This window comes from Vidua chalybeata, chromosome 6 (genome assembly GCF_026979565.1).
Source record: "Vidua chalybeata isolate OUT-0048 chromosome 6, bVidCha1 merged haplotype, whole genome shotgun sequence".
NCBI classification, from domain to species: domain Eukaryota; kingdom Metazoa; phylum Chordata; class Aves; order Passeriformes; family Viduidae; genus Vidua; species Vidua chalybeata.
This window is the reverse complement of record NC_071535.1, coordinates 52,599,644-52,742,357: the sequence shown is the minus strand read 5'-3', so window position 1 is coordinate 52,742,357 and position 142,714 is coordinate 52,599,644. Positions and strand designations below refer to the sequence as shown.

The 142,714-nt window shown below is 41.7% G+C and overlaps 4 protein-coding genes and 3 long non-coding RNA genes across 17 annotated transcripts; 5 read left to right on the top strand and 2 right to left on the bottom strand.

The window, feature by feature from the left end:
* Positions 1 to 1,660: 1,660 nt before the first annotated feature.
* Positions 1,661 to 5,227, bottom strand: LOC128790263 (uncharacterized). Of its 4 annotated transcripts, none has more exons than XM_053946859.1 (6): positions 4,130 to 5,227; positions 3,555 to 3,979; positions 3,410 to 3,460; positions 2,736 to 3,102; positions 2,170 to 2,346; positions 1,661 to 1,846 (listed from the first exon to the last, which is right to left on the bottom strand). In XM_053946859.1, exons 1-6 carry the CDS (start codon positions 5,133 to 5,135, stop codon positions 1,743 to 1,745), a joined length of 2,130 nt encoding a protein of 709 aa, XP_053802834.1. In that variant the 5' UTR covers positions 5,136 to 5,227; the 3' UTR covers positions 1,661 to 1,742. The 4 variants fall into 4 exon arrangements, with proteins under 4 accessions (XP_053802834.1, XP_053802833.1, XP_053802832.1 ...); XM_053946858.1 differs by having other exon boundaries at positions 1,661 to 2,346; positions 3,555 to 3,658; positions 3,758 to 3,979; XM_053946857.1 differs by having other exon boundaries at positions 1,661 to 2,346.
* An 11,285-nt stretch (positions 5,228 to 16,512) lies between these two features.
* On the top strand, positions 16,513 to 21,169 carry LOC128789621 (uncharacterized). 4 transcript variants are annotated; one of them, XR_008431478.1, is made up of 5 exons: positions 16,513 to 16,586; positions 17,643 to 17,743; positions 19,237 to 19,356; positions 20,100 to 20,234; positions 21,052 to 21,169. It is a non-coding gene; the product is annotated as an uncharacterized LOC128789621 (long non-coding RNA). The 4 variants fall into 4 exon arrangements; XR_008431477.1 differs by having other exon boundaries at positions 16,530 to 16,645; XR_008431479.1 differs by having other exon boundaries at positions 16,530 to 16,645; positions 19,937 to 20,234.
* A 22,270-nt stretch (positions 21,170 to 43,439) lies between these two features.
* LOC128789581 (uncharacterized) lies at positions 43,440 to 53,124 on the bottom strand. Its single transcript, XR_008431457.1, has 4 exons — positions 52,642 to 53,124; positions 51,017 to 51,256; positions 50,186 to 50,282; positions 43,440 to 44,881 (listed from the first exon to the last, which is right to left on the bottom strand). It is a non-coding gene; the product is annotated as an uncharacterized LOC128789581 (long non-coding RNA).
* On the top strand, positions 45,855 to 50,241 carry LOC128789580 (uncharacterized). 2 transcript variants are annotated; one of them, XR_008431456.1, is made up of 4 exons: positions 45,855 to 46,261; positions 46,962 to 47,076; positions 47,692 to 47,849; positions 50,165 to 50,241. It is a non-coding gene; the product is annotated as an uncharacterized LOC128789580 (long non-coding RNA). The 2 variants fall into 2 exon arrangements; XR_008431455.1 differs by lacking the exon at positions 45,855 to 46,261 and having other exon boundaries at positions 46,842 to 47,076.
* A 9,024-nt stretch (positions 53,125 to 62,148) lies between the features above and the next one.
* Positions 62,149 to 68,282, top strand: LOC128790069 (uncharacterized protein DKFZp434B061-like). The gene is made up of 2 exons (XM_053946520.1): positions 62,149 to 62,582; positions 67,645 to 68,282. Exons 1-2 carry the CDS (start codon positions 62,186 to 62,188, stop codon positions 67,680 to 67,682), a joined length of 435 nt encoding a protein of 144 aa, XP_053802495.1. The 5' UTR covers positions 62,149 to 62,185; the 3' UTR covers positions 67,683 to 68,282.
* Positions 68,283 to 76,237: 7,955 nt separating this feature from the next.
* LOC128789698 (uncharacterized) lies at positions 76,238 to 114,286 on the top strand. The gene is made up of 8 exons (XM_053945867.1): positions 76,238 to 76,372; positions 81,121 to 81,403; positions 91,231 to 91,275; positions 93,552 to 93,616; positions 100,035 to 100,082; positions 106,672 to 106,785; positions 113,021 to 113,089; positions 114,098 to 114,286. The coding sequence occupies exons 1-8, from the start codon at positions 76,238 to 76,240 to the stop codon at positions 114,182 to 114,184; spliced, it is 846 nt and encodes a 281-aa protein (XP_053801842.1). The 3' UTR covers positions 114,185 to 114,286.
* A 6,047-nt stretch (positions 114,287 to 120,333) lies between these two features.
* On the top strand, positions 120,334 to 131,893 carry LOC128789003 (uncharacterized). 4 transcript variants are annotated; one of them, XM_053944384.1, is made up of 3 exons: positions 120,334 to 120,408; positions 126,542 to 126,636; positions 130,037 to 131,893. In XM_053944384.1, the coding sequence occupies exon 3, from the start codon at positions 130,057 to 130,059 to the stop codon at positions 131,404 to 131,406; it is 1,350 nt and encodes a 449-aa protein (XP_053800359.1). In that variant the 5' UTR covers positions 120,334 to 120,408; positions 126,542 to 126,636; positions 130,037 to 130,056; the 3' UTR covers positions 131,407 to 131,893. The 4 variants fall into 4 exon arrangements, with proteins under 4 accessions (XP_053800359.1, XP_053800358.1, XP_053800357.1 ...); XM_053944383.1 differs by having other exon boundaries at positions 130,026 to 131,893; XM_053944382.1 differs by having other exon boundaries at positions 126,542 to 126,640; positions 130,026 to 131,893.
* The last annotated feature ends 10,821 nt before the right edge of the window (positions 131,894 to 142,714 follow it).

Below are 142,714 nucleotides of genomic sequence, written 5' to 3'. Positions count from 1 at the left end.
AATCCTTCCCTGGAGCCAGCGGCACGTCAGGAAGAGTGCTGCTGCCAGCAGCGTCAAGCCCACGGCTCCCAGGACGTTTCAGCGTTACCAGCTGGAAACACCCGTACTCTGTGCCTGAGAAGATCCTCCAGAGACAAAGGGAGCTGAAGTTCCTCTGTCTCTGGGGAGCTCTCCTGAACTGGCTGTCGAGGGCACCAAGAGTTTCTTGTTAGCAGCTCACTGACTTCTGCTGCGCCTCTGCTCTAAATAAATCGGGATTCGCCAAGGAGCGCTCATTGTGCTCCCACTGCTCTGGCTTGGACTGGGATTCGCTTTCTTTCTTCCCAATAGCTGGCACGTGTTGGGTTTGGATGGGAATGCTGTGCATCAAACAGGGGTGGTTTGGTTTCTGCTGAGCAGGGCTTGCCCTCTTCAAAGACTTTGCAGTGTCCCTTGGTACGCCAGTGCAGTGTTTTCCACTGGGAAGGGAGGGATGAGCGTTGAGGACAGAGGCACCTTAAACCAAAGAATGCACCTTAAACAGCTTTGCCGCGTCTCTGTCCTTGTTTGTGAGGTGACCATCCACATCCTGGAAGGAGACAGTGTTATTTCTACAATGGTTTTTTCTTTTTTTCCATTAATGTATTTAAAACCCCTCTTTTTATTGTGCCCCACATTTCTGGCCACCTTCAGCTCCACCACACCAGCTTTCACCACACCAGATTTCTCCCTACGGTGGCTAGAAGCATCTGTGTATTCTTCTCCTGACCTGGATTCCACGGGGCACACAGCTTCCTTTTGCATCCTCTTGCCCAGAGAAGATGCCTGTCCAGGCAAGCCAGCCTTCTGCCTCGCCTGCTTGGCTTCCCACATTTGGGCATCGCCTGCTCCTGTGCCCTTAGGAGGTGATGTTTCCAAAGCGACCAGCACTGATGGAGCCCAGTACCTTCAAAAACATTTTCCCCAGGGACCTTGCTTAGCAGTTCCCCGAGCAGCCTGAAGTCTGCTCTCCTCGTGCTGCGAGCTGAGGCTTTGCTGGCCCTTTTCCTCTCGTCAGAGCTTTGAGGCTCCGTTTATTTGTGGTCGCTGTGGCCAAGACGGCCGCCAATCCCAGCTTGGCCCAGGGCAGGTGGGGCTCAGACGGCGGCCTGGCTCTAAGGGGACTCAGCTGGAGAGTCCTGGGCTGTGGGGGGCTCCTCCCTTACTGGGAGGAGGCTCCCCAGGGAGGAAGAAGGCTCTGGCATGAGCCACGAGGCCTGGTGTGCATTGGCCTGCTGCCAAAGGGAGGGAAAGAAAGAGGAAGAGTTCATCGGGGCTCAACTTGGAATGACGTTCTGCTGCTTCTTATTCTTCTCAGGGCTTTGGAGAGGAGACGTCTCTGTCCCTGAAACCCGCCGACCCTTGGAATGCACACACAGGCCCGTGTGTCACTTCAGGAGATGCCAAGAAGCCCTGCCACTTTGAAAGGGCAGCTGTTGTTTCTTGCCTTGGTTGCATTTCTTGGCTTGGTAAAGCGCCTCCTACCCGCACTACAGCCTGTGCTTGAAGACACAAAAGCACCACCCCGGAGGAAAGGCATGGAAAGCTTGACCAAGACTGAAGGCAGCACTCCGATGTCCCCTTTTCCCAAGAGGTTTCTTTAGCTGAAGTTGCTGACAAGGACCAGACTTGACACAGCGCATTGGATTTGTTGTTTTATTTGTGGGGTCCTCAGTCCTGCGTGGGACTCGGAAAGCGGGTGCTGCAGAGGCTCCGGCAAGGCATCAAAAACGCCTGCCCTGCACCCAAGGGTGGCGCAAGATCTCCTCCAGCTCTGGCCTGTCCGCAGGGTGCTTGGCCAAACACCACTGGATCAGATGTTGACACTCTGGGGAGAGAAGCCAGAAAGCGCCGGTCACTGACAGAAGTCTCCTGCCCAGCTGCCCCCATCGCCTGCAGGGCCCGGGCCACGCCGCGTGTGCTCAGGGCTGCGCCGGCCTCCCGACCGACTCTGCCCCGCGCGGGAGAGCGGCACGGCGGGACACGGCCGCCTCCTTCGGCCGCCCGTGCCACGCTGAGCCCGTCGGCACGGGCCGCCTCCTGCGGCCGGCCCTTGAGGGCAGAACGACGTCCCGCGGAGCTGCGTGAGGGCCACGCCGGGCTGCGCGCCGTCATCTGCCAAAGCCCACCTTCTTGAGGCCGGGTACCAACCTGGAGAGACCTGCTGCCAGAAGAAGAGCTGCCCCAGCACGATGTCATGGTCGTCCCTGAAGGGGAGGCTCCCGCAGACCATGACGTACAGCAGTACGCCCAGGGACCAGACGGTCGCCCCATGGCCGTGGTAGCAGCCAAGGCAGATCCACTCGGGCGGGCTGTACGCGTGCGTTCCTAGGGGAGACAGGCGGCGCTGTCCAGGCGCAGGCTGCTGCCTTCCAGAGCCTGGCGCCAGCCTCCTGGCTGAGGCAGGGGCTGCAGCCGCAGCCACAGCTTCCCCCCCAAGGCCACCCTGCGTCCCCCAGCCAGCTGGCCAAAGGCAAGAAACCATTCTGCAAGGCAAAGGAGGCCAGCGGAGCAGCCCAGGCCCTTGTGGGCCTGCTGAGCCCAGGGGCCGGGAGCTGGCTTTTGCCGCCCCCCTCTGTCGGCAGGGCCGGCAGCCGGCTTCTGGAGCACGGCATCTGCCTCGTGCCAAAGGGCAGCTGGCTGAAGGCCGCAGCCCAGGAGGGAACGGGGCCGTGCAGTGCCTGGCACCGGGAGCAGGGCCCAGGCCATGGGCTCACCGGCAAACCGCGTGAAGACCTGCTCCTGGAGGAAGGTGCCGCAACCGAAGTCGATGAGCTTCAGGTCGCCACTCTCCGGGACCACGAGGAGGTTCTCTGGCTTGATGTCCCGGTGCAGGACGCCGCAGGCGGTGCAGTGCCGCACGGCCTCCAGCACCTGGTAGAAAAGCCAGCGCGCCATCTCCTCGCACAGGAACTCGTGCTCCTGCAGGAACTGCAGGAGATCCTGCGATGCCTCCGGACGCTCCATCACCAGCACAAAGCTGTCAGGCAGCTCAAACCAGTCGAGGAGCTGGATGATGTTGTGGCAGTCAGAGCCCACCTTCTCCATAAGCACGATCTCCATGGGCACGCGGGTGCCGTCGGGCTGTGAGGAGGAGGAAATCAGTGCCCCCAGCAGGCCTGGTGCTGCCCTGAGGCTGCGCCGCGCCCTGCCTGGGATGCCCCAGTGCCCCCTTGCGCAGCCTCCCTGGTGCTTGGGTTTCCTCCCTCCCAGGGGATGCTTGGGGGTGCCCCCTGCCCAGCCCCACCGCTGGCGTTTGGCATGCCCAGGCCCGCGATGCCGCGGCTCCCACGCTGCCCCCGCCATCCGCCGCCTCCCACTCCCAATCGGCGCCCCGGGACTCTCCCTGCCCGCCCCGCAGCGCTCTGTCCCGCTGGCCCCGCTCCCTCACCAGCTCGACCCACTGCAGGACGCTCTCCCGGGCCACACGTTTGATGGCCACCTGCAAGCCATCGAGAGAGCAGGGCTGAGCTCCAGCCTTGCCCCTCCCCACCGCTGCCCCTCCTCCCACGCCCGGCCGTGTCGCGGCCACTCACCGGGCTCCCATCGGAGAGGCGGATGCCCGAGAAAACGGTGCCGAAGCCACCGCTGCCCAGCTGCGGGCCCAGCTGGTACAGCTCCTGCAGCTGCTTCTTTTGCCCTGCGGCCAAGAGCGAGCCATCAGCCTTGCGCCCAGGAACCCCCCGCAAGCGCCCGCCAGGGAAGCGGGCCGGGCCACCGCGGGCCGCCTTGCTCTCACCTGCTTCCTGCTGCGCGCCGGGCAGTGGCTGCCGCCCGGCGGCCGACGGGCCGGCGAGCGGCAGAGCTGGGCCAGGGCCGCGCGCACAGGCGGCTGCAGGAGCCCCAGTGCAGCGGGGCAGGGCGGCACCGTCGTCGTCCCCGGCGTCGTGGGCTGGACTCTCCTCTTGACGAGGGCCGGGGCTACAGCCCGAGGCTTCACACAGGGGCGTCCCAGGAGCAGCTGCAAAGCAGACGGGCCTTTTTCAAGCCGTGCCATCAGAGGCACTGGAAAGAGCCAGCGACTAGGCTGCTCTCAGGGGCCCTGGCCTGGCCTGGCCGTGCCCCTAGAGAGCCCCGGGGGTGCCTCAGACAGCTCCTCAGGAGATCTCACCTGCTATTAGAAAGCCCTTCCTGGCAGTCGAGGGCTCTCTTGGGGCAGCTTCCTGGAGATGGAGGAACCTCCTTGGTGTCTGGAGGCTGGTCTCCACCACCAGGCTCGGGCTGTCGCCAGCTGGCACAACCGGCACAGCGTCCTGGCCGCTGTGGGATGACCACTGCCGGCTCCAGGACGCTTGCTGCTCCGCCAGCTTCTCCTGAGACGGCTCCCCTGCATCGGGCTGGGCTCCCATTTGGACTTCTGGGCTTTCCCCTGCCACGTCAATGGTCAGGATTGAGCCCGTGTTGTTGAAGTCCGCGAGTCCAAGGGAGCTGGGAGACCTGTCCACGGGCTCTGCACCTTCTGCAGGCTGACAGGTCTCACTGAGCCTCTGCGAGGGGTGGAGGCTGTCAGAGATTGCAGAGGCTCCTGGCAGGATGCAGGGGCTCTGACAGCCTGAGGTTCCTGCATGGATGGCGGCTCCCCCCTGCTGTGCCATCCTTGCAGGCCTTGAGGCTCTCCCAGGGATGGAGAATCTTGCTGGGAGCAGCCTCTGGAAGGGATGGAGGCTTCTGCAGGAGCTGGACAAGCCACAGCAGGGCAGGTGGCCTCGCTGCAGCAGCTCCTCCAGTTCTTTCCACAACGCCTGCCACATCCCAGAGTAGAGCGGCACACACGTCCCCTTGCCATCCCAGAGCAGCAGCATCAGTTCCTGCAGCTCCTGGGCCACTGCCACACAGGGGCCGCAGCTGCAGGAGCTGCCCAGGGGGCTCGCGGGAGCACGTGGCCGCTTGCGAGGAGTCGCCCGAGGCCTGGGGAACCTGGGAGCCGCAAGGGCTCCTCGCGTCCTCCGTGAGCCTCTGGGCCGCACCCTGGGGCGCTTGCTCCTCTTTGCTGTCCGCGTCTGCCGGCTCCATGGTTGCCGGTGGCCAAAGGCCCACCAGACAGCCACAGCGGCCAGCAGCAGGACAAGCGCAGTCATCAGGATGTCACCGTCACCCATGGCTCCGGCACGTCCCATCGCAACTGCACTGGCAGCTGCGGGCGCTGGTCCGTCTTATATAGCGCCGGCCCGGTGATGTCACAGTGCTGCGGCCAGCACAGCCCTGGGACGTCATCACAGCCCTGCCTGACGCCAGCGCTCAGCCCCTTTGTGGCATCACAGCCCAGCCCGCCTCAGGGATCAGCAGAACCGGCAAATGGCTGAAAATGGACATGGCCAGGGAAGGAAGAATGGGAGCTCAGCCTGTTGCAAGGAATCCTTCCCTGGAGCCAGCGGCACGTCAGGAAGAGTGCTGCTGCCAGCAGCGTCAAGCCCACGGCTCCCAGGACGTTTCAGCGTTACCAGCTGGAAACACCCGTACTCTGTGCCTGAGAAGATCCTCCAGAGACAAAGGGAGCTGAAGTTCCTCTGTCTCTGGGGAGCTCTCCTGAACTGGCTGTCGAGGGCACCAAGAGTTTCTTGTTAGCAGCTCACTGACTTCTGCTGCGCCTCTGCTCTAAATAAATCGGGATTCGCCAAGGAGCGCTCATTGTGCTCCCACTGCTCTGGCTTGGACTGGGATTCGCTTTCTTTCTTCCCAATAGCTGGCACGTGTTGGGTTTGGATGGGAATGCTGTGCATCAAACAGGGGTGGTTTGGTTTCTGCTGAGCAGGGCTTGCCCTCTTCAAAGACTTTGCAGTGTCCCTTGGTACGCCAGTGCAGTGTTTTCCACTGGGAAGGGAGGGATGAGCGTTGAGGACAGAGGCACCTTAAACCAAAGAATGCACCTTAAACAGCTTTGCCGCGTCTCTGTCCTTGTTTGTGAGGTGACCATCCACATCCTGGAAGGAGACAGTGTTATTTCTACAATGGTTTTTTCTTTTTTTCCATTAATGTATTTAAAACCCCTCTTTTTATTGTGCCCCACATTTCTGGCCACCTTCAGCTCCACCACACCAGCTTTCACCACACCAGATTTCTCCCTACGGTGGCTAGAAGCATCTGTGTATTCTTCTCCTGACCTGGATTCCACGGGGCACACAGCTTCCTTTTGCATCCTCTTGCCCAGAGAAGATGCCTGTCCAGGCAAGCCAGCCTTCTGCCTCGCCTGCTTGGCTTCCCACATTTGGGCATCGCCTGCTCCTGTGCCCTTAGGAGGTGATGTTTCCAAAGCGACCAGCACTGATGGAGCCCAGTACCTTCAAAAACATTTTCCCCAGGGACCTTGCTTAGCAGTTCCCCGAGCAGCCTGAAGTCTGCTCTCCTCGTGCTGCGAGCTGAGGCTTTGCTGGCCCTTTTCCTCTCGTCAGAGCTTTGAGGCTCCGTTTATTTGTGGTCGCTGTGGCCAAGACGGCCGCCAATCCCAGCTTGGCCCAGGGCAGGTGGGGCTCAGACGGCGGCCTGGCTCTAAGGGGACTCAGCTGGAGAGTCCTGGGCTGTGGGGGGCTCCTCCCTTACTGGGAGGAGGCTCCCCAGGGAGGAAGAAGGCTCTGGCATGAGCCACAAGCCCCCTTGCCTAGGGACAGCAGCAGGAGATGTGTCTCTAGCATATGCTGTCTTGAAGGGGCAGTGGGAATTTGTGGGGCTGAGCTGAGAGAGGGTGTTCCCCCAGCCCAGCAGGCAGGAAGCCCCTGGCACTCAGCAAGGGCCGACTTTCAGGACACCAGGAGCAGCCCCTCCCTCAGCAGTGCTCCCTGCCCCTAACAAAGTTTTAATATGCACATGGTTGCTACCAAGGTCCCTCCCCGTGGGAACAGGGCTTGACACTCTAAAAAGGGGGTCAACACCCCAGGGGCAAGGCCAGGACAGGGGGGAATGAGCGGGATGAGTGTGAGATGGCCTCCTCTACCCCTCCCATCCCACACCAGGGAACAGGGACCTTCCTGGGACATATCCAGGAGGATATTCAGCACCATCCTTGCCTGGGACAGCAGTTCCAGGGAAATCCAGGAAGGATCAGTGTCCTGACGGCCGCCTTTCCCACCCCATGCTCCCTATAGGTTCAGCTTTGCAGGAAGGAGCCACATGAGCCTCCTGGCCTTAGATGGATTTTTCTTCCAGGAATTTGCTGTGGAGCTCATTTCTCTTTTCTACTCTTTCTGAGCTCCTGTAAACATAGTGTAAAAGTGGAAGGGGCAGGAGGAAGGGAGAACACACAGCTGGGCGACTCTTGGGCGAGAGCTTTTCCCATGTTGATCAGAATTCATCACCGCAAAAGCATTGGGCTAACATTTGGAGAAAGAGATCATGTCCCCATTCATGTAATCCTTGGAAGGTGAATAAAATGGGATAAATCACTTTCTTAGGTGACTTCTGTAGATTGTAGCTTATGTTCAATGAGGATAACTAATCCAATTATTTTGCTTTAAGGAGTCAGGGTGAAAATGTGAGTTAAACCCTTGCTGAAGGAAGTGCCATCCCCTCTTTACTGACATAACCTCTGTAACATCCACAATTGTGTTGAATTTCAATCTGTCAGAGTATCTGTTTTTGCAAGAGTGAAACCCATGGTTTTCAACAGTCTACTCCAGGAAGATCTCATGAATTGTACAATACTACACTGCAGTGAAGAAGCCACAACTAAAGGAGGTGACTCTTTGCAGAATCTGCTAAATTACATGCAGCATGTGGAGTCGAGAAAACAAGTTTATCCTTAGGATTGTACTCACATGTATGTGCAGAGAAGAAATGAAATAGGAAGTTTTGCTGATACGGAACCTTAGAAACTTTCTTTTCCCCTCCCAGGCTTTTTCTGTATCAAGTGAAACATTTTTATAATCTGTTGTTCCTTTGCTAGCCATGTGTCAGTTTTCTGCAGAAAGTACCTAATGTACCCAAAGACTTCCCTTCACAGTAGACTTTTTCTGGATAATCCAACATACCATACCTGGTATCATATTAAAAATAAGTAAAATCAATAGAGTAATACCTGTTGTGTTTGGAAGAAGCTTACTAATCTGTCAGTGTGGCATTAAAGCCCGTTCCAGGTTTAGTGCTCACTAACTCACTCTGCAGTTTCCTGTTGCTTTTGATAGGCTTTTTTCCCCATGCCTGTAGTCCCCAGAGAAGGAATATGCAAGATGTGAAAATAATACTGTGCTTAAGGTGGGGTAGGTATGAAGCATAAAAGGAAACTCATATGGTTCTGATTGAATATTTCCTTTGCTAGTTCCATTATGATTGAAGCAACTTTAAAATAACAGCCACACTGAACCTGCAGGAGCTGTATGTCAAAGTTATTTTCAATCTTTTTATGATGTTATGATAAAAATCATTCAGTCCTTCACATTTGCAGAAATAGAGTTCTTCCTAAATGCATCAATCATTTTTTTACTTTTAAAAAGGAACTTCTGATTTAGCAATTCAGGCAGTTCAATAGCTGGAGTTTCCTACTGCTTAAGATGTGCAACATCTGAATTATTTCTTTCAGCATGTAGTATCTACTAAGTAGATCAGTCATTTCAGAGACAAACAGAATGGTAAAGTTTATATGTGAAAGAGTGAAATTACCTTTCTTGGTTGATTTTTTTTTCTGAAGAGACATTCTCTGTTGGCAATCTCATCTTCAGAATGGTACTCTTGTATCTTTTGAATGAGACATGAAATGAAAGCCCTAAACACTGCTGGTCATCAAAGATCCAGTTGAACCTGTATCCTGTTTCAGCCCGTGTCATTGAATTCTGCCTTCTTTAGCAATGTCAGAGAAATTACCAGTTGAAATAGCTGTCTGGCAAACGTGGAATGGCACCCATGTCTTAATATCCTAGATGGCCATATTTCTGTGATAGCTTATGGATCCCTACAGCTTTTGATGGTAATTCCATAGTTTTAAATGCGAATGACTCTTAGGTGGAGTACAGGTGTGTGGATGTGCGAAGGTGAGCTCATCCACCATTCTCACTGGACTGTCTTGGAAGCAGTGGTATCTCTGGACTGGACAGCACAGTTCAGCAGGGCCATTTACTGGTTCTTGCAACCCTCCCACATCATCTTGTTGCAAAGCTGGTAGGCAGAGGTGCTTTTAGAGCTGAGAAAACTGGGAGGGCACTCACACTCTGATCAGAATCCCGTGCATCACTCCTGCATGTGTTGCAGCCCCCCAGCTTCTTTATAATAGCCTGCCTGTTCATTGCCAACTTGGGATGTAGACACACTCAGTTCAAGAGAGATTAAATAGATTTTTTCTCATTTTCAAGACAGTGTTTCAACAAGTTGCCAGCATGAGTCTGTACTTTCTTTTGCATTTGAGTCACTGACCTTGAAAACCAATGGAAGTTTTCAGGCTCAGAGGTGAAATTGCTTTGTAGTCGTGAGGAGAAGGTTGGTTCTTCTCTTGAGTTTTATCAAAGTATTAACACTGTTTATCACACAAGTCAATGTATGGCCAGTATGTTTATTTTACTTGCTTACATGACTACTTATGAGGATTGAATTCCAATGTTTTATGAAGATCTTCTACTTTTTCATTAGATGTTTTGGAGCACAGGTGGTACTGCAGTGTGGGAGAGATGTTTAGCTATCAGTAGTGGTTATGTAAGGAAAAATTGGTCTCTGTCAATTGTTTGTGATTAGGTTTCCTAGAAGGAGACCTAGTGTTTTCTCTGGTGTTGGTTGGTTTGCTTGTTTTCTCATTGCCATAGATTGGGTAAAGACTGTCCTGTGAGCTGTGTCAGCCCCTGCAGAAAGTGAGTTTAGTAGTTATATTGGGTTTGAGGGGCCAGGTTTTGGCAGTTGTCAAGGCCACAGGGCTGGCTTTTGTGAGAAGCTGCCAGAAGCTTCTCCCATGTCCAGCAGAGCCAAGGCCAGCCACTTCCAGAATGCTGCTGCTGGCCAAGGCCCAGCCAACCAGTGATGGGAGTAATGCCTCTGATAACAGATTTAAGAAGGAGGAAAAGGTATTGTGCAGAAGTAGTTGCAGTCAGAGAAGAGCAGGCTGAGAACATGTGAGGGGAACAGCCCTGCAGACAGCCAGGTCAGGGCTGAAGGAGGGGCAGGAGCTGCTCCAGGCACTGGAGCTGAGATTCCCCTGGAGCCCCTGGTGAGGCAGCTGTGTCCCTGCAGCCCATGGAGGGCACAGGGATGCACAGATCCACCTGCAGCCCATGGAGGAGCCCACACCAGAGCAGGGGGATGCCCAAAGGAGGCTGTGGGAAGCCCATGCTGGAGCAGGGACCTGGCAGGGACCTGCAGACCCATGGAGAGGGGAGTCCATGCTGGTAGTCCTGGTAGGATTTGTGACCCTGGGGGACCCATGCTGGAGCAGGGTGTACCTGGAAGGACTGCACGCTGTGGTAGAGTGACCCACATTGGAGAAATTCGTGGAGAACTATCTCCCATGGGAGGTACCTCACACTGCAGCGGGGGCAGGATGCTTCTTCCAGCAACAGAAAAAACCTGTGATGATCTGGCCATAGCTTCCATTCCCCATCTCCCTGTGCTGCTGAGGGGGAGGAGGTAGAGCCTGGGAAGAAAGGAGGGATGGACAGAAAGGAGGGTTGCTTCTTCCAGCAACAGAAAAAACCTGTGATGATCTGGCCATAGCTTCCATTCCCCATCTCCCTGTGCTGCTGAGGGGGAGGAGGTAGAGCCTGGGAAGAAAGGAGGGATGGACAGAAGGTGGTTTTAAGGTTTATTTTACTTTTCACTATCCTGCTCTGATCTTTTTATTGATAAATTCAATTAATATCTCTAATTCTCACCTGTTTTGCCCATGACAGTATTTGGTAAGTGATCTCTTCTGTCCTTATCTCAACTCATGAACTTCTGCTATATTTTCTCTCCCCTGTTCAGCTAAGAAGGGAAGAGACAGAGAGGCTTTGGTGCATGTGTGGCATCCAGATGAAGAGTGAAATTACACAGAGAGAGACAATAAAAATATTTACTAAACACTCCTGGTGCATTCTGACATTGTAACTCCCAGTTTTGTGCCATCTATAAATTTCATTACCTTGTGCTTGGTTTTGATTCTGATGTTAGAGAAAGATTCATCTTCCATTACAGTAGTGTGACCGGGCAGGGGCCTTTTTCCTTGATACTCATTCTCCCAGGACACCTGTCCTGTCCACTTCTTGTGCCAGCCACAGCTCTGGAAAGCCTATCAGTCAGTCCAAAATGAATTAAAAATGGGGGGAAAATCTCTGTGTATTTCAAGAGATTTTTGGTTTTTGTCTGTTACAACCCTGGCAGGTTATGAATTCTAAAGTGAATGGAAGCTGCTTTTTGAGATGGGACTTCAATTTTCTAGAAAAGCCTTTCTTTCCCCCACCTTTTGTTGTTTTGGTTTTCACCCTTGGAATATCCAACACAGAGTTTTTCAATTCTTTCCATTAACTGTGTGGAGTAAGTAAAGATTTTATTCCTCCCTCAGAAGTTTTCTTCCATTTTCCCATCTGGAATCTTGTTCTTCTATAGAGAAATCTCCAACTTCGATAGAGGTCACAGCTGATGCTATTTGAGGTGTGTGTGCTGATAGCAGTAACAACTCCCTCAGTGATGCCATTAATCATTTGCAGGTTAGGGAGTCAGATATGGTGTGATAATGCCTGGCTATTCCTAAAGCCTCCCTTTTGAGATGGCTTGAATCATAGGTTTCTTTTTGAAGAGAGATTTGATTTTTTTTTTCAATCCCTCCTCCCCTTATCTTTTCTCAGCAGGTTTTATTAGGTGTATATATTACTGAATAAGATGAAAGAAGGTTGAATGTGTAGATGGATGATGGTGGGTCACTGAGGATGCAGAATCTAATTAATACTGAGCAGAATTTCTCTATCTCTAATGTCTGTCTCACTGAATTGACTGTAGGAGATTTTTTCAGATCCTCTCCGTGATATATATAGTTTGCAAATGTGAAAAGAGTTAAATGCAACATTACAGAAGGAGGTAGTCCACCACTCCCTTGTCCAGCCACTATAAAAAGACACATTTCTTTGTTACAGTTGTAGGTTGTCCTAGTTGTGCTAAAAGTTGCCTTAGTGTGTGTTAAATAAATTAACCGCTGTGTTAAATCCATTATTATATCTTCTTGGTACAATCCACAAAATTAAATTGGTCACTTAGTCCATTTGCAGTATAGCTTCAACAGTGAACTGATTCACTGTAAAAATAAATTGAAATAGCTTCATTGGAGGAAATTCTTCCAGGGAGAAGGAACATCCAAAGCAAGAAATGTGATATAGTTGGCATTGCTACTCTGTTAACTTGTGGAAAAATGGAAGACATGTCACCTCATTGCATTTAATGTAATTTTTCATGAATGCTAAATTCAATCTAGTTAAAGAAACTTCTATACAGTGTATTCACATTTCTAGATTTCATGTTCTACTCTTCTTTACACTTCTGTAAAGTGCCAGACTTAAAGGGCATAGACATTTTTTCTAAGCCAAATTGAGAAGTAAAAGGAGGGAAGAGTTTTGTCAGTCAAAGCTAAAAATAACTGCCTGTATGTGCAACAACCAATTTCTGTTTTCCACTGAAGGAAAGATAGCTTTTTTAGAGTCATGAAGAAAAGGGTCCAACCAAACCAAGGAGTAACTCCCTAAATGTTTTACTTTTCACTATTAGAATGTCTTACTTTTGAATATCAATTTTAAAAATTATACCTAATGTGAAGGACTGACCATATCAGAAGCAAAAGGTAAAAATCAAAGTATTTTATCAACCTGTTAAGACCTATAGGCTTTCTGGTTTTCATAAGCTTTTCATTTATACTGTTAGTTGTACTGAAACAGGCTGAAAACCTTGACCTATTAAATTTGAGGAAGAGGGATTTTGTGAGAACCTGATTTATCTGACAGAGTGATAAAAGACTTTGTCAGTCTTTACCACAGTAAGTTATCTTCCACTACGAGTAGTCATGTGGCTTTCAATTGTCTAATAATGATGTAAAGTACAGCTCAATGAAATGCTAGCCCGGGAAAATTAATCCAAAAAGTGCAATTAATGAAAGGAATATGAAGTGGTAATATGTATTCAAAAAACATTTTGAAAGTAACATTTGGTTCAGAATATATGAGTCACTTATCTGATGCTGTGAGCATCAAGCTTTATAAATATTGGGATATATTATAAGGTTGTAGTTTGTCTATTTAAAAAAAAAAAACCAAAACTGTATAACACTCAAGAGTTATAGCTGGCTTTTTCCAAGAGCAGTAGATTATTCTAAATTTCTGGACACAGGATGAAGGTGTTGTTCAATCCTCAAGTTCCAGATTGCTCTAGTGGATTAATAAACCCTGGTGGGAACTAGAAGGATATGAATATCTTATTTTTGTGGCTCTGAAAGTTTTGGCTGGATGAATTTTAATCTTCACAGGAAAAAAACCCTTTGTATGAGTGTACAGTGTTATAGAATGTTTAAGGTGGATAGAACAAAAGCCATATAAGGTTGGCATTCTGACGTATCAGATAATGCACATGCAGAAAATTTGAGGAATGGGAGCACAGAAACAGAATTTAAGAATGGAGGGTGTCATTCCAGCCTTTCTCTGTGTGTATATCATATTGGCATATGATGTGAATGTACTTTCTGGGAATGCTGCCACAAGTAAGGCAGCAAAACTTACTTAGCACAGGGCATCTTTTCTCTAGGTTGTGTAGGAAAGTATATAGTCTTTGAATGTACATGGTATTAGTTTGTTTTTCCAGCATAGAAGCAGGGGAAAACCAAAAACCCCTTGACAATCGTGCAAGTTGATTGAGGAGTTACTGTAGATTGTGTTTTATAAAGTGCATTGCATCAGATATGATTATATACTTTGTTTATAATCCAGTTTAGGGAGGATAAGCAAGAAAAAATACATTGAAAATTATATCATTCAAACAAACTCTAACAGATTCCAGTTTTGAGCAGGTCAACCATAACAATCGATCTTAATTGTCATGTTATTAATTTAAAACAGAATCTTTTTTTGTGTGCTGTATAAAATAGCACTAATATGATGGACAATGGCAATTTGTGGCCATGGAGATTGTTTCCTAGTTGGAAACAACTGTTAAAGTATTCATCATATAAAAAGAGTTGATATTATAGTTGTTTATTAAGGTCAATAATTGGCATTGTAAGGCAAGGGATGAACCTGGTGTCAACTCATCACAAGTCTTGGGTTCCTTTCTATTGGTAAAGATGCAGAGAATTTGGCAAAGTCATCTCCAAGGACACAGCTGTCTTAAGACAGCCAGACAGATGATTTTATTCCTTTGGGTTATTAAAAGCCAAGGTAAAACCTCCTTAAAAGACGAGTTTATACTGTAAAGATGAAATGATTGCTGTTATTAAGGGCTGACTTGGCTGAAATCTGGTTCCTCCTACTTATAGAAAGGAAATCACAGGCACCTATTTAGTTGCACCTATATATATTTTGTGGATATGTAATACATGTGTACCACAGCTTATATGTGCCTGAAGTCATGTCTTTTAAGAACGCCCCAGGAAGGAGTGCCAAAATTGCTTGTAAATGTTGGCAGATAATCACAGTATTAATGAATTCTCATTTACTTTTCTTCTACTTCCCTCTCAAAAATACTCTGTGTTGTTGTGAGCATTCTGTTACTTCCAGAAATTAATTTGAAAGTGAGATAATCTAATCTAAATTCAGCGTAACTGTAAATACTGCTAAAATATGCTTTTAGGACTGACATAGCATTATATGTGTACTGTGGGGTGTAGGTCATTGCTTGTTTTCAGACAACAGGGGTGTCTGTGTCTAAATTGTACATTACTGGTTCTGAACCACAATTTGTGATTTTTGTGTACACTTGCTCTATGGAGATAAGTAAGAAAAAAAAAAAAAAAAACAGTAACAAAAAACCAGACAGCTGAACTAGAATCTTAGAGTGTGTCAAATCCACATAATGCTCAGGGAATGCTGCATGCAATTCAACAAAAACTAATTAGATGTGATCCTCCAAATGGGTTTGTGTGTCTGTTCTTAAAATGCAGCAAGTAGTCTGGGGAAGGGTAGAAAGAAGCTGCTTTGTGAAGACAGCTTCTTACACTCTGTGACTAAAATAAATAATGGCACTTTTGGGCTTGAGGTGCACATTATTTTGGTTACTCATAGATGTCCTGCTGCTCAAGCACCCTGGGAAACAAATGCATTTCTTTTATAAGAAAATGAAACCCAGAGTTAGTTTGCTCAATGCTTGTTTTGATTCTCTGCTGAAGATTATTGTGTGTTTCCCTGACTGCCCCATGTTCTCTCTTGTTTTTTCCTTATCTGGTCTGAGACGGTATAATAGAGAAGAAAAATGGCCATATCAAGCTGATCTGTAGGTCTTGAGTTTCAGGAACTGCTTTCCTTGTTGATAACCATTCTAGGTGAAATCCATTCCTTCAAAGAAAAGAAGGCTGTATTTTGCCGTGTCAAATTACTCTATCATTGTTAGTTAAATACATTTTTTTTTTGAGGAAGGAGAATGATCTCAGATTTACGGAAAGCCAAAACTTGCATCTCTTTTTTATAAAAAAACCTTACAGGTTTTTATATGTATACTATAAGATTATGCTGATTTGGTCTTTCTAGTCAAGGATATGAAACAGAGTACTGGCTGTGCTAATCAAAAGACATATGTAATCCTCTGAATATCAGATAATTTCTCCCAGTGCCTTGAGTTAAATATTTTGGCTGCTTAAATGCTATTCTTCAGTTAATACTGTTGTTCTTGTTCTTGTTCATGGCAGGTATGAATGGATTTCTTTTATGTGTAGTTCTCTCAGCCAGAACACACAGGGTGATTTAACCTTTTCTCTTAAACACCATTTTTTTTTGGGGGGGGGGGAGCTTTTGTGTCTGGTGAAGCCCTAAACAAACCACTTGAGCACCAGAAGAGCTAAAGAAATGGTAAAGAATGTGCTGCCTTTCCTGAGGTGGGCAGTTCTGCATTCTGTATCTTCTTTCTATCTGACCCACACATCTGAAGGAAAGATAAGAGTTGCTGCTCAGTGTGGACAGATAGCTTGGGTTCCAACCTCATCTACTCCTGTGCTGGAAAAATACAAATACTTCCTTAGAGAACCATGGTCAACACAGGCAGTTTAGCTTAATGGTAGGATCTTAAGTGTGTTAATAATAGTAGAGATTTGGCAGTACATTTTGTCACTCTTTACATGTTATCTGAGTATTTTTAGCTTGAAAATCATACAGAATTTCAACAGAATTTTGTGCACTCTGTGCAGAATGCTCAGCCACTGACTAAACGCAGTTTCATTCCCCTGCTTGCCCCATTTCTGTTTCAAAGTGCCATTCAGGCTCAGTGTGTGAGCTGGCTGGGAGTCTCTGGGTGAGCTGGACAGATACTCAGTCCTGAGCATGCAGTAGGGAAAGGGCAGAGCTGCTTTCTGACCAGGTCATACTTGTGGAATGTAAGCTTTGTGACCACAGGTATGGTGTCACAAAGCTAATGTTCTACAGTTATGACCTGGTCTGAGGCTTGGAATGTTTCACAATATTTTCATTCCTTTAATTACAAGAAATTGTGTCAGTTCTGATTTTGTGAGTATTTCAAAGCTGTCTGCATTGAACAATGTGTTGACACATTTTAGATGTCAAAGGTGAGCAAGGTCAGAAGTGCTACTTCTTTACAGGAGAATGCAGTTCTATCATTACTGCTGTTAAAAATCAGTATCTCCACAAGGTTCCCTACATCCAGTTCTGGTATGACCAGTTGCCCATGGAAACATTCATGAAAGCTGACCTTCCCAGTCCTTTGATCTTAGCAGATCTCTGGGGAAAATCAGGGCGTTTTTTTTATTGTCATTTAGGATCATTCAGCCATAGGCTGAAGGAAAATGTAGTTCTGTTGACAAAATCAACATAGACAGGTATGATAGAAATTCAGCTGTTAATTCATATGTGAGCGCTGTTCTTTCACATAAAACAGTTTCTTAGAAAATGTCTTGTGATTAAAAGGCAATGGTTATATTCCAATTCAAAACACCACCCCGCAGCGTGTACGTTTTGACAAGGTTTATGAGTCTTACTTCTGAAAGCACTCTAATGCATGACCTTCACAGGTGATTTATGATGACTTTTAGGAGACTAGGTAATACTGTAAAAGGACAAGGTGAAGAGAGAACCGTATCCAATTTAGAAGTGATTAAAATAAGGCTTAAGCAAGAGCCTCATTTACAATATGTTCAGTTCACTTCATGAACAGGAAGAGGCATGAATGATGGCAACATCCTGAGTTCCTGAATGAATTTTCTTGGTCCTAGTAATCTGCAGATTAGCCCCCTGGTATTGCTGCATATGTTGCTTTAAAAATCTCAGTCAACACCTGTGTCATAATTTGGAGTGGAAGTAATTACAGACTGTGACTGACACTTCTGTTAAAACCCTCTGGTTTTCAGGGTCCATTTCTGCCTGAGAGCCCCTTTTTCTTTCACTAATACAACAAGTCCAAAATACATAGTTCCACTTTTTTTACCTCATAATAAAAGAAGAAAATATATTGGTTTTTAAGGTATCACCTGCTCATATACAAACCACTGCCAAGTTGTAACCAGAAGTTTTGATGGTTCGATCATAACAGTGTTTCTTCTTTTATAGGAGCAGCCCCAATAGCCGGTTATGCTTCAGGCTTGTCTCACACTGAATTTTCTCTCTGTCTCTTTTACGGCCAGCCCAGCTGGAAGGTGACGCCTCAAAAGGTTTGGCTTCCTTGCTCTGCAGAGAGCCTCTCTGTGGATCTGCTGCTCTTGGAGCTGTTCTGGGGAGGTGTGAGAACTCCTCCTTTTCCCCTCTCATGAGCGTAGCTGGGGCTCCATTTCAGCCAAGCCAAGAACCACAGCAGGACTGGTGCTCCCCACCATTCCCCTGTGGAGAGGCAGTGGCATTCTGCAGCCAAGTGAGGCATCTGGTGCCTCTCTGAGGTAGGAGGGAGGGGGAAGAATTTTGAATTCCCCTCCTGTCTCCCCTTAGAAGAGACAAATAATAGCAGAGAAGCAGCAAGAAGCCTTTCCTAAACCTCCTCTCAAAAAAGGCATCTTTTTCAGCCAGCCTAGGATTGCTTGGCAGGCATAGTACGGCTTGAGTGCTTTCACTGGGAAACCATAGAATGGTTTGGGCTGGAAGAGGTCTTCAAAGCTCATCTAGTCCAAACCCCCTGCAATGAGCAGGGACTTCTTCAACTAGATCAGGTTGCTCAGGTCCCTGTCCCATCTGATCTTGAATGTTCCCAGCTATGGGGCATCCACCACCTCTCTGGGAAACCTCTTCTAGTGTTTTGCCATCCACAGTATAAAAATTTATCCCTTTACCTAATCTAAATTGATCCTTTTTAGTTTAAAACTATTACTCCTTGTCCTATCACAACAGGCTTATCCCCTCTTTCTTATAGGCCCCCTGCCATTATTGAAAAGCCACAATGAGATCCTCCTGGAGGTTTTTCCTCTCTAGGCTGAACAACTTCAACTCTCAAATGTTCTTCGTAGGAGTGGTGATGAGAACGGGCATAAACTCATGCTTAACACCACCTTTACCGGATTGCTGTACTCCAAAAACCAAGTGTCTTTCTAGCAGTTGAGAAATATAGGTGGTAGTATGGGGGATGGATTTCTTCTTTACCTTTTTCCACACTGCCTCTGTGTTGGCCAGGTTTGTTGTTAAAGTTCACTCTTGTCTGATTCTTCTCACTCATTGCTACTCATGTACAAGAGCTTGTGTTTCTTTCCTCCACAATATCACCTTGCTAGCTAATGTCCAAAATAGTTTTGGAAATTCATTAAAAATGCAAATGGAATATGCTAGTGTTATTTTAATTATGAATCAGACGTTACCTAGGAGTTAACAGACAGCTTTCTAGACAATAACAGTGCTGTGAGTTTCTTCAGTGAAAATGTCATGGAGATATCCTTCAATATCTTTGTGATGTAATTTATATATTCCATTCTATGAATGTATGGTTTGTGGCATTTGGCATTTAATACCCTTAAAATTTCTATTTACCAAATAAAAAATGTAGAGAACTGCCTTAAAATGGGATCAAATATATTGCTGCTTTTGATCAGAATAAGATCAAAATCTTTGCCTCAAACTGGTTTTACCATAGTGTAACTTTGTTGAGTTAGTTGGCAGTAATGAATTGCAGTTGAGTACATCTTCTTGGAGTCTGTGACTTAATTTTTTTCTTTCTTCTATTGAGGTTTCTCATTGACACAATTAATGCTTCATCTGTGAACCTGGCTGAACAAAGTATCATCCTCTGCTCAGGAAATTTTTGAGATCCTGATTCTAGGGAGCTGGCAAACTCCAGATCTCTGAGGTAAAACTCTTTAATGGAATGGTTCTTCAGCAAAATTCCAGATGCTTTGTGATCTGTGAGACACCTTGGGAAAACCAAGGTAAAAAGCTGAAATAGAAAAGAATCCTGCCAAACTGGCTGTGGTAGGCCACTGAGTTATTGCCAGGAAGAGGATTAGGAAGGCTTTTACAAGTATCAAACTGTGCTTAAATTCATAGTAGGATATAAAAATGTATCTCCCAGTGGGCCAGAAACAATTTTAAACACAGTATCTGGGGCATTTGGCTCTTCCTTTCTTCAATGCCAAGATCTGAATTCAGGAAGTTCTATTGCTTTTTCTTCTTCCCCAGATAGCTCCATTTACCAGAGCACTAAAGTAATGAGAGATGTGTAAGGAAATTAGAATTTTCTCACTCCCTGAGTTTGCTGAAGTCAGGGACAGAATAAGAACTTGAGACTTAATATCTTAAATCTATTTTGCTATAATTTAGCATACTACTTCAGTTCTCTTCAGAATTAAGACCTCTTCTAGTATCTTCAGTTTATATTCACCTATATATTATTTTCCCTCCCACTGTTGCCTTGAATCCGTGTTTTCTAGACCTCTCATCTATTTTGCTGTCCTCTCCTCTGGATCTTGAGTTGATCCACGTTGCCATTAACCTTGTTACCTGCTCTTTGGTGGACATAATACAGTAGGTAAGACCCTCAGGAATGTGAACATCAGGAGAGGATACACAGTGCTTTTGTCCCTTCCTTCCAAGGTGATGATGGCTTTGATTTCATTCTGGTATGGCATCACACTCAGGCTGTGATCTGCTCCAGGTCTTACTCTGCTGCTTAGTTCTCCTGGCATGGATGGTCAGGGAAGAGGAGCTGGGCCAGCAAAAATGTTCAAGGTAGAACAGCCTTGTGCATAATGACTCAACTCTATTTCATCTCTACTAATTTCTTGAAAATTGGCCTGCATTAGTTACCCACTTTCTGCTAAATAAATCAGAATATTTCTGTATGACACTGCTGCTCAGCAGTCCTCTTAATGAGCATTGTGAGATGATCATTTGTAACCCTGAGCCCTGAACTTTCATTAATTTCAGTAGTCAGAGGTTGATTAAATGAGCTGTTTCCAGGAGAATAAATCTGCCTGCACACATAGAGAGAGTAATTGACAACACACCACGAGTTCCTGTATGGCGATTCCAGATGTAAGAGTCTGGTGTGATTTTGTATCTGTTTGTAAGCATGGGAGCAGCATTGGAAACCTCTGCAAATGTTTCCCATTTTCAATGTGAGACAGCTTTTACAAACCCTTGAAAACATTAAAATAATGCTAAAAAATAAAGGAAGCATTATTTGACCTGAAGCATGGTTGTTTCACTTTCCAATGTTGCAAACAACTAAAAAGCCTTGTTATTTTGATCCACTCTATTTAAAATGTTAATTGTGTAATATAAAGTTTAGAGATCTTCTGCCATTGCTAATCTCAATCTTCATTTCTCTTCTTAATTGCACATTTGAACAAGAAATTGTAATGTTTTTAAATTATCTCTTAGGATCTATTGGGTCTTACGTGAAGGAGAAGGTAGTTCCTTGGCGGAGATGAGGTTTATATCCAGCTAGATCTGGCTGGTTTCCAGCAACATTGCAGAAGTTGCATTTGCAACAAACATTTTTGAAAAATATGTGTTGAGTCATCATTACTTTTCCTTTCCTCAGTCCTGCTGTCTGAAGGAAGCCCATGTTTTGTATGAGAGCGCTGCTTGGCTGGTCTGAGCAGAAGCAAGGGTTCTTGGTAAGTGGTGGCCAGGATTTGATAACAAAGAATAAAATTACAATTGAAATCAGGCAAGTTCTGTTTAGACAGGAAAGGGAAAAATGGCTCAGAGTTTGCCACGTGGTATCTCATATCTTGAAAAATAAACAATGTGTCTCCTTTGGTATTTTATTGTATATTAACGTATATCATTAATTAAATAATAAAGTCTCTAGCACTTTATACCTGCATAAGGAGCTTTCAGATGATCTAATTTAGTTCCCACTTACCATGAGAGACTGTGTCACATAGTCCTCTTTATGGATTTGTCAGATCTGTCCTAAAAATAGCTATTTCTTTAAAAATAAATAGTTACTATCTTGCTCCTCAGTTTAAAATGATATTTCAGACATTGCTTTCTTATGGCTAGGAGTCCTCCACTGATTTCTATTCAAGACTTACTCCTGACAGTTAATATTCACTTGTATTGGTGTTCTTGTCATTTTTCCAATTGTCATTGGCCACTTGTCATTTTTCCTCTTAAATGAAAAAAAAAAAAAACCAAACCTTTTTATCACTTGTCCTAATGAGTTTACATAAAGGGATAATATCTCCTCTTGGCTTTGAATGTGCCAGGCAAAATAAGTGAGGAACAGTACATTTCATAAAACAGATTGTTGTATGTCTTAGTGCCTCTCTTCACTCGCCTTTTTTTTTTTTATTCTTGAGCAGAGCTGAAAAAGAATTGTATTGAGATAAGCATCACTGTGGCTTGTTTCATGGCATTAATAGCTTTATGTTGTTGTTACAAATGCTTCTGTTGATAAATTCTAGATAGCTTTTGCCTTTTTCTACAAAGCTAATCTTCCTTATTCTATGGTCCTCTGACTGATTAACATGGTCTTCATCCTCCCCACTAATTTCTCACTGATAATTTCCCTACTTTTAGTAGAAATACTTATTATTGCTAGGCTCTTGAGCAGAATCACAAAGCACATTATATCATTACTTTTTGTTCAGTTTCTATTAGGCAAGACTTTTTCTTTCTTTCAGAATGAAATTCCAGTATTTCCTGGCATTGGCAGTGCTTTCCAAAGTTGTACCAGTCTAACCAACCAAAGCTGTGCCTCCTTTTTTGTGTCTTTGATAAAAATACCAGATGAGCCCTAAGACAAATATTTAAAGGAATTACCTTCCCCAGTTCTTTTTTTTTTTTTTAATCAGTAAGCTTCCATGAACTTTAAGGATATTATTACTCTGTTTTTATTGGTGAGTATACTGAGGTGGCATCGTTGGAAAAGCATGGATCTCCAAAGCAATTTAGTCACTTGTAATGGGGCTGTGAAGAATGTAGATGTCCTACTGTGTAGCCCTTCATTAAATGCTATAATTGTATGTCTGTGAATGCTCCTGTTTTCACATGTGGAATGTCCTAGAGGCCATAAGTGCTGCTTCTGTATGTATCCAGTTTATCTACTTTATCAGGGATGCCCAGCCCTGCACTTCATGCCAAAGCCATTGTAACTAAAACTCTATGAAATAAGCTTTATTGAGACCCAACTAACTGGAGTGCTCCAATAATCCTGCCCTGGAGCTGGGATACTTGAAACACGTGCTTGACCCAGCTGTAGCTGCTGCTTTTGGTCAGAGACATTAGGCAGAGCATTTCTGTTTGTGGTTGTACGTCTCTTACAGAGTGGCTACTAATATTCTTAATCTCAAATTTTTGATTTAGGATGACTCCCTGTGCTTGAGGTGTGGCACATCTCCCCTCCTCCCAGAGCAGGGTGTGAGGGAGGGTCCCTTTTAAGGTCTGCTGATGTTGGTGTTCTACTCTGCAGAAACCAATAAAGACTGGTTTGCCCAGGGTGATAACCATGGGCACAGATTCCTAGGAGGGTGGTGGCATGTCTCTCTTGGCCTCCAGTAGCAATAACTGTTTAATCCAGGGATGGCTACACCTCCCTGTCTCTCACTGCTCATCTCTCCCTGTCTCTCACATCCTGCCTGAGGACTGAAAGTGATGCTCCTCTCCACATCCCCATTCCCAAATAGTCTTTGCAGGATATAAATTCAAATAATATGTCCATCATTACCAGCAGATCAGTGGCACAGCTGCTGTGGGGCTCGAGCACCAGAATGCTTTCCTTTTTTGCTTTTTTCTCATTTTAAAAAAGTTGACAAAATCCAGTGGGCTGGAAAAAAGAGGGTGTTCCTAGTTACCCTGAAGTATTGTCCTTTCTGTGTGGATGGAATAACTTGTGGCTGTTGGAGCTGAAGCAGTGCGCATGGAACAGTCTTCAAAAAAAGTTTTACAAGTAGGTTCATTTCAGAGCTGAAATTTGTTATTTATTAGAAGTACTAATACATGGAAAGAAATCTTTATCAGCTCTTTGGGGCTGGTCTGAACTGTTATCATCATTTTGCACATGCTTTTTGTAACCTCACCATTTGTTCTCATTTTCTCTTTTTTCTTTCTGGCCACCTTTTTGCTTCCCAAGAGATTAAAGGGCCAAAATGCTGCTCCCTGAACTTACTTCATTATCCACAGAAAGTTTCACAGTATAATTATAATGCAAATAGGAAGCTACTTATATTTAGAAAAGACAAGGCATTTAATTTAGGACCAAATAACAGGAATGAAAGGTACTCTCTTTTCTCTCTGTGAAATTGCTCAGTCTTTTCTGGATAACAAATTTTGTTCAGGATACTTAATAGAGTTTCAAGTGGTATATTAATTATTAAGCGTGATCCAAACTGTCATATTTACAAAGTGTTGCTGCAGTGGTGTAATTTCATGTCTACTGTCAGGAAATAAATCCATGGAATATAGATTTTAGTACTGACTAGGCCACTAACTTAAGTGACTGAAGGTGCTTCCCTCATCACTCCAGGCTCCTTTTTCTGTGTCTGTGAAATGTATATTACGGCAAGTACCTGTAACTTGTTGGGTGAATGACAAATTCTTGATGCAGTTAAGAAGTTGGAATTTACTTTTAGAGAAAATGTTTGTGTGTCACAAGATAGGTTTTGGTATGTTTTGAAGTATTGTGTCCTGTGAATCTGAAAATACTTCTAGAAATTCTTTAGGAATATGAATATTAAAATTTCATCTTCGGTATTGCTGTTGGTATATATTTCTTTCTTCTCGTGTTGGCTTTTCATGGCTTAACAGTGGTACTAGCACATATATGAGTGTTGAGCCATGAAATTATAGTGCAAATTGGAGAAACTGTAACAAGTAGCAACAGCCCAAATTATCTTAAGAAACCAAAATTAATTAAAATCCTTTATGTCTGCACAAAGACTGCATACTGTGTTAAGAAGTAATATTAAAAAAAAGAAAACATGAAGGTTTAAAATCATCATAAAATAAATTTTCAAAAGGTAATGATGAGATATATGATTTATCAATTCTTTTAATGTAAGCAGAAGCAGCATTTGACAACCAGTGCTTCAGAATATAGATCAGTTATTTTCTGACATTCTTCAGATATACTTGCAATAAGTTATTGAAATAGACAACTGGTTTTCTGTCCTCGTGCTAATGTATATCAGTAAATTGTCTCTAACTATCAATATAGTAAATGGTAAGCAATTATAAATCAATGGATACCACAAGCTTTAGAGATCAGCTATGCAGAAATAAAGATAAAGTAATAGCATTATGCTGTTCAAGAAGCAGAATTTTATGAGCTGTAGGACCAAAGGGGATTTTTAAAATCAGAAGAAAAATGATATGGTATTTTGCTAAAAAGGGTAGTGCAGACAAATAAGAAGGTGTTGAATAATGAGAACAATAATGTCTATCTGAGAAATCCAACTGATTAATTTGATCTGAAAGTCTATTCGGTTTTCTTGGAAACAGTAAAAACTGTTTCAAGTTAGAAGGAAAAACTGTCAACTTGATCTTTGTTTCTCAGCAGCTTCAGAGGGGGTCCTCTGTAGAGCTAAAACAAGAATGTACTCTGCTCTCCCTCACTTCTAGTCATGTGTTGCAACTATGAAGCAGAACTAAAAAATTAGGAGAATTATTATCAGTAGTATTATCAATATCAGTATTATGATATTGGATTTATTTTTAATAAAATTTTCAAGACTGTTAATCTGAAGCCTGAAAATGACTTTCTAATCTTTTTTTACAGTGAAAAATGTGAGATTGCAAAGAGATTTGTCTGTACTGGGTTGACCCTGCCTGGATGCCATGCACCCACCAGGTCACAGAACATTCTGAGTTGGAAGGGACCCACAAGGTTCAATACTGTGCAGCTCTTAAGTGAATGGTTCAGCTGGGGGTTGAACCCACAACTGTGGTGTTACGAGCACCTGCTCTGACCAGTGGAGCTCCTCAGAGTCAAAGCCTCTTTCTTGCTTCCCTCCACAGCTGGACAGGGGATAGATAATGTAATGAAGGGTTCATGAGTTGAGATAAAGACGGGGAGCGATCACTCACCAAATAACAGCAGAGGTACAACAAGCTTGAATTAGAGAAATTAATTGAATTTATTGCTAATAAAATCAGAGCAGAATTCAGCCACATCCGTCTTGGAGTCTCCAGGGATTGGCTCTGCTGGACATGGGGGAAGCTTCTGGCAGCTTCTCACAGAAGCCACCCTCATAGCTCCATCACTACCAAATCCTGGCCACACAAACTTGGTACAACATATTTGGAAATTGTTCTCCCCAGAGATCCAAGGCTGACACATGTTCAGGTGAGTGTTTTGATTTCCATTTCTACACATCCCAGTGTAGTTGAACATGCCCTGTTCTAGAGTCCTGATGGGAAGGTTAATTGCCCCCTGGAGCTGGGAGGGGCTGGGAAGAAGTCGGTGCTCTGGGAGGGATGCGCTCTGTTCTCTTACAAATGCAGGAGCTGCTCTTTGTGCTGTGGAGCAGAGCCAGGTTTCTGCTATCCAGGGAGGGAATTGGGGATCCCTGTTTTTAGTCATCTTTTGGAAGTACTAGTTTTGGACTGAGATCAGGTATGATTTGATGTTAACCTGTGGAGACACAATTTACCAGGGGTAGGAGATAGTTCTGTGGACTTGTTCTGATGGACATCTCATCGCAGGCTCCAGGCCATCTCTTCTCAATGCACCATTTCTTGTCTTCTTGATATTTGACTCAGGATGAGCATTGTCCCTCAACTCTAATTTAATCAGAAGGCACCTGAGTGATATTCTTTAGCCCTGTCATTGTTCCCCTGCACAGCATTCTCTGATGGACACACCAAATACCCCTCCACAGGAAATGTCTGCATTTCAAAGGGTTACTTCAGAGTTTGTTTCCATCTTGCCTGATAGGAGGTCAGTAACAGTCATGCAGTGGTTGGGGTAACTTCAGTGGAATATCAAAATGAGAAATTATAGTTAGGTAAACTATTTTTAAAATATTACAGGTTACTAAGTAATTACTAAAGTGCTTTACATACACATACACACACACACACACACACGTATATGTAAGTACCTCAAAGCATTTCTTAGTAGTGTTGCAATGGAAGCATTTGACACTTCAGCTTCAACATAACAGAGCTAGGAGATGCTTTGGTCCAAGTGCCAAACTGCAGCTTTGAAACAAACAGGACATGCTTTGATGTAGTAAAAAAAAAAAAAAAAAAAAAAAAAAAAAAAAAGATGGAATTTTCATTCAGAACTAAGTTTTCTATCCTGACTTTTTTTTGTATTTATTTTTTCTGACATGAGATGTTTGGAAGGTAGCAGTCTAGGGGATTGCATCTCCTTTCTGAAACTGCAGTCCATGGAGCTCAAATGTGATCCTATTTCTCCACATCAGGATGGGAATTGTATTAGGGAAAATGGTACCTTTACAATTGTTATGTCAAGGTGAATGCACAGCAATTTGAAATCAGAAGCTGAGCTGGTTTTCACAACAATATGGTCTCTGGTATTGACACAGCCAGGGTTAGGTTCTTGAAAAACTTCTCTCTGGAAAATTCTGATCCTTAAAGTAAGTCTAATGTTTGTGGTCAAGGGCACTTCTCTTTGTCCTTGCCTGCATAACTATGTGTCATGAAATAGCTGCTGTAGATTGCTCCAGGGCTGGCAGGGATTGGAAAAGGGATTTCTTCGTACACTGTGTATTATTTTGATGGCCTTTAATGGAGGAAGCAATTTTATTTTTTTAATATTTTTACAGCATCATAGTGAACTTGAAAAATAAAGACATATATATTCAGTTCTTCCTAGGAAACCCAGTTCTCGTTTTATATTTTCGGTATTCTAACAGGGCTAGAAGAGATGCCTTTGACTAAAAGCAATATAAATGAAGGTAAAAATTTAAACTTTGATGAAAAAGATTATAAAATAGAAAACTCTTAAAGTAGTTCAGAAGATTCTAGTCTCATCTTGGAAATGGAGGAATGTTCCATGTGTGCTTAGGCCAAAAACTCTGTTACATAGGTGTTAGTGGAAAAAAAAATAATTCAAAGGGGGTGGTGAATGATCACTGGCAGGTGCAAGAAGGCAAGAAACTTGATCAAGGTTTTGCCAGCAGAGCATATGTGGGTTGTTTGGCTTTGAAAGGGTAGGAGTACTTTTCTGGAATAGTCAAAGCAACAAAAAAAGAGCCAGCCTAGGACAAAGCTCAAAGCATGGTCTGTAAAATGGCAGAGTTTGTGTTACTTAGTGTATGGAATACTTTTCCTTGTGTTACCTTTTCTTTATATTGTCACATGAACTTTTTGTTCTATATCAGAAAATAAAAAGGAAGGAAGAAAGCAGGAAGATATAAAAATGGATAAAAGAAAAAGCAGGTTTACTGTAAAATATATCTCCCTTCAAGCACTGTTAGAAACCCTGTTTTCATCGTTTTTAAACTCTTTCCTCCATCCAAGGTTTCCCACTGGACCATTAAAGAGGCCAAAACAGCCCCAGTAGCTAACTTGTCTACATGCCCTGAAGATGAGCCCTTCAAATTTATGTTCAGCTTTCTGAGAAGTGGCCTCCCACGGGTGTCTGGAGCTGTTCCTCACAGCTGGTGTGCTCTGTGCACTTGTTACTGCTGCTCCTGCAGAAGTGCATCAGCCAAGGAGGGCGTGACGTCTCCAGGGGACACATCTAAACTGGAATGGGGTGGTTTTCCACGCCTCCAGCTCTGAGCTGAGCAGCTCTGGTTTGCCCTCACTATGGGCCCTGCTGGATACAGCAGCTTGGTCCAGAGACCTCTGACACCCCAGCCAGTCTGAATTAGTCTGAGATTCTGACACGTAATTTACATTTGCAGACCCCTTCAGCACAGTTCACTGGGTCTTTCTCATGTAGATTCATGCTTTGCCAGCTGAAATAGAGTTGTTCTTACCTTGTTCTAATGAGAGGGATCATGGATGTCTGCCTTGAGGTAGTCAGCTAAACCTCTTGTTACAGTGAGTGGAGGGAAATGGGTGTTTCTAATGCCTGATGCTTCTTCTAAGGAAGCATCTGAAGGAGGTGTTAGATGAATTATAGCCTGAAAGCAACCCAACTCTTAATTGATGGTGTGGTTTGAACTAAAATTATTCCTAAAACTGAAAATCCGTGAGAGACCAGATTTTCAGTTACTGGAAAATAATGTAGATTTACTAAGAAATATCCATAGGGGTATAATAAATGACCCTATCTTAAAGCAAAATACAAAATCGATATTTTGACTAGATATTAGAGAAAGTAAGATCTGCATCTAAAAGACTGGTGAATTTTGGGGTTAGATAACTGAAGGATAAGTTCAGAAGGCAACTTCTTTTACTATATTTCATAAATTTGGGTGACAGTCTATATGATTTGTAAGTTGGTGCATGTTAAGAACCAAATAAAATGCACATCTGTCATTTTGCCTTTTCTCTGCTGTGTTTCACAATCTGTGAAAACATTGTTTTGGAAAGCCAGATATTTTATATTCTGCTTTGGTGGTCCCAAGTTCCTTGCCAGTTGCATGCCACATGCTTTACTGGTACTTAGTGCTCATTTGTTTTAGAGCCACCATTGTCCTAAGTCACTGTCAGGCAGTAAGCATCTTTTTTACTGACTCTCAAGTGATTTAAATCATACAGACTGAGACACATTAGGTGATGTCATGTGGTCCTAAGAGTAATTTCCACTGTCTGTTTCTATTTGTTAGCTGAGGTCATATTTTCTACTGTGGAACAGTTTCCTCTACAGCCCTTTTCATGCTCATGTCCTCTGATGTTCAGGCTAAGCCACCACTGCTATTGTCCTTGTTCATGACATGAGTCACAGTTGTCACACTGTCTGGAGTAGCTCACCTCACCCAGTCTCTGATCTGGATCTAATATGCAGGATGGAGACCACAGTCTCTGAAGAAAGATGCAAATCCAGAGCAATTAAGGAAAGAAATCTAAAGGGACGGGATAAGTGCTCTGTTTACACTGACTTTTTTTCCCTCCCCTCAAAATTACTCTTGTTCCTAAATGCAGAAATATGCATAGGACAGCTGGGATTTCTTTTTGTTTTGGTATTCCCTGTGCTGCAGATCAACCTCATTTCACTGATAATGAAGCTCGAACCACAGACCGTACGTATACTTATATCCATCTATGAAATCTCTTTGTGAAATGATGTCATTTTGTATATTCATTCTTTCATCTACATACTATCTGAAGTGTATACGAAGATCTACTAAATGTTTTTGTAGTATCAAAAATATTTGCTTGCAGATAAACAGAAATGCAGAGAAAATTTTGAAGATCAAACACAGTGATGATAGTAGCACCAGTGTTAGACCCCAAGTAGCTGTTGCTTCTAATCCCAAATTTACTCATCTAGCCAGATTCACCAAGTCTTCCCAGGCACCCCAAGCCCACAAGCACTAGTACTGAGACCATGTAGAGCCTACAAAGTTCAAGGTGATCCTCCTGGTCCAGTAAAATCTTACATTCCAGCTTTTGCAGATACATTTTTTGAGGACAATTTTTCTATAGGTTAGTGCATTTGAAGAGAGTAAATTATATTGTAGTCTTTAAATTGTAAAACCATCTACTATGAAGAACTCCTTCCTTTGGAAATGCTAATGAAAACAATTGAATTCAACTTAGGTAAAATTAAACTTTGCTAATTTAATGAAATGAAGGGCACAAAATCAATTTGGATAAATGTGTGATTCTAATGTGTGGAGGTCTTACTCATGCAGCAAGCAGTGACTGTATCTTCATCCTGAATAATTAAACCCCTTTCAGATAAGCAAATAAACAGAGGCTTTTTATATTTTTCTTTTCATAACAAAATATTATGCTATTAAGAAGTATTTTGACATCCAAGGATGAAGGATGATATAGAAGTGCAATGTATAATAACAATAATGTTGTTATTATTATTATTGTTATTATTGTTATTATTATTATTATATGAGTCCACTGGCTTTCCTTTTAAGATTTTCTACTTATTTCAGTTGCACATTTTTAATTGCATAGAGAAATGATGTAGTCCTATCTCAGAGTTGGTTTAATTAGAATTATTGATGTCTGAAACAGCACCCAGGCTGGGGGAACTGGGGTCTGATCAAAGTCACACCTAATGGTTTAGTGAAGTTAAAAATTCAATCTGTAATTAACATTGAAAGAGAAAGCATATGCTTTCAAAAAGCACATTTTATACTAGGGAAGAAGGCACTTTTTATTTATTGGGAAATATTCATTACACTGTTTAAAAAGAAAGGTAACAGTAATGACTGAGTTTTTCATCTGGAAGAAACATTGGATGCAACATTGTGCTTTTACAGACACTGATATACTTTGCTCTCCTTAATTAAGTTTAGAAGTGCATGTGAAATAGGAAGCTCACTTTATGAACGGTTTTAAGACTTTTGGAATTTTGAGTCTTCTCAGGGGAAATCTTTCTAGCTTGATTGAAAGTACATGTAAATGTTTATAATTTTTAAATGTATTATATAGAACAAATAAGTTTAACACTGGAACAAATTCTGATTCGAGGTGCTGAAGAAAACAGAAGACATTAAGCAGTGGGTATTTTAAAGTCTGTATCAGCTCATTGACTCCTGAGGATGCGGAGGACAGTTGAGCATCTGGGATGAATTCTCACCTTCATTCTGAAGGTGCTAGTGGATATGTTGTGTTGGTTTAGTAAATTTTTGTAGATTTTTTGCAACATGTTGACTCTGATTATGTAGTGAAGTGAAATGTCCAGGTTTAACTGGGAAAACACACTTTTTTTGTGTTTCTCAAACTTCCTGGGCTGTGCACGGAAATTACGACACCAAAGTGCTTTTTGTGACTGTGCACATGGTGTGACAGGGCTGGGAACGTGGGTAAATTAACTGCACTGCTGGAGGGGGTGGTGGGTAACAGGTGGAAGGTGGTGGGGCTGGAGAAAGTTCAAGCAGACCAAAATAGAGAATGTCTTTGACTTGCCTGATGAACACAAGGAGATAGGCAAAGTGCTGCAAGAGTCTTGATTTCTCTTAAGCAGCTCTTCCAGGCTTCTGTTATTTGGTATCATTATAGGGACTTTTTGTGCACCCTTCTTACTATCAGAAATAAATACACATATTCCAAAGTGGCTGGGGATCTTCCTTTGATGAGAGCAGTTGCAATTCAATGTGCTGTGTGGAAGACCCACCACAGATTTCATTTTTTTATGAAACTGTGTTCACACATTCTCCAAAAGTATGCATTTTTATCATTTGCACTTTATTGATCAGCCCTTCCTGAACCATTTTCATCCCTAATTAAGGATGCAGAGAGCTTTACATTATTCTGCTTATGATTTCAAGAGCTCATTTTATACTGATTGTTTGGGGATTTGCTTCCTTGGGAGAATTTATTGCTCTATGAATGAAAATGCTTTTCTGAAGCTGTTAATCAGTTCAAGATTTTAAAAAACTAATTGAGACTATTTCTCATTAGTATTAAATTCTCAAGGGTGCTATAGGGTGTGCACACTATTATAGTCTAAACCTGTAATTTGGATTTGCTTCGTGTGCCCTTTGGCACAATGGTATACATGGGAATTTTAAGGAGAATGACTGACATTTAGCCACCCCAGCCACAGTGTGTTCCTTATTATTTTTTATATTATTTATAATATTATAATATATAATAATGTATAAATAATATTATAATATAATAATTTATAATATTATAATATAATTATTTTATTATTATATAAATGTGCTCTTTATTATTGTCTCATCAGCTGCTGCCTCCTGTTAGCAGTGAAGTTTTTTTACAAGTGCTGTTTTGAAATACTCATTTATAGAAGGGCTCAAACTAATCAAAAGAACTTCCTAACACTGTTCACTATTGGGCTGCAATATAATCTTCTCAATGAAGTTGGGGAGGACTCATCATGTGAGTTGTTCTAAAATTGGTTGAGGCAAATCACCAAAGAATTTATGGAAGGGAATATCTTTTCTCTGTCATGGGATGTTCTAGATAAGATAATAGGCTATTTCTATCACTGATGTTGAAACTTAGCATTTCAACTGCTAGATGGAGTGATATATTGCTTATGCATTGTACCTAGAAATTGTGCATGAAGTCTGATGGCACTGGGTAATAATGCTGAGGCTCATCCATGAAGGTTTTGTACATAGAGCCAGTGTCACCTGAATGATTCCTTTTGTGCAGTGCACTGGATTGCAGACAATTGGTAAGTTGAGTGGAGAGTGCTGTTTGTCAGTGTCCTCTTCTGTAAGAGGTTTCTTTGGTAGTTCTGATGAAACAATCTGCAGCCTGCAGCTTGTCTAGTTCATCAGTTTTCATTCAAGTGAGCATTCCTTCTGAGGCAGAATCAGAGACTGACAGAATGGCTGAGGTTGGAAGGGACCTCTGGAAGTCGCCTTGTCCAACCCCACTGCTCAGTTACGGCCACCTGGAGCCAGTTGCCCCGGACCACGTCCAGATGGCTTTTGTGTATCTCCAAGAAAGGAGACTCCACAGCTTCCCTGGGCAGCCTCACACTGCAAGAGTGTTTCCTGCTGTTCAGATGGATGATGTTCCTGCTGTTTCACTTTGTGCCCGTGGGCTCTGGTTCTGTCACTGGGCACTGCTCAGAAGAGCCTGGCTCCATCCTCTTGGCACCTTCCCTTTGGGTATTTATATGTGTCTGTAGGATCCCCTCTGAGCCTTCTCCTCTCCAGCCTAAACAGGCCCAGCCCTCTCAGCCTTTCCTCCTGTGAGTGATGCCCCAGCCCTCACTCATCCTTGTGTCCCAAGCTTGGTCTCTCCACTGCTGTTCCATCTCTCTCTTGTACTGGGGAGGTCAGAAATGGGTCCAGCACTTCAGGTGTGGTTTCACCAGCTGAGCAGCGGGAAGGATCACCTCCCTCACCCTGCTGGCAGTACTTAATGCAGCTGAAGGCACCATTCACCTTCTTCACAGCAGAGTCATCTTTCTGGTTCATGTTCACCTTGGTGCCCACCAGGACTCCCAGTTCCTTTTGTGCCAAGCTGTGTTCCAGCTGGTTGGCACCCATCAGCTATTTTGTCTTAACATCTGTCCCCTTTAGGTGTTTGTTCTTAAATTTTGTAATCTTGGCAAAGAATGTACAACTCTTTAATTGCAGGATGCCAAATCGCTTGCCGAAAGTACTTTTTATTCTCATTGATATATTAGTCTTTTTATGAGATACTTAATGTATTTTGCCATGCAGATTTTCTGAAACTTAATTGTGCAATCTGTAGTAAGTTTTTAGTGCAAAAAAACTTACCAGTCATTGTAAATTCAATGAATCTGAATTTACAGCAGTTATGCTTTCAATAGGCTTAAAGCAGCTGTGTGTGTGAAAGTAGTTTGCTTTAGGAATGGGTTTGAACTTTCTTTAAAAAAATGTCTATAACCCTGGCTGTGTAGAAGAATACCTCTCTGTGCTGAGGGCTCCATCGTTTAAAGTTCATTGACATAACAATCCTCTCCTATTGATCTTGGTTGTCATTTTATTCTAGTATGCATATCTAATACTCTGAATAGTTGCTTATATATTATATATGCAGGTACAACTCCAGGATCACAATTTAATTGAATTAGCAGTTGTGGATGAAGATACTTAAAAAATAAATAAAAAAAAAAAAAGCTCGCGTTCATGAATCAGGAAGGTAGCAAAGGTTGGCCTTGCTTGAGAATATTTTTATAAGGAATAGAGAATGGTGACCTAAATGGCAGGAGAGTGGAATGGAATTATAAAATTGAGAAGTTTCTCACAGTTTGGCTTTGGACAACTTTGGAAAGGTATTTGTATCTCTCTCTGCCTTATTTATCTCACCTGTTAATTGCACATTATATCTCTCTACCAATAAATATATATTAATATATATTACAGAAATGAAATCGTGGTGGTTGTTGATTTACTAGTGGTCTGTGGTTCAGTTTCTCTGCAGAAATGCTTCCAGATTGATTTGCATGAGTACCTGTAGCATGAAGACCACACACTGTTCCTCAAGAGGTAGAAAAACACTGAATTTGGAGTCCTGACAAGGTGCTTCTGTATGTTTAGGAACAGCATAATGTCAAAAAGAGCAAGAAAGGATGTTCCTGGAGAACTGTGGATACTGCCAGCGGGTACAAGGTGTTAGTAGGCAATGAGCTGAACTTCTGTCCTGAAGTTCAGTGTCATTAGTTCAGTAATGGCTGGAGTTGGCAAACAGGTTATTTTGACCTGTGTGTTCCCCATGCCCATCTTCAAACAGCTACATTGTGCTTGACTGGCACTATGGTTCCAAGAGCTGGAATACATTAAATTCTGGGCTAGTAGCCCTGCTGTTTTCAAGATGATGTAGTTTGAAAGACAAATTGACCATCAGCCTCAAATTTGACAGAAAGTCTCTGCCTCAGGTTGAAACTTAACCCACTAATTGTGAAGACAGTCTTTTTCTGGCTTGTGGAGTGATAATTAAAATCCTGTTTGTAATGAAAACTCAAATGCCATACTAAATATGAAACAGTTCTTTACCCTGCCAGGCTTTCTACTGAATGGTCTTGTTCCAGTTCTTATGTCCCACATCACCCAATAATCTTTAGATATGAGAAGAAAAAATTCTTTTCAACTCCAGTCCTGTGAAGTGAGATTTATTTGAATGAGCCAGGATCTTTCAGTTGCATACTCCAAGTGTGCTGCATATTTAGCATGGAAATCAATGATTATGAGGGTATGAGAGAGAGATGCACTAAAATAATAAAGACATCATCTTGGACTGTGTATAAGTATATAAAGTACTAAAATTAATTTCAATAAATTAGGTGTTATATATTAAAAGAATTAATCTTAAAAAATGCTGGTACAACTAGTCTGTGTTATTATGCTGATATTGGTTTAATTCCATTTATTCTTGGTGAGCTCATCATTCTGAATTTGCATGTGAGTTTCAAATGATTAAAAATCTTTATACCAGTCCAAAATTACACAATAAAGCATATTACAGCTGTTCTTTAATTATAAAGGATGGTGAGCACACATTTCATCCCTGAAAGCCATATAGTACTATTAAACTGTTTGTGTGGTTTGATTATTCATGAATGTGAGTGTCATTCATTATCTTAACAAATTAAAATTTTATGGTTTACCACTGTATCCTAAAAATAGAAAAATGGACCAAAGCCTGTACCGTTTATACAGGCAAAACTATTCCTGCCTGAGAAGGAATTGCAAAGGCCAATATAAATATAAAGCAATTAAAATCAGTCTGTGAAAACAGCCATGACTACTGAAGAGAGAGGAATATGTTATTTGGTGTTAATTGTTTGCCCCGAGTCTCCGAATGAGTTAAAATGAACATAATTAAAAAGGAGGCTAAATGTCAAGGAAAAATTTCCTAAGCAGTTATTCCAAAGCTTGCTGCTGGCTTCAGGCAGAGATGGGGGCAGTCTTTATCACCTGAGATACCTAAAACTGTGAAACTAAAACTTGATTATTAAAAATGCCAGCAGATAGTTCTCAGACAGATGTCTTTCCTGTCCTTCCCTGTTTTCAGTATCTCTGTTGTCTTAAGAATGAAGTGGCCCCATGAGGCTGAGCAACAGCCACCAGTCATTATTCAAATGTAACTTAATTACAGAGTTATCTGTGTTCTCTAAGTTACCATTTGTTTAACAGCTGAATTGCAGTACCAGCTGTATCCTTGCTATTCCAGGCACACTAGGTTGCAAACCTGGGACAAGGTCAGAGTGTTTTAGCCTCTCCTGTTTCGACTGGGAAAATCTAGCAGACATTAAGGGTGCCTGCTGGCACTGTATTTCTGTTTTGTATTGCATATGTTTAAAAATAAAGGCAGGCCCCTTTTGTAGTGAACTGTCAAAGCTAATATAGAGATTTAATGATCTAAAAAAATCTAAGGGTTAATAATAAAGGATAAAATTCAGTCTTTATAAAAGTTGATGTAAAACTGAAGTGGTAGGCAGACGGGAGAGTTTGTTGGAGTTTTTTAGAGAGAAAGAGATTTTTTCATCTGTTCTCATCCAAAGTAGTTGTCTTTGCTTTCAGGGTTTATTTGAAATAGTGGGATGAATCCTTTTGCAGCAGGGACACTGTATGCATAGTGCTGTCAGTGCCGTCCCTTTCTTGCTATCTCTGTCTTGTGGAAGCGAGGCTTAGGCTGGAGTAGGAGATGAGAAGAGGCTGTATTTTAAATATAACGAATGCCTCAGTTGTCTGGGTGTATTTTTTTTGGTGTTTTTATGTTGAAGAAAAATACTATGATGTGGAAAACAAAGCTGAAATGCTCTGGAAGCAATGGAGTCAGCTTTCAAGGTACAATTTTAATTCAGGGAGCTTGAGACCTCTGTGATCCTTTCTTGTTAGTACACGCTTTTCCTACTTATTGGTCTCCTAGTCAGTGGAAACTAAAGATAAGAAATGTATAATTTTTTTGCATGAAAAAGAATGCAGTAATGGCTTGATGAATAGACACTTCTACAATAAAACTCTTCTGTCTCATTGAAACTGTAGACTGCTAGCTGTTACATGACACTGCACAGGTTTCCTTTTAGTATTATCACACAGTGACTTAAATGTGGTAGGACATTAGAAAAGATTGAATTTTTCACAGGGTTCTGAAGCCATTGTGTTTTATTTTGAGATAAATTATCCTATTTATCTTGTCTGCATAAATACCTGTATGAATAATTCAAGAAGCTGCTAAAAGTAAAAATTACAGACCTGTCCTTAAAGGACAGGATTAATATCTTGCAAGAGCTTTTATGAAACCAAGTGGTGCCTTTATTCTCCAATACAAAAATGTGCTATTTATGGGCATTTGCAAAGCCACTATAGTGGAGTGTTGCACGTCCATTAACAGTTTTCTACTAAAGGCAGTCAAATGACTGAGTAGGGTAAAAGCAGGCAACAGGATGGTTTGTATGAGATCTCCTTTTACATGGATGTTATAGCAAGGCTTGAACGAAAAAAACTACAAAACAATGTCATGGTAGTAAGAGCAGCCGTGCCTTAGAGCAAGAAAAGAAAAATACCACCCTTAATGCAAAGGTAGTGCAGATACTTAGCCAGAGACTGCAGAGGAAAATTAAAATTATGAAACTTTCCACTTCCCAAGAAAACATTAAATGGGCAGTTTCTCACAAGCACTTTGTTTTAGACTATCTAAATACTAACACAGACTTGCAGAAAGCCCATACAAAACTGCCCATCCTGCTGCCAGGAGCATCGAGGGCAAGCAACACCTGCAGCATGGCAACACAGCCAAAAAATGCCCCACCAATTATTTCTTCTGGCCTGTGTGAAGTGACAGAATTTTTGATTAGGTTTTAATGTGCTCCTTTGAAAAAAGGTTAGAATTTCTACACTGTTTTCACTCACAGGTCAAAACTTTACACTTCCATTTCAGCTTAACATAACTTTAAAAAGAAAGTACATATAGCACATTTTGGTAAGCATCTGCACACACAAAAATAGTGTGTATATCTAACTCAAATTCTATAGCAAAACCCCAAACCAGACTTGAATAGAAAGACTTCTATCCTGAGGCAAATATGCAAATGTGGTGCTAGAATCTAAAGATGGAAAAGCAGTGATGAAGAGAAGTGAATTGATTCTTATTCCCTGAATTGGCTCTTATCTATATCAACATTTCTCTGTGCAGAAGAAATGCTCAAAAAAAAGTGTTTTGAAAAGACATAGGATGTCCTGCTGGAAATGGTCTATTAACTGAACTAAGTAATGTCATGGTGTATGACACACCATTTTATGAAGCTGTTATTTGCTTTTCCCTCTTGGTATTCTGAGCATCATAAATCTCAGTTTCTAAAACATCCACAAGATTTTCCTATTCCTGCAGACCTGTGTTTATACACATGCTACAAACAACGCACAGGATCATAGGAGAAGCTTGTAGAGCTCATCATGGTATTTCCAACCCTTTTAGTGTTCATGTGTACCATTTCAAGAAACAGTAATGTGTTAGATAAGCAGAGATGCTGTTAAGGGTTTTCTTTGTTGATACGGCTCTTCATGCACGTCATGGTGTTCATGCTCTTCATGCTCTTCATGCTCTTCATGCTCTTCATGCTCTTCATGCTCTTCATGGTGCTGCTGCTGATGTGCTCCCAAAGGAATCCTAACCTGCTGCAGAAGCAGAGGGAGAATTGATTCCCCATTCTCCTTCCTGCACCATCCTCCCAGCCTGTATCCAGCACCTGCATGCAGGAGAAGGCTGGGCTGGGGAACAAGGAGGAATGCTGAGCTTAACCTAAAGGGGAGAGGTAGTGGTGGGAAGTAGAGCTTGAAGAGTTTTTTACTAGCTGCTTCCACACCAGTGGTGTGTGACGTGGCATATTTGCCCAAAAAGCCTACATAGCTTCTCTTGTCCTTTGCCCACTGCCCCAGCATGTGTAGGACAATGCTGGCATAGCTCCAGTGGTTTAAGGAGATTGAGGAAGTAAAGGAAGAACCTGTAAAACTGAAAGCAAGTCTTTTTTACCTAGCTCTGCTGGTTGAAGAAATTGGTTAGCATCTCCCTACGCATCAGGGAGCAAAAGCTGTAACAAGTATGGTACTGCCACAGTAAAGTCATCTAGTCTTGAAGGAGTTCTGTGTATTATTTTACTTTTTGACATCATGTACAGGCATAACCTAACAGCTCTTCTTCTGTTGAAGTCTTCTGCTTAGTTTTGGTACCCTGGCAGACAGGCTTTCTGAAAAGTAGACTGCTAGTCAGTTAGTGTCCTTTGCCATGAACCTAAATCATATACTCTTGAATGGGCTTAAGCTTAGAAATGAACTTTAGGAAATCTCTGTTAATTTTTTAAATTAAAAATGTAAAATTGAACAGATTGAAGTCCAGTACAGGACTGACACAAGAAAGCAATCTTTAAAAACAGAAACATTCTCCAACCCAACACTGGGAAAGAAAGGAAAGTAAGAAGAAGGATTCATTTGCAATTAACCTGCAGTAGCAAAGTCATTCACTTTCCAAATAGGATTAAACCTGTTTCATCAGCCATGGCGTGTGAAAAGATCATGGTTATAAATTCCATTTGCTGTAATGAATTGAAAGTGTCTGAGTTTGCAAGCAGCACTCACCGTTGATGGACAGCTACATTCGTGCAGTGTTTTAACACTAAAATTAACTTCCACAAAGTACAAAGTACAGAAAAGGTGACAGCAGTGACAGATCGTAAAGCATTTAAAAATTGACTTTATTGTTAGATGGGAGCTGAATAAAGCTAGAAATAAATATGATCCTGTTATGTAGATAACTTGGTTCATGCTTGAGTGAGGGCAAACACGAATCTTGGAAAACAGCGTTTTTTAGGTTTTTCAGCTATATTTCAACAAGAATAAGTATTGTTACTGAAATGAGGAAAAATCAAACTTCTCCATGGTATTGCTTGTAAGATGTAAGACAATGGGATTGTGTTGAAGGATACTTCATTCAAATCGATTTCCACGTACATCAACATGACTCCAGTGCAGTCCATGAAACCATATTGGTGTATGTATTTTGGAAATTGAGATAAAAGCTACATTCTGTGGTTAGTTAATCACCTTGCATCAGTCTTGCATCAGGATCATGAGACACTTGTCCTTGATGCTTGTGGAGCTAAATGTTGTTTCCAAACTTATTTTCACCCAGATTTTTTGGTTTTGTATGCACAGTTTTATGCACATTTTAAGTGTGCCAAGAAAAAAATCTCAGTGGGTGAAAGTGGGAATTATTTGGGAATAATTTGAGTCTTCTTTTAATTGATAAGTTACCCAGCTGAAAACTGTCCAAAATTAAAAAAAAAAAAAAAAAAAAAAGCTTGAGCTGAATAGAGGAATGAAAATATAATGACTTCTTAAATTACCACAAGGTTAGCATATAATTAATTTGCTAATTTTAATTACAACCCTACAAAATGTGCTGAAAAATGCTCAAAGGGGAGAAGCAGCCAGGTGCCAGCCATGATTAGCCAAGGTTACTGGCAATTACGAAGTCTCTATTAAACATGTTACAGAAATTTGAGAAACCCCTTTCTAAAACCAGCACATTTATTGAACCTCAGCAGGGTATTCATCATGCTGTATCTTTCCATTGCTACAGACTTGCTGCCATTTGCCTCACTCTTTTCCAGCTAAACGTTTTATTGCAGCTGAAACATGGACTGCTTTTTCTGTTTGTCACACGCAGTTACACTTGTACTGGGTATCTATTTTGATCATATAAACAAAAGAGATTAACCAGTGTTTGTGAAATGTTCTGAACACCTTCAATTCCAGATAGCTGCCAATATTGCAGCTGAATACTGGAAACACAAATCCTGAAGAAAATGCCTTTTCTTTCCAAGGTGTCCTGGCACAGGCAGTTTGTAAAGCAGGAATATTGCTGAAACTGCCTTTTCAGTGGACAACCTGTTCTGCAACGCTTTAAATGCACAGACAAATGTAATTTCTGAGTTAAAAAAGCAAACAAAAATCCAAAACACAAAAAACCTAACAAGGAACAAAAAATCTGCATGTTTGCTTTGCATTTTCAGCAAATCATGGTGTAAAAGAATGTCTTGTCTGTAATAGATTACATGATGTATTATTGCTATTTTTTATTGTTGTTCTGTGAGTCATGTTTTAAATGTCTGTTGTTTGGAACTGTAATAAACCTTGATCCATCTATTAAAGGAAATCTTTAAAAAAACTCCAAACCAGTAAGATTTAAAAAAAAAAAAAAATCAAACCTACAGTATTGGTGTCAAAGGAAATTAATTTCCTGGCTGGCTTGTGTTTTTCTCTGAGGCAGATATTGATGAGTGTGCAGAGGGGATCATTGAGTGTCACAACCATTCACGCTGTGTTAACCTCCCAGGGTGGTACCACTGTCAGTGCAGAAGCGGTTTCCATGACAATGGAAGCTACTCTCCTTCCGGGGAGTCCTGTGTTGGTAAGCAATGATCAGCAGAGCCTTTTTTTTCCATCCTTGTGCATGGTGTTCCCAAGTGACTGGGGAGTTCCTGAGCAATGTCTCAGGCCAGAATGGGGTGCACCGAGGGTGTCTGTCTGTCTGTCAACACCCCAAGCCATGCAGGGTGCTGGCCCCGGGTCCTGAGGGCTTCCCACAGGAGGGGCATCCAAAGCGTGACCCACTGCACTGCTCCCATTATCAGAGCAAGTAGCTGTGAAACCTTGCTCTGATAAGGGTTGAAGTGAAAGTGGGCTTGCTGGGGAGCATAATTGCCCACAAAAGGGGAAGAGGTGGTTTTCCAATTCAAGGTTTCAGCAGAGTGATAGAGCAACATATCTGTGGTATGTCTGTGTTGCTTTGGTTTGCTTTTTTCAGCATCTGTTTTCCATTTTTCAGCATCTTCATCATTAATTTTTTAGAATTATGCAAATAACATCAAATTCTCTATGCACCATATTTGCAGAATAAGCTCCCAAGAGCATGAGCAGAGAGGGATTTTTAATGAGTGCAAAGGAGTTTGTCAGTTGTTGCTATGGGAGGACAAAGGATGAGGCTCCATGAGGAGTTAATGCTGGCTCCTGCAGTCTGTGTGCCCTCACTGGCTGTAGGGCTCTGGGTGCCACTACAGCAAGCAAGCAGCAATAAAACCATGGTGAAGATGCTAATTCTGCCTTTCCCCTGCCTTACAGTTTTTCCATCTTTTCAGTTATTTGCCTTATACATAATTTTTATGTGGTATTTTATCAGGTGAGTTTAAAACTCTTTAGAAGGGATCCAGTTTTAACTTCTGTGAGGTACAGATCAACTTGCTCCTAGTGTTATTATGTCCTTTCTCTGGCATTTCACTTACTTCATCTCTAGTCAGTTATATGATTTTCTATAAAAGCTCTTCTCCTCCTTTTGTGTTTTTTTTTTTTTTATTTTGTTGGGTTTTTTTTAATGCTGTAAATTTTTAATGCTGTAAATTGTCATGTCCATAACTTCAAAGGCTGTTTTCTATTATTTAAAATCTATAATTAAAATAAAAATTTGTAACAAAAATATATAAATTTACTTAGGAAAAACATTCCCATCTTTTATGAATTCTGGCTATTAGAAGACCTTGTGATAAGGTAGGGTCATAATTTAAAAATGCAGAGGAATGATAATGATTTTCAAAGCAATATTTTGTAGATTGTCCAGCTAAGTTAGCTTTTTACACATTGTCCTAAGCTGATGGGGAACTCAATTAAATCACAGCAGTGAACTTCTTCAGGGGGTGTCTGTGTAAAAAATGGCAAATTTTACAGCATTTCATGATTCCATAGATAAAATAGATGAAAGTCATGTATTTCTAAATGAATTCTTAAATGTTAAGAGTCCTCCTCTGGTTTATTTGAATGTTGTAAAATGAGTGATGAATGGAGCAATGTTGAAAATACCTTTTTTGTGAGAAGTCAAAGCAACATGACATAACCTTCAGAAAGTCCTGAGGCAACTGGGGATAAGAGGCATTTCTACCATTTCTGGTGCTGACTTGTACCACTCACATGGGGAGCCCCATCCCTCCTACCTCCTGTAGCTGATTTGGGAAGCAGAAGATCAAGAGCCAGGCTGATGTCAGGAGAAGATAGACACGTAGGCAAGACCCTGGATGACCCCCAGGTAGGCTCAGCTCTGGGAAGGTCAGTATTGCTTGCACTGAATCACTGTTGAAGGGTTGGGCGCTGCAAAAAGAAGCCCCAAATATTCTGTATTCTGATGGAGACTGGAGGAATAAGATTTCATGAAAACACACTGCCCTCATTTTGACTGGTACAGCATGCTGGAAGTCTGTGAGGTGAGGTGCTCCTCTTGCCATATGCAAGTTGTAAACAGAATGTGAAATTAGTGGGGTTATTTGAATGAAATAGCTTCTCTGAACCATCTGCTGCAGGGTACCAGTGAGGAAGAGAAATACACCTGTTTGCTTCACCAGTATAATGAAATAAAAGAATTAAAAATTTGATTGGAAGATTCTGCTAACCCATATTTCAAACTATGATGTTTATTTCAAAATGCAACCAAGAATTGGGTACAACAACAGAGAGAGAACACTGCACCTTCTAGCTAATATGTCACATTACAGAATTTGTTTGCACGGTGGAACATTCAGAGTCAGAAGCAGTGTCTTTTACTCTGTTTCAGATAAAAGAGGGTTCATGTGCTTAGCAACAGTATTTTTTCCTGGTCTTTTGTATACTGAATTTGTGTACATGAGGTGGGTATGAGCCATAGTCTTTCAGTGTGTTTTGAAACATTTCTTCTTCCTCCCTGAAGGACAAACGTGGAGAACAATAAACAGACTAAAAACATACGTAAAATAAGATTAAACCCTTTCCTACAAAATAATAACAATAAATATCACTATTAATAATAAAGAAAAGAAGATCACAAGACAGTGGGAGGGAGCACTCATCTCTGACAGATTGCCCAAAGCCCAGGCAGCCAGTTGCTTTTGTTGGATACATTTATGTACACATTGGTTAACCCCTTTTCCCTCCATTTTTAGGTAGGTGTTACGGAGCTGAGTCATTGCTTGCACTGTCTCTGCAGTGCTTGCAAAACATTAAGAAAAATAGCATCTATTTGGGAAGTGTGATACCTCACTGCTTCTAAAAGCTAAATTCTCTTTGACAAAGAGAAGAGTGAAATTTGTCACCTGGTGAGGGACAATTATGTAAATCAGCAGATGTGGCAAGGAAGGTCATAATATTGCACCAGAGCTTGGATAATAAGGATGTGTGGCTTAGCCAGGCCCCTTCAAGATTGGGAAAATTCTTTTATTGCTCAAAATATCAAACAAAGACCGCTTTTATCAGGGATGTCAGCTTCATATAGTGATGGTGAGTGGGCTCAAATTAAGAGAATGTAATTTGATTTCCCACAGTAGTGTTTTTATGAGCCCCCGGTCTTTCACAATGTGTTATTAAGAATACTGCTTGCAGAAAAAAGACACCTGTGATGCATATACATTTGCAGCTGAACTGGGCACTCCAGGCTTCCCTTATTACTTAATGGAAGTGATTATCTATTTTTAGGCATGAGTCACCTGTCCTATTTTAGCTCTCTATTTTAGTGCATGATGAATTGTATGATGTCCATTAACAATTCAGGAGAGAGTCTAATCCAAGTAGCTCAGATGTGGACCTCTTAATTGATTTATTTGGATTAGTTCTACCCCATCTGCCTAGGTCTTTAAAGCACTGGGTGTCTTCCAAGGCTAAAACTGAGGCAAACAGTGAGAGAGGCAGTGCAGAAAGCACTTCTGCTTTCTTTGCCCAGAGAGCAGCATATTTTCAGGTATGACTTTGGCAGCTGAACACTTGAATTGGCCGTGGTCATTTTGTACTGTCAAAAGTATCATTGGTCCTTGTCTAGGAGCAGTATGGTCTCCATCTGTAACAAGCTCCATTTATCTGGAAAAAGAAAAGGAGTTTCAGTTGCTTTCCCTCTCAATTATCTGCTGTTTTATTGACAAATTCCTTCGCCTCCCTTGCCCTACCCCAACCCTCCTTTTCCTTATGGCTGTCTGTCTGGACTGCTCTTGATGCAGCTAGACCTGGTAATTCTCTGTAACTCCTCTGAGGCTGCTGACTTTCCTTACCTTTTGCTGAAACTAAGCTCCCTTGCACAGATGCAGGAATGTCCGCTGCACCTCAGTAGTCACTGCTGTGGGACCTGGAATAACAGATCCCTGCGTGTGACCCACACACCTCTGCCTCCCACGTCGTACCCAGAGCTTGCTGTGGGGCTGGAGAGGCAGCAATAGGGAAGGCTGGGTCCTGCTGAGCATTCCTAAGCTGATGAAAGGAGCAGGAATTCCCCAGTGGGGGTCCATGTGCAGGGACCAGGTGCAGGCAGCAAAGCATGTCAGTAGGGATGAAGTACAAGAATGATGAGAGACTGCTTTGTCTCCCACACCGTTTTCCCACAGCTGATGTGGTCTCATGATGTTTTCCATGGGAACAGAACTCATGTGTGGCACATCTCTGAGCCTCTGGCTACTCGAGGAGCTGCACTCCTTGAGGTCATGACAGGACACAAGCCATCAGTGGCTGCTGGCTGCCCACACCCTGCCTGGCAAAATTCTGGGAAGATCAGCTGTCCCACCACTGAGTGCTCTTACAGGGGGGTCTCTGCTATGACAGTCTCAGGGTGAGTTGGCCCTAGGGGTGGGTTTTATGAAGACTGAGAAATGTGGCATTTGTGATCAATTCAGCTGTCTAATAGAACTAGGATTGAATTTCTCATTTCCAAGCCTTGCTTGTAGCTTGAATATTGGTACATCTCTCTTCCTGCCCTTGCTTTTTAATCAGAAGGATTTATCTTCTACTTGTTTCATCCCTCTTCACATCATATAGTGTCAGTGGTGTACAAATCTGCTGGATATTTATTTTCATCTCAGTTCTGACCTGAATATGCATACCAGCTGTCTAATGATGTCATGAGCTCTGAGATCTGCCATCTCTAAACTCAGTCTGAATCCTGTACCTGTTCTAAACTGGAATATCTGTGTACTTACACACATAGGAGGAGTTTCTGTATCCTCTCTTGCCACCTAACACAGTGAATCCTGGCTAGTCTGAGGACACTGAATCACTCTTCGTTCTGCTCACCATTTGCATTTTGATTCCAGGCTGCCATTCCAAGACAGATGATGAACTTTGCCTGTGATGAATTGCAGAGGCTTTGGATAAAGGGCGAATGTTGATCTTCATGGATAGGATTTCTTCTCTATGGGAGAAGTCCAGGGATGTGTAGGAGGCAGAGGATCTACCTTGTGACAGTGATACTTTGTAAGCACAAGTTCAGAGTATGTGTCCAGCTGTTACTCAGAACACAGGAAGCAGTGATGCAAGCTTCCTGTTCCAGTGCAAGATGATCCTGTAGGATGTCCTATAAAAGGGAGTGCTGATAGTCATGTCCCAAGACTCTGATTCTCAGTAATCCTTCTTGGTGTAAGGAGAAAGGAGCACACACAGCACGTTCCAGCTATATCAGTTCCTGTACATCTGAAATGTGTCCTGATTCTAGAAGAATGTCTGTTAGATAGCATAAAATACATGAAATGCAAGTCATTTGGCACACTTAGGGAGCTCTGTCCTACAATTCTTTCCCCTTCTGCTTCTCTTGTTGCTAATGAAACAGCTGCTTTTTGGTTTCAGGCTGTAACCTATTTTTGGAATCCTTTTATGCTATTGGCCCTTTGAAATGCATGAAATGCTATGATAGAAAGCCAGTGTCATTGCTGGGAGGGAGGAGGAGGGTCTAGAAGTGAAGTCATGTCTAGTGATGAGAGACTGTCTCACCTATTCATCCCTTTTATTTCTATAAAGCAACCCAGTTCCCCATGGCACATGGTTCCATGTCTTTTCTGCTTTTATTTAAGCATTACAATTCTATCAGCCACAGCCCTTCGTTAGCACAGCACCAGGAGATAACTCCCTCCTTTGGGGGGAATTTTTTTTCATATCTAGGCCCCTGTTCCCACTGCAGGAATTTGCTGGCCCAAAGTAGAAGAGGAAGTGGAGGGGCTTGGTTTCCAAGGAAAGAAGCTGGAGAACAGTGCAAAAAGAAGGGAGCTGTGAATGAAATAGAGGGCAAGTGGAAGGTAGAATCCATGTATTGGATGAGCATTAAACCTTGTTTCTGTGAGCAGCTGTGTTCTCGCTGGCGTGTCAAATTTTGCTACTGTGCAGCAGGATTTCACTGGAAGGGCTGTGGGTTGGCAAGTAGAGTATGTCATCATGGAAAGAGTCAGGTTATCCTCATGACTGAGGATGCCAAAGATACAAATCCAGAATCACTGAATTGCTGTACACTCCGACCTGCCCAATATGAGTGCAGGTGTGACTTTAAATGTTACATAAATCGCTGCATTACTTCAGTCGTTATTTACCATCGACAATTAATTAATTCAGCACTAAACTAGTTTAAGCAGCAGCTCCTTATGGGATTTGCAGTTTGTAGGCTGGAGGCCCGTCTGTGTCTCAGCTGACACAAATGAACATGCTGTGGTTAACTGAAGGTGTGAAGAATCGTACCTAGCGTGAATCATACCTAGTCTTGGTTGCAGTGTTAGCAACTTACTTGTTCCTTTTAAAGTCCAAGCTGAGCTCAGCACATTTTGGATGATTAAAAAAGGAATTTTTATTTTTGTTCCCTGGTTTCTGAGTTTTCTCCTGAAAAATGTTTTTGATCTGATCAAACAATTTTGTCCTTCCAGACAGACCATTATTCTCCTTGTTGCATCCACTTCTGCCTTGAGGCAGTGAAGAGGGCTCCTGTTTGCGCTGCATCTCTGCACAGTTTCACTGAAATTGAATCATCTCCAATGTATCTGCTAAACCCTGGCTAAAGACAAGAAGGTCTGAACACAGCAAGGTTTGGCTTTCTTTTTTATGGTTGAAAAATGTGGTTTGAATTCTGTGCTACAGAGAAGAGCTCTGTATGTAGTATTGCATAGATGGCAGATATCTGCCATGTTTTCCCCTGCTTAAAACACAGCACCTATGACACCTGTATAGTGTCTTGTGTTCTTAGTGCACAGTAGGCAATGAAGTTTAGGAAGCACATTTTGTTAAACAGAGCATGGTTAAGGAGGTAGATGGTTGGGAAAAATAATTCTCCCTAAGATTATAAGTATTAATTCCTATCTGTTTTTCCTGCCCTTATTTTTGTAGGAAAAAATCAGGCATTTGCTTTCACATCATACTGCAGTTGAAAATACACTGTTAAGATAGTGTTGGATGACTGGAAGGGATGGCCTCATGGAAGTGATGGATGGGAGCAGCTGGAGAGATAGTGAACATGTCTGCAATTTTTGAAATTAATAACCATGGTATAAAATAAGTTTTGTGGTTTTATGTGTTTGACACTGTCCCCAGCAGTAACTCTCCTTTATGTCTTTGAACAACGCTCAGCAGAGACTCTTGTTGTTATAAATTAATTTAATTAAATGTCTGTTAATTTGGTGACCTCAGCTGATACCCCAAAGAGCCAGTGACTGGTTGGTCTCAGATGACCACAAACTGAAATTTTGGCATAATATTTCTCTCTAATAACTTTATGTGATGATTAGTGATCTCAGGTGACCATGAGCCAAAATTTTGGGATACAGCTCACGTCTAGTAACCCTATGTGATAATTGGTGATCTCAGATGAGCCCAAGCTGAAATTTTGGGTACAGGGGTAACTCTGTGTGATAATTAGTGACTTCGGTTGACCATGAGCCAAAATTTTAGAGTAAAGGTGACCTCTAGTAACTCCATCTATTAATTGGTGATCTCAAGCAACTCTCTGTGCTTATTAGCAACCACAGATGATGCCCATGTCCTAACTGTTGACTTCTTTTGCCCCCAGACACACATGCTGTGCATGTTGTTTTGGGGTTACCATATGAGCTCCTAGAGGTCAGTTCCAGATGTCCATGCACCAAATCGAACTCTGCAGATCAGCTCAGGTCCATCCTGTGCTGTATTTCTTTCTCAGAAGTCCCCTGAGATGTCCCTGTGAGCCCACAGTGTCTCTTGAAGTTACTTGGGGTCCAAATGTGCTTCAGGACATCTGCTGAGATCATCTTGATACCCAAAAAGACCTTTGGGCTCCCGTGGGGCTCAAAAATTAGGCCCTACTATAATTTATCATCCCCCACTTGGCTCCTTGGGATCATTTGAGGGTACAGAAGTACCAGTTCTATCCCTTGGGGTGGCCCAAGGTCAGTTTCTGCTGAACTGTAACATCCCAGCTGCTTTCAGAGGCTCTCCAGATCCAGTTTCATTTGGAAGGAGTTGGAGTGGGAGGAACCCACTAGAAGATTTACATTACATACTTGCCCTGAGTGCAGCTTGCAGGCAGTACCCTCTGAGAGGAACACGTGAAGAGCAAGAATGGTGACCCCCATGCATCTCCCCCTCTACTTCCCCCAACAAACAGCACCATTTAAAATGTGATGTCAACAATGCAAAACAGGAAGCAGCCCTGTTTTATTTTAGGAGGGAAGGGCAAGAGGCAGCTGCTTTTCCTTAGAAAACTGTTATGAAGTTGGTGGAAGGTGTCTTCCATCTCTTTACATCACATGAAGTTTTAGCAGAGTCTTGGCCCCAGCAGGACTCTGATGTCATCCATCACCTCTCACCACAGTGCCGTCCTCCTCTGGGCCTCTTGGAGGTCACTGAGACCCTTCAGCTCCCCATTTTCCACTTTATGGTTTTGGCTACTAAAAGACTACAGTTAAGGGCACCTTACTTAGCAGTTGCCGTTTGGGAGGAAGCTACAAAGAGCTACACTTCTCAATATCCATGCACATTTCTGGAGGAGCAGCAACATCTGCTTGGGGACTTTCTGCCCTGTGCAAACACGAGCCCCCTGTGTTTCTTAAAAACAGACCCCTGTGAGTTCTTAAAAACTGGATTCATCTTTGCTTCAAGTATTTGAGGTAAATTGTCCCAGCTTTTATAAGGAAAAAAAATCAAGTAAAAAAAACACCAAAGCCAACAAACAAAAAAATGCAGAAAAAAACTAAAAACCAAAACACTGAGGGGATTGGATGGGGGAAAAAAAAACATAATCCAAATTATTCCAAGAGAGGATGGAGACTGGGTTAGAGGGAGAAAATCAGACAATGAAAAGTTCAGATGTGCTGTTTCAAATGCCAAAAGAGCTCTCTTTACACCTTTCCCCTCCTTTCTTTTTTGTAGCCTACATCCTGCTGGACTTACTCAGAACATGAAGACAACGAAATGCAGAAGGCCAAGATGACCCAACTTCAGTCCAGGTACTAATACACATATAAGGACGTTTCCACTTGGCTTTAACCTGTTGAAAAACGTGAAAGAGACCATAAGCTCCAGCAAACCCCCAGGATTGTCCCACACAGCAAAGAACTGGGGCAGCACAGGACAGGAATGGGACAAGGCACCATCCCACACGAACCATGTGTGTCAAATTAGAGGCAAAACCACACTAAAGACAACAAATAGTGGCGCTGCACTTCTTTGATGCCTCTTAGAGGATGAATAAACCCATACTTGGTGTTGCCCTGCAACAAAATCCAGGGCAAAAGACCTGCTCCCTTCTAACAGTGTTAAAACAAGTACTGAACCTACTGCAACCAGTACAGAATCATTTTATAGAACACCATCAACTCCCAGTTTCAGTCCCCACTCTGTGTTTAGTAGCTTTGCTCATCCTTTCAGAAAAATTTTATTCTGGTGTGACTCTGTCAAAACCAATGGGCAGAGCAGAGCATCAGAGGGTGTCCATGAACTTTGAGTCTGCCAGAGTGCAAAATACCAGGTCCTCAGGTAAACTCTGGGCAAGAATCACAATGTGAAATTGTGTGGGCCTAGGATCTCTGAGTCATCTTTAATCTGTTGTAATTTAGAACTAGACTGATGAATAATCAGTAATTTAGAACTAACTGAAATTTAGACTGACAAAATAAATTTCACAGAGGCATTCCCAGTTTTTACTGGGTTTGTAGAATCATTTTTACAGCCTACAGCCCACACTCCTGTGACCTCCATCTATACCACCAGAGAAGCTCCAACCTCATGGACCTTTTCCTTGATGGAGGGGGCAGTCATCCCCAAGAAGTGGCCTCTTTCTGGTCAGGCAGGCACTGATGCAAAGCCCAAAGCACGCTCCTCTCCTGAGCAGGGATCTCCAACACCAGCCAGGACAGCTGAGCCCAGCCCTTCCTGCAGTTGGGCAGTACTGGCACCGAGGTCTTACTGCACTTCCACTCATCTTGGTAGAAAATCCAGTTTCTTCCTTCATCTAAAGTGAGACTTTGTCATAAGAAAAGGGAAGTGCTATGTAATTATTGCAGCTGCCTCATTTTTTTATACAGTTTTATATCTAGACTGGTACCTTTCCATGACTGCTCTAGACATACAAGTCAGTTGACCCAGTCCCTAGGACAGTTACAGGGGCTTCTGTTCAGCTCTAAAATTAAATGAAATGCAGCATTGCTTTTTACAACCAAGCACCAGCTGGATGGGGCTGAAGAAGTTCTTTAGGATATTGCCTAACACCCTTTATCTTAAATGTTGCATCATTAACTTTAAAACTAAGGAAAAATAAATGTAAAAGGAAAAGAAAATTGTGATTAATTATTTTAGAATTACTTTTAAAAGAAATCCTCATTCTGGCATGAAGATCTTGGGAAAGTAGTGAATACCGTTTCCCAGTTTTTAAATTATTGAACCACAGTGAAGACAGCAATTACTGAAGCAATGGGAAGACACATGCCCAGAGAAGCTGTGAATGCTCTGTCTCTGGAAATTCTCAAGATCAGCTGGGACAGGGCACTGAGCAACCTGGTCTAGTATAACATGTCCCTGTCTATGCCAGGGACTTGGAACAAGATGATCTTCCAACTCAAACCATACCAAGATTCCATGAAGATCTGGCCTGGTGAACTCAGGAACTTAGGAACGTGCCTGTTGGGTGCTGCCTCTGAGGGGGTAGTGAAGGCACGTGTTGTCTACAAACATGAGTTGCTGAGCTTGCTGCCCCAACAATCATATTGATGCCAGAATGATTTTTGCTTTTCTATTTCCTTCATATATATTCATAGGTCTATTGCTATGTAGTTATATAGCTCCTAGCTAGCCCCCGTACTTCTCCCTACCCTGATAGGTAGAAAGACAAAGCACAATCCAGAGGCTCCAAGCCAGGGCATCCAGGGCCTCTAACCTATGTGGGTTCTTCCTGGGAGCCAAGGTTGAAGCTAGCTCTTTGAGACACCTTTCACAAACAAAGTTTAGTTCCTCCCTAAATGGAGGCTACAGTAAGAGGTGGAGCCAAAAGGGGGAATTACCTCACCACTTATGTCTGTAATTGGGGATTTTTGTCAATTATGCTAATTTGCTAAACTTATAAAACTGTATTCACCCCACAAGGGGGTGGTCGCTTTCTATATCTGCCCCTTGGTGGCCTCCAATAAAGACCAGCCTTTAGATTACATCCTATACGAATATGGTCTCCAAAATGTGTTGCTTTATTTCTAGGTCTTTAAGGCATCAATATTTAGTCTGCATCCAGAGGCTCAGCAGGGCCTGTCATTGAGTATTAGTACTCAGATTGAATAATAAAGGACAGCAACATCCTTGGTTGTGCCTGGCTTTTCCCCTCTGTTGGCAGAAGAACACCTTACATTTGAGTGCTTTACCATCTGTGTGCTATGCTGATGGATGAAGGAGCCCAACACTGACCATCCAATGCTGCTACCAGACTGGAACAGACCTGTCCACACTCTCTGCACTCCAAAGATATTCATTCAGTGCTCTCAGCATATGCCTCTTCTGGACCCCCGAGGTCTCCTAAGGTCTGCTGTTGAGCACAGGGCCAAGTCTGAGCAGCGTGGATGCACTTTGAAGAGCTTTGGGCTGGAACACAGGCTCAGGATAGTACTCAAATATAAATCCCACCAGACTGCAGCGGAATAAATGAACTCTTCAGTAGTATGTGAAGGAAAAGCAATCAATCTGAATGTTCAGCAGCTGTTCACAGAATCAAATATCCAGAGAGGGCTTGAAGTACAACATCTGAGGAGATTCTGTAAATGAGGAGAGCACAACATCTACTTGCAAATGCCAGTAAAGCATTCCCATCCATTTGCTTATATCTGATACTTTAGAAATGTTTCAAGTCTGAGACTCACAGAAGTTGTTCTATTTATTGCAAGAACAAGAGAAATAATCTGCCTTATTTTTTTCTGTGTTGTACCAAATTATTTTAAAATGGCGTAGCAGTTTTTCATGCTTAATCCTATCTGAATTTTGTTATGCTTTGATTTATTTTAGCAAAATCAGCAAAATACTGTGCGTTTTTTTTTATTTTATAAAACCAATTTTAATGTACTCATTTGCTGCAGAGCCTCGTAAAATGAATTACTAAACAAATTAAATCTTTCACCCTGTATCTGATCTAGTTTGGAGCTGTCCACGGTATGGCAGTAACTGAAGTGACCTACTTGAGAGTTAACTTCTCATTAGCTGGTTTTGAGGGAGAGGAGCTTCCCCAGGGAATAAGAAGAGTCTTGGGAGCGTATGTCTTTTGGTTTGATGATTCCATTTGCACTACTCTTATCCCTGAGGCACACTAAGATTATAAGGGGCATACTCTATTTTTCAGGGTGCCACAGCAAAATGTTCACAGCTGCAGTCTACTATTGGACTTCAAGACTTTATTCTGGATATTCTGGAATAATGTCTGATTTCTCCTGGCACACGGAAGGAACAGCAGATTATATACAGCTTCTTCATGCCCAGAATGCTTCCAAAAAGCTCAGAGGATAGTTTGACAGAAACTACATTATATTCGTCTATTTTTTAACATGGGAAATAAGCATTCAAGTTCATATATTGCTGTCTGATGTCACATGATTTGTGTTTGTTACTAACACTGTCTTGTCAACAAATGTCATAAGGCACTGAGATAAGGAGCCACGCAGGCCACCTGAATTAGAACTGGACAACAAATGTAATAGAAAAACCCTGAATCCCATTTGTAAGATCCAGGACAACCACCAGACTGGGTTCAGGCAGTAAGCCAACAGCAGAATTCAAATGGTGAGAACAAGTGTGAGAGGCTCTCACTGGTATCTTCCCTTATTCACCCACAAAGTACCGGGGTAGTCTCAACTCAGGGTTGGTACTAAGGACAACCCAAAGTCTGACAGCCAGGAAAACCTCCTGCCCAGCCTCCTGGAGGGACTTCAGTACATTATCCCAAAAACATAAGCAACCAATCTTCATGACACGTGAACCTTCCTCCTTGGGAGCTGGAGTAAACCTGCTGCATGAGTGGAACTACAAAGGCACATTACAAGATGCAGGAAAACTATGGTAGCATGACACAGCGCATTACAGAAGTCATTGCTAGTAGACACCAAAACCATAGGTGAACAGGGACCCCAGCCTATGAAATAGATTCACAAATGGGTAGCTGAAAAAGAGCCCTAAGCACAGCAGGCAGCACTGTGGCCAGAGGCAGGGCAAGAACAGCAGCTCAGAGCCAGCAGCTGAGTGACTGTCATGCTCAGGGAGCTGCAAGTGCCAACTATTCCTGAATGCTGCTGCCAATGGACAGACAACTAACCCATGGACAGAGACACAGCAAGCTAGCGTACAAAAATTCTAGCCATTGAGTGATCAAGAAAAAGAAAGAAACCTCACTGACCAAAAATCCCCAAACCAAGCCCAAAAATGAACAGTGAAGTAAGAGAAGCTGCAGAGTCCATGTTTCATACTTGCAGGCAGGGTAAATGATAGCATGTCAGGGCCTGCTTTCTATTATTACCTACTCTGTTGTAAAGGACGCAACTCAGAGAAAGGGAAGATACCAGGCCATGATGAAGGGACTTGGCATTCTAGGGCAGTTGGCAATGTAGATGCAACTACAGAGGACAAATGAGAAACCTCCCAAAAAAGAAAACCAGTGCTGAGAAAATCCTTCATCTAATTTGAAAATACAGGTGAGAAGCTGGATGTTTGCTTCAAGAGCCAGTATGCTGGAGGGACAACAAAGGCAGTGAGGACTCAGTGGTCCAGCTGCAGACTAAGCCTTTGTAATCCCTTGCAATACAACCCTCTGGGTAAAGCAGCTGAGCAAATATTAGGAGAAAGAAGGCAACTGTGCTTTTTTAAAACAAAGAGATTGCAACAAGAGTGGAATCTGGAGGGACTAGCAGAGTAGCAAAGGGTTTGGAATAGACACCATGAAGTCCATCTGCTGCCATTAGGTTTGACTGCTAGCTGCTGTTGACTAATTTATAAAAAGTTCCATCATTAAGTAGTTAGTTTAGATTTAGATACATGCAGTCCTCTCAGTTTATTATTTAATGTGAAATACTCAGAGCAGCAGACACAAACAGAAATGTTATGTTCCCTACAGCTCACAAAAGCAAATGCCTTTCAGCTCCAGGCTTTAATTTATAGTCTTTCTTCCAGGTGGTGACAAGGCACAGATCCAAAGTACAGTATGGCTTACACCAGATGTTGGCACTCATGCAAGCCTAATTTTGGCAAGCAGGGGAAGAGTCAGGGCATTGAGATGCCGTGGCAGCCATTCTGGTGTTGGCTGGGTGCCTTGAGAGCATGGCAGAATTTCATGTGTGTGTGTGAACTCCAGATACTTTTCCCAATTATTTTATGTTCTTTAAAGCAAAGCAAGTCTCCAGCTGTTACAGTGTGGAGAAGCAAACTTTAAGCAACCAAATGAGTGCATCTGATACAGAAGTATGTAGAAATGTTTGAACTTGCAGAGTCTGAAACTCTATCTCTGCATAGCAACACATTGTGCACTTCAGCCTGATTCAGGTGGGCAGCAATTTAGATGACAATGATGATGTTTTAATTACAAGTATTTCTAATTTTGGCTTTTATTGAGTGCAGTGTTGAGTCAAGATAGAACTTGAACATTTGTACAAACAAAGTTGACTTAAATAGTACTATAAACTCCAAATAGTTGGCCTACCAAAACCCCACAAGAAATAATGCTCAATTAGTGCTGATGTTTGTTAGCAGCATCATGAAAAAGCAGCTAGAGATTACAAGTGAAACAAACTCAACTGCTAAACACAGATCGTGTGCTGCTTTATTATTTGGCTATTCCCTCTTGAGCATCCTGGATTGAAGAGAGCAACTTCAATTCAGTCATGGATGACATGAAGCTAAATAGTATTTAGACAGTGCTACAAAAAGCAGGTGAAAAAGCAAGCAAAGAATCATAAAAAGAAGAGCTGAACCAATGTTCCTCTAATTCAGAGCTGAGAGAATGGAGGGTAAGAAATGAAAGACTACCATCTAAGGGATCTCTGTAAGGGATAGAGAATTCAATAAAGGCATTATATGGACATATGGCAAGGGCAGCTGCAAGGCATGCCTGCAGCCTGGGTAAGCATCCAGGTGATAACATGGCAGGAGGACATGATTTGTTGGTCTCTCAAATTTTGGTGCTGTAATCCTCACTGAAACTCTGTTAAGATATGCCTTAATTTAACTTTCGTTTAATATAACTCTAATTTCAATAGGATTATAAGGGGATTGGCTCTCCAGAAAAAAAATATTGAGGGGAATTAAGGTACTTCTGAGAGAAATCTTCATCTAACATGTCCTAGTTAGCAGAAGAGACACACACCCTCTTTCAGACATGCTAAAAAGCCTTATCCTGGGGCAACATGGCAATGATTCAGGAACACAGACAAATCTTTTCATATCAGGGGATATGCCTTGCATTTTAATCACTTGACAGAGAAGACAGCCAGGGGCCTGAACCCAGGAGGAGGCATAGTGTGGGGTGGGGCTTTATTTGGTGCACTGGTCATGGATTAGCTATCTGAGATGAAAAAAGATTCCAGCAAGAGATCGTGTAATGCTACTAACACCAGTTCTATTTCCAGGTACATCAGAATTTAGCCTCAAATTAAGTCAGTAGTATGGCTCCATAGTTACCCTGGTCTCACTCAGTGGATCATTGGCTTTGTTACCAGGGAAACTGGCTGCCAGGGAAGGGTTGAGGTTTAGGATGAATGTTCTCTGTTGTGGACAAGACAAGAAATATGTAATACTGGAATAGTGTGCGTCAGCTGACAGTACTTTCATCTTTGAAAACCTCCCCTCCCAAATTCAACTCCCTCTTTGATGATGACCAAGATGATGAAAGGAACTCTTTAGCTAAAAGACACCTATGACAACTGTTGTATAAGCAAAAGTACATAACTTCACAAACGACCTTAAAAATCACCAGTACCAGGCATCACCGTGTTTTATCTGCAGTGAGCACTACTGTTGGATGTTCAAGGTATCTTAGCTACCAATTCTAGGATTAGTTTTGAGTACACCATATCATTGTTTATCCAGCGTATTTGATATCGAGTAACAGATCTCCATGCATTTATCTGTCTTTTTAAAAATATTTTTCAATTAAGGCACCTAAGGAATCCCTTTAAGAAGAAATTTGTTCACAAAAACGCTACTAAAGGTGTCCTTCATAGCAACAATTTCAAATGAGGTGATGGTGGCAGGCTGAGAGCAGCATACATTCTTTTCATATGCTCCTCTGCTTTTTCACTGTTGTTGACCTCTCTCTGAGAGACACATGAATACCTTGCCTATACCTTTACTTTGTGTACAGCACACAAAACCAGATCACCCAAAACACCTGACCTGAACAGTCTTGCTCCATGGAGGTAATGAAAGCCCATCTGAACTGGTGAGAGCTATAAAAATCAGAAGCTTAAAGATAAGTGCATTAATAACCTCTAAGTAAGCACTATGGATATTTTAAATCCATAGCAGGGATGTGGGCATTACTTTTAGTAACACAATTATAACAGCAAGGATTTTGAAAGGAAATTGATGCATTTAGGAACTCCTTATATTTGTCTATTAAGTCACCCAGAGCATTTAAACACATTAATTTTCATAGCTGATATATAAAGTCATATTTGTTAAACTTGTTTCTATTTTATCCTTGTGAAGTGCATGCACATAGAACAAAAACAGTTTTGAAATTCTGTCATTTCAACAATATGCACTAGGGTTTTTTCCACAATGTTTCAAAAAGGAGTTCTAAAAAAAAGGAGTTCTAAAGGAGTTCTAAAGAGGTCCATTAAAGTGTTCAGCATCTCTAAACAAGAAAGACAAATGCTCCTCTATATATAATTCCAGCCTCTAAACATGCCTGCGTGCTGGATTCAGGGGGACATCTGTAGGAGTATGTGCACACTGTGAAGCACCTACTTAATTTAATTAGATGGATCTCTGTACTAGCAAAGTATTTCTGCCTGTGAAAATTACAGAAGCCTTTGATCTACGATTCCAAGCAAAGGGGGAACAAGCTTATTACCTACCAGGCATTTCCTACACTGTCCTATGCTTTCCACAAAGCCCCCAATGAGGTCAGCCCTTTGGAAAAGGAATATACCTAGGCTGCAGGAGAGAGAATTATGAAGAGCATTCCTCAGAAGCAGTTTATCAACAGATGGCTTGTGGGGCTAGCAGCCCATGCAAAAGGAGCAAACATTTATTTCCCCATGAATCTGTCAAGAATTGGTCTCCCCAAATCTCCTGGGAATCAGTTTTCTCAGGTAAAAATTCCAGGCCTTCAATTTTTGTCCTTACTGGACCAATAGTCATGTCTAGAGCTGTTTTGATGTTCGAAAAGGCCTGATTTCTTTAAACACATGAATGTGCCCCAGTGTTACATAAAAAAGATCCTGTATCCCAGGATGCAAATGCCAAAAGATGATGCTAGGGAAGGACTTTAAAACAAGGAAATTGCACTGTACTTCAAGTACGTTCACTATTTCCAGATCAAAATATCATCTCTGCACACATATAGAAACCCTTGGTGGATTTCTCTTCCCTGAAAATCTCCCACTTCCTATGGTTCCCACATGAAGTTTTAGCACCCCCAAACCCATGAGTCTGACAGCTACCATCTGACACCATCAATACAGGCATAAAAGAATTTATACTGACACTGCTAGTGAAAGGGATTGACAAATAGCAGCTCTTCAGCTGCTAAAACAAGAACATGAAAAGAGGTTGATTTAAATAGATTTCTATCACACGCAATTGAAAGAAATCAAGGATTTTGAACAATAAGAATGATTCTTTTAAAGCAACAATTAGAAGTCAGGCTAAGCTTTAGCTGTCTAAAAGTTACATGCCTTATCTAAATTATTATCATTTCTTTATGCTATATCTATAGATAGGAATACATAGCAAGGCAACTTGCTCCAGATGACAAGTCAAACTCTTCCTATGATAGCTGTTTTCCTGGAAATTAACAGAAAATTAATAGGAGCATATCCATTCTCTTTTACTATTTGCTTCATTCACTGAAAAAAAGAAAACCTTGATTACATAAAATGATTCCTAAATTCCTAAAATACATAAGAAAATAACAAAATTGTATCCTATTAAAACATTCCTTAAAAAGCTGCTCAAAAAACTATAGGATAAACCACTGGTTTATCAGAAGGATAAAGTTCAGACAAAACCCACATAATTTTAATTTATCTTGTTGCTAAAAGAAACGTCTGACATCAGGAGTTTTCATTTGAAAGGAAGATTACCCTTGGCTACTAAAGGAAAAATTTTATCACTAGAAGCCCACTGCTGGAGTAATGTTTATAATACCTTTACCCCTAAATGGGTTCCCTTGAGTAATGCTACAGAACAGCTGGCTTCCCAGAAATATGATAGCATCTTCTACCATTTAATTGGGCCCCTGAACTTGGTGGAACACTCAGGAGAGGTTGTCCAGGCGCAGGTTATTTGCACTCTAGGATCTACATACATATACACAGGGTTGGGGTTTTTTTCAATTATTTCTAATTACTCTCTTCTCCTTGGTAGATATTTGCAACTCTTATTAGAGCAATTTTGTAACAAGCCACATTACAGCTGAGTGTAAATCATCACACAAAATCAGAATCCTGGTTACTTCACACTAGAATAAATGAAATAATTTTGCTCAACAGTTAGACTAACATGTTATGATTCTCAGCACTTCAATTTTTTGCCATCTTTCAAAACTATGGCAGTGAAAAAATGTCTGAAAATAAATATTTTCTTTGGTATACAGGGTCATTTCACCAGACAGTGACAAATGTCTCAAAGGATGCAACATACAGATCACCTCAATACGAGGGAGGCTCAAGGATCTTTTGCTTTGTTTGTATTCACCAAAGAGATTTTAAGATAAATGTATACCTTAAAAAAATGCCTTATGCTGCCTATGTACTCACATTTGTAGCAACACAATTGTTGTCATGCACATCTTAAAAAAAACTTTGCTGACTAACACAAAAGTACAGAATCTGGAGTGATAGTCTGTTTATGCAGAAAATGGACTACCTCAGGTGACAGGAGAAAAGCCACCACACTTGGAAATAAAATAAATATTGTGATAGCCTGTACACTTACCATTAGAGATAAATATCAATTTTTATGCCTGTATGGAAAAAAAACACCTACACTCATCACAGCAGTGGGTGCAATTCAATTTGCAGTTACACAATTTTAAGTTAAGGTTTACTTTTCTAAAGCCAGTGTCATTCTGCTGACAGAGTGACCTGAAAAAGGAGTTCAGCTGATTTCTCAACTGGTCTGGATCCCACAGGTCACATTCATTGTGTGCATGCCAGTTATCTCCCAGGTGCCAAGTCGGAGCAAAGAAATCAGTCAACCTCCTGGGGTTATGGAGATGTGGCACATCCAGGATGAAGATGGCATGATTGTATGAGCCTGATATCCCTCTTCCAGGTAGCTGGGTCATCCAGATGGGTGACCTCAGGCCCTCATGTCTCCTTTGGTTATTTTACAAGATACTTACTGCACCACTGTGGCTGGACCTCCTCTCCCCCAACCTGGCCAGTAATGTGCACCAAGCTCTAATAAGCTCTTTTCTAGGATCATACAAGAGGTTCTTGCAATACTGATCAGGTTTACAGGCTGTCTGTACTTTTTGCAGGAATGAGTTGGTAAGATATTTTTATTGCCTTTATATAACAAGAACCAAGTGCTGAACTCTAACTGACAGACTGTTCAAGGTTTTTCTGTCTGCATTTTCAGTGCCCACACCAGATCAGATTCCTCTTTCTTGCTCATCTTTTACGCCTCGGATTCATCATTTCTAGTTTCTTTCCCCAAAAAACTCACTAGCATTTCTTTCTTGACCCAACACAGAGCTGCAAAGAGAACTACCTACTCCATCTCTCAGCAAATCCCCTAACCACTTCTCCATATTGGTGCTTTTTCTTCTGAAACTAATGGGAATTATTAGCTGAAGATAGATTTCATGATTTTTTTTGCCCCAGTCAATACATTTAAAAATTAAGTCAGACATCCACCTCATTACAACCCATACTCTCTGAGGAACTGCAAGCGTACCTCGAGTGCTACAGCCAGCTCTGGGGTTCCAGCACAGGAATAACAAGGGCCTGTTGGAGTGAGTCCAGAGGAGGCCACCACAATGATCAGAAGGATGAAGCACCTCTCCTACAAGGAAAGGCTGAGAGAATTGGGTTTTGGGTTTGTTCAGCCTGGAGAAGAGGCTTTGGGGTGACCTCATTGTGGCCTTCTAGAACTTGAAGGGAGCCTTCAAGAAAGATGAAGAGAGACTCTTTACAAGGGTAGTGACAAGGGGGAATGGATTCAGACTAAAAGACAGTAGGTTTAATTTACATATTAGGAATTAGGAAGAAATTCATTACTCTGAGGGTGATGAGACACTAGAACAGGTTGTCCAGAGAAGTTGTGGATGCCTCATCCCTGGAAGCGTTCAAGGCCAGGCTGGATACTCACTAGGAATATATGATTTGGCATTACATATATTGGTACATGATGAAAATTACTTAAGAGTCATGGTGATGACAAAGAAAACACATTAAGATTTGGAAAAAGAAATATGTATCTGTAGTAATCCTAGTTATAAACCATTTAAGATAGATCACTACCTACACAGGTACTAAGCAATATATATGAAATATATAGCAACACTTCTGCCTGCTGTAAATCAGCCTCTCTCTTGTTTGAAGTTAAGCTATATTTCATCCAGCTGCAGATGAAGATGACTCAGGGTAGAAACTGTCCCAGCACACTGTCTAGAAAGGGCACTACTATTGGTGATCTAGATCTGAAATGCTGAATTATTAGGACCATGGACAGTGTCCCACAGGAACAGCCCCCTCACGGTGTCCCATGGACAGTGTCCCACAGGAACAGCCCCCTCACGGTGTCCCATGGACAGTGTCCCACAGGAACAGCCCCCTCACGGTGTCCCACGGACAGTGTCCCACAGGAACAGCCCCCTCACGGTGTCCCACGGACAGTGTCCCACAGGAACAGCCCCCTCACGGTGTCCCACGGACAGTGTCCCACAGGAACAGCCCCCTCACGGTGTCCCATGGACAGTGTCCCACAGGAACAGCCCCCTCACGGTGTCCCATGGACAGTGTCCCACAGGAACAGCCCCCTCACGGTGTCCCACAGCGCTCCCACCGCCTCAGCGCGAGGCCTTTTCCCAGCACGGAGCGCGGGCTGACAGCGCCCCCTGCCGGCTCGGCGCTCACCGCGACTCACCCACCGTCAAAGAGCGGTAAACTCACCGAGGTGTTTTCGGTGCTTTCGCTTTTTATTTTGTGTCGGTTTCGGCTGGGATAGACTTAATTTTCTTCCTAGTAGCTGTAGACGGCTATGTTTTGGATTCAGCATGAGGGTAATGCTAATAACACACCGATGCTGTTATTGTTGCTAAGTAGGGCTTAACGTAAGTCAAGGACTTCTCAGCGTCTCATCTTTTCACAAGCAGCCTGTAGGGAACATGGCCAGGACAGCTGACGTGAACTAGCCACGAGGCTACTTCACACCATGCCCACTATATAAACTGGGGAGTTACCTGGGAGTGGGGCTGGCTGTGGTTTGGGGATGAGTTTGGCATCGATCAGCAGGTAATGAGTAAAGCTATTGTGTATCACTTGTCTTTCTTGGGTTTTAGCTCTCTCTTCCCCATCCCCCTTTAATCACTATTTTTACTATTATTATTATTATTACATAATACATTGTATTTTACTTTGTTTCAGTTATTAAAGTGAACCCACCGGTTTCACTGCTTTTTTCCTAATTCTGCTCATCCAAACAGGTTTGGAGGGAGAAGTGAGTCAGAGCTCTGTGGTACTTCATTGCCAGCTGGAGTTAAACCATGACATCTGTGCATGTTTTCCCATGTCTTTGCCCCCTCTGTGTTTTCCAGTGGCTCCCAGAGCAGCGTGTCCATCACCAGGTGCATGACCACAGGTGCCTGTGCCAACCACGGCAGTGTTCACCCAGCTGCGGCAGAGCTGGCACCACGCTCACACACACTCCTGCAAATGGTGTTTCCTTGCTCCAGTGTTTTGCTTGCGAGGAGAGGAGTTTAACATCTCTTCTGTCTGCATGGCTACGGCTGGGGTGCCCGATGGGGATCCTTGGCAGCTGGCCCAGTCCCACCATCCCAGCCAGAAGCAGGGCACTGGGGCAGCCCCAGCCTTGGGCATCGGGCACCTCCATGCAATGGGGATGGGGATGGGCTGAGGCCAGCCTGGGACATAGAATTATAGAATAGCTTGGGTTGGATATGTTAAAACTCATCTCATTCCAATGCCCTGCCACAGACAGGGACATCTTCCACTAGACCAGGTTGCTCCAAGCCTCATTCAACCTTGCCTCGAGCACTTCCAGGGATGGAGCATCCACAGCTCCTGGACAACTTGTACCAGGGCTTCATCACCCTCATTGTAAAAATAATGCACCAATCCTAGTCTGCTCTGGTGCCCAACCAAACCCTAAAATGTACATCTCGTAATCAGAAGTTTTTAGCATTTGTTATCTCATCCACAAATTTATATTGAAAACACATTTTAGTAGTCACATATAAAGTTGTCAGTTTGTGTCCACTGTAGATAGATTTTTTTTTAACAAATGAAAAAAATAAAAGCATGATTATAGAGTATAACTATGCAATTGGAATTTCAGAAATAGTCCCTTCATTAGTTTATATAGGATGATATCAAGCACCTAAGAAATAATACAGTTAAACAAGTATTTAAGTTACTGGAAAGTTTTCATTTTGGCAGGACTGCTTTCCCTTATTATAAAAAGAACAGAACAAATTTCTCAAAATGTTTAATGATGTCAGTACTTGCAGTTCTTCTTTCACAACAGCAGGGTAAAAAAATATTTTCTAATGCCCAAAAATGACATCTGTGAAAAAAAAAAACTGTATTAACAAGAATTAAAAGAACATCTAATATAATTTATTCACAGAAATGTCCTTAATAGACTAAACTTGCATTGTAAAATCTTTTTCTACCCAGTTTATATAATAAAGAAAATTACATTATTGATACTGGTGCTAAACCAGCTTTGCTTAGTAAATCAGACTCATGCTATGTTCAGAAGATGGACACATTTCTGCTGCATGTAGGGACTCTATCAGTCAGCTATCTGAGAACATCTTATCAGCATATTCATCCTTGCCATCTGATTTTAATTTAAGAAAATCACTATCAGTAGTTAGATTTAAAAGGTAGAGAAAGCAGTCAGGTCACAGAACAGTCTTTCATTATACAGCCTATCTCAGATAGCCCTTGCCACAGATTTGAAACTGGTGCTGCAGGCAGAGAGCAACAGAGTGATTTCAAGTAGAAGTCATCTTCCCAGAACAGCATTTGGAATATGACTTGAGGAGGCACATAGTAGCATCAACCAAATTAACATTTTGAGCATTATTGACACTACAAGATATATTACTCCCTGTTCAATTTTAAATTATTCCCTGGGGAAATTTTTAAGGGTTGATTACTTTATTGGTTGTTATTGAGTAGAACCAGCTTGTGGGGAATGTCTGAATAACAAAAGCCTTGATAGAAAGGGATCAAGAGACCCCTGGTGACTGATCCGGATGGCATTGATTTGATTTTAGCATGATACATTTAGTTTCCATTGTTAACAGAATACAGCAGATTAATTTACAGAATGAATAGTAACTGTAGTGCTGTGACACAACCTAGAGCCCTGCACTGCACACAGCTCTTGCTCCAGTAAGCAATTAATTTCATCAAGATTACTATGTACAGCTGGATTACTCTGAGAAGGAAGCACTAGGGCTGAACCCCACAACTTCTACACTTGATATTCACAGAATCACTCCACTAATATATCATAGTGGCTGTGAGGTGAAGAGAGAAGGAAAGATGAAAAAGAAGATTTCTATCACCTTTTAGCTCATGAATAATCTTCTTCCAGCTCAAAGAAACCAGGGAACATTCCTGTATAAGCAGGATGTAGAAACAATAGAAGCATTCTGGGAAATATAAAAACAGGGTGAATTAGACACAGGTAGTTATGCAATCTAAGTGGTAGTCTTGGTATTAAAATACAAAACACAAGGCTAGCTAACAAGTAACTAAACACAAAGTTAAGCACTGATAAGACTGAATCTTTTTTTTTTTTTTTTTTTTTTCTGAGAAAAACAGAGAGAGGCTAGGACAATGGAGACAGGAAAGGTCATAAGTTTAATAAACTGACCCAGACACTAGAGCATTTACAGAACTATGTATAGACATCAGCTTCCTTTAATATGCTGATAAACAGAAATTTTAGAAAAGCAAAAGTGCATCAAGTTTACATCAGCAGCAGCATTTGTTAATTGCCATAACCCCTAAGTCTCTCATTTAGATGTAGTCAGTATTCAAAAGTTGTATTGCTGCTGACAAAATGGCTTTCCCTTTCAGTGGGAATCCTTAAAATCAGAGGGTTTTGGGCAAATTGCAAAGAGCAGGCCTCAGAGACAGCAGAACTGTGATTAGAGCTAAGCAGTAGACCTAAGATTTGTCAGCAGAAAAATTATACAAGTAGAAAGTAAGGACAAAGAGAACAATGGTCAGTGTATTAACACTTGGCTAAAATAACTCCTTAAGTTACAGAAAAGTATATCTAGCAAGATATTAGGAAGTTCTAAGCTTAATAATGGAGCTCTGTGCATTGTGTTTTAAGGCTTACAAGCAGGTATTGTATTCGAAATAAGCAAGCATTGTTTTAACCAAAGGTTACGTGTGCTTATAGTGGTTGGATAGAACTAGTGTCAATATGCTTTTGCTTTGTGTGATTGGTCAAAAAGTTTTTAAAGTAAGTTGTAACATTAAGTTCTTGGTCTGCTGCCTGGGATGTGAGCTGCTGGCATCTTCCCATTGTCATAACCATGTAATGAGACTGATGCTGGAAAACAAACAGCTTGAGACGCGTTCCTCAGCAGTCCCGTCCCGTTCGTGATTTGTACACAGACCCCCAGCCAGTAATACCTTTCCAAAGAAAGTGTTGGTGAATATTCCTGGACATTATGTACACAGAGGTGCTTGCAATCAACTTATCTGAAGCTTAAACTAAAAGTTGAAGATTTCTTTTTAGAACTACTTAAATATGTCTCAATAACTTAATATAACTCAATAACTCAATAACTTAAATAAAAGCCTCAAAAAGTCAGAGTTATTTCCATTCAGATGAAACTCTCTCTGCTGGCAGGGCAGCAGCTATACATACTCTAGACTGAGAACTGCACTAAGATACTTTTCTACTATGGTTCAAAAAATTCCCTCTTGTCATGTGTTTATTTTCCACTCCCTGACAAACATATAGTGGTGGCAATCTTGTTGATCATCTACTATTCCAACCTGCAATCACTGAGAACATAATATATTACCCTGTGAAAGAAGCAAAGGGTTTTTATTCAGTCTGTAAGTGTTTCAGGGCATATAAAATCTGAATTGTTGAATCCTAGATTTCACCTGTGGCTTAATGTGAATTGATCATTAATCCCACGTCTGTGTTACATAGTGGGTTTTGGCAAAAAATTATGCCAGGTAAATATTAAGATTATACAAACCAAAGGAAGACTGAAATCTCTTTCTCCAAGCACACAAAAATTATTCAGCAGAAATAGCATTTGTCTCACTGTTTTTTGACTCACCCCCACTTTGCTGTGTACAGCTACTGCAATTATACTTATCCCTCTCTGTATTGCATATGCTAATATAATTTTTGGTAGTGTGTTGTAGTCATCCATAATTCACTCCTGCCATTCTAACAGAAACCTTTATGCCTGTGGGGCTGAAAAACACAGATGGCTTTTGAATACACCAGATGAATGCCCAAACCAGTGGATTAGAGTCACTTTCCTTAATCTTGACTTTGTTAACAAGTCTGTAGAACAAAACATGTTTAACAGCAAGAGATTCCATGGAGTAGGAGATATTCTCAAGCAACAGCTCTAACTCATCATTTCTGCTGATCTGGCATTTCTCTGTTGCCAGGTTAATATCTTTGTCATTACATTACATAATTAACCTTGTGCTAATTCTCTCTTGTTTTGGTCAGAATATAAGCAATCATTTTTATAGAACGAAAGGGTCTCAAGAATAGCAAACTGCTCACAAAAAGAATCAACTTCAAATGATTAACCCTTGAAAATAAAGTTGGGCTCTCAGTTTGAATGATATGTCTGTTATTTCAGGTCTGAATCCAAAAAAACTCAGTGACTGTGAATGTCTAAATGGTGGATAAAACACACCAAAAATATTGCTGGGTGTTCCCCAAATGAGAGCTTTGTTCCTCTTTCTATCTAGTCTGTGTCCAGGAGGAGCAATTCAAGAGAGCTCCATGAGGTACTGCTGTGCAGCTCCATCCCTTCTACACTGCTGTATGCTGGGAGAGCCAGAAACAAGGCACAAAGACTTCTTGGAAAGCATTTAACAATGGAGGAAAGGAAGAACACACTTCTTCACGTTAAATCAAATCAAAATACCATGTTCCAGACCCTTTCCACAGATGACTGCACCTAGCAAATTGGATGATCATTTTATGGTGTGCTACAGCCATGGGTATCATATGGCAAGAAGTATCTGGCAGCCAAGGAACAGCACCAAAGATGAGCATCACTGAAAGAATGATTGATTGCAAGCAAAGAAGAAAAAAATTACATAGGATAGGATCTTTTCTGAGGACAGTATTCTTCTTTGTGCTTTTTAAACCCGAGACAAAACCTCTGGAAATGTCAGAAGCTAATTTAAAAACAATGGAAATTATTTCTAACTTGTCATATCAAACCCTTACAGAAAAGCACCCCTATTCATTGTCTAATGCCTGTAATGCCTAAAGATCTTCTCAAATTATATTTGTTTTCCAGTTGATTCTCCTCATCTAAGAAAGAAATTCATTGCTATCTAAAAATAAATGCTTCTGACAAGGTTTTTCTCTTTTTCAATGGCACATATGCCCTAGGGAGCATCCCCTAGGTTAGGGAGACACAAGAAGCTTCCCTCAAAGAGCTGTTAAGAGCCCATTGGCTCCTTCCCCTGCTCCTATGTTCCTGAGCCACTCCCTCTTGTACTGCCCTGAAACCAGGTAAACCTCCCCGCTCCAGTCCCCTGGGAGAGAGAAACCTGCTGTGTCCCCATGAGTGTGCCTTGGACCCTGAACATCTCACCTCGTGGCTGAATTAAACATCTGTGGATACCATGCAAAGGCCCTTTTTGCTTCCTTACCTTGGACTTTACTAGCAGCTATTCTGGCTGCAGCACAAATTTTGTCTGATAATGGGCAAATGGAACATTTTAGGATTAGGTCCATAGAATTTGCACCACCATTAGGTTCAAATGGATAACTATTTTTTTCCCTCTAAATGATATTTTAATACTTCCAAAAGGAACATGTTGGGAGCAAAGGATGACAGGATCAGCAACAACCCATAGCAGTCTGATGTGGAACTTTTTATATATTCAAATGTTAAATTTCAAATACTTGCAGACAAAGAGACAGGGGTGCATTTAAAGGTGACATAAAGTGCTTCCTCCCCCCCAGGGGTAAATGCTGGACACCAGGAGACTGCTGTGACAGCACCTATCCCCCGAATCATCAATCTCTGTTTCAGAAAGCAGGAAATCTAGTTGTGCTAGGATGGAAAAGGGAGAATATGTGTCTCTGCAAGAAAAGCAGAAGGCCAGAAGTAGGAAAAACCCTTTACTGATACCATGCCCTCATCTCCTTCTTAAGGGAAAAGCACTGAAATTCCAAGAGGAAAGTATATTCTGAGCTGGCTGGGAAGAGAATGATAAACAAACATAAGGATAGGAGGGAAGGTCTTTTCAGGGAGGAATGGAAAGTAGGGTGATATCAGGATCCAGTGGAAGGAGAAGGTATCTGGAGCTGGGTAAGAAGAGCTAGGCAGCACCAGTGGGATAAAAAGAGAGAACAGAGATAAAGAAGGCTCTGGGAAGTTGACTTCCATGCCAGAGGAATTTTGGTAAAAAATAGTTTGGGATTTACTGACATACAACACTGTACATGATATGGTAGCAAACCTACATGAATCATTATTGGGATTATAGACCATTTCACTCTATGTACAAGTGTGAGACTGTAACAGGAAATGGGCAAAATAAAAGCTGTAAAGTATGAAGGAAAGTAGAGAGAGAACTTGTTTTTCTCAGATCATATTTTTACGTACAGAGAGGAAAACATTTTCATTCTGAAATATTAAGAAAAACAATAAGAAAAAAGTCTCAGAGGAAACTTTTGGATTAATACCTTGTTCTGTGGTCTGTCTTTCCTGTCCCCTTTCATTTTCCAACTACACTTTCAACATCTAAATGCGTCTTTTAGACATATATGTCTAACGAGCCCTAGCTATTGAGTGTGCCCATCACATATAAGAATCACTACCTTGGTAGATACCTCTGGTATCTAAGTCTCGTTCAGGCTCTGTACTGGAAGATATTTTTATTTAAGCCTCTTGCCATCAGAAGAAAAGTCTTACTTCTTGTCACATCAACGACACAGCAGCACAGCTGGAAGGTAGTCTAGAAGCAAAGCTGCTAAAGACCAAGGCTGACTAGACCACATCAAAGCAGTGCCTTTTGAATTCACAAGAGTGAAAAATTAGAAGGGAATTAGCAGGAGAACAGGTTAGGTTGTTATAACTGGATGACATTAACTTGTACATGAGATAGTTCAGGTTTTAGGATAAGAAAGTACAAATGAAGGTAGGAAAGAAAAACTAAGTTAAGGTCAGGTTACTCTGACAGGAGTTAAATACATCATTATTAGGGACTGTAACATTAAGGCAATTGTGATCCCCTTCCTGTTCATGGTTCCTGCTGGTTATTTTGATTTTGAAACAGCCAGGGTCCTAGCCAAGCCATTTGTTTGGATTTGGCTCAGATATGTCTACACCCTGCTGAACCAACTTATTTCCCTGGCAAAATGATAGCATCTTGAAATGTATCACTGGAAACAATTTGTTGCACAAAGCCAAGCTCACTTGGCCAAGTTCACAACTTGTAATAAAATTGAGGACAGTCTCTGCACATTTTTCATGCAACTCACCCTAAACCCTATTTCATGACAATCCTTGCCTGCTAGATAAGCAACTGCTGAGGTGTATACTGTAAAAACACGGGGTAATATTCCTGTTAATAATTTTATAATTGAGACTTGAATTGATAGATTATCATTAGATGGTTTCAATCAAATCAATTATGAGTGTTGATCAGGGGAACTGTTCTGGAAGAGTAGTTGATGATAATGCTTATTCTATCACTGTCTGGGCCTGTTTTTTTATCTGTTTTAAAACCAACCAGTGTTAGGAATCCACACAGGTAAAGTTTCAAATCCAGCTGCTCACACAGCATGCAGTCATGGTCACTGCACTTGATTCAACATATTAACACAGTGAGGAATATTAACTGTGTGTCAAGAGTTTCTTGTGAGAGAAAATCAATAGAAAGAATTACTAAATCCCAAGCTCTAAAAACAATGAATGACACTAACAAGAAAAAAAGTAGTGGAAGAATACAGGAGATATGAAATGGGTTTCTCAAAATGTATAAAAAGTGCCCATGAAGCAGCATAGGAGACTGACCATGCTTCAGGAAAGGACTGTATTAAAGTTTCTGGTCTTTGGAGGAGGAAGCTCTCTTCTATAGTTCAGTAATATGTACCACAGTAAAAAAAATAGTAATAATCAATTCTCCACTACCTGATAAGACTGCTAAAAGGATCAGTGTTAAGGAAGATTGATTAAAGCACATGCTGCAACTGCTGTTAACCCTGAAAACATGCAGTTGCACTGTATTAGAGAATATGAGGCCCAATTTAGCAGCAAAGCAGGATCTTGGAAATTAGTTCAGAACAAAGATTATCAGATGTCTACAAAAAGCATTATAGCAGAAGGAAAAAAAGATTTTAAACGTAAGTTCTGGGGCATGCAGATAGAAAAACAATGATGGATTCACAGACCATTAGCATTTAAGGGCTGTAGTATGGAGATACTAAAACATAGTTAGAAATATTATTTTAAAATAACATGGATGGTCATAAATACAAGGTAGAAGAGAAATGCTCTGCCTGTTTCAGCTTTCATTTGAGCATGACAGGAAATGTGTTGGGAGGATATCAATTTTACAAATAGAAACAGAGGGATGAAGCTTAAGAATATCATTACTTTTTGAAAGTACAAAGGAAATGAAGAAAAAAAGGCAAAATTAGGCAGGCCAAGGCAAAGTTAGCTGATGAAGATGGTGCCTCGCTGGCTAATGATTGGTAACAGCAGCAATTACTGACAGTTCTAAAAAATGTCATTTCATTTTAGTTCTCAATGTGTCAGACTCAGGAAAATTAAATCACATCAGAAGCCACAGACTTATTACTGAAAGGTCAACTTTCATTAAACTTTTCCTTAAAAGTTTTAGTGAAGAGATTAAATAAACCTACTCCATTAACTTGAGTCAGACAAGTTTTAGAGGAACATCAGAAAAAAATGGGCTAAGAACTATTGTACTTAGAGACACTAAGAGACATAAGGCTTTGCCTCTATTTCTAAAGATTGCTTGTAAATCAAAATGTAAATGGCCTTGAATATTCATATAATTCAAGACTCATATCAAAACACACAGGTGTGCTTTAAACTGAAAAAATGAAGTAGCATCATTTGCCTTAATTCATGTAGGAATGGTTCAGGAAAGCCAGTGCTATCCCTCCTATGTAACGTCACATTGACTCCTGTAATGCACCCTTTGGAACAGATGGAGCAGGGGATGAGCGAATTCAGAGCCAGAATCAGCCCACCACACTAGCAAATCTTGATATTGTAGCTTCTTCAGTAACTCACAGAAGAGCATGGAGGAAAAGATGATCACTGATTCTTTGTGCAACTGACTGGTTTTAAAAGCCCAGCCAAAAAGTGCTGTCTGTTTTATACTAGCTCATTTCTTGATCCATGCAGTTTAAAAGTGTGAAGCCCAGACTATGTCTCTGAGAAGCTGTATATGATTGTGCTGGAGAACAGTGAGGAAACTGAGGTTTGATCAAAAAAATAAAAATAATGAAGACTAGACTTAAAGGCCTAGCTTGGGGAAACAACCAACAGTTCTTGAAAAATAGACCTACTAACATACTTGCAGTACCGCAGTTTGCTTATCAGATTATACAAATATCACTTTCTCTCCTTTACAATACATTGGGCTATCAACAAGTACCTGTCTGTTCATCTTTTATGTTCAAAGATGGGCATAAGCCCAGTAATCTCAAACATTTGACAGGTACACCAATACCAGTTATTTTAGCAGACTGACTTACCTGAAGATATAACTCAAAGGAAACCATCCAAAAGTATAGGATAAGTAACTAATTCAGCAGTCAGGAAAAATCTTCAACAATTAACACAGAAAGACTCGAGGATTTCAGAATTTTGGAAATTATCCAATTTGCCTCTTTTCACCTTTGAACTGGTGTGAAACAGTAGAACTTTTAAAATGAGAGAAAGAAAAAATGACAAATGAGACTCTTCCTCATATATTACACAATTGAATGGATATCCAAGAGAGAATAGATAGAAGGCCCAACTAGTTTGTCTTCTGCTAAACAATGCAATTTACAATTCATGAAAAGAACTGTATTATGGACAGTAGCAATGATCTCAAGAAAAGATATTTGACTCTTATTAGAAATACATAGCTCCTGTAATGTATTCAGACAACTGACAGGAAAGGAGAATTAAGATTCCAGAGGCAGCCACACAAAAAATGTTCCAATGGCAAATTGGCTCTACAGATACTACAGAATTATGTGCTGGCCTCTTTGTGTTACACTCTGGTTTTCCTACCTGAAGTCAGAGGTAAACAGCAAAAAAAGAAATGTTATTGATGCCACTGGTAGGCCTCTTTGAAAGGAGATGAATCACCTTGCATTTTGAGGGCTTTTAGGTATTCCCCTGAAATTTTAAATTAACATTTTAATTTAATATTACATTTTTCTTATTTATTGCTTCCATTCTTTTTCACTCCATTCCTCACAGACTCTGCTTTTTCTGTTTAGAATCTGTACATAAATTATTAGGTTATATTGATTTCATCCTACTATTCATACTTCTGATCTTAAAGTACTGATTTTTAGATAATTTTTTTTTAATTTGCCACCTTACTTTTTGCTCAATGCTTCCAATTCTGTTTGATGTGGCTGAGGGTGCCTATGTGTTTAATGGCTCCTGCTGCTCCTGGATGCTAATCATGCTTGCAGAGCTCACTCAACTGATCTGTACGCCCAGGCTGAGCTCTGTACAAGACGGACAGGCCAGCTGAAGCAGCCCTGACAACTCTGCCTAAGGGTCCCCTTGGGTGGGGAAATAAGTGCTGCATTACTCAGACAGGATCTGGAATAGATTTCAGCTATGGCTAGGGACTGGGGAAAGGCTGGAAACCATACAGGCTCTGTACCTCACACAGTTGCGTGGAGAAATTGCAAAAAATGAGAAGGAAACTGAAGGGCTGCAGCAACCAAGAGCTTGCACTCCTGTTTTATTAGAATGAGAAACAAGACTTGTATTGAGTAGTACTGGATCAAGCCTGACATCATTCATCATCATATTTAATTTACCTCCTATGCTGCTTTCCAGCATATATCAGCATTTTGACATCCACTGGGATACAGGCCAGCCCAGGCCAGACAACAGCTCCTTGAAGCATGCAGCTGTGTTAGGAGATGGTATCAGCCAGTGAACACCCCCAAGATGCTGCTGCAAACCTAGGGTAGGGTAGGGTATTGCAGAAACACCTTAGTCACCTTCCTTTTTCTCTATGACCATCCAACAGGCTTCCCCAAGACAGACAGCCCTGCACACCTTCATCTTGCTTGCTCTTAGAAATGTTATTTTTCTCCTTGTCTCTAATCTCCATAGAAAATTGCACTTTTTTTCCCTGACCCATCTATCTTCACTAATTTCTGATTAGAAGTGCTACCTGTAAACCTATGACTAGACCACTCCATAAGATAGAGGCCGTTGCAGCTTCATGTCTCTGCTTTTGCACGGGACAAGGAGAATGGGACTGATGGCAAAAAAAGGTCAGATTTGGAAGCTGCATGAGTTTTTAAAGGATGAAAACCTTCAACCAAGGCATTGGAGCTAAACTGCAGAGTCTACTGAAGAAAATGAGCTGAAAAGAGGTATGTAGCTTAATAATTTGATATCCAGGAAGCCAACATGGAAAGGATGCTTCCTTCTTTTTTGTTGTTTATAGGAGTGCTATATATGTGCACTGCAATGAATGGAAGCTTTGAAAACCAAATTGATTATTGACCAATTTATATTGTCTATCAAATATACATAATTTAACAGTCATGTATAACAGCAAATGTGAAATATGTGCTTAAAGCTTATATTAGAACTACTGCTATAACTATCATCTTTTCATGGAGAATGTTAAAAACAGCAGAGAAGAACAGGGTCACTCAATACCGTCCTTATGAACAGACAATCACTTGTACAATTATTTCTATTATTATCAACAACCTGCCAGCTACCTAAGTTGTGCTTGAATATTGCAGAAAGTAACTTACTAATATGCATACTGAGGGGTTTACATTTTTCTATAAATTCTTACCAAAAAGCTGATCTCCTGATATCATTTAATACACTTTGAAATAAAGTGTAAAGTTGTAAAAAATATGTAATCAAGGACTGTTTAAAATGGGAATTTATGAGAGATGTACAAGTCATTAAAAGCTGCGTCCAAGAAATTGTGGTTAAAAAATTTACTAGTGATGACAGAATTTGTGTATCTCTTACGTAACTGTAGGGTTTTCATTCTCTTTACTTTTATGGATTCTTTATCATTCAGTTCTACTTTACTGTCTAAGGTATTAATGCACACTGAACTAAACTGATTTTGTTAATATTTTTGCTAGAGCTATTGAGCTCCCTGCATCATTTCAACGCTCTGACTTTCACATGTCAGATTCAGTGACTTACTGTATAATCCTCTGTGTTAAAAAATACTGTAATTTGACTTTATTCAAACTAGTTATCACATTGGGACAACAGATAAAAAGCCAAAATGAAGCACTAAGTGCCAGCATCCCTAGCTGGATGAGAAAAGACTATCACCAGACTATCACCAGAGGGCACTAAACCCTGAGAAACCAAATTGACTATAAAAGGACAAGTGCAAATATTCATGATTTCACCAGAACGACACAGGAATTTAGTAAGATGATGCAATTTCTTATCTTAACATTGCAATTTAAGAGCCAAAACTGATGGAGTGGCCTTCTCCCAACCCCACCCTATTCGGTGATCTGTTCTGTGAGTATACCTACATCAGTGCACGACCCATCACAATTAAACACCGAAGTTCACTTAGGTTGTTTAGGAGCAGTTTAGCAAAATCAATGGAACTATGTCCATGACAACATGATGAGAGCGAAGTATCACGCTTCACATTTTGTTACTGAGCAGATTTCGTACATATTCAACCATCCTTAAGAATCTCTCTACCAGCAAGAAAGAGATTCATTCTCTCCACTCCCCAAAACACATGAAAGCACTTTTTTTCTTGTAGGGTTCGGGGTTTTTTGCTTGTTTTGTTTTTTTTTTGTTTGTTTGTTTGTTTGTTTTTTGTTTGTTTTATTGCTTGTTTGTTTGGGGTTTGTTGGGGGTTGGGATTTTGTTTGTTTTTTTTTTGTTTTGTTATATTTTGGGGGGGTTTTGGGTTTTGGGGGGTTGGTTTGTTTTTGGGTTTTGGGGTTTGGTTTTTGAGGGGAGTTGTGGGGTATTTTTCAGAGAGTTGTTTGGTTTGGGGTTTTTGTTGTTGTTGTTTGGATTTCTTTGAGCGGTGGGCTGGGGGGGGCGTCCGGGGTGATAGGGGTGGGTGGGGGGTGGAGGGTGAGATGGTTTCTTTGAACTATCTCTTTAAGAAGGCTTTGATGGCAGATGTAAACCGGGCAATCCAGTTAAGCGAGTGTAACTGCGAGATTACAGAACTAAAACGTCTGTCTGTTCCCGAAAGGGGATCCAGGCTGCCGGTAAGGTCTCCTGATCTCCAGCAGCCCCCTCTGGGCCGCTGCTGCTCACGCAGAGGGCACAGAGCGGTGCCCGCGTCTCAGCATTTGCTCCTCCCGCAGTCGGCGCGGCTGGGCTGACCTGGGACCACGCCCGTGCGCTTTTCTTCCCCTGGAGACGCTGCAAACCGACTACTTGGTTTTAGTTCTGCTATTGTCAGTGTGTAGCAACTCTAGCCAAGAAAAACACGTATCTTTAAAGTCATCTGTTTGTTTAGACACTATAAGTGTTTATGGCTGTCTGTGCTGCATTCTGCAATTTCAGCTGACTGAAAAGTGATGACGTAGAAAAAAATGCAGTGACTAATAATGAACTTCTTGCATACTTTGTAAAATTTTTACTTCCCTTGAGAAGCGTTGGCACGCTGCTGCGCCTCACCACAGCTCTTAATGACACTCCCTTTCCGTTTCCTGATGGATTTAGGGCTGTGTGGTAGCAGGCACAAAGAAATAGCTGTCTCTCGATACACAAATTCACATGCCCATCAGCAAGCCTTGCTGTGTTTCTGAGCCCCTGACCATGGTGTTCAAGTAGCTGGGTTTCCCTGAGGAGCTGCGTGAAACAGGAAACAAGAGAGGGATCTCAAACAGCCACTGAGTAATGTGGAAGGAAGAGTTTGTGGAGCACAGAGAGAAACACTGACAAGCTGCGAATTCCCTTGGGTTTTCCCTTTCGACAAATTCCATTCTTTCCTTTGCAGTGGCAAGCTCCAAGGTGAGCACAGGGTACCTCATCCATCCCTGCCTCCTGCCTAGCTGGCTGCTCCCTCTCCACACCGACAGCAGCCCTGGCTGGTGTGGCAGCCTGACACCAGGGGAGGCTGATCCCCTCCACTCACAGTAGCTGTCCTGTGATCTCCCACGCTTAGACGTGTTGAAACTTTAACAGGTGTTATTGCCTAGGTGTGTTGATTTGCACAGCCTGGGTTTTGGTAGCATGGGGGGCACAGAGGTGGCTCCTGTGAGAAGCTGCTGGAAGCTCCCACCATGTCCAGCAGAGCCAATGGCTGATGGCTCTGAAGATGGACATGCTGCTGGACAAGACTGGGACAACTCGAGAGGCTGGTAACATCTCTGTGATGACACATTTAAGAAGCAAATCACAACAAAGTGGGGCACGCACAGTGTTTTTCTAGCCAGAGAAAAGGAGTAGGTGAGAACATGTGAGGGATACAACATGGAGACACCAAGGTCAGTGGGGAAGAAGGGGGAGGAGGTGCTCCAGGTGCCAGAGCTCCTCTGCAGACCGTGGTGATGACCATGGTGAAGCAGCTATGCCCACGCAGCCCATGGGGATCCACAGGGGATGCAGAGATCCACCCACAGCCCGAGGGAGGTGCCCAGGCTGGAGCAGGGATGCCTGGAGGAGGCTGTGATCCAGTGGGAGACCCAGTAGAGAGAGGGGCCCTGCTTCCAGGCTGGAGCAGCCTGTCCTTGGAGGACTGCACTCCGTGGAAGACAGACCCACGTCACAGCAGTTTTGGGAGGAATGTGTGCCTGTGGGGGGAATTCAGGTTGCAGCAGGTGCGGTAGGGCTGCTGCTTGTGAGAGCATTGGAGAAGTTCACAGAGAACTGTCTCCTGTGGGAGGGATCCCACAGTCTCACAGGGGAAGGACTCCTCTCCCTGAGCAGCAGAAGAAAATCTTGGTGATGAACTACCAAAACCCTCATTGCCTGTCTCCCTGCACTGTTGGTGGGAAGGGGGGAGGGGCTGGGGGGGAAGAAAAGATGTTTTAAAGGCTTATTTTACTTCTCATCCTGCTCTGATTTTGTTAATAATACATCCACTTTGTACCTCTAAGTTGAGGCTGTTTTGCCCTTGGAGTATTTTCTTCTGGTTCTTATCTCAACTCATGAAGCCTGCATTAAATTTTTTTCTTTCCTCTGCCCAGCTGTGGCAGGGAGGGCAACTGAGCAACTTTTGTGAGTGCCTGGCATTTGGCCAGCATCAAACCATGAGAGTTTCTTGGTGGAGAATGTGGGCATTGATTCCGCTACCTCTCACAAAAAACTCAGGTTATATTTTCAGAGATGCTTCAGTGCCAAAAGTTTTAGATAATCCTCTGAGTGGAATTTTTAAAGTTGGCATCTCACAACAATAGGCACTGAGATATCTCTGAAATCTTGTTCTCTTGTTCTGCAATCCCACCAATTTTCTGTGTTTAATTTTTTTTGTGTTTTTTTGTTTGTTTGTTTGTTTGTTTGTTGTTTTCTTTTTGGGTAAATGTGAAGGCCTAAAAGTCAGTTGCATGGTTTGGAAAAGGCCAAATAATGGAAAGGAAGACTTTATAAGAGATACAAACTACCTGTTCTCCTTTAGCACAAATAAAGAACCCTTTGCCACTGAATATATTCACTGTAGTGTATTCACTGCCAGCAATTTTGGTGAGGCTTGCTACCTTTACCCACAGCTTTCTAGGTATTTTATTATTTTTTGGTTTATGTATGCACTGTATTAGAAATAGTGTTTGAACTCCAAAAGCAGAAATATTATGGTGTACCTGGCTACTGTATTAATATTTTAGGAATAAAATCATGTGGTTTGCCATCTCTTCCTTTATTTTGGCCTTACCTGTTGCTTGCAGTGATTTGCAGGAACTGAAAGCCCCCCCAAAACCCCAAACCAATAACATGATTATTTGGTTTAATAGGTTGACATAAGTCATGCATCACCTTATCAGCATTCCTTATTCAGAGTGAAACTGGAAGGTGGGAGGGAAAAAAGGTGTGTGCCCTTGGAAGGAAGTGTGGTCCTAGATCACTTGGGCAAGCTGTGAAACCACTGAGTCAGGCAATGGCTGGTTCAACTCTGAATATGCAAGAAAATTCAACTCTGGGTATTGCATAGACCTCCTGTGTGCCTCCACAGATTCCTCATTCTGGAGGAGCATCCTTCTGTCCCATCCCTACCACAGGCTACTGTGTAATTTGCACAAAGTCTGTGCTCAACACACCATTGTGCAATTACAAGGGTCATTAAAATCTTCTTTGGCATTCTGGCTGAGGCACTTACACAGCTTTAGGTATGGTTGGGTTTGCTGCTGGGTGGAGCTGGGAACAGTGACCGTGCAATTAGGAGGAAAACTGAGCAATGACCATGGCAGTTCTTGCTCTTTCTGGCTCTTGTTGAATAGCAACTCTAATTGCATCTTCTGTGGGCATAAAAGCATTTATCCAAGATATGTAGTGCTAGGAGGAAATGAAAGGCTTAGAAGTACAGCTCTTAAACAGAGCCTTGTGATCTGGTGTACTATATGCAGTCACAAGCTGTTTCAGGGCACCCTTTGGTACACCAAGCCCATCCTCTTTGTTCCCACCATCCTGCACTGGGACATTAAAACCCCAACTAAACATCTTGGGCTTTGGAGAGCAACCAGACACATTTTTAGGTCTTGCTCCTGACGAAAATAATACTCCTTGAAGCAGTTATGTTGCACAAATAAAGGCTTAGTACTGTGTATAGATCTGAAAACAAGCCCAGCAACTCAACTGACTGACTCGATTCACTTTTTATTAAGAATTCCATTAATTCTTATTGGTCATGAAAGCGCTGTTGTGTTACAGTTGCCGAAGTAACAAAACTCCCTGTCAGTTTGGTGTGTAAAACGGTTACTCAGGTAGTAGAAGATGAATATACAAAAAGTTCCTTTGAAAGAAGGCCTGAGCTTATGTTAATGAACAAAAAATGTATTAAATAAATTGTGAAAAATGCCAATCACTTGTTTTTAGAATTTTTAAAAGTTTAATAATAATAAAATGGTTATAAAAATAGTAATACAATTAGAGTAATAAAAATTTAGAGTTAGGACAATTACAAGACAATAAAAAGCAAAGAATTACGGAAGTCCAGATATTTTTGGACACTAAGCTGCCAAAAACATGCCTTGTGAACAAAGCAATAACCCTTAAAAACAGTAACCTGTTGCATATTGATATATCTCATACATGATGCATAAATTCCTTGCAAATTAAGAACTTTTCTGGTTTTTGTCAGCTTCTTCCCTTTAATCCTGGTGGTTCCATAAAGAGGGAGAGAAGGTGGAAGAATGTTTGTCTTTTCCGATAAGGAGGCAGTAACTCTTTATGAGTCCTTTCGCTGTTATCTCAGTGCGAAGAATTTCTTGATTATCTCATCTCTTTCTTGAGCTAGTTAAAAAGTATCTTACATAGCCTAGTTTCTATTTTAACATTGTGTTATAACCTAGAAATATATTTAACAGACTACTTAAGAAAATTAATACAGCATAACTTTCTAACATTACACATATAATATTCATTTTAATATTCGCAAAAGCCAGTCATAAAATATGCATTTTTCACATACATATAATGAACAAAGACTGTTTGAAACTGTCTCAGATGACTGAAAGAAGGAATAAGAAGCTAGGGCTGCTAGACATGGCAAAAAGCAGCTCCAGGATCAGGGAGAGCAGCTGTGAACGGAGCTTCATGAGTTAAGAGTTAAATTTCTTCATAGCAGCTTTTACGGGTCTAAGTTTTGGGTTTGTGATAAGAGCAGTGTTGATAACAGAGGGCTGTTTTAGACACCGCTGAGCAAGAAACGCTTGCGCTGCGTCCAGGCGCCTTCTGCTCCTGGGGGTGCACAAGCAGCTTGGAAGGGGACACAGGCGGGACAGCTGAACCCATATCACACACATCACGGACCTTGCTCTCAGGCACACTGCCTAATTTTTGGGGTTGTACCGTTCAGGCCAGGACAGCCCTCACGCCGCCGCCCTTCCGCCCGGAGGCACGGCCCCGCTCGGGCCCCGAGCGCCGCGCCCGCCCGGCGGCGGCTCCCGCCGCTCCCCGCCCGGCGCGGAGCCGCTCCGCCCCCGCGGGCAGTGCGCATGCATGGGGCGGCCGCGCCGCCCTGAGTCACCGCTCCGCTCCTCGGCCGCTCCCCGGCAGCGGCAGCGGAAAGGCGGCCACCATGAACCGCTTGGGGAAAAAAGCAAATGAGACCCTCATCGAGATGGCTCTGTCGGCGGACGGTAGGAGAGCGCGGGGAGGGGAGGGGGGGGGATCGTGGTTCTGTTCCGCCCTCGTCCCCCGGGGGACGAGGAGCGGAGGTGAGCGTAGTGTGAGGGGTCTGGGGGGCTCTGGTTCCTCCCCAGGGTCTGTAGGCCGGCGTCTGTGAGATGGGGCTGATCTCGGGTGAATCCTGACCTCTCCCGCATCGAGTCTTTAATCCTTCGGCTTTCACTGGAGAAGAACAAAACCACTTTTCCATGGGCGTGATCGAGCTATGATTCGATCTTCGTAATCCGCAAATGAACCTAGAAAATGAAGGTTCTCGTATCAGCACCCTGCCAAGAACAAAAACTAGAGAATCCGCTTGATTTTTATCTGAAGAGACAGAGCAGATACAAAGGTCCCTCTGCCGGACAGCAAACTTTCAGCCTCCCTCGGAGCACCAGCTGGGATGGGGCGCTGGCTCCCAGGAGCTGAGGTTGCCCTTACAAGGAGGCTCCGAGCAGCCCGGGTCACCTCACTTCGGAAGGTGCGAGCAGCCTTCTTCCCCCTCGCCCCATCCCAGATGCGCTGGCACCCGTCAGCTTCGGATAGACCCTGCGGCAGGGGATGTGCAGCCAGCGGGTTTGTGTCGAGGCCTTGCTTTTTAGCTGTAGCCATGGTACAGTTTCCAGTTCATGTCAGTGTGGTATGTCATTACTTATAATAAATGTGGTCCTATTAGGATTTTGTGAAATAACATGACGCAAGTGTGTGTTTATTGGCACCTCACCTGGCAACGTGAATCAACAGTCAGAAGTAAGAGAGCATGTTGATATTTTCAGAATGAGACTGTATACGTTTTTTTTTTTAAAAAGGAAAATGCTGCTCTAGAAAAATTTATTTTTTTGGGAATAATGCTTTGTCATCAGTCCTAGAAGTGAAAATCTTAAAGCAGGAAAGAACCACTAAGTCCCAGTGTTGGCTTCTTGGGTTATCTGTTCTCCTTTACACTCCTTGACTGCACTGTCTCTTTTAGAAAAACATATATAGTGCCATTTTAAACACCTCGAGCACTAGCAGAAAATCATGATTTTCAAAATATTTGTCAGTCTTGTTTCAGAGAGGTATGATGGCAATATTGACTGTGAAATTATCCAAAAGAAGCTCTTTGTAGTGGCAGCAAGGAGGAGTGTCCATCTGTGGGGAGGCAGGTGTTCACAGCAAGTGTCAGACGAAGGTTTGCCCTCTCTGGAAAGGCCTGATGGAGCTGGCAGGCTCCTTAGGAACCCGAGCAGATGGATATTACAGCCTCTTGGCCAGCGCTTCTGTTCCAAAGGGGATGTGAGAGGCCTGAGTCATTGCCCATCCCACTGCCTGGGAGTGATGAAAAGTGCTAGGACTGAGCTGCTCTCTCCATGGGTTATTCTTCTGAAGTAGCTTGAGACTAAAAAATATTTACAGAACACACAAAATATTCCTATTTAGGGAATGATTCTATGAAGTCAGATTTGTAAACTTCATTCCACATTATTCAGTTTTCCCATGAGCTTTGTGGGGTTTTTTATAGTCTTAAATAGTGAATATAAGGAGATTTGAGGGGTTTCAGTGTTCAAGGATGGTTAAGAAGGATTTGGCATATAGTAGCACATAACTCTCCATACAAAATCATATCCTAATTCAGTTCAATTTTGTTAATTAACCACTTTTCTTAAAGAGAAACAAATTGAATATGGGGTGAAGTGAGTAGGCTTTTTAAAAGTTATGTTAATTTGTTGCCCAAAAGTCTCTCAAGGTTAAAAAGCCCCCAGAAAATTCCTTAAATTATTGTCTAGAAAAACTAACGGTATACATATACTGCCAGTAGGACTTCTACATCTAAACATATGCTTTGTGCCTTTTAGGAAAAGCCTCTTAAGGCTCTGGGTGTCTGATGTGTACAGGAAGGGCCTGTGTAAGTCAATAGGAACAAGGCAGGAGAGAAAACATCTGTTACTTGTTTTCTTTAAAGACATGTTTGTATTTGGATAGTATGTGTGTATTTACTTCTGGTTTACTACTGGTTTTCATTAAACTTGAATTTTGGGGAACAGATTATGGGGTGCAAAACTCTACCAGCAACAGAAAGTTTAACTTGCCTGTTTAGAGCTTGTATGCCAAAACTTTTACCTTGAAGGAAGCGTCCTGGCTTCCTGCTGAATTACATCTGTGTGAGGTAAAAACTTCCAATTTTGTGTGTGTGATTTTGCTTCCTGTTGGAAGGTGTGTGTCATTTACCCAAAATATGAAAGTCTAAGAAAACTGAACGTGCACAATTGGAATGTAAGTATTAGAGGAAGAAGACTGTAATATATTGCTAGGATTATTTATGTCTATGTTCACTTTCAGTTGCTTTTTTTTTCCTCAGCACGTTAAGGCTGCAGTAGCTGTGTTGTGGGCTATATCCCAAGTCTTCCAGTTTTCTGGAAGTTTGCTGCTGGCTCCATGCCATGCTTTGAAGTATGCTGCCTGTATATGCATGGCTCCTCTTCCAGAACTTCCAGGAGCCTGGTTTGTGCTCAAAACGCTCTAAGTGATCTTAATTGAAATGCTTACTTAGGTTGGTTGTCATCTTGCTTGTTTCCCTCTGCAAAAGGTGGAAAAACATTGGTGAAAGCCAGTGGTGCTTGTGCCACAACAGTGCTTGTGCCAGTGTGTTGGCATCTTGCATTCAGGGCCAAATCCTGCTGTTATTTAATAAAATGATACTGAACTTATTTGATCAGAATTCATACCAGTAACATAAAATACAGGCCTCCGTTCAAAACCAGATCTGTCTCTAATTACTGTCACAGTGCATGTAGTAATTTCTGATCTATTTGTGGAAACGTTGAATGGGATATCGTGTTCCCACAGGCTTAAACCAAAGGGTTTGTTAAGAGGAAAGCTGTTTGGTAGTTTATTCCTAGGTAAGGAAATAAAAGCTCCAGGAAATTTAGACATAGTTCATAATATAGAAGGCAGGGGAGAAAATATTCTCTCAGCCCAACCAATGTCTGGTTTCTGAGTGGAATTTCTTTACTGGCTGCCATGCGTCACTGCAGGGGCGCAGTGTAAATACAGGTTGTTTATTGGAAGCTAAACCTCTTTATAACAGAAAACCCCTGTTTGTAGTAGGAAAACCTGCTTTTGGGAACTCATCTCAACAACTTGTATCATATCACTGTATAGCTGTGGTGCTTTTAATGCAAAAAGGAAAATGTCAAGCCCATTCCACTGCAGCTGTTAAATATGGATTTTTCTCCAAAGATTGTGTTAGTTTAAAAAAAAAATTGCTCTTGGACAGCATTTTCATTTTAGGTGAGCACCCTGCATATGAGATTAAACTCACTGTCTGCAGTTCAGTGAATAGCAAAGGAAGGATTTAAATGCCATTTAAATTCAGTAGCAATTATGTGGGATATTCAGGCCACATTTTGGGAAGCTGGGAAATACAGCTGGATTCATAGAATCGTTAAGGTTGAAAAAGACCTCTAAGATCCCTCAGGTGCTGAACTGAGTGATGGTCCTGCCATCACAGGTGAAAGCATTTTAGTCTCTTTGTAACAATTTCACCTTCTCACTCAGAATATGAAAGAAAATGCTCTGCAGCTGTCTCTCCCTCACAATAGTTCCTGGAGGAATGGTTTGGTTCAGCGGGGGGGCAGAGATTCCGGATTGTGAATGCCAAATAAACACCAAGAAAGCCACTAGCATCTCCTGGTGAAAGGCAGAGTGATGTTCTCTCAGTGATTCCCTCTCTGTCAGTTTGCTGCTGAGGCATTGTCTGGTGTGCTGTGCTGTTCTGAGGTGTTCCCTACAGAAATAAACTGATAACTGTATTATCAAATGGAAATACACTTTAACCTTTATGTACAAAGACTTAATAATTACTGTGATACAAGGATAAGATACTAGGATAAGATAAAAGGCATTGAAGAAAATATCCTTCAAAAATCGTGCTTGTGAACTGTTGGCATATAATTTGTAAAAAACCCCCAAACAAGCGAACAAACAAAACCACCAAGAAACCAAATACCATGTCTTCATATTTTATATCTTTAAACCAATGAGTTGTATATGAACATGGAGGAGACAAATAGTCACCTAACCTAAACATGTCATCAGGAAGGTATAGGTAATGTGAAAGTGTGATTAGATGTTAAGAGGCGAGGTAATAATGCAGTGAACTTTTGCACTAGTTTTTATTGTGATCTGGGGATTGAAGCAAAGAGCAGGTGTAATTACCAGGTTGTATTTTTTTATCTAGCAGTAATTTTATTATATTTGGTGATAGCTTTCTGTGTGCATATGTGTATAAATGCAGAAAGGGGAAGGAAGGTTCTTGTGTTGTATTGCTAGGGAGAGTTCTTGCAGTTATAACAATAGTTATGGAAGGATTTACTGTTATTTGCTGTGTGCTAAAGCTGAATAACATGTCATAAATTATTTATAGATGAAAATTTGTGTGTAGATACACATTGTGTAGCATTGTGTATTTTGTTGTAACAACTATAACATTTTGTGTTAGATTAAACACTGTGTGGGGGAGGAGGTGAGTCTATTGGGATTTGTTTACTTGAATTTTACTATATAGATATATGTTTTTTATTGAAACCTAGAGCTGTTAAAACTGTGGTGTTCATGCCTTTGTTCACCAGTGGCTCTCAGTGAGGACCAGTAGATATGGTGAAGTTCCAAACACATTTTTTTAGGAAGTGAGTATATCTTTGCATGAAGGGCAATCTTCTAACTGGAAATCCCAAGGCATTCTCAACTTCTTTACTAGGCTCAAAAGGGTAAATATGAAATTTGAGGCCTTTGGCAAGATAGCAGAACCCCAGCAAACCATGTGGGTAGGACTCATGATGCAGATGGTTGTCCTTTCATTTGCTGTACTAGCCCTAAATTAGAAAGGGCCCTGTGGTTTGTTATTCAAAGGAGTTGTCTTAACTGTTGGGTAGGAAATCAGAAAGTCTATGTTTGCACAATTTATAGTGTGCTAGAAATACACCATGCCAACAAGTAATGGCATGCAGATGTGGATTTCAGGCCACTTGGTTCTTCAAACCACTTTGCCTACTTCAATTCTGTTAATTGACTGGTGCTTACATAAAAAAAGTTTAGGCAATGGAAGCCAGGGCCCATTGCCCTGATCATTTTCTTGATTGATAGGAGCAGTTTCTCTTTGGGATCAGTATAGGAATTCCAAAGATGTTCCATCATTTTTAAAGTAATTTGGACAAAAATGCCAATTCTTATAAGTCTTACAAGTCTTGCATTTGTTTATAAAACATCTTCCTCTACTGGTATATTTTTATGTTGTGTAATGTGAGAAAATTAAATACTTGGTGAATACAGTAGCAAAATTTATAATGATGCATTTCATTGGAAGCATAACCAGAAAAGTACTGAGTGAGGTAGAGCATAATGAACCAGAAGGAGCAAAAATTTGCCATTTAAATTGGCGGTTTGAAATTAAATGTCTGGATAACATGAAACTGAGGAATACCACCAGAGGACAGTAAACTTGAGGTGATTTAAAAAAAAAGATATTGCTGTATTTGCATCATTAGTTTCCTAGTTTATGTATCCCTTTTCATTTACAACATCTATAGAAGATCTCTCATACAAGGGTAGGAATGTAATGTGTGTGCACAGAATGAATAGTTCATTGGGCCCTCCACTCGTTTTGGATGCTTGTGTATTGCAAACGTGGGAAGAAATTGGAGACTCTGTTGCCTAAGGGTTTACATCAGAGATTGCAGTGGAAGTTGGAGAAATGCATTAATGAATGATGCTGTGAGGTGTTCATTGTGTCTCTGGACACACTAGGAAAGCAAGTTTGTGCCTAACACTTCTTGAAGTGCTGGTGGTTCCATTGGGCTGTGATGAAAAACATTCCCGCAGTTCCTCTTTCTTCATTGTACCTTGAAGGAGAGGCAAGAGCCCCTGGCACTTTCACGTATGTGCAAGGCCATTGCTGGAGCTGTTTGCTTGCCTCTGCAGTCAGATAGTGCTGATGAAATCCGGCCCCGAATATATAAATACTCTTAAAGGCAAACAAGCACAGCCCTAGTGCTTCACGATTTGCCAGAGCTCCTGCAGTCTGGTGTTCCTACCATCCTGTTCTGCTGAGATTTATTTGGCATTCTAGTCCCTCATACTTGCATGCATGTAAATGCTGTGCAGTTTAAAAATACCTGACTTGGTCCATCTATTCCTAGTCTGGGCTTTCTTTTTTAACTGCATTTGAACCTGTTAATCAGTTTATGTGTGTCATTCTGCAGAACAATGATACCTGGGAGGTCTGAATGCTCACAGCAGGCTTTGAGTCTTGCCTGTGCTGGTAGATAAAATATAGTGATGGTTATTACCTGAACTGCATTCAAATGCCATTCAAGTTCTCTGTTACAACACTATGTTTGTGGGTTTTTTTGCTAAAAACAGATTTGCACAACTTCTCTTTTTATTGAATGTATTCCCTTTTTTGCTATCCCAGTGGCTTTTAATCAAAAGGGGAGGTGGTTTTGTGGTTCTTTAAAAGGGAGGCAGCTGAAGGTAAACATCCCATTTTGATTTAAAATACCCAGTTACTATACTAGAGATTGGGACTAGAACTATGTGTTTTTTCCAAATGCTAAATGCGATTTTCTTACTGTTAGGACCAGATTTCCAAGTATTGATGCCTATGTAAAATTCTTTTACTTCTGATGTGTTGATAAATACCTTTTCTCTGGAAGTACTTGTTTAATAATAAAACACATGAAGAAAATTAATATGTCAGTGAAGCAGCCTATACTTGAATACCATCTTCTTCTTTTTAAGGGACTAATAAGATTCTTTAAAAATATTTGCAATAGATTTTCTTGGATTCACTGAGAATGTTCTCATTGTTAAATAGTTTTGAATTTTTAGAAGCATCTCTGTGAGTGCATGCATCACCACTTCAGACATCATCTTAGGATTGAACCTTTGGCTCAGCAGCACAGTTACTACTCTTCAGACAATACCAGCTGGAGTAGTAACCTTATCTTGCTTTCTTACAAGTCAGCTCAGTGGGTTTCCAGTTCCCAGTGGCAACTCCATCCAGCTCTGGAGGATGTGATCAGTATGTGCATAAGTTTAGTTGATAAGTCATTGTCAAGCTGCTTTCCTTATATATGGAAGCACTTGCAATTCATTATGATGCTCACTTGGAGGAGGTGACTCATTTCTCTTTCCTGTTGGCCAGGCCCGGTCATCGAATAATGTCAGGGGGTTTATTAAGATGGTAACTTCAAGACATCTAGGAAAAACATTTTCTTTCATAGCATGTTAAAGATGAATGTTGGGAATTTTCTTCATAGTACAAAGTAGCTACTTCATAACAACTGCAGTGTAAGTTTCAGGATTTGTTAGGATTTTTCTTGGTTTATTTGTTTGTTTTCATTTTACCTGGACCATCAAAACTTTGCTCTAGGGATAGGCATGTGTATAAACTAATATGCCAGTGTGTCAGACATATGTCGAGCAGTGCCCATGGTCTGAAAGCTCCTTGCTTGGTTTTGTTGGCTGAAAAGGCTGCTGTTATTGTGTCTAAGAAAATTGTGGAAATGATTGAAAGCAGAATTTTGGAAACAATACTGAAGTAGCAGAATCAATAGTAATACTGTCTTACTGCTGCAAAACAATGCAGCTTATCAACACCCGCATGAGATTCCTGTCTGTGGCTTTTCCTTTGCTCTATCACAGGTCTTAAATGTGCAAATGCAGATGATTTTCTAGTTTTGGTAGCAAAACAAATTTTGATCCCTAAAAATGTCTCTTCATCTGCCACCTGATTTTGGAAGCACCATTTACATATGTAAATGTTTTTAGTGGTATAAACAATCTGTCAAGAGCTGTACTTGGTGCAGATGAATCAGGGTTATAGAAGTTGGAAGAAAGGAGGGCTTAAAAGCCTTCTCTTGCTCTGTTTTCTGATGCAGAGTTGCTCTGAACTGTGCCAGACAGCAGCATCTGCACACCAGCTGCACCATGCCCAGCTGTACCTCAAGTGCAGCATCATCAGCCAAGTTTTTTTCTTTGCCATCTCCCAGCAGACTTGGACTTACTGAGGGTGCTGAAGTAAAAGGATTGTCATCTTCCAGGGAAATTGCAGGTTAGGTACAGTTAAAGGGGCTGGAGCATCCATGGCTGTGACTGTGCTAGTTATTATAAAAGCCAAGGATTTTTGCATTGGCTTTCGGAAGTGAGTGGCACGGTCCAGCCACACCTGTATGGCTAAAATCCCTTCTCTCCCTAGCAAGGCATATTTCCCCATAATACTGTTTTGGTGACCAGACTCCAGTATCCTCCAGAGTGTGCTTCTTCTCCATCTAGGAGAGTGCTGGAAGCTGAAAACAAAACGTTCTTCAAAGCTGAAACCATTCTTCAAAGTGCACCAACAGTTGAGTAAGAAGTCCTGTGGTTAGGTCTGTCCTGGGCTTTTACTTGCCTAGTCGAGGCACTACTGTTGTGGCCAGGACATGACCTGTGACAGGTTGCATTTCTCCCGGAGAAAGTGCAGTTCCTGCAGCTATTATCAGCAAACAGAGTCTGTGGGAGGCCTTGACTTACAATGCCATTGTTACTTTTTTGCAATAGCGCTGAACACGTGTACTTTTACCTTTTCCTAACTCATCAGTTTTGCCGTGAAGAAAAACAAAGTGATTTCGGCACCATGAACAAATTTGAAGTATTGTAGAATTTCTGATTGTTTAATTGCACAAGAAGCCATTTTTTTATGCTTGTTACAGAAATCATAAGATTACAGTAATGAAAGGACCTGTTTTGTGAGTAAACTACTTATATTTTAAGAGATTCAATCAATCTTGATTATATTCTTCAGTCTTTAGTGCCAAATGTTCATTTGTGTTATGGGCTACTGTTGTTCTCATCATTCGGGTCTGTAATTGAAGTAGAAATGGTCTGTAATTCTTATGGGTGGCATACCAAAAGTTTCAAAGTCAGTTGCCCTGCAGTTGGGTGTAGTTTGGGACAGCATATGTTGCCTCATACCGCAGAATTATAGGCCATAGGAAGGTTGCTTATTTACGGTAACGTGCACACTGCCAAGGCACATGTGTTTAAGGAGTTACACATAATAGCTGTGTGAAGATTTGTAAGGCTGTTGAAGACACCAGTTACATTGGGAAAGAGGCATTTCTTTCGGGCAGGATATATGCACTCCCATGAAGGCCATTGATTTGAACAAATACTAAAATGCTACATTTCTAAAATAATTTAGTGAGGTTTAATAGTCATGGAGTTGTACTGGAGTTAGTTTTGAACAAAAAATATTTCAAAGAGTTTCTGCTATTTATACAAATTTTATAATAAAGGGCCACTTCATTTAGTAAGTGTCCTTGTTTGTTGTTTTTGGCGTGCAGATATTTCTAGATCTGTTTATATACATAAAAGCATGTAGTGTTGAAGAACAAGGGCGTACCCTTAAATACGGACTTTTATCAGAATATTATTGTTTTACTCCCGTTTTTAGATATGAAGCAGTAATTTAATGAAGAATTTCAAAAGCATTTTCTTGACTAGTAGAAGCTGTTATGGTCCTCTCTGCCGTTGATAAGGAAAAGTGGCATCCTTGTTTGTGTTGCTGAATAAGGTGCCTGGACAAAAAGGTGAATGTTGGTGTTCCAAGAGGAGCCTGCGCCATGCTTTCTGTCTAGGTCACAGTGTCTGGTGTCCAGGGCTTATTCTTTTGCTTTATATAGTGGCTGTATTGTAAAGGATAGAGAAGAATTATGAAATGGGTTCATGTTAAAGTGAATTTTACTTCTGGTTCTTACTGAAGTGTTTTTTCCTTTCAAAGATGACATTGCGATTCTCACCAAGTTCAAGCCATCACATTCAGAAGGTATTGTACTAACCCATGTTTTACCTTCCTCCCTTTTTCTGTTTCCTCTATGCTTTTTTTTTTTTTTTCTGCTTGGAGCCCCTTGCAAATCAGACTTCAGTTTATGTGAGTCACTGGTATCACTTATGAGCCAGGCCTTTTGCAAGGTGATTTGCAAGTCAGTTGTTGGCTATCTGTTGGCAGCTCTCCTGGTTAAGATGTAATTGTGCATTTAGATTCACGGTGCTTGGTGCAGTTTTGGGATGAGGCCTTTTTTCACCTTCCTACGTGATTTGGGTGTGCATTGCTTGTGCTGCTCATGTTCAGGAATCTGATTACATGTTTTACAAGGAGTGGACATACTGAGTATGTTGCACTTTTCAGTTAATATATGTTTTGCGTTCTCTTTTTACTTTCTCGTGTGCTTGCTGCCCTAGGGTTATTCATGTTTATTCCACTGGAACAGATTTTTCAAGAGGATTTCCTTCCATAAGTTACATAAGTAATCAGCTGTGGTACTGGGAAAGCGCTTAAAATGTGGAACTCTCAATTACATTTCTTCTGAGGTTAGACTTTCACAATTACAGAGAGTATAAAATCCAGAACCACCACCCCCTCACCCCCCAAGGCTGTTATAGGCCATTGAATCTGTTCAAGTTCGCTCAGCAGAGTAGAAAATAGAGTTTTCCTGTTTCTGGCCTGGAATAGGAGAGTTGTGTGACAAAATATCTGGGTTTCTGCTCCTGGGCCCTGGGCTGGTACCTTTGGCCATGTCTGCAGTAGCCACCTGCCTCCCAGGGCTTTAGACAGCACAGGTAGCAGAGCGTAGTAGGGATGCTCCCATTCTTTACCTGGTGTTCAGATTGTATCTACTAATACAGCTTTTCCAGGTATAGTTTGCTTTAGCAGAATAGCATGCAACAGTGTTAACTGTCTTGGCATTCAGAAACGTATTTGTTGTATTTTGCATACCATTGCTTGGTTTCTCATCATATCATATGTATAGTTAAAAATTGCAGAGACCATTTTCTGTAAGTGAACTTTGAAGGGGAAAAAAAATTGTAGGAAACAAAATGCTCTCAAGCTGTACTTAAGTAGCTTATGATTGTATTTTTGAAGAACCACTTTATATCCTGCCTGGATGCAATTTTGACATCAAATATTTGCAGGTTACAAAAAGAAAAGTAGGCTTGTTTTATTGGCAGAAATAATGTAACTGTAGTTGTTTTGACAGTGTTCCAGTGTAAGTCTGTCCAGTCTAAGCTATACTCAGCAATGCTTCCTTAATGGAGAAAGAAGTAAGATGAATCCTCTTTTCTGAAAGAGAGAGACACCATTTTTCGGTGTTTCTAGACACGGTCTAGATTTTGATCAGCTATTTTCAAAACTGCTTATCCTTTTCCAGTGGAGTGATTTAGTTGCCTGATTGAAGAGACTGGTCTGCCTAATCAGCAGAGATGGTTGTTTACAAAAACCTTCTTGGAGCAGGAGCCTAGCTTATGGGCTCAGAGTTGTTCTCCATAGGAAACTGGTGACAGTGTAAATTCAGAGGCACAAACCCAGCCAGTGTCTTGATCCAATTTAAGATTATGAAGGTACTGAATAGGGTTTTCCCTTTAGCATTAACATTTTAGTAATAGTGTCTTCGGTGAAACAATTGTATTTGTGGGAAAGTCATGTTGGAATTCACTACTGTTGTTAAAATGAAGGCAGGTTTTTTTGTTTAGTTTATTTTATCAGTTGTTGTTTTGGAGCTGGGTTTTTTTTAGGGTTTGTTTGTTTGTTTTTTGAACAAGAAGATAAGTAATAAAGTTCATTTTACTATTCTTGATCCTGTTGTCATACCTTCCTTACGTGGGTATTTGTAATCTTGAGGTTATGCATCATTGATTCCTTAGCAGAAAAACACACCCTAATTTGATCTCTAGCAAACACTTCCACAGGTAATTGGACTTCCATAACTAAGGCAGCAAAACTCTGAGTTGAAAGCCTCTTAGACCTAGCAGATACTTGAGGCAAGAAAGGTAAGTGATGAGAACAGATTTTTTTTTTCTGTCACAGTTAAAAATACGTTTCTGTGAATGCAAGGTTACACCAAGGTAGTACAGACTGAGTATATTGGGTCTTGCAGCATTTTTTCTCAAGCATTCTTGAAGATTTTATGTATTATGAGTATTATTTTCCATCCTTTACTTGTTCATAGTTCCATGCCTTCAAGGTCCACATCATTTTCAGATACAATAATATTTTTAAAAAAGGGATGTATTTATTTGAATCTCTTTTTCAATGTTCCTTAGGGGAAGAATGCAATGGACCTGAAACTATTTCAACTGCAGGATCAGAAATCCCAAGCAGCTCTGAGGTAAGGTACAGTACAAATGGTGTTAGTTAACGTCCTACTTGGTGGGAGGGAAGAATAGTTGTTGTGAAAAAGACAATTAGTTTTCAAAACTAATTAGATTGTCTTATACCTCCTTTTTATCCATGTAAACATTTTCTTCCTGTATTGTTTTGAAAGAGCAAAGCCATGAACATGACATGACACTCACTGAGTCTCAGAAGAGACTTACCAGTGTTAGTGCTACAACACAGTATTGGTAGAAAACAGGATGAGCTTAATGGTGTTTCCTGTATCAGTCTTGAAATGCGAATCATATGGTCTTTAAATGTTTTGACAGTTGGAAAAACATACTGTTTCTGCACAAACCAGGTACTTTGTTTTGTGCTGCATATCACATTGCTGTCTTGCTGGGGAAGTCAAGGCACGCTAGAGTTACATGGCTCTGGGAACCTTGTGACAGTGCAGCAAGATTCATGAGAAAGCAAAGGAAGATTTGAGTTACTAGAGTACCTCGTTATGTGCAACATGAAAAGCATCATCAGCTATAAATTTTTTCACGATGCCTCATTGGTTAATATGTACAGTACACAGTGTCTTGAAGAGGTATCAGTGTGGCCAGTATTCAGTTGAGAAATTGGTTCAAAATGAATATTGAAAATATGTCATCTTTACATTGGTATTTTACATTCATTCCTATTGTCTGATTTCTTTATTGTTGTTACATGCTTAGAGGAATGTAGGAAGTTTTAGACAGGAAAAGAAACAGCTGTTCTGTTGTCTCATACTGGCCATGAGCACTGATCAAAAATTATGTCAGTTGAATTGAGTGTTGAAAAACTGCAGCTGTTCTGCTGAGCTTCTTAAAAGTAAAACATGTCCTCAGCATCTTCTGAGGACCAAATCTGGAGATGATCACACAAAGACAGAACTCAGAAGGGCTTCCTAGATTACACAGATCTTTGTCTTCTTAGAACATTCAGCCATATCATCCCAATGTTTTAATAAATTTACCAGTTCCATTTTAAAACTTGTTCATATGTTCACCCTATTCCTTTCTGTTGTAGGAGTTGTAATCATCTTTTTCTCCAGGAAAATTTTCAGTGAACAGCCATATCAAATGCTTCACTGAACAATGGCCATCATAGCATGATAAGCTGATTCTGAGCTACTTACTAGAGTCTCTGAGTGGATGGAGATGACTTATTTCACCAAAGCTTGGAAAAAGTCAGTTCCTGACTTTTTGACATATGAAAAGGCAGGAAGCATGGGAGAAAGAGTGCAACATGTGTCCTATATGTAGGGAAATGGGATTTGAACCTTGTTTGAAGGATGAAAGATTCATGATGGGGTGGGAAAGGAGGAGGCTTTGATCTTCACATTCATGTCTGGGAAAAATTTATCTGGTTATCCTCTCAAAAATCTCTCCTTGGTGACTTCATGCAGCCTTTTCTCTTATTCTCTACTTACATGTTTCCTTACATAATTATTTTTCTTTATACTTCATTATTAAAGATCACAAAGTATTGTGATTGTCATATTAGCAATATCAGTAAGTAGTTGGTAACTTGGGGGTTTTGTTGTTATCCTTGTTCCCTCTGAGATAGCTTGTTTGGCCTTAGTTTGTTTCCGCAAATCAGGTGGTTATCTGATGTTTGCTTACATTTAAATTAGTACTTTTCTGTGCTTTGCCCTGTCCTACCCAATGAACCCTAACACATTGTCATTTATCTGATTTTTGCTTTCCATGCGTTAGCCTGACATAAAGTTACAGTTACTCTTGATCTTCTTGCCCAGATTCACACTCTTACCAGCCATGAGAGGCTTAGTTCTTGATGATTGATGTCCTAGAATTCAGGTTAAGTCTATATTTAAAAGTTCTTCTATGATTTGCAATAGTAAGATAGCCCCTGATATTTATGTTTTTTTTTTTTCATATAATGCTAATCTTTTGTCTTCGTGTGTTGTTACAGCTTCAGTTGTCTTCTGTTTAAACTGGAAGAATTTCTTTTCATTCAGTTCTTTGCTAGGCTGCCTTTAACCTCCTTGATGCATTCTGTAGGAATTCAGCAGGATCTTCTATCCCAGCATGGTTTCTCCTCCTTTCACCAAGGCCCTTCTGAGCTCAGGTCAATATGCTTTGTTCTTGGCTTGACAGGTAGCACATTTCTCTATTAAATGATTTTACCTCTATGATAGGCTGGTAATTTTCTTGTCACTTAACAATGTTTCTGCAGTTAAAAAACATGAACGTTTGGAATTCTTAAACCAATTTAAGTCAAGTAATTTTAAAACAGAAATGGAATTAATTAAAAAAAGCATTGGGAAAGAGTTAAATGAACTTCCATTCTGGTCACTACATTATGCTCAGGCTGTCTTTTCTTTTAGAAGAGAAGAAATATAACATCCAGCAACAGTATGCTTCTGTTCAGCAGCACAGAAAAAAAGCTAAGGCCTCATTGTTGATTTAGCAACAGAGGAGGGGGAAAAAAAAATCTAGATTTAATGTGGAGAGCAGAAACATTACCCACCCATAATTCAGTCGTCGGTTGTTTCTTTCTTTCTTTCTTTCTTGTGTAATCTGCAAAGGAATATGTGATTTGGATATAAGGAATGATGCAAGTAAAACAAAGAGTGAAGAACAGTTTGTAGTGAAGCCTGCCAGCATATATACAAAAGTTGGATGAAGTCCAGGACTCAAAAAGCATTGGAGCACCAATAAGTGGTGCATGTGGTCTCTCATGATTTTGCATTCTTGCCTATTTCACCTTGGATTTTTTCCATTTTTTTAAACTGCTTCTTCTTGAGTCTAATTTTTCTTATTCTTAAATCTCCCACAGGACCAAAAGAAATAAGATCACTTGGACTTCATCAGCTTTTCATATTGCAAGACTTACAGCATAAATAATTTCTGGATGCTTTGTCATGCAGGGAGGCAAGGAGATGTTTTCCACAAACAGCAGACTGGAGAAGGGGGAGAAAAAGGGATATAATGGGGGTATTTTCAAATAATTGCTGCAATGGGGGCCGCTTCAAATTATGTCCTTGTTAAATCAGTAATACATAGACAGCCACTTTTGTTAGGGATGGGCAACTGTCTTCAGTGAATCCCTGCATACAATCTACCTGAATCAGTCTTTATGGAGTTCTTATTCCAAGAAATACATAAGTGCCTCTGAAATCCTTTCAAGCAAATTGGAAGATGAATGAAATAAAACCTGAGAAACTTTTTTCCCCTCTGTGCTTTCTATTTGTGCAGAAAGCACACTAGAAAAATATACGATGGTGTGTCTGCTCAGGGATTGTAATTAGTTGTTCAGATTAATAAGTAAATGAAGATGAAATACACTGACAAAATAGAGTTCCTGTGCCTAAGAGGAAAGAAGATCACTCAGTTATTTCAAGATTGGAGGAAAGGTTAAAAATTTGAATTTACTATTTTCTAATAGTAAAAGTTCAGGCCATTCAGATGGGATAAATGTAAAATTAGTACAGCTTTTGTGCAAAATTGAATCACCAGATTGTAGTTTATCAACATCTGTAGAGGTCCATCTATACAGAGGGCTACTTGTTATTCCAGTTAAGAAGCACAAAGTAATTTGAGATGTTTGCTTGGTATGCATGTAGACTCTGCCTCATAAAAGACAGGAGATTGCACTACTGTCTTGAGTAAGACTGCAGGAACGGTGCCCTATTCTACCTGTAAGGAGATAGGAATTGATTTTGCACAGTTATACATTAAATTTTTACCTTTCTATTAACTTCACACCAAGAAAATACTCACTAAAAGTTCCTGTTAATCAGGATTTTCCATAATGTAACTAGATCATGAGAAAATCTGTGAACAAGCTGTCTTTATTTAAGCCAGGTTAGCAGAAGTAAATCAGTAAATTTATTAAAGCAGTGCATTTTTACCACAATTACAGCTTGACTCATAGGTTGTCTTTTTTTCAGAGCAGCTGGTGCTGCAGGTGTTCCTGAAGTTTTTTTTCCTGAAGAAACACCATGACATTGTGCATTACTTGTTCATTTTTCAATTCAGACTGGTGGATCTTCAAGTAGAGAAACATAAAATACCATTGTTAATATTGCAAAGATGGACCAAATTGGTTTCAAAATCTAGAAAGAAGTAAAAAAATACTTCTTCCAAGTCTAACAGAAACACATGAGGGTTATTTTGGGGAGAGCCAGAGTGCATTAAAGACTTAAGAGAGTGGATTCCAGAGTGAGAGGGACCAGCCCAACACTGCTGCCACCACTGCCAACCTTCTCAGTTTTCATCTCAACAAAGTTGGATTATTTGGGTTGATTCTTGTTTTGCATTTCATGTGTTACCAATGCTGGAGCTCCTTTGTGCTGTACACAGACTTTGGCATATCATGAAAAAGCAGTGTGTTTCTATCAGAGTGCTTGAAATGTGCAGGAGAAGGTATGAGCACCAGTTTAAAAATAGTTAATCCTAATTACTTGAGCTAATTAATTTCTGACTGTTATACTGAGCAGTGTAAGATCCCATGACTAACAGGAAAGCATTTAAGAGAATGCATAGGAAAGTACAAAGGCCTTTGCCAGCTGTGTGTCTTCACCTTACAGCTTTGTGTTTCACTAGATGGAGTAAAATTATGTCTGTGAGTGAAGCAGTGTGGGCAGTAAGGACCTGTGGGTGGCTAAAGCCTGTATTTCCATCTATCCATGGAGGAGGTGGTGAGCAGTGGGTGGGAGGAGTAGGGGATGGAGAGGCTGGATAAAAGCAGATGGAAGGGTACCAGGGTGGATGGAGGGGAATGTGTGCAGTGGAGAGGTCAGAAGCTGTAGGGCAGCATTGAAAAGCAAGGCTGTGCTTTCATTGGTGTTAAGTTTGTACAGTGCTTTCCATGGCAAGTATTTATGGTGTATAATTGGAGAAAATCTTCCCACTGAAGTGTCTCAGCCCTTAGTTCTCTACTAGAGTGCAAATTTTTCCAGTAGCATCAGTGACAGGAGGATTAGACCTGTAAACCCAGTTCAGACTATCTTACGGTAAGAGCACAGTGCAGCTATTTATAGTTGCACTATTTCTCGGGGGATTCCTTGCCAAAAACCAGATCAATCTTTCTGTTTATTTTACTGCATTCTGAAGAGGACATTTTTGACTTAATTAGATAAGCAAATACCCAGACATGGCATCATTCAAAAAGAATGTAAAGATGTGTGTATGTATTACTTGATGTGTAACCAGGACAGGAATGGACCTTAGTGATTCCTTGCAAGAAAAATTATAATAAAAGTGAAAAATATTATTTAAAAAATTATAGACAGTAATTTATGAAAATTGAATTTGGGGTAATAAACTTTCTGAAATTTTACAACTCTAAACCAGTAAATGGTTAAACCATAATAATAAAATGCTGTTAGTATTCTGCTTCTATTGAAAGTTAATTTAATTCCACAGAGAGCTATTGCGTTTTCATAATGGACTTGCAGTGTTTGGTTGCACTATTTAAATGTGTCTGAGGTTTATATTCAAAGCACACAAAAGCAAGACAGAAGTGTGGTAAGATACTGACTAACAGAATTAGATACAGAGAAACTGCTGAGGTATTCTAAGCCATTATTCATTCCAATAGCAGCAGCTGATCTCAAAACCCATCACTGCTGCAAGGCCACAGTGGTGGGCCAGGACCCCAGAGAGCTGGTGGCCATGTGTGTAGGATGGCTGTGCTCTGCAGAGGAGCTGCTCTTGGTGTTCCTGTCTGTCACACCTGTGTGGAGTCTGGCCTGAGGATGTTGCAGCAGCCTCCACACTAACATACAGGAAAACAGTGAGCCCCCAGCTCTTGTGCAATTAAAATTAGGGTAGGGCCTCACTGGGTGCGGATCAGAACTGGAAGCTGGGAAGCCCTTACTGGTCTCATTAGGTATAACTGCAATTACTGGTACCAATTTACCTTGTGTACACTGTGAGATTAAGGATTTGTCTCACTGCATTTGTTTCCTTTCAGTGTACACGGTATAATTGCAGTTTGTTTTTTTTGAATGCCCAGTCGTCTATGCTGTGTACATTTTCTCTCTTTGGGATCAAAATAAATAAGAGTACTATTAACAGTTGTTCTTCAGTTTATAAATGGTAATCTGCACCAACTTGTTTAGCCTGTATTTTTTCTAATGGAAATTATGAGAAACACTGCTTAACTCTTATCAAAAATTGCAATTATTACTGCTTAAAAATCAGTATGGACCATGTAAAAGTTGGTACTGTAGGCTAGAGACCAACCTGCCCTGCAGAACAGAGGTTGGTTTAAGCTCTATCTCGACTGAAAGCACATGTATCACTTAGAAGAGCTTTTCAGCAACTTACACCGGGAAGCACACTGTTTCTTCTGAATTAGCCTTGACTTTTAAATCTGAATTAGCCTTTGCATCATTGCTAACGACATTGTTTTTCCCGTGATGCCACTGGCAGGGCCTAAACAGCACTGAGACTACTTTACTCATCCCTGAACATCAAGTGGTAAGCAGTAAGAAGTATTCATGCTTCCTTGCATGAATTTGTGTGGTGTCTTCTCTTACAGTATGCCAAAACGTCCCTCACCAGAAAATTTTCCAGTTTCAAGGATGCCATCCTTCTAAAACCAGTTTTTTCTAGTTGATAAAAATGAACATGGTTTTGCTTTTATTCCTAGAGATGACTTAAGAGATAAATTCAAATAAATCAAAAGGATAACAGACAAAATTGAAAAGTTGAGATTGGTGGAGAAAACTGGAAAGTTTGCTTTTTTTATCATTGTTTTGGTTTGATGGGATATAGGGTGTATTCTGACTCTGGTGTTATTAACAAACGTGGGATTCCTTTTTATCATGATGGCCTGAGGGTTCTGTGAGTCAGCATGATACTTTAAAATGTTTTAAAGAGCAAGAAACAAAGACTGACATCATTTGAAATATATTGCCTCTCTTTTTTATTGTAGTAAATAATAAGGAAAGGCTCAGGATAGCCACTTACTGAAATTCACAGACAAGATAACTATATAAATTCTCAAATATATCAGAAAACTTAAAATAATCTTTATTGTTTTATGGAGAAAAAGTAAAAAAGTTGTTTAAAATAACTGAAGAAGTACATGCTGAGGTGTATTAAAACTGTCTGCTTGCTCACTTTGGGCTCTGGTGTCTTCCATTAACACGTACGCTCTCCTAGCTTACTTTTTATTTTTCTTGGTTCTGTTCTTGTTTAATGTATTCTTTTATCCTGAGAGGCTTTTTATGTGCATTTATATTTCAGTGCAAATACCTTGGTGTCTTAAACTGCTTTGAAATGCATGTTTTCAAGCTTTCAGATTTTAATGTGGTTCAGAATTGAAACATGAGTGAAGGTGAAAAAAGCATCATGTAGCAAGTTTTAGCTACAAGAAATACATGGGATTTTGTGTTTCTTTGAATGGGAAAGGCTATAGTTTGGTACTCAACCTTATAGCCTGCATGAAGTATAACTGGAAATTGGGATGGGTGGTGTTAAGAGTGTTAATACATGTCTTCAAAGTGAGTAAGCTCTTCAGTTGCATAGATTCCTTCAAGGAAGAATAATGATGAGAACTTCATGGGAAGGGTCTCTGGTAAAGTGGGAACAGAAATATGCCATTTTGATTTTCAGGAGAGTTACCTGTATATTTGTGTATGTTCTGTAAATGTATTTCCAGGAACATTTTACTTTTGGAAATATATTTCTATTACTTAGATATATATTTATAAAGTTATGTTTAAGTTCATATATTTGTATAAATATATATATTCATATTTAGCATAGCAGCACTTAAAGCCATGTGTTTTTCCTGTAGCATGTTTTAATTCAGTGAAAAGGAGGAGTATAGAAATATTCCGTGCAAACTGGGGATCTAAGTGAAGGTGATAACTTTGTTTTTAAGTCATTGAATGTTTCCTACCCTTTCAGTTATGGAGACATTTCTTGTATTTTGATTCAGCTTTCAAGCCTTATATTTTTGTCCATTTTTGTATTCTGAAAGTTTTTCTACCATAGATTGCTAATTCATAAATTACCTAGTTGTGTTTTAATGTAGTTCTTTGGGGTTTTTACACTGTCTGTTTTACATCTAACTTGCTGTGTGATTATCAAAGGTATGCAGTTAATAAAATAAATATTTTGTTTGCAGACTGTGTCTTTTAAGCCAGCAAAATGTTATAAATCAGTTTAATGTTGTAGTTTCAGGTAGTTTTTTTGCCTGGTAAGGTACAACTATGATAATGTAATTCCTTGATATGCTGATGGGGGATGATAAAAACCATTCCATGGTATTAATATAACATCTAGTCTTTCTTGTTAGTCACAGCCAGAGGTGCTTCCCTGTGCTGCAATTAATGGAACTAATGGGTTCCTCCATCTCTACTTGGTATTGGTTACTGCTTTGTTACTGAAAATGCTGCTCTAAGCCACCTTCCCACAAAAAAGATACAAGATACAAAAGCAGAAGGGGAAGGGTGCTCTGGTCAACCTGCAGTCCCCACTCTGTGGGGTTGGACACTTGGGAAACCTTAAGGTCCCAGGCACTGGATTTGGGAAGGGTGTTTCTGAACATAAGGAACTTGCAGTTTTCTGGCTGAATAATAATCCGAAAAGTATTGTTCTAGGACAAGTTTCCCTGTCTTTGAGGTGTGTGCCTAGAGCGGGCTGGGATATTTAGTAGCAGAGTGTATTTGGAGGAAGCTCCTGCCAAGGTGAGGGCTGTGCTAAGTGACCTGAAAGGATACATTTCCTGTTGGATGGGATAACCAGAAATAGAAATCCCTCAAAGTCCTATAAAAACACACAGGATGAAATAATTCAGGTATAATCTGCAAAGCATATTTGTGTTTTGGGTTCTGTAATATCACTAACCCATCATGGGTCGCTGCGCACACTGCCCAAGGCCCACTGTCAGTGTGCCAGGGGGGCAAGTGAGGCCACAGAGGCATTTAGAAGGGTGCCTGTGGCTCAGCTTCAGCCCGCAGTCGTTCCTCTGAAGCACTCTCTGTGCCAGTGTTGGTGGTTACTGCCACTTCCAGCAGCTGCTTTACCTCTCCAGCTCCCTGTGCCCAACTGTTTGCCTTGGCCCTGGAGAAGTGTCTCAGAGGCACCTGTGGAGTGGGGCGGCCAAGGACTCCTCAGCAAGCATTCAGCAGCGCTGAATGGCAAGTCTGGGTGGATCTGGATGTCACGTGGGGTTGCCAGCCAGCATTTACACACCGTGCCCAAGCCAGTCTGGGCAGAACGGACCATGGGCTCTTACATTCTTACTTCATCTTGAGCTGTGCTTTGTTTCCTTGCTGACATCTTGGTCTCTCCTGTCACCTGTCCTGTTGAGTCAGGGTTTCCTACTGCAGGGCTTTGGATTGTGTCTGAGGTGAGTATTGCAAGCCTAGGTACTTGGAGGGTTGTTTGGTTGGACATGGTCCAATACTCCAGCCTCTGCTGGGTGTCTAGAGAGAAAGCATCAAATATAGAATAACTATAACTCTTGATATAACACCATATGAATCCTGTTAGTTTGCACTTAAGCCACATGAAAAAAAAAATTATCTCTTCATGATAGACCATTACAGCATTCAATTAGCACATGTGTCTGCAAGCTGAGTGGTCACAGTTCTTAGAGAGATAACTAGACTAATGAGTCTGGAAAGCTATTACAGGATAACAGGAGGGCATTGTTTGTGTTTTGAACAGGTGGGTTTTGGAACTTGCTTTGTAGTTGATGGATTTATTCGACATTTTGAAAGCCGTGGTAATTGCTGAATGTTTGCAGTAATGTGATTGCATAGGATCCTACAGTGAACTTGGATTGGAAGGGACCTCTGGATGGCTGACCTCCTACTCAAGGCAGTGCTGGCTTCAAACGTAGATCAGGTTGCACAGTCAGTGCAGATCAGTCCTGGCCTAGCATAATCAGGCTGTGTTATCTCTGAGGATGGAGATTAGCAGTACACTCTGTTGTACCCATTCCCACTCAACCACAGCCTCTCATCCAGTAGGAATTTCTCCTGTTATGACTTGTGGTTGTTGCTTCTGGAGTTTTCACCATATGCCTCAGGGCCCCATCTCTTCTGTAGTTCCGCACTGGGTGTAACTTAATGAGTAAAAAGCTTCAGCTTGCTATCTGTACTGTTTTGGGAAGGTTTAATTTGGTTACTTGTGTTGCAGGAAGAAGACATTTCAGGATGTTTTCTGTGATGAGGTGTACCTTCATTTAATGACTGCAGGTTGTTGAGGATCACTAACTGCATTTATGCCGTTCTGGAAAGAGCTGTTAAGAAATAAGATGTACAGATGTTTAATGATTCACTGATAGTCAATGCAAATTACAAACTTTTTATATACATTAAATTTGTAGGCACACATGTATGCACAAACCTTCGTGAATGTGCAAGACTGATCTTGTTCTCCTTGTGAAATCCAAATGCAGCAAAATGGAAAGGAATAATTTATGGGTTAATAAGCAGGCCTGTCACTATCCACAATGAATAATCCTATGTCTCAAAGGATAATCCCCAGAAAGAGAAAGAAGTGATAAGTATTCCCCTTCTAAAAGGAGATCTGACAATGACTACTGCATCTTTTTAAATTGGTAGTCAGACCTTTAATTGCTGAGGATTCTGATACATCTTAGAAAACGACCAAATTTTGATGGCAGTAAAGATAAAATACTTCTTCAGTTGTATTGAATAATCTAATTATAACTATGCAACCCAAACAATTTGGGGTGCTCTTTTGGCAGGAGCTTTTTTTTTTTTTTGAAGTAAATATTGCTTATTGTTTTATTTCTTCTTTGTGTATATGAATTTAGTGCACTAGAACAATTTCTGTGCTTGTGAAATCACTGTCTTTTTTAAATCAGTGGTTGGGACAATTGCTAACATTGTAAGTTGTTAGAATGCACTTTGGGGTTTACTTATTGTAATGCTGAATAATTACAGTACTGTTGATTCTATACAGATGTTAGCGTGGTTCTATGCACTGTTTTAACTTGATTAACTTAGTATCTGAACTTGCAGTTTGCATGTAGTTGCAATTATATTTGCAAAGAAAGACCTAAACCTCTAAGTAAAAATAGAATAGAAAAATGCTTTTTCTTTTTGGCTTTTGGATTTCATGATTTTTGTGAACCATTTAATCATGAAAGATGATGTTCTGCATTTGGAAGCAAAAGCATTTCTGAGGTAGCTGTCCTGATTTCAGCCATACAAAGTAGTCGAATTGATCTGCTGTAGCTATTTCTCAAGAAATATATAAAAACCTTAACAGAATTGCTGAAGAGGAAAGGCAAAGAACAGATGGCAGCATTTTCAGGAAATAATTTCTTTTAGCTTTTTTTGTGCTGCATTGATTTGTAACAGAGTTTTGTACCTCCCCAAGGGCTAGGATCAGAACACAGGAGTTCTCGATAATGCATGGCTGCCTCAAGTGTCTAATTTCAGCAGTTACTAGTGTGTCTGATGAAGATGCATAAAGTTGTGCACCAATAGGATGTTCAATTATTTTTATTTAATTTCAGCCTATTTAAAGATAAACACATGAATTATGTGGCTATTATTGCTTGTAATTTTGTCAGCTCTGGAATTACATGCTTGCCATTTGTTGTTTTATGTCCCAGTTGGTCCAACCAAACACGAGCATTACAGAAACATGCGTGCACTATGCATGAGCCAGTGTTTTGGTACCTTTGCTCTACACTCAAAACCACTTTCTTACTACTCTTTTTAAAATCTGCTGAAGTATCCAAATGATAGCAAGTAGTACTATAGAAATCATTATCTTAAAACATTTTTACGGTCCAAACGGGTTTCCAGCCCAGCTTTGCCTTTAATAAAAAAGACATGATAGTCATATTATTTGTGGATGCTTGTGTTTTTCTGATGTTTGGAGGCTTTTCCTAGCTTTAAAGGACATGGATTTCTTGCTCACTGTAGTTGGGGTGTACGTGCTTGAAGCAGTTCGTTCTTGGAGAGAAACAGTGGGCCTGCTAACTACTTGTTGGTTATTCCAGCAGAGTGGAAGGAAGTATAATCTGTTCCTGAAGCGACGTCTCAGGGTAAAGCAGTGATCAGTGCTATTGCAAGTGGTTTGGATGCTGCAGTAATAACATGCTTCACTGTGTGGCGCCTTCTGTTAACTGGTAGCAAGGTTCACAGTTACAAATAAATATCCTGTGCTTTCTCAGGGAACACATGCTTCCTTGCATGGTATGAGAGAGAAAAAATAGAGACATAATGCTCTGTTTTGTTCCTACTCTAATAAAATAAAACCCCAATTCAGCCCTATACAAATACACTTTTGCTGATAGGTTGAAAAAGTAACAACCTTCCTCAGCACAGAGATACATTTAAACTAGAATATTCACTTCCTTGGAAAGCACTTTGCTGTATGTCTTGTATGTGATTTGATAGAGCTGAATATTGGTATGATAACAAACCATATTACCTAATGAGTTAACTTCCCTAGGAGAGTGAGGTTACAGGCTTTTATTTGCCTAACATTAATTACTGTGGCCTGCTAGTGAAAAAGGTGGATGTTGTTACTAGGACATTCTAGCATGTTGGTAAATTAAAATATGACCTTTAATAGATCAATTGGAATACTAATTACCCTGTTACATTGATATCTTTTATTAGGTGTATTTTTCCCCATGAAAGTAAATACTCAATGTTGAAACATCACCTCTGTATTTTTGTGAGCTGTATTTATGTATGGTCATTGCTGGGACATATGTCTCTGTGGTGATTGATGTAGTGAATGTTATTATGTAGAGGAAAATGCATGGAGTTTACATTTTGCTACCTGCTTCAAGTATTCACAAGTATTGCTACACTAACATATATATATATATTTATTTTTCCTGTACCAGTTATTTACATGTAATGCTTGTGGACATATGCAGTTAATTTTGAAATTACTTAAACTAGATGTAGCCCTTGGTAAAACATGCCCAAATATATCTTCAGCTGTAAAGAAACTGAAGAACTGTGTTAATATGGGGGAACTTCTTTGCCTTTTGTGATATTTTAGAGAAGCAGCAGTGCTTTTTCTTTTATTCATATGCCTGTATTTTCTACAGATTGATAAAAGACATCAAAGCAAAGATTCTATTTTCTTCAGGGATGGTGTCAGGAGAATTGATTTTGTTCTCTCCTATGTGGATGATCTTAATAAGGAATGGGAAAAAAAGTTGGTAAGTGTGTCTTTTTGAAGCCCTCTTAATTTTTATTTATAATAAGATGAATATCAGTTACTAACCCTTTCAGATCACTAGACTCATCTGGAATAGAATTTGCCAAAAAAATCTATAGCAATTCCATATATGAACATTTCTGTGTAATTTACTGTTGTTTGTCAGGATCCATTTTATTAGATTCTTGTGTCTATGTTTATTGAATTGATCACTCTTCATTACTTATGCTGAGCAATATATTATACAGTGGAGCAAAGCAATCCAAATTATTTTGCTTCTTCATTTAACAGTCTAGCTAAGACTTTGGAGAAATATTTGTAAATACTCGCACCTGTAAATACTTTCAAATGAAGGAGGATTATTCTTCTAAATAAGCAGATGTCATCCAAACAAGATTTAACAATGACTAATTTTTCATACCCTTTGACTGTAGTTAGAGGAGAAATAGATTCTTAGCTCCAAGACTCAATGCAGTTTTCCTTTCATACTTTTGAGACTCTTTTCTTAAAATATACTCTGAGTAACACGAACACAGCATGTTTTCCTGGAGCTTTTCCCTGTGTTTGACCCACTGTCTACATATGCATGTTCATTCTTCTAGAAGAATATTTAAAGTGGCTTTGAGAAGACCCCTCCTATGTAACAGAGCACAAAAACAAACTTTCTCTAAAATTCCAGTTAGTGATTATCCTTGAACTTGCCAGCAAGACCCAGTTGCCTGAATGGTAATAATAGGCCAGATGGAATCAGTTAATGACACCTGTTTGTTACATGCTCACACTGACACATGAGGTCTCACTTGGCTAACATAAATTCAAGCTATATAAAAAATCCAGTACAATGAGAAGCAATCAAGACAACAAATTTTATATAAAGCACAATATTTTAAAAAATAAGGATTTAAATTTGTTTTTTTCTCTGTATTCGCTACCTTCTTTCAGAGTCAGAAGAGGTTACATTTACAAACTAGTCTCTCCACTATATAATTCCAAAGTATATTCATGATCAAAAAAAAATGTAAAAAGGAGAGAGACACTAAAAAATTACATTCTCAAGTAATCTTATTATTCTGAAAAATAAGGATATCTGAAAAAAAACTAATTACACCAATGCTTATGACAAAATCATGATCAAAACTATTGGTCTTTGAAGCAAAGAACAGTTACAATCTTTATCTTGTAATATTGAAGTATTTCATAATTAAAAATTCAAATTTTCTTTGGAAAAATACTGTGAGATTAGGCTGTTAAAAAAATTGCATATTGCTTTCATTCTTTTATGAAGAAAATACTGTTTTCATTAAGAACTTCTGCTGCCTGTCCTTGCATCCAAATACAATCCAGCATAGAACACAGCCCCTCTATACTACTCCTATTACGTTAAAAAAATCCAAAAATGTGTCATGTCTCTGTTTGATGCTTTTCCCAGATTAAGCATCTCAGTCAGCTTTGCTCAGCTAGCCACATTGCAAAGATTTTCTTGGGAGACCAGGTTATTTGATAACTGTGATACCATAGGTTTATATACAAGCATACTTTTTCAAACTCACCCTGACTTTTTGTCAGGCTGTAGTCCTTGCTAGATGCCTTCTTCTCCCCTGAAGCAAAATGCATTTCAAAAAGGAAGAGAAGGCCACTCAATGTAGGGAGAAGAAAGATACCCATACAAAATTTGTCAAAGCAACTCTTAAACTTTCCCATTAGTCATACTTGAATTATTTAAAATGAGGGAAGAAATGCATACTATTTAGGTTATGTTTCGGGTGGGAAGGAAAATGAGTCAGATGATCAGTCTAGGCACTCACTCATGTTGTGTGCAGCAGTTTCTTTCTCATTGATTTATGGCTCATTAGGAGGTTGTAGGAATCTTTGCCAGACCAGAGTCCATGTCCATGGGTGTCATTATTGACTGAAGGATTCACATGGGAAAAAGCCCATGTGTTAGTAGCTAATATTGCCCTTCCTCTTTGACATAAAAATGCACTTCCTAGGAGAATATCTCAGTCTTTCAAAAGGCCTAAACATCCACATTAAGTCTTGTGATATTTAATTCTGTGTATGGCTGTTCTTTGCAAAAGAGTTTATGGCCTCATGGAGGAAGGTCAGTGGCCCTGTAGATAAACTCTGTGGTCACTGGACAAACAGTCATGGAGATACCAATTTCTTTACACAGTTCATGGGGCATCTGCATATGCCCTACAATTATGTTCACCATAGATCTTTATGCAATTAGTATGTCCATAAATTAGTGCAGACTTCTTAGCATACAAGTTCTGTGCTATTGTCTTTGTGGTAACAAGATTTAAATATTGATGAACTGCAGCCTCTGGAATTTGTCTGATATACACTGTACTTGCTATTGTACAGTTACCATAGAAAGAAATGTTTCTTTTATGGTAATACAAAGATGCAGTAAAATGGAACAGCTAAGAATAGAAGTGTTTATATGAGGAGAATAACAGTTGTGACAAATGGTTTTGTTTCCTAGTCTCAAGGAAACACCTTTATTCTGCATTTCTAAGAATGGGATAAATATCTTCTTTGTGTGTTTCAGCATATCCCTGATACAGATGTAAGAGACAGAATTTTCATCTTCTCCCTTAGTTTCACGCAGAACGACTTTTAACTTTTTGTTATTCCCAGATACATTCCAGCTTCAACTGGAATGCTGTTCTGAACTTGCCTTCAGCTGTTTTGAACTTGCCTTCTATAAGCTACATTAATAGATCCAAACCACAAAGGTCTCTGAATAAAAATTAGGATTCCAACTTTTTGAGACAATATTATTCCTTAAAGCCTCCAGCAGATGTGGAAATATTTTACCACCATATGAAATGTATGTGAACACGAAAAAATAATAGAATTTATAAAAATATCTAACAAAGTATTGATGTATGACCACAACATAGTCTTTATTGTCCATAAGTATATTTTTTCAGAAGAACTACAGAGCATTAGGACTCCTAGATCTCTGTGCAAAGTAACTCCACCCCTGTGTTGACTGGAAGCAAAGTCTCTCTGTCCCCAGTGGGGTACAGAGATAAAGAAGGAAATTTTATTGAGTTCCTTTCCCAGTTTTCATCATCTCCGACAGAATCTTCTGCTTTCTTAGAGGTACCAGCCAGGCCAGAGTTAGGGAGCCACAGGCAGCAAGTATCAGATGCTTGTTGCTGCTGTTAGCCCTGTTAGCAGCTGCACCCCCAGGTCTGCAGGAGTGGCTGAAGGCTGGGCTCAGTCTGAGCTCAGACCACACCACACAGCTTTGCAGAAGTTTGGCTGGTAGTTGCAGAAGGAATCACAGCATACCCTGCGTTGGAAGGGACCCCCAACAAGCAAGTTCAATGAGTCAGCAGTGCCCTGGCAGCCAGGAGGGCCAGCCCGGTCTTAGGGGGGGCATCAGGCACAGCATCACCAGCCAGGCAAGGGAGGGATTGTCCTGCTCTGCTCTGAGCTGGGGCAGTGTCACCTTGAGTTCTGTGTGTGATTTTGGGCACCACAATATAAAAAAAGACTGAGGTTGAGAGACTGTCCAAAAGAGGGCCATGGGGCTGGTGAGGGGCCTTGAGGGGAAGCCTTATGAGAGGCAGCTGAGGGCATTTGGTTTGTTCAGCCTGGAGGAGAGGAGACTGAGGGGAACCCCATCACAGTGTACAATTTTCTTGTGAGGGGAAGAGGAGGGAGAACTACCAGTCTCTTCTCTCTGAGACCAGTGAGTGACAGGACTCAAAGGAATGGCATGAAGCTGAGTCAGGGGAGGTTTAGGTTGGGTGTTAGGAACTAAAGGTTTTTTACCCAGGGGCACTGGAACAGGCTCCCCAGGGCACTGGTCACAGCACCAAGCCTGACAGGGTTCAAGAAGCATTTGCACAACACTTTTAGGCACACAGTGTGACTCTTGGAGTGTCTTGTGCAGAGCCAGGAATTCATAGAGTTAAAGAATCACAGAATATGCTGAGTCAGAATGGACCCACCAGGACTTGGACCTGCATTGTTACCAGTTGTTGTAACAGCATTGTTATCACTATTGAGTTTGTAGAAGTTATCTCTCTTCCCTAGGTACCTGATTATGCAGTGTTTATAATAGTATTGCTGGGCATAATAGTACTGCTGGACTTTGGACTTTAATCTTAGTTGGGATGGTTCATTGCAGCCCAACACGTTAGATGATAATGCTTATCCCACATTATGTGAGATATCCACATAATATGGTGGATGTGATGACTTACAGAGCTTCCCTCGTGCCTCTTTGACTGCAGATTGGCATCTAAAGCAGAGTCAGAAATATATGCACCAGGGATAGTTTATTAGGTTCGGGGCAGTAAGCTTAAAATTCTAAGTGCACATTAAAAACAACCAGCTCTGGTCCAAGGATGCATTTTGTCCATTTTAAGCCTTTGATGGTGACAGGAAGAAATCCAGTATTTGACAAGAAAAGGGAGAGGATTTTTTTTTTTCCCAGCAGATTGATTTCCTTTTAAAAATGTTTTTCCCATTAACTGGAAAGTATAGTATATTGCATGGGTTTCAGGAGGGGGCTTGTGGGAGAAAAGCAAGGTGGTAAAAAGAGCATAATTTCTATTACAGCACTGCAGTTCGTCACACTTCAGTGTATTGTAAGGAAAGATAATTAAGATGGAGCCAGACCCTTTGGCTCTGTCTGCTCTGGAGCTGCACAGCTGGAGAGAAACTGGCTGGTGTCTGGTGGCAGAGAAGCCTCTGATGTGACTTGCTTGGCTCTCTTCCAGTGTTTGCTGGAGAAAGAATACACACCAGTGTGCTTTGGTAGGAGAAAAGGTAATCCAGAGTAGCATATAGCTTTGGATACTAGGCTTGAATGTCAGCTTTTCTGTAGCATCATAACATACATTCTTAGGTCACCTTTTATTTGTGGTGTTCTCTGATTGTCATGTCAGCAGCCCAGAGTTCTCTGACATGTTTATACAGTTGCATTTAGGCAGGTTTGTGGGAAAAATAGTGCATGAAATTGCTTTTGCCCCCAGCAGGTGCTAGAACTCAGGAGTTATCCTATTTGTAAGTTTATATAGTCCAGTGTCTAATTTAATATCTAGTAATATTTGGCAGAATCAGATGTGACACATAAAAATGAGTGGCCACTAACACAGGAAAACATCTGAGGGCTATGAAAGCTATTCTTCAATCTGCATTCATTTGTCTGAGTAGGTTATGCAAACTGAAATGCAAAAGTGGTGGTCTACTCCTCACTGACATGCAGGAAAAGAAAACTGGCTGAAAATTATCATGTTTTGGGGTTTTTTAAGTATGTTTGAAAACTGTAATTTAAGACTTTTCAGTAGAAGAAACATTAGACAGCATGGCAGGGGTTAGTTAGGAATAAAGTTGTGGTCTAGCTTGTGCATTTTGAAGAGAGTAGAGCTCAATATTTGGCTTAATTTATTGTTATTCTGGCAGTTCTTCAGCAAATTTTATATAATTAAGAGGAAATTAATACAGTCTCTCAATAGGAGCAAAAATTATACAGGGAGGGAGAGGAAGAAAATGTTCTTGCCTAAAGACATGACTTAGGAATTACTTTGCAAAAAAAAGAGTTCAAGAAGAATATCAAGCTCACACAAGTCATGCAGCCACCAAACAGTGCCATGGGCAGGGTTGTTATCTCTGCATGAAGTCCATGCTGACTTTATGCAAGCTAAGCACATGCAGGGATTTGTTGGTCTTAGCAGTGATGTTTGTGAAATACTGTTTGAATTGTCTGTAATCAGTACTTGAATGTCTGTATCGGGCATAATTGTATAAATAAATATGCAAAATAAATAGGTGAGGTAAATAGACAAAGCTGTAAGCACTCAGAAGCTGTAAGCTTCCGGAGTTTTTCTTTTCATCTTTCTCTTGGAAATGTAGCTAAACTTGAACACACCCCACACACCAGCCTCCTGAAGTCAGAAGTGCTCTAGACACAAGACATCAGTTGCTTCTCTGATGACCCAGATAGCCCAGAACAAGCCTTTTCCTACCCAGTGGGTGCCCTGTGGCTAGTCAGTGCAGTTCCTGTTGGGTTCCCATCACAAAGCTGGCCCTCACTAGAAAGTGGCCTCTGTGTATTGGCTGGTTTTTGTCGGCTTGCTTTGAGAAGGTCACATAGCTTTAAGGGGTTGTCATTAGGGCAGCTGAGAGAAGTGAAACCCAGTGAGTCATTGGTGAGTGACCAATTAGTTGCTAACTTCATCAGTTACTAAAGTGTCTTTGTTTCTTTTCAGGAAAGGAGAAAAGAATTTGAGAGCAACCTGCAAAAGGCTGGTTTGGAGCTAGAAACAGAAGACAAGAAGGTAAAAAAAAAAAAAAACAAAAAAAAAAAAAAAAAAAAAAAAAAAACAAAACCACAAAAAAAACCCCATAGGACCAAAAAGAATAGGACCTGGAAATCAATAAACCACTTTCTTTCTCTGAGAAAAATTATAAATTAAACTCGTGGATTTCAGTGGAGTGTGACTAATTTAGGGGAAACAAGGTTAATTTGAGTGCTTTTTCCAGATCCATTGATAAGAATTGTGGAAGCAGAATAATTTTGATTCAAGAGAAAGCTTTTGGTTTTGCTTTTGCTTTCATAACAAGAAGGCAAAATAGCTGCGATTGGGTTTATATCCACATAAATGGGAAGTATGCTTACAGCTGATTTTAATCCAACCTAACACTGAGTAACAAGTTTGGAAGGCAGAGATTGGATTAGTTATGCCCACTGGATGATTCCTCCTAATTATGAGGAAGGACCCTGTAACCTTGAGGATGTTTGATTAGTGGTACTGTTTGCGGTAATAACTGGAGGACGTGTGATTTTGATTGATGGAGTCAGCATGCCAGAGGCTGAGTTGAGTAAAATAACTGTTGATGAAATTCAGACTCTGTAACATCCAGAGGTAGGGAATTCATGGAGCAATATTAAAAACCCTTCTGATTGCCAACTTCCACTGTGAATGCAGAGCAGCACTAGAAGAACGTACATGTTACATGAGGCCTATGACAAGATTATTCTTCATGTTTCCAGTGTAATTAGAATTTTCATGCTTCAGTGTATGAGATTAATATAGTTTGAAAAGCCTTTGTGAGCTTGTAGTAATGCAAAGGTTATTTTTATGAACAGCCAACCACTCAGATAAGCTTCTCAGTAAATATACATATATATACACACACAGAAGATCCTTCTATTCCCTCCTACTTTGTTTTTAAATCCTTTAAAAATATGTAAAAGGCAATACATTTTATATGAAAAATATTCCCATAAATCTTGCAGTAAAACACAGTTTGGTCAAATGTCTGATTTAACTTTTCTGGAGCAGGAATCTGAAGATGGCAAGATTTTTTTTTGTGAAGATCCATGCACCGTGGGAGGTTCTGATCACATATGCAGAAGTGCTGAACATTAAAGTTCCCATCAGGGAAAATGACATTCCCCCCATGGTAGAGAACCCCCTGGACTGTGTGCTTTTCCCACTGAGGCTGCCCGAGAAGGTGATGCACCCTGAACCGGATTATTTCACAGCACCATTCAGCAAGGACAAGCAGGAGCTGTACCTCATTAATGATGAGAGCACTTTCTTCTCACCATCCATGAGAAACAGAATAGTACGTATGTGAATTTGGCTACTTATGTTTATATGTAGATTTACACGGCCTCATTGGAATATTCATTGTAAGGAAGGAGTACAGAAACCACGGTAACTGAGGTCCAGAGAGGCCTGAGTACCTGTGCATCTTTCTTAGAAATACAGAATAATTGTTGGAACTGATCTTCTGGATGTCTACAAGGCAACTGTGCCCCCAGTATTCTTATATGTGATAAGGTCTTCTGAAGAAATACCTTTTTGCATGTTGTTCTTGCAGATTATACACAGTGCACATCTATTATAGATTTCTATTAAATGGCCTTAGAATAGGAAATGTCTGAAATTCTCATTCTTGAATCTCAGGTTAATTATGTTCTTACACGTTGCCCATATGGAACAGAAGAAGGGAAGAAAAAACTTGGGATTAAGAGACTGTTAAACAATGGCACCTATACAGCTGCATATCCTCTTCATGATGTAAGTATTTTGGCTTTCTGCTCCCTTGAGCATTTCCCAGTGTTTGCACTCTTTTATCTACTGTGACATTTGCTGTTCCAGGAGATACGAAAATATACTCAAACCTTTCAATTGGTCCCAGTAATTGATTCTGTTTTATAACACGCAAGACATACCTGTCAGTCCTACTGTTTGGCTTTTATGTGCTGAAATGAGTTTTTAGAGTATGTGTCAGTCACATCATTTCTTTAGAGACTTACTCCATGACATTCCTGTAATGTTGATGGCACGGACCACGCAGTAGTACCTTAGGAATGAATCTCTACTGCAGATGCATACATTCAGCAATGTGTGTGCATAGGGTGTGCACACACACATGCTGTAGTTGCACAGTACTGTGCACTACCTGCAGTTAGAGAAAAACTCTTGGGATCATAGCATTTTGGGACTGAAGTCAGATAGGTTGCCTGAACCCTGCCAGTTGAGTGTGGGATGGTGACTTGTCCATCTCCCAGTGACCTTTGGGTGCAAATACTGAATACTGCAAATGTGGTAAGGATAGTAAAATACTATGTTTACTTTTGCTGTAAGGTCTGCAGTTTTTAATATGACATGTGTGAGTTTAGTCCTGAAATTCCATGGAGAAAACAAGAGAGAGATGGGTTACAGTATTTTACATGGGTTTTTTAGCTTTAAATTTTTTCCTCCTAAATGTTGTGTTTAATTTTTAACTTAAATCTTAAATTCTCTCTGTGTTTTTAAAGGTTATTTCAGATGTCACTATGCTTTAGTGAACTTAAGTTGCTTATTTATATCTCTGGATTCTACCATAAGACATTATTAAATACTGTATATAGATTTATATTTTTAAATGTTTGAAAATATTTTATTTTCCTTAGAAAAAGAAATAATTGAGCAAATAGACATTCCTTAGGTTTTCAGGAGGAAAGTTTGGCTGATTAGGATCTAGAATGCTAGTGTAGGCTGGGAGGTACTTTATACTGTTGGGATTACCAAAACCACAGACAGTAAAAGGCAAGAATCTCTTCTATACAACTACAACCAACTTTAAATGCTAAGAAATCTTATGAAAAAATTCTAAAACTTGTGAGACAGACTCGGAAATCTTTGTCTAAAAATAATTATGTAATCTCTCAGAATATTTTCAAAATGCAAACTTTAGGTTACTTAAACTTCTATTGGTTTATTTAGAAACCAATTTTCATGCTTTTCTTTGTGATGGAGAGACATTCAGAAAAAAGGAAAACCAAGATCACGAGGTGAATAATTGACATAGCCAAATATTTCTAGAAGTGGAGTTCTGTGGCACAAAATAAAATTGCAAAAGCTGTCAGAAACTGTGGTTATTTTGCACTGTTTAATTTCTAGGAAGGTGATGAAGTTCCAAAATTTTCATAGTATTTGGCAGTTAAGATACCTGATAATGACCAACACCACAGTCTTCAGAGGGGTGCATCATCGTTCCTGTTTGTCTCTTTCAATGTAGTATTTGGGCCTGTTGCTGAGGTGTTTCCCCCTTCCTCTGATTTGCTCACAGTGCCAGTACTGGAAGAAGGCAAGCGACCCGAACTGTGACAGCGAGAGGTACACGCTCTACATGGAGTGGGCCCGCTTCCTGCGCTTCTACAAAGAGCAGCCTTTGGTCCTTATCAGGTGAGGTACTGCCTGGGGGTTGTTATGTTTCCTTGCTTTTCACTGGAATGCAGTGTATATTCATCTGTAACTTGATCCTGCTAGGAATGATGCCTTGAGAAGGCTGACATAGAACAGAAGCTACCCAGAGTTAAAGAATAAAGCAGGTATTTCTTAAAAGACCTTGGGCAGCACAAGAGCCCAGCCAGGGCTACACCCAAGATGAACCAAAATGGTCACAAAATGGACGACCCGTCACAAGGTCTCACACTTGTATAAGTTTTGGTCCTTTAGCATATTGGAGTTCATTGTCCAATTATAGATTTAGGTTATGAAGTCCTATCCTTCTTGTTTTCTCTCTTTAGTCCACGTTGTTTATGCTCTTGGGCCTGAAACTTGCATAGGCTGTCCTTGGTCCCCAGCTAGAAGAGGATTGTTTTATCTACCTGCTCTGTGAAGAGAGCTTACCATCACTTAATCGGCAGCTCCGAGCTACACACTAAAGCAGCACAGAATCTGAAATATATAAAACTTAAGGCATCAGGAAATCTTTGCCTCTTTTAATATCCAGTGAGAACTGGATATTAATTGGGCACTATGTCCTGGGAGAACATGACAGAGCTGTCTACTGAGAAGTGGAAAAATGCTTTGTCTCAAATCAAGCCTCTTTCCAGTCCTCCTGGGGTCAGGTATATCACAGATAATTCAGCTGTTAAAGAAACACCTACATAGAATACCTCAGATTTTTTAAACAATCTCTGCAAAACATGTTAAAGGTTTATTTGAAATGTTAAAATTTCACCACAGACTTGAAAAAATATGGATAAAATCAGTTTGGAAGCTTGGCTCTTAGTTCTAACCCCAAATTTAAACTCACTTAAGATCTCTTTGTTTCAGCTGACGTGATACAACAGAATGTTGCTTTGTTCACAGGTTACACTTCCTTGTTTGTAACACAAGTGGTTGTATTTCTGTGGATTACCTATTTGTTTTAACCATATGGTCAGAACTGTTGTGCTGTTTCATTTGTGTAACTCCTTGGAAAAATCAGAAAGTAAATCTTCACTTACACTATTCTGTTGAAAAGAGGAAAGAGCGATTTTTATGTTAGTTTCTGCTAGGAGGAAAAAAGGGACAAAAGAGGCCGTATTTCCTGATCATTCACCTTGTTCGTACAGCTTGAGTAACTTCTTGTGGCCAGTTTCAGCCCTCATTTTCCACAGTACCTCAGTGCATTTGCTCTTCTGTTAAAGGAGAGTTTTGCCAAGTATTTCGCTTTTACTCTGGCCAGTTTGCTCTACTACTGTTTTAAATTTTGCTTTGTGTTCCTATTAATTGCTTTTTTTTTGTATTCAGAAAGTACTATGGTGAGAAGATTGGAATCTATTTTGCCTGGCTGGGATTTTACACCGAGATGGTATTCCTTGCAGCAGTTGTTGGCTTAATCTGTTTTCTTTATGGCTTGTTTACAATGGATGAAAATATGAGCAGGTAAGTATAACACTGAAAATCTTCTAGGCAAAAGCTAAGCAATGTGAAAATTTTATTCCTGTAAAAAAATTGTATTCTTGTTGTTACTCAACAGGTAACAAGCTTTTAAAGCTTGTCAGAGCAGACAAATTTGTTCTTCAGCTGTCTTTATTGACTGTAAAGGTGGTGGACCACTAATGCAGAACTTGTGACTGTCAATTAGTAAGACTCAACTTGTAGGTGAAAAGCAATATTTTGTTGGCCATAGCTTTCTGTATTGGAGAAGCTGCAATATATGAAGACCTGAGAGTACCCCTTAGATCTCTCAAAATTGTTTGAGTGTTTATTGTTGCCTTAAGTTCGTCTATTTAATCTATCTTGCAGAGCACTCTGTTTTTGTGTAGGTCCTCATTTGTACTAACCAAAAGCATGAGTAAAACAGATCAGCAGTGTTCTCCCATAAAAGAGGGATGCAATATCTTAGAAGCCACAGTTTGGTGGGGTTTTTTTAAGTAAGCATAGTATTTGTTTTATCAGAAGTCCAAAGATTTATTATATTCAGGGATTGGGGGTGGGGAGAGGAAAAGAGGGTTGACTTCTCATTGCTCACTGTTTTCTGTAAGAAGGCTTTCATAAAATTTTGAGTTTTAACTATAAAAGATGACTAACAAGGTAAAATTCTCATCTATTCTGTTGAATAATATAATGTTGAGACTTGTATTTTAGCTAGGTTAAGAATTCATCTGGGAATACTGTTATACATACTGAGATTTCTCTGGATACCAAAGGACTATCATAGAATTCTAAATTTTACCCACTGTCATTGAATTGAAGTAGCAAATTTTACTGCAGATATCAAAGCTGAAGTGGTCTCTCTGCTTTTAGAAAAGGTGTTTTGATGTCATTGCTAACGCGATGAGAAATAACATGGTTTATATCTTGCCCGAAAGCAGTGCATGTACAGTACAGCTCCTGACAGACTCCTGATTCATTGCTGGTAGAGTCAAAAAGCCCATATCAAGGGAATTATTAATTCTACTCCTTGTAGCAGTTGCTTCATTCTTGATTTGCCCTGACCAGCCACTGGTTAATACCAGTGAAAGTGACAAGATGTGGCATCTTTGCTATGAAGCTGCAAATGTTGAGCTTTGAATAAATGAAGGTCCTCTTTATTTTTTAAATAAATTTCATATAACGTCTTTTAAGATGCTGTGGAAGCAGATACTTTACAATGTTTTCCTGCTTAGCAAAGAAATCTGTGATCCTGCAATTGGAGGAGAGATCATCATGTGCCCACTTTGTGACTGAGACTGTGAATACTGGAGACTAAACACCACCTGCGAGGCCTCACAGGTGTGTATCTGGTTCTGCAGCCACCAGTCATTTTTGTTCATGATTCAAAGGTTTAAGTGCACTGAAACCAAAATTGCTGATCTTGAGGCTGTCATTAACATACCTGTTCATGGTACTAAACTGTCTAACTAGATCATAGCTAAAATCTGGGTTTGCTGATCACAATAGAATTGTAATCTACATAAATAATGAAACATTTGATTCAAACTTAGGTTCTGTCATTCCACATTACTGCCTATATTACATTTGGGATTGCAGCTTCTGCAGTACACAGTGCCACTTTGCTGAAGAGGAGTCTAAGCATTCTACAGTACCTTGTCCTACAGATTTATCAAATTCAGGGTATTTTCACTATATCTTCTTCCACTGGCATTAGTTCTTAAAGAGAAGATTCTTTCATAGAACATGTACTCTGATATTTTAAGAACTAGAATTGGTTGCGCAAGCTACATGAGCATTGAAAATTGTTCATGTGTTGTCTGGGGATACTGGCATGACCCAGTGGCCTGGTGCTGCAGCAGAGCTTGGCAGCTACATTCACAGCCATTACTTCAACTAAAAAACCAAATAAAATTGAAGGAGTAGAGAAAAACACTGTCTGACTGGCACATCCAAATGACAAGTTTTAAGGAATCTCGGCATGAAGAATTCATAAAATTGGAGTCCTGTTGTGGACTCAGAGATGTTTGACAGCTAACCTAGCATTACAGTAATAGTTGTAGCCTGCTTTTCTCGGGAAGTTGGTCTTTTTCCTTTGGCTGCTGATTGATTTTGTAAAAGTTTAACCATTCTTTCCAGGTACTGTCTTGTAGCAGTTTTATGGCAGCTTCTGTCCTGATCTTTTTGCCCTACCCCAGCCCCCCCCCCCCCCCCAGCACACTCAAAATTATGTTCTGTCTGCCATTTGAGAGGGGCAGGGTTCTGGATGGTTTCCCTTGGATGTGAGCAAGTGTGAGCTGGTGAGAGCTCTGTGTGCTGCTTGATGTTAGAGTAAGATGTGGGAATAACATGACCCCTGCTGTACTTGACTGTTTCAGGAGATGGAGCCTTATTTGCCTTTAACTAGCCAGGCTGTGCGATTTTGCATCTCAGGAGCTACAGTGTTGTTCTGGGTGAGCATCTTTTTGAATCATCATTTTGACATGTATCAGAGATGCTGTTCATTACTAATCATCACATTAACACAAATTAGTTTTAATCATGATGTTAACACATGATTTTATTACTGTTCTGCACATTTCATGCTGTCATTTAAAGCACTTTGTCCTGGCTTGTAAGATAAGCATATATTCTATTTGCCATCTGTCTGAGGTGGGGCAGGTATCTTCTGTTGGGCAGTTTTCTTATCTTTTCCAAGAACATTGTCTCCCTCCGGGGAGATATCTTCTGTTAATGTGCCATTGAATGGCTCACTGCATGACTGATAAAGTTACATCATGCCATTGTAAGATGCTCCACCCAGAGGATCCCTACCTGCATAAAATCAGCATTTCTTGAGACAGCAACTCAGCCTCAGCCTCTTCACTGGATTCCCAGAGGAAGACCAGGCCCATCTACTCTATCACCAGACCTTCAGAGAAAACTACACCCTTCTCCTGGACCATCGCTTCAGCAGCATTTCATCTGCCACTCCAGGAGGAGGAGGAGCAGCCACCATTTAACTGGACTATCACTAACACCCTGACTCCTCAGGGTGTCAGGTTTCTGACTCTGTCAGTAGTTTTGTTTGTACTGATTACATTTTTTTTTTGGAGGGAGGGGGTTTACCTTTTCCATTTCACGGGAGGCCCTTGCCTTCCTTCACAGACTCCTGTCTTTTCAAACGAAGACAGATTTTGGCACCCAATGTGGGGCTCGAGGCCATTGAGAGGAAAAAAGGATTAACAGTTCTTAGGTAATCTAATTTTTTTGTGTGTGCTGATATTGAAACATCTTTAAGTGTCACCATGTGGTCTAGTTTACCCTGGTTTGGGTGGCACATGGTCGTGACTATATTTCTCCCATTTGTAGGCCCTTATCTAGACATGAGTCCTATAACTAAGGCTGCTGTGGCTGTTATCCAGTTTGGCTTATGGGTTAATAAGGTGAGGAATTCATGGATCTTTAACTACCTCTGGAAGGCGAGTACATGGATTCAGAGCTATCACACACTGACTCTATGTTTTTGGGGTTACTTTAATAATGGTACCTACTGTGAGGAAATGACACCAGGGGAAATTTTCTCCCAACCTTTTAACCATCTTTTTGTGTCTGCTCCACCAGTTTTTGAAGGGTTAAGATCCACTCTAAATGCTAATGACATCATACAATGGGTGGTGTTGCTGATAGGCCTGTTCTATTTAGCACTGAGAGATAAGGGAAGATTAACCTGGATAACTACCCTGACACCTACACCAGAGACTAGGGATACTGCTGCAGAGCCTGACACTGCCCCAGAGATTAGAGATGCTGCTGCTCCAGAGCCTGACCTTGCCCCGAAGCCCGCCTCAGAAATGAACCACCCAGATTGGGTGAAGGTTCTGCTTAAGGAGATACGTGAGATGCTGAAGGAGTGCATTTCCCCAGCTGGTGAGAAACCCTCCCTTTGCCTTGAAGAGGGACAGTCTAATAGTACAGCTGTGGAACACACAGATGTTACAACTGTCCAGGTTCCAGCTGAACCACAAAGGCAGTCCCAGCCAGCAGCAGTTGCCTCGGTAGAAACAAGGAGGTCTAAGATGAAATCAGAGCACCCAGATAGGGATAGGAATGGAGGAACCTTACAACCCACAGGGGAGCCAGAGGTTGCGATCATCACTGAGTCCCTGACATACGAAAGTCTCTGTAACCTGCACAAAGACATTGTGCGACGAGGACGTGAAGCTTATACTACCTGGTTACTCCGGGTCTGGGACCTTAAGGGTACAGGCATCCAGCTGGATGGTGGTAAGGCAAGGAACTTGGGACCCTTGACCCAGGACTCAGGTATGAATCAGATTTTTGTAAGGGAGCCGGGGTCCCTTTCTCTCTGGGAGCGGCTTTTAATGAGTGTCAGAGAGAGGTTTGTCCACAGGGAGAGAATGCAGGAGCACCATCATAGAATGCGCTGGAAGACCCTTGAGGAAGGGATCCAACAGCTGAGGGAAGTGGCAGTATTGGAGGTACTCTTTGGGAGGGATGGACAGCATGATAATGACCCCGACAAGTTCAGGTGCACAGGGCAAATGCTGTGGAGTCTAGCAAATCTTGGGCCATCTCAGTATACCACTTTCATCGCAACAATCGATGCTGACACTAACCAGCAGTTAGGTTCTGACAGTGGGTTCTGTTGCCAACAAACTTAGGAATTATGAGAGTATGATTAATGGCCCAATGCAGGCTCATATCTCAGCTGTGATTAAGGAGTTGAAAGAGGAGATGAGGGAGGAGATGAGGAAGGTTAATGCAGCACCCGTGTGAGTCACAGGCCCCAAAGTCAGAGCCCAACATTCCCCAGCTAGAGAGAGAGGGTACACCCCAAGGGCTAATCTGTGGTTCTTCCTGTGTGACCATGGGGAAGACATGGGAAAGTGGGATGGGAAACCCACTTCTGTCCTGGCAGCACGGGTGCGTCAACTCAAGGAGGAAACTCTAACCGGGGGAGTTCCACCACGGTGAAGGTAGCCTCAACCTCCCATGACCAAGCTGTCAGGTACGATCTGTCAGACCCCCTTGAAGGAACCTCTAGTATGTATGCCCAGGAAAGGAATAATAACCAGGGTTAGAGGAGCCCTGTCTCTAGCCAGGGAGAGGCATGGGAAAACCGGATCTTCTGGACGGTGTGGATCCAATGGCCTAGTACATCAGAGCCACAAAAATATGATGCTTTAGTTGATTACTGGTGCGCAGTGTACTCTGATACCATTGGCACATGTTGGGGCGGAGCCTGTTTCCATTGCTGATGTGACAGGGGGATCTGTGGAGTTGTGTTTTTAGGTTCCACTGTATGTATGTTCAAGATGGTTTATCCCTCTGTACCCCCCCTTGTGCCTTTTAGGTTCATCCCGGGTTTTCCCATCAGCACCTGTGTGTCCATCAATCCCAAAAACCCTGACTCAGACCCCTGACCCCTCCCAGGTGACTTGTCCATCCTTTCCCTCTGTCTGGAAGCTTCTGCCGGGGTCGCTGGGTGACTGGACAATGGCCTGGGGTCCCTCCCCTCCTCCCTGCTGAGTGGATACCTCGGCTGTCCTTCCCTTGGAGGGCCACGCCCATGTCTTCTCCCATTGGCTGATCGGGTTTCCCCGCCCACCCTGTATCAGGGCCTGCTCGAGGCCCAGATCTCACTGTCTTCTGGGGCGTCTTTGAGTACTTTTGGGCTCTGGGGCTCTCCTTGGAGTCACAATAAATCTTGGACCTACCCCCTGAAGAGTGTTGCCTCCTTCCTTGCCGGTGGGATCAGCAGTGTCCTCGGACCCATGAAGGCACTCTCTAAAGCCCAGCTGGGTTCAGCAGGGAGTGCCTCTCGCTGCCCTTCTTGCCCCGAAAAGAGCTATCTGGGCCTAGCAAGGGATCTGCTTTTGCGAAGTTGGGACGGGATGCGGCAGTTTGGCGCCCAGCGTGTGGCCAGAAATCCTCTGACCCCACGGACAGAAGAAACCTGTGGTCCTTTGGGACCCTGGACTTAATCTTCACTGGCCGTCATACTACCTCTGGTGGGAGCAGGCTCTGTTTTAGGAGTAGCGCTCCCGGGGGAAAGCTCCGGCAATTCCTAAAGGCACCGTAGGAGTCGGAACTTCCATCGACATTCCACTGCCTGAGGTTTTTTTTTTTTTCCTGTTCTGCCTTTCCTTGTTCTGTTTACGGGGTAAGTTGTTCTAAGGGGGTTTTTTCTTCTGTCTCTTTTGGGTGGGTTTCGTCTTCCTCAAGGGGTAGGGGGAGGTTTCCCTTTTGGTGAGTTTTCTTTTCTGTGGAGGAAAGATTCCCAAAACTCCCTTTCCTGGGGTGCTGGGGAGTTTGAGGGGCAGTTTCTTTAAACTGGCAGCAACAGACTTTGATTTTTTTTTTCTTCGTTTTCTCGGCAGGTGGTTTTTCTGCGGTACACTTTAACATCTTTCAGCATGGGTGCTAAGCTGACAGTAACCGCAGAGGAGGCTTTATAACCAAGTTCTGGGAATCCTTGTTGGGGAAAATAAAAAGTTTATAAAAAGGGATGTTAAAAGGTTTGCTCAGTGGCTGTTGCAGTGCTTCCCAGATATTTCAGCTTCCAAATTGTTTCAAACCCCTTTTTGGGACCAGGTCGGCAGGGAAATTTTGAAACAGAGAGACCCCTCTCTCTCAAAATGTACCTATTTGGCCCTCCAAATTTGTGATATTGTGAAAAATAACTATGAAGCACCGCCACAGCCATCGCTAGATAGATCAGTCCCCAACTCTGACCCCAGTTCTACAAATCCCACTCCTACTTTCCTCTCCCTCTACCCCAAAACCGGGAATTCTTAGACGAGCATCCCGGCTAAGCCCACAGGATTCTTCTGGCTCCTTTAAAAATTCCCAGGACCCCTGTCAGAACAGTGCAGGCCACACTGTTCTGAATCCTTCCCCTATTCCTATTTACCCACTCTGTTCAGCCCCATCCGATGTTAGTTTTAATTTTCCTGACCCTGTTTCTCCAAAAAATTCCTTCCCCTTGGAGACACAAAATGGCGGCCGCCACGTGGTGGCTCCATCCATGTGCTCTCCTCACCATGTGGCACAAGATGGCGGCGGCCACGTGGCTTCTCCCAACACGCGGGCTCCTTCTTCCCACAATCCTTTTTGCATTTCTTCCCAAAACCCCTTCCGGTCTCCAAACCCTCCCCCCATTTCCTCCTCCCCTAATGAATCATGCATGTCCTCGCCCTTCGACTCCACCCCCCTGGGGGAGTTCATCACCAGCCACTCCCCCCGGACCTGACTCAGCTCCCTCCGCCCCCTCCCCCGATCCCTGCAACCTCTCTCCCGGTTCCCACGGTCCGGGCTCCGGGGGGGGGAGGGGGAGCCACGACCCGCCTCATTCCATGCCTACCTTCACTGCTGCTTCAGTTACCTACACCCCCCGGCGGGGGGCTAGGCCCCTTGCATGGTGGTCCCCATCCCCCAACAAGTTATAAAGGATTTATGTAAAGCACAAAAGGAATTTGGCCGGGAGAGTGAATACTTCCACGGCCTCTTGAAAGCAACGCTGTCTTCGGCAGTGTATGTGCCGGCAGATACGCAAACTCTTTTTTCATGTTTAATAACTCAGGCAGAGTTTTTGGTGAGGGAGTCCACATGGATAAGGGACATAAGGGACAGGTTGCCTGACCTTTTGGCTAATCAGGATACCTCTCATGATTCAGATGGGGCAATGATATCTGTAAACCACTTGTGTGGCGCAGGGGACTGGGTTTCGGGTCAAAAGCAGGCAGAAAAGATACCAAGGGAGGTTTTCCTCCAAAGTGCAAATGCAGTGGAGAAAGCATTTTTTTAAACTAAAACCCAGTGGTCCAATTATTAACTATTTGTCTATTAAGCAGGAGCCTTTAGAGTATTTTGTGAGCTTTGTAGATCGGCTGCATCAGGCAGTAGATTCACAAGTGCCGGACGAGGGGCTCCGGCGAGGATTTATTACCGAGATCACACGACAGAATGCGAATGAAGCCTGCCAAAATGCCGTCCTCAGCCTCCCCCTCGATCCGGACCCCACCCTACAAAACATGCTAGACGTTTGCGCGCAGAAGGTCTCCATCCCTGCAAAGGACTCTAGAGAGTTTCAAGTGGCACCTAAGAGGGTTTCCATCATCGAAGCCGCTGCACCACTGACACCGAAACCTGCCTCACCTCGCCATTTTCCGGGACCGCCCCCAAAGGGACCGAGACAAGGAACACCGTGTCATCTGTGCCATCAGAAGGGACATTGGGCACAACACTGCCCAATGAAGGACAATTTTTTCCAATTTAAAAACCAACAACAGGGAGGAGGGATTTCCCACCAGCAGGGAAGTCCAAAAAATTAGATCGCCAGCGCAGTCCCCCACTGCGTGCAGACACAAATGAGGTGGGACAAGTACCATCACTGGAGGGGGAGGGCAGAGACTTGCAACACCCACCCGAGGACACAGACAACTATTCACCAGACGTGACTTTACCAAATGAGACGAATAACCCGGGGGATGATGTGCCTTTTATTTCCAGGTTTTGGTTGGGTCGGGACCCTGACCATCCAAAACCCATTCTTAACACCTGTTCTAATTTTTCCCCTTGTAGGCTGGCATTAACTGAGCCTCTGCACTCCAAAGACACAGATTGGCAGTTCATCACAGTCGACACCGAGAACCCCGGAACCTGGCGAAATATTCGCAGTAGGTAAATCGTTCTTGGGGACACTAAACACACGCCAGTCGACATAACCATTGCTCCTCGTTTAACCACCACAGACACAAAACATTTGGTAGTGTGGCTGCACTGCACTCACCCCTCAGTGTTCATTCCCAAAGGGCAAATCATTGCACAGGCTATCCCAGTGACTGGTCCTCCAGTACATCCAGAACATCTATGGAAGCTGTCACCGAAGAAGATTCACAAGATATGTCAAGCCCAGGTACTGGGAAAAGATCGCCCAAAAATTGACTGTTATTTGTGGAAAGGGGGTGAGTGCAAACACATGAATGGACTCCTAGACACCTGGGCAGATGTGACAGTCATTCCTTCACGGAATTGGCCATCTCATTGGGAGTTGCAGGACGTGGATGGCCACATTCAAGGTGTAGGGGGTGTGAAATTGGCTAGGCAATCAAAGAACATCATGGAATTCGAGGGGCCAAATGGGCAATCGGCACACTTACGTCCATTTGTTTTAGATTGTACAGAACCCCTGTGGGAGAGAGACCTGATGGCCCAGTGGGGAGTCACAATTGACATCCCGACCCCCCAGGTTTTCCGGGCAGCAGTCGCTGAGGGGCGTCCCACCCAGAAATTAAATTGGCTGATACTCCAATCTGGGTAGAGCAGTGGCTGCTCAACAAACAAAAATTAAAAACGCTCCAGAAGCTCATGGCAGAGCAATTAGCCAAGGGGAACATCCAGGAAACAACATCTCCCTGGAATTCCCCAGCCACTTTGAGGATCTTTGTCCTCAAAAAACCTGGCAAGGATGAGTGGCGGCTCCTCCATGATCTCCGAGAAATTAACAAAGTAATTGAAGATACGGGTCCTCTCCAGCCAGGGATGCCGTCCCCTACAATGTTACCCCAAGATTGGAATCTGGCAGTTATTGATATAAAAAACTGTTTTTTCCAAATTCCTTTGCACCCTGAAGATGCGCCACGTTTTGCCTTCTCAGTTCCCTCCATCAATCGAGAAGCCCCAATGAAGAGATACCATTGGAAAATCCTTCCTCAGGGCATGAAAAACAGCCCGACTATCTGCCAGTGGTATGTCTCCTCATTGCTGGCCCCGGTCCGTGCAACTAAGGACGGCGTGATTATCCACCACTATATGGATGATACTTTAGTTTGTGCCCCCAGTGACGATCTACTTACACACATGCTTGACATGACAACTAATGCATTGGTTGTTGCAGGGTTTGAGCTTCGCGTGGACAAAGTTCAGAGGATGCTGCCTTGGAGGTACCTGGGTCTGGAAATTAGTAAGTGGACCATTGTTCCGCAAAAATTGGCAATTAAAAATAACATTGAGACTTTAGCGGATGTCCAGCAGCTGTGTGGCTCTTTAAACTGGGTAAGGCCCTGGCTGGGTATTACAAACGAGGACCTAGCCCCCCTCTTCAATTTATTGAAAGGGGGAGAGGAGCCTAGTTCTCCTAGGGTTCTTACCCCAGAGGCTAGGGCTGCGCTGGAGAAAGTCCAGGAGACAATGTCTGCCCGGCAGGCTCATAGATACGATCCAAACATGCCCTTTAAATTTATAGTGCTGGGCAGACTGCCACACCTCCACGGAGTCATCTTTCAGTGGAAAGACACTCGCAGGGAAAAGAAGGACCGGGACCAGAAGGATCCTCTCCTGATTATAGAGTGGGTCTTCATAAGTCATCAAAGATCCAAAAGAATGACACGGCCACAGGAGCTGGTAGCAGAATTGATCCGTAAGGCCAGAGCCAGGATCAGGGAGCTGGCCGGATGTGACTTGGAGTGCATTCACATTCCTTTGAAATTAGAATCGGGCCAATTTACCAAGGCCATGTTGGAACATTTATTACAAGAAAATCAGGCTCTGCAATTCGCTCTAGATAGCTACAGCAGTCAACTTTCTGTTTTGAGACCGGCCCGCAAAATTTTTAATCTGGATGTTCAATTCACATTGTCAACCAAAATTATTCAAAGTAAAAAACCCTTAAAGGCTCTGACCGTCTTTACTGATGCGTCCGGAGGGTCCCACAAATCCGTAGTGACTTGGAAGAATCCTCAGACTCAGCAGTGGGAGTCAGACGTTGCTGAGGTGGAAGGCTCGCCTCAGATCACTGAGTGGGCTGCAGTCATTAAAGCTTTTGAGAGGTTCTCTGAACCTTTTAATCTGGTCACTGATTCGGCCTATATAGCAGGTGTAGTGTCTAGAGCTCAAGATGTGGTTTTGCAGGGGGTTTCCAACCTTGCCTTGCACAATTTGCTCTCAAAGTTAATAAAATTAGTCTCCCACAGAGAGCAACCTTTCTATGTAAAGCACGTCAGGTCACATACCGACCTGCTGGGGTTTCTGGCAGAGGGTTGTTGGCATGCTGATTCCCTTGCAGCCGCCCCCGTGCAGATGGCTCCACTCCCAGACAAATTCCAACAGGCAAAAATCAGTCACCAGCTCCATCATCAGAATGCTCCCGGCCTGGTGAGACAATTGCAGCTCACCCGTGACCAGGCCCGGGCCATTGTTGCCACATGTCCTTGCTGTAAGTCGCTCCTAATACCAGCAGTGAGTGCAGGGGCCAACCCTAGAGGGCTGAGAAGCTGCGAGGTGTGGCAAATGGATGTAACACACATCCACTCTTTTGGCAGATTTAAGTTTGTTCATGTCTCTGTGGATACTTTCTCTGGAGCTGTCTTTGCTTCTGCCCACGCAGAGGAGAGAGCTGCTGATGCCGAGAAACACCTGGTACAGGCTTTCTCCACGCTGGGCGTCCCTAAAAGGATCAAAACAGACAATGCCCCAGCGTATACCTCCAAGGAACTCAAGAGCTTCCTGCAACAATGGGGAATAGAACATAAGACCGGTATCCCCTATTCCCCATCAGGTCAAGCCGTGGTGGAGCGGACCCACCAGAGCTTAAAAAGAGTTCTCAAACAACAGCAGCCAGTGATGAAGGTGGAGTCCCCCCAGGTCCAGCTTGCTAGGGCACTTTTCACAATCAACTTCCTGAACTGTTCCTTTGAAAATCTAAACCCGCCAATCATCTGGCATTTTCACACCTACCCAGAAGCCAAATTCAAGGAGAAACCTCCTGTCATCATAAAAAAACCCAGAAACGTGGCAGCAGGAGGGACCCTACGACTTAGTAACCCGGGGTCGTGGGTATGCTTATGTGTCCACACCCTCAGGCCTGAGATGGGTCCCCTCAAAATTTGTGCAACCACACATCCCCAAAGCACAACCAATCATTGTCAGTCCTCAGGTGGAGAATGCAGCCCTGAGAAGGCAGCGGAAAGCATCCCTTTCAGATTCATCCTCTCTCTCCAGCTCCCTCAGCTCTCTGTTTCCTTTTGATTTAGTCCTCCCCTACCTAAGTAATTGATTTGTATCTCAGTTACTTTGCAGAAATCATCTGGATCCAACCCATGATGTCACTGAAAAAGGGCCTCATCCTCCTCATCCTGGCGACCATCTCGCCACCCCAGCTGGCATGGATTGTTCCTCAGCCCAGGGCCAATGTGTGGACCACATTGGTAAAATCAGTAAATCAAGATCACATTTGCTTACCCACATCCTCTGCATCTGACCCTCTCCTATCCTGCCTCGTGGGGATCCCATACCAGATGAACAAATTCCCTTTCACTTTTGCCAAACTCACTTCTTCCTCTGGCAGGGAAACCCACTCATTCATCGCCCACCAACCAGACGCATGGAGGAGATGGGTCAAACTGCTCCCCGTAATGAACTATAACCCTGAAGAATTAGAGTTGCTTGGCTCCTCCCCTGCTTTTACCTCTGTACATTTTGCAATTATCCCTGACCCCCAAGACCGACATGCCATTGAGATCAGGCAGACAACCACTGAGTACAGCGCAAAGGAATGGTGCCAGAGGGTAATCCAAGTCCCCACATACTCTACCCCTGATAATAAACCCCACTCCCTACCTAAAGGCATCTTCCTCATCTGCGGTCGGCGGGCTTGGGCAGGCATCCCCCCTCGCCTGATCGGAGGCCCTTGTACCTTTGGGCAGCTGAGCTTGTTTACACCTAATAAAACTCAAATTTCGCATTGGCAAAATCTAAAGAAAACCTATCAATTGGTATGCCAAAAAAGGGACACTAACCTTGAGGATTGGGATCACAATTGTGACTCTCAGGCTATCCATTGGTCTACATCCAAAAACATAGCTGCCATTGTGCTTTTGCCATGGATGGCTATAGCAAAAACAGTTGGGGAATTGGTACTCCTCGAGTGTTGGGTTGCTAAGCAAGCCAATCTTACTTCAACTGCCCTCTTGGAGCTCCTATCAGATGAGGAAATACCGAGGCAGACCACCCTCCAAAACTGGGCTGCAATTGATTTTCTTTTGCTCCTACATAATCACCGCTGTGAAGAATTTGCAGGTTTATGTTGTTTAAATTTAAGTTCAAGGGCTGAGGACATCCATGCCACAATACAAAAGATGCAGAACCTGATCAGCGACCTAAAGAAAGAGTCATCGGACTGGCTGGGGTCTCTTTTCCAAGAATGGGGACTCTCGGGTTGGATCAAATCACTAATTCAAACTGGACTGTTACTTATACTAGTTCTTGTTGCGTTTATCACTGGTTTTAGTATTTTAAAGGGACTTATTCTGAAGGCGCTGAACTCCACCATCTCAGTTAATCGAGTCCGTCTCTCCATCAATGAAGATGAACATCCTGCTCCAGAGGAAGAGCCTCTGAATCAAGATCCCTGGTTCAAAGATCAGATGGACTCAGAAACCCCGGTTTAATCCATTTCCTTCTTTTCTTTTTAAAACAAAAAAGAGGGAGATGTGGAGTTGTGTTTTTAGGCTCCACTATATGTATGTTCAAGATGGTTTATCCTTCTGTACCCCCCCCTTGTGCCTTTTAGGTTCATTCCGGGTTTTCCCATCAGCACCTGTGTGTCCATCAATCCCAAAAACCCTGACTCAGACCCCTGACCCCATCCAGGTGACTTGTCTATCCTTCCCCTCTGTCTGGAAGCTTTCTGACGGGGTCACTGGGTGACTGGACAATGGCCTGGGGTCCCTCCCCTCCTCCCTGCTGAGTGGATACCTCGGCTGTCCTTCCCTCGGAGGGCCATGCCCATGTCTTCTCCCATTGGCTGATCGGGTTTCCCCGCCCACCCTGTATCAGGGCCTGCTCGAAGCCCAGAGCTCACTGTCTTCTGGGACCTTTTTGAGTGCTGTTGGGCTCTGGGGCTGTCCTTGGAGTCACAATAAATCTTGGACCTACCCCCTGGAGTGTTGCCTCCTTCCTTGCTGTCGGAACCCAAGGTGTCCCTCAGACACTCTTGGATGTTCCGGGTCCAGGGCAGAAGCCTCTGAGACCCTGGCAGGCAGCCAGAAACCCCTGTGGTCTTGAGTTTGACCTATGGAACAATTTACCAACTTTGCAGGAAGAACAAGAAATCACAAAAGTTTAGATATTATAATAGAAGTAATCACAAAATAAAAGGTAGGATTTTTGAGTGCTGTACAGGGGGGTTTTAGGCCTTGTACAGAGGGGTCTGAGTTTTGTACATGGGGGTCAGAAGTTCTAAGATGGAAGGATTTGGGCGTGCCCTGTCCTCCTTCTTTCTTCTTCCTATTCCCCATGTTCTTGGTGGTGTTGGCACTCACAGATTGGTTTAGAGTAGAAAGTCACTGTTTAACATAGGTAATAGGCATTGGGGAAAAACTATAAACATCTAATACGTAATGTGTGATATAAAAGATGGCACCAGCCCCTCGAGAGACAGAGACAGAGACAAAGGAAGATGAGACGAAGACGGAGAGAGACGCAGAGGGAGAAGGAGTCAGGGACAATGTCAGGGAGTCTGTGTGCCTTGAGATAACATGCAATAAACTGCCTTGAGACCAGACGACTGAAGACTACTGAGTCTTTCTTTGAAGGCACGGGTTGGAGGAGAGACTTTACCACCACCCGGAGTCACCCCAGTCTGGGGGAAGGCTCCGGCACCTTGCTGGTGGGATCAGCAATGTCCTCGGACCCATGAAGGCACTCTCTAAAGCCCAGCTGGGTTCAGTAGGGAGTGCCTCGTGCTGCCCTTCTCGCCCCGAAAAGAGCTATCTGGGGCTAGCAAGGGATCTGCTCTTGCGAAGTTGGGACAGGACGCGGCAGGGATCGCAGCAATTGACCCTGGTGGAAGCCGAGGTGAGCCTAACTGGTAAGGAGTGGAAAAAACATCCTATAGTGACTGGCCCAAACACTCCGTGTATTCCAGGCATAGACCTCCTCTGGAACAGCTATTACAAAGACCCAAAGGGACTCAGGTGGGCTTTTGGAATAGCTGTTGTAGAGGCAGAGGACATTAAGCAATTAAACAACTTGCCTGGACTGTCAGAAAACCCGTCTGCAGTAGGACTCCTAAGGGTGGAAGAGCAACGCGTGCCAATTGCAACCTCGACAGTGCACCGCTGGCAGTATCGGACGGATCAAGAGGCTGTGATTCCCATCCACAGAATGATTTGTGAGCTGGAGAGCCAAGGGGTGGTCAGCAAAACTCACTCACCCTTCAACAGCCCCATCTGGCTGTGCACAAATCTGACAGAGAATGGAGATTGACTGTGGACTATCGTGGCTTAAATGAAGTGACTCCACCGCTGAGTGCTGCTGTGCCGGACATGCTGGAACTCCAGTACGAGCTGGAGTCCAAGGCAGCAAAGTGGTATGCTACTATTGACATTGCTAACGCGTTTTTCTCCATTCCTCTGGCAGCAGAATGCAGGCCTCAGTTTGCTTTCACCTGGAGGGGCATGCAGTACACCTGGAACCGACTGCCCCAGGGGTGGAAACACCCACCATCTGTCATGGACTGATACAGGCTGCACTGGAAAAGGGTGATGCTCCAGAACACCTACAATACATCGATGATATCATTGTGTGGAGGAGCACAGCGGCAGCAGTGTTTGAAAGAGGTGAGAGGATCATCCAGGTACTGCTAGAAGCTGGCTTCGCCATCAAGAAGAGCAAAGTCAAGGGACCTGCCCAAGAGATCTAGTTCCTGGGAGTGAAATGGCAAGATGGACGGCACCAGATTCCCACTGAAGTCATCAACAAAATCACGGCGATGTCTCCACCAACCAGCAAAAAGGAAACACAAGCTTTCCTAGGTGCCATAGGTTTTTGGAGAATGCATATTCCCGAGTATAGCCAGATTGTGAGCCCTTTGCACCTGGTTAGCCGCAAGAAGAATGATTTCCACTGGGGCCCTGAGCAGCAGCAAGCCTTCACCCAGATCAAGCAGGAGATCGCTCATGCTGTAGCCCTTGGCCCAGTCAGGACGGGACCAGAAGTCAAGAATGTGCTCTACTCTGCAGTTGGGAACAATGGTTTGTCCTGGAGCCTTTGGCAGAAGGTGTCTGGTGAGACTCGAGGCTGACCACTGGGATTCTGGAGCCAAAGTTACAGAGGATCCGAAGCCAACTACGCCCCCACAGAGAAGGAAATCTTGGCTGCCTATGAAGGAGTTCAAGCAGCCTCGGAGGTGATTGGCACGGAAGCACAACTCCTCCTGGCACCCCGACTCCCAGTGCTGGGGTGGATGTTCAAAGGAAAGGTTCCTACTACCCACCATGCCACTGATGCCACATGGAGCAAATGGATTGCCCTCATCACCCAGCACGCCCGTATTGGAAACCTGAATTGCCCTGGGATTTTAGAGGTAATTACGAACTGGCCGGAAGGTGAAAACTTTGGTCTCACTGACGACGAGGAGCAGGTACAAGCAGCAAGGGCTGAAGAAGCTCCACTATATAACCAACTACCAGCAGAGGAAACACGCTACGCCCTTTTCACTGACGGTTCCTGTCGCATCGTAGGGATGAACTGGAAGTGGAAAGCAGCCGTATGGAGCCCCACACGACAAGTTGCACAAACTACCAAAGGAGAAGGTGGATTGAGCCAACTGGCTGAACTCAAGGCCGTTCAGCTGGCCCTGGACATTGCTGAAAGGGAGAAGTGGCCAAAGCTCTACCTTTATACTGATTCGTGGATGGTAGCCAATGCTCTGTGGGGTTGGCTGGGAAGGTGGAGAAAGGCCAACTGGCAACGTAGAGGAAAACCAATCTGGGCTGCTGATATATGGAAAGACTTTGCCTCTCAGGTGGAGAAACTAACGGTGAAAGTCCGTCATGTAGATGCCCATGTCCCCAAAAGTCGGGCTAATGAGGAGCACCGAAACAATGAGCAGGTAGATCAGGCAGCAAGAATAGAGGTGTCAAAGATAGACTTAGATTGGTACCATAAGGGGGAGTCGTTCCTGGCTCGATGGGCTCATGATGCCTCAGGTCATCAGGGCAGAGATGCCACCTACAAGTGGGCATACGAGACCAAGGGGTGGATCTAACCATGGACAGCATTTCTCAGGTTGTCCATGACTGTGAGATGTGTGCTGCCATCAAACAGGCCAAGCGGGTGAAGCCTCTATGGTATGGTGGACAGTGGTCCAAGTACAAGTATGGGGAGGCCTGGCAGATTGACTACATCATACTGCCTCAGACACACCAAGGCAAGTGCTACGTGCTGACCATGGTGGAAGCCACCACTGGATGGCTGGATGTTGCAGTGTGCAGCTACGCAAACGGAGCAAAAAGGCTTTGTGAATTTGAGATGGGAGTTTCTGTTTCCTAAACCTGAAGCTGGAGTTTCTATTCTGTATTTTTACGTGTATTCATCCTTCCTCCTGGAGTTATTCCCATTGGATTTTACCTATAATGTATTCACACTGGGCATTGTTCTATTGGTTTCACCTTATCTCTTATTTTCCCCTATAAAACCTTTGTCTGGACCCCAGATCGGGGTCACTTGTATGTGCGGCGATCGGGCAAATACAACCTACTTCGGACTGCACAACAACTCTCTTGAGTCTCTTTATCCCGGTCTTGCTCGCGCTCTCTAAACAGCTCTGTCCGTATCAGACGAACCCACAGAGGTGTTTGTTGCCTCTCTCTCTCTCCGGCTGCTCCTGGAAGCGCCTGGCCAGCGCCCTGGGAAAGCAGACCGGGTGAAAACAAGGAAGTCGGAGAGAGAAGAAAAGAACGAAAAGCAACAGCTGGAGACCTACCCTGTGCCTCATGCCACTTTATCCCCAAAATTATATTCTAAGTTTCTTGGGGAAAATACTCCTTTCTTGCCTCATCATCAGTTCCCTTGTAAAATCCTATATTTGAATTCCCTTTTTTTGTTCTGCTGTGATTATCCTTTGGTAAGTTAGTTGTGCAAGCCTGTACAATGTATGGTATATAAATTCTGTTTGATCCGTCTTTTGTCTTAGCAGCGGGATCTTCAAACTGTGCACTGTTTTGCTGATGTAAGAGGGTAGAGTTGCAGCCAAAGGAGCTCAGGTTGTGATCTTGTCAGATCTCATATGACAAGTAGGGGCCTATTGTGATCACTATTGTGCTAGAATAACTCCAAGGAAAAAATAGATATCCTATGAAATGCACTAGTTTCTATTTCTGCTTTCAAATAAAAATTAATTCTGTGAGTGGAGAGTATATATGATGCTGAATTTGCACATCTGGAGGGGTAAAGTAATTTGATTACTTCATTCCATGTTAAAGCTCTGTAGTATTTTTGTGAGGCTAAAGGAGTTAACTGAAGATTTGTACCCAGGAGTGACATAAAGAACCAACCTTACTTGTTTTGATTTTTTCTGTTTTTAAAATTTTGAAGTGCTGAGAACCCATTTATCCTAGTTAAATCCATCAGAGGAAGTTAGATTTTCAGCACTCTGAGAGAAGAAATCATTTAGTAATTTAGATACCTAAATACCTAAAATTGATTTTTTCAACATCCATTTTTGAGAATGTCAGTCAACGCTCGCTGGCTTTCTTGCAGTAGTTTTTTTGTTTTGTTTTGTTTTTGGTCAGATTGATGTATTTTCCTGCAATATGATGATGTTTATCCAGGGAAGTAGTTGAGTAACCCTCCTGAAGGTATTTAAAAGATGGGGAGATGTGGCACCTGGGGGTATGGTTTAGTGGTGGGTTTGGCAGTGCTGGGTTGATGGTTGGACTCACTGATCTTAGGGGTCTTTTCCAGCCTAAATGATTGTATGGTTTGACATTTCCTGTTTGCTTTCAGTAAGAAGCAAGATTCTGTCTTTGCTTGATTAAAAGCTTAAAAATGGCAGCATTTGCTTATTTAAAAAGTAGTACATAAAACATAAAGGAAAACCTAATGGCTTAATTATGTCTAACTTCATGACCAGAAGATCAGGAGAAGAATGCTAAGTGTTTTTGACCTTCATATTACCTGTTACACACACTCCAGCACTCCTAAAGCCTTTGCTTTGCATCTCTGATGGGTGCAGAGAATTAATACACGTCCTGTCCTCATTATGCTTGAACTCTGCTACAGAGCCCTACATGTGATTTTATGTGTTCTTGTGTCAGCAGATTGACACATCTGTCTCACATGAAAGTTCATTTAGAAACAATTCCACCTTACTGTATTGCAATAGCACTAAGGGGAGTTTGTGCTTGTTTGAAATGGGGTTATGTGTTGCTTTTTGAAATTCTTTTTCATACGGTAGTTAAAGCATCGTGGAGTGCTGGAAACTGAAGCTTTACAGAACTTTCATCAGCCATATGAGTTCATGAAGCCGTGATGAAATGTTGGCTAACAATTGCATCCAAAAGTATATGACATTCTTTCTGTATTACTGATTTTGAGATTTCTGCAGAGTAAAGCTTTCAGGTATTGTTGAACTGAAAACACCTGAAAGATGAGATTCTGGTATCAACTTGATAGAAGTATGCAGCTTTCACAATTTTATGGATAAAAAGCAGCCTGTCCTGTTATATTGCTATATCAATAAAATGAAGCATATTGCTTGAGGGCTTTCTTCCTGACCCAGTGCAGGTGCTTGGAACATAGACTGCCATGCTGCAGTCTAGTTGGAACTGCCGAGCTGCTTTCTCTCGGCATGCTACACCACATGTAATTCAAGGCTTTATTTGCTTTCTATATGAAATTACCTACTTTGTAACTATGTCAAGAAAAGCAACAACTACATAGAGAAATTTGGAATAACTAGTGGTTTATCAATACACAAATCAATATATGCAATCAAGGTGCCTCATAAAAGTCCAGTGCCTTGATGCTTAACTAGTTGATGAAAAGCAAGGGATTGTATTAGAAATTTAACATCCCCTAGTAATAATCAAGATGATGATACTGCTTAGCATGTTCCAATTAAAAACCACTGTTCTGCTTTATAATTCAGTCAGGATGACTTGTGTGAGGTAGAGCTCAGAACACAATCCCAGCACATGGACATGTGCTCTGACTGACCATTGCACTTCAAGGCCATACTGTGTCTTTTATGAAATCTGGAATTTCTTTGGGATTCCTTAAGTAAATAAATAAGTGAGTAAGAGACAGACATGCATAATAGGTTACTGCATATCTCTAGAAGTAACTGCTTAAACTGGTTATTCTGATATATAAATCTGGTAAGGAGAAACAGTTTTAAGGTGTTTTTGTTCTTGCAGATGAGGACACATCTATTTGCTTTTCAACACGTTCCCCATGTGTACAGTATCATCACATTTTTGTTGATTTTGTGAATAATTTCCTGTTCCTCTGAGGCTTTGTCATAATAATTGATATCCCTTAGTCTTAAAAATGGTTTTATATTGGAGCAATAGGTTGTATACTTCCTTCAACCTGTGGAAGAATTTGAGAGATTAATTCTGAGCTTGTAGGACCAGAAATGAAGGTCCTATGCACTCTATTACCATTTAATTTAGGGATTACTCAGGGTCTGTAAGGTAGTCAATGTGCAATCCTTACTAAATTTTAGATCTGAAAAGTCATCTGGTGTTTGTGGAGTTCAGCCTCACTCCTGCAGGCTCTGAGGGGCTGCATATGCCAGCTCTTTGTTCAGTGCAAAATTGTACTTGCAGAAGAGCTCATTGCTTTGATGGGAGGACTTTGCCATCAAAAAGCTAACACAAGATTTTTTTTTACAATGAAGTGTGGTTTCTTCCTTATGGAGTTTTTTGTTTGCATCTCATATGCAATAAGCAGATCTTCAAACTCTTGTAATGAATGTTTTGTGTAGATCTTGTCTGAATTGCATCCAATGCCTGTCTCCACAATTGTGCTCAATTGTGAGACAATTTTTTGTTTCACAAAACAAAAAATTTGCTGGCAAGTTTGAGAATTAAAGATGCACATTGTTAATGACATGAATAATCTGGCTTTCAAAAATAAGTCCACAAAACTGCAGCAGAGTACCCAGCTGAGTATGTCATGTAGATTGCTGTTGTATTATCAGCCACTGATAAGGGGTTGTTTTGAAATTTCTGTGTATATCACTATTACTAATATTTTGCTATTATATAGGGCATGAAAATTCAATGTAAAAGATTACTCTTTATACTGTGACTCTTCACATTAATAAACTAGTAGCTGCTTTTGATAATTTTAATATTATTTACTATTTTGACTTGTCTACTCAATTTAAATGCACTTAAAAGACTAGGGAAATAATATTTAAGTATAAAGATAAAACAACCATGTACACTTCCAGTGATTCTTACATTTTCAGACATTTGATCTACTTTGTTCAAAGCTTTTTTTTTTCTTTAATCTTGGTGAGCTTCTGATTGGGGTGAAATGTGTCTTAAACAAGGTTTTTCAAGATTTCACATCTTCAGCTTTTCCACTTCTTACTTTGATTTCTTGTTTTCTTTTTTATGATTGTGTTCAGAAAACAGTAAAACCAAATGTCTCTCTTCTCACTTCCTTACAAGAAGTTATATAGGCATTTAAGGTATATGTGCAGATATTTTATAGTGTGCTAGCAAAAGATCAATGAATTTTTTCTTCTCCTCTTCCAGAAAACAAATGCAGTATTACTGTCAGCAAGGCTACCTGTTATTCATCTTGATTGAGTCAAAAATAAACTTTTTTATTACAACAATTTAGAATTTCTTCACTGCTCAGTGAACTCATCTCATGGAAATTCAAATAGGTACCATTGGCAGTTGTTTTTATAAAGTAGTGAGGCAGAACAGAGGATCAGGGTATAAAGTACCTTTCCCTTGTGGGGGGAAAAAAGATAGGTACATACACAAATGCTCTAAATTAGCCATTACCATTCAGAGAAGAGATGCTGAAAATGTCAGCTCACTGCTCAGCTGTGGTCAAAGCTGAGCAGAATAGTGAGATCCTTTGGGAAAGGCATTGAGAACCAGTTGATCAATATTATTATACTGTTGTATAAATTCATGATGTTCTGGAGTCTTGAATCCTGTGTGTGCCTCTGGCCTGCCCATCTCACAAACTGAGAGGATCACATGGAGAACTTCAGTGCAAGAAGGGATGTGGTAGAGCAGAACTCCTTCAGGTTGTAGAAGGAGTTTGATTCCAAGAGGCAACTGCAGGCACATTTGGAATTCTATATTCAAATTAAATCCCACTATTTCCTCCTAATTACCCAAGAGTAGCATGTGTCTACTTTTTTAGAATGTAGTCTAAATAATTTCATGTTTAACACCCGACGGTGTTTGTTGTGTCATAAATTACAAAGGCATCTTAGTTTCTTATTAAAAGAATGGCAAATGGGGTACTTCTGCCAACATTTTGGATCTTTAAGTGCTCATAGGGATAGAGTTGCAGAAGGAAACAGTGGGCTTTTCTGTTCTGCACTCTGTTCCTTCTTCCTGTTTCCTTGTGGAAATGGGCAGGGTGAGCTTGGATGCTGAAGTTGGGAATGGGTATAGATAAAATTAATTTATTTCTCTGATTCTCATGAGTAGAAAAACACATTTAATTTTGTTTTTTTTACCCAGAGTTTTCTGAATTCACAATTAGCTATTATCATTCACCAGCTTACCATCTATCTGCAATGTAATTTCTTGTTTGATGTATGCATCTTGTTTCTAATTGCCTTGGTTTTCTGTGGGAGATTCTTCCTGTGTGTTCAGAATAAAGCTTCCTTTTATTCAATCTGTTTAAAAGCTATTCCTTTTGTTTCATCACAACTTCTTATAAGCTGAAATCCTAATTCCACTAAGTCCACAATTCTGCCTAAATTAATTTTTTTTAATCTATCATTTTTAAAACCTTAGTTATTACATAGAATTCTAATGACCTGCAACAAAGGGTTGTGGCTTTTTGGAAGTATTTTGAGAGATGGCTTTCTCCTTTCTGAGTTTTCAGAGACCATTGCTTAATGACTGCCAGACAATTAATTTTACATTAGCCTACATGTACTCTAGACAAATGGTATCTGTATTAATAAAAAATGGTGGCATTCAATGACCTTGCTGTTCTGGAGTTGTCTCTCTTGAGTCTCTTGGTCATAGAAATGTTTGCTTCGTTTGTGGTTTTGCACCCCACAAGCTGGCTGTTACCTTAACAATTTAGAGAACAACTTAGATTTCTTTTCAATGTTATGAAAATATGAATAAATGGATAGTCAGAATCTTTGCACAGTGTATTCCAAAGATGAATGTTTTATTATTGAAGTATGAAGGCTTTGAGGAAGTAATGAAAGAGAATCCTTACAAGAAGAAAATTGTTTCTATCTTGTAAGCAAGTTTAAATTGGGGCCTTTTCTTGTAATAAAAAGTGAAAGTAGCTATAGTGAAAGACCCTACAATAGAATGTCTCCTGTAATTCCATCCTAGTGTCTGTCTGTTTTGAAGAGCATCTCTATTTTAAGAAAATGAAGATAAAAATTTCAGCTTTCCGCTTAAAAATAAATCCTGTGTTAAGTGTACCTTTTAGAAATTATAGGTTTGAAATCCTTTATGTGCTTTTGCACAAAGGAAAGCTATCCTGATTTTATGACTCTTGACCAAAAGGTTCTTAGCTTCACTGTGTGGTTATTGCTAGAACACAGGGTTCTAATTTTCAATTAGGCATTTTAGATAAAGCACAAACAATACAAATTCTTGAGTTATTCCAAGCATGCACAGGAAAAAAAAAAAAAAAAAGCGAGAGAAAGCTAAAGTTGTCTAGATCCTGCCTTCATAGCCCATACACATCTAGTAAGTGCTAACAGTGTTATGTCTTTCAGCATGGGAAAGTAGAGGCATCTTATAAATTCTGTGGTAGTTCTGGAAAATGTGTTAAAAAAGATACAAACAGAATATAAGCAAAGGCCATATTCCTCTTAGATAATGAATAGAAAATTATTTTATTGAAAAATAAATCTCATCTCTTTTGTAAGAATGTGGGTATTTATAATACCCAAAAACTTCAAAAGTATAGAACTATGTTATTTTTTTCACTGATGCTTCTGATGTTAATTGTCAGAGCTGCCTAGAGCTTTTCACAAACACTGCATTTCATGTACATATGAAGGGAGAAAATTTGCATTTTATTGTAAATGTTTATATGTATGTTTAGATATGTTTCCATTTGCTTTCATAAATACATGACAAATCCTTTTTTGTACCTTGCGTATGTTCAGAATTATTTTTTTGTGGTTGTTTTTACTTACAAACAATTTTGCAGTGTCATGTAGGTGGCTTTATGCAGAATGTTTTACCTCAGGCAAGCAAAATCTTTGTCTGGCATCTTTCCTTCTGCCCCCAGTGCTTTTCCTTCTGCAGTCTTCCAGTTCAGTTTAGCCCACAACAGAAGGTATTTTTTAAGTACCACAAAACAAGAGTATTTTTGAGGTTCCTTCACAAAGATTAGTCTGGAAAAGTTGTGGTAAAAAGGATTTGACAGAAATATGTGTACATGAAGGTTGCTGACTTTTTTTTTGTCCTTGTTTGAATATTTCCATTTATACTACTGAAGTGATCACAAATCAGCAGCTGGAATGATAACTCATTTGAGGTGTGCAGGAGCTGCTACAGCCTGGTCTGGGTTATCTTCCTTAGCCTTAAATAGATACTTGTGTTTTGAAGACAGCTGAAAGTTTAGTTAAAATTTAAACAAGTGGTTTGACAGCTGAAACGTGGCGTGGTTGAGTGGTCTGCTGCTGCTGAAGGTGGAGCTGGTACAGCTGGTAGAGAGCCTTGACCTTTCACAGCAGTTCTTCTGTTGGCACTTGTGTTCCTGCTCTCCTTGTGCCTCAGGTGT

What these genes read in the sequence shown, in the direction of transcription:
- LOC128790263 (XM_053946857.1), bottom strand. Translation starts at nt 5,135, where the DNA reads ATGGGACGTGCCGGAGCCATGGGTGACGGTGACATCCTGATGACTGCG. An exon ending in GCCTCTCCGATGGGAGCCCG is followed by an intron (nt 3,461 to 3,554) that starts GTGAGTGGCCGC and finishes GATGGCTTGCAG; the next exon opens with GTGGCCATCAAACGTGTGGC. An exon ending in GGTCTTCACGCGGTTTGCCG is followed by an intron (nt 2,347 to 2,735) that starts GTGAGCCCATGG and finishes TGTCTCCCCTAG; the next exon opens with GAACGCACGCGTACAGCCCG.
- LOC128790069 (XM_053946520.1), top strand. Translation starts at nt 62,186, where the DNA reads ATGGACAGTGTCCCACAGGAACAGCCCCCTCACGGTGTCCCATGGACA. An exon ending in TCACCCACCGTCAAAGAGCG is followed by an intron (nt 62,583 to 67,644) that starts GTAAACTCACCG and finishes CTTTCTATCTAG; the next exon opens with TCTGTGTCCAGGAGGAGCAA.
- LOC128789698 (XM_053945867.1), top strand. Translation starts at nt 76,238, where the DNA reads ATGGTTTCTTTGAACTATCTCTTTAAGAAGGCTTTGATGGCAGATGTA. An exon ending in GATGGCTCTGTCGGCGGACG is followed by an intron (nt 81,404 to 91,230) that starts GTAGGAGAGCGC and finishes TTCCTTTCAAAG; the next exon opens with ATGACATTGCGATTCTCACC. An exon ending in AGGAATGGGAAAAAAAGTTG is followed by an intron (nt 106,786 to 113,020) that starts GTAAGTGTGTCT and finishes GTTTCTTTTCAG; the next exon opens with GAAAGGAGAAAAGAATTTGA.
- LOC128789003 (XM_053944381.1), top strand. Translation starts at nt 121,243, where the DNA reads ATGTGGTCTAGTTTACCCTGGTTTGGGTGGCACATGGTCGTGACTATA.